Source organism: Anas acuta, chromosome 2, assembly GCF_963932015.1.
Source record: "Anas acuta chromosome 2, bAnaAcu1.1, whole genome shotgun sequence".
Lineage (NCBI taxonomy): Eukaryota > Metazoa > Chordata > Aves > Anseriformes > Anatidae > Anas > Anas acuta.
In genome coordinates, this window is record NC_088980.1 from 5,211,582 (window position 1) to 5,319,404 (window position 107,823).

At 46.8% G+C, this 107,823-nt stretch overlaps 2 protein-coding genes and 1 long non-coding RNA gene across 7 annotated transcripts; 2 read left to right on the plus strand and 1 right to left on the minus strand.

The window, feature by feature from the left end:
• Nucleotides 1-10,275: 10,275 nt before the first annotated feature.
• VILL (villin like) lies at nt 10,276-42,225 on the plus strand. 3 transcript variants are annotated; one of them, XM_068673333.1, is made up of 20 exons: nt 10,276-10,680; nt 21,016-21,097; nt 22,544-22,618; nt 24,229-24,425; nt 26,224-26,332; nt 26,623-26,733; nt 28,050-28,249; nt 28,338-28,416; nt 29,264-29,362; nt 31,596-31,749; nt 32,760-32,860; nt 33,482-33,619; nt 34,183-34,341; nt 34,848-35,027; nt 35,587-35,732; nt 36,436-36,580; nt 37,284-37,472; nt 39,087-39,155; nt 40,373-40,627; nt 41,824-42,225. In XM_068673333.1, exons 2-20 carry the CDS (start codon nt 21,029-21,031, stop codon nt 41,935-41,937), a joined length of 2,589 nt encoding a protein of 862 aa, XP_068529434.1. In that variant the 5' UTR covers nt 10,276-10,680; nt 21,016-21,028; the 3' UTR covers nt 41,938-42,225. The 3 variants fall into 3 exon arrangements, with proteins under 3 accessions (XP_068529434.1, XP_068529433.1, XP_068529435.1); XM_068673332.1 differs by lacking the exon at nt 10,276-10,680 and adding an exon at nt 11,425-11,581; XM_068673334.1 differs by lacking the exon at nt 10,276-10,680 and adding an exon at nt 18,909-19,017.
• A 2,053-nt stretch (nt 42,226-44,278) lies between these two features.
• On the minus strand, nt 44,279-97,033 carry PLCD1 (phospholipase C delta 1). Of its 3 annotated transcripts, none has more exons than XM_068673336.1 (15): nt 96,356-97,033; nt 83,796-83,960; nt 71,595-71,823; nt 66,535-66,664; nt 62,006-62,234; nt 60,808-61,009; nt 58,859-59,003; nt 57,703-57,852; nt 52,166-52,327; nt 50,673-50,829; nt 50,269-50,385; nt 48,948-49,126; nt 48,287-48,419; nt 46,238-46,387; nt 44,279-45,856 (listed from the first exon to the last, which is right to left on the minus strand). In XM_068673336.1, the coding sequence occupies exons 1-15, from the start codon at nt 96,387-96,389 to the stop codon at nt 45,765-45,767; spliced, it is 2,274 nt and encodes a 757-aa protein (XP_068529437.1). In that variant the 5' UTR covers nt 96,390-97,033; the 3' UTR covers nt 44,279-45,764. The 3 variants fall into 3 exon arrangements, with proteins under 3 accessions (XP_068529437.1, XP_068529438.1, XP_068529436.1); XM_068673337.1 differs by lacking the exon at nt 96,356-97,033 and adding an exon at nt 89,080-89,174; XM_068673335.1 differs by lacking the exon at nt 96,356-97,033 and adding an exon at nt 88,328-88,583.
• On the plus strand, nt 88,928-91,972 carry LOC137852058 (uncharacterized). Its single transcript, XR_011093634.1, has 2 exons — nt 88,928-89,066; nt 89,574-91,972. It is a non-coding gene; the product is annotated as an uncharacterized lncRNA (long non-coding RNA).
• Nucleotides 97,034-107,823: the final 10,790 nt, after the last annotated feature.

Genomic DNA, 107,823 nt, shown 5'->3' on the forward strand with positions numbered 1-107,823 from the left:
AGCAGGTTCCCTCCTCTGATAACTTTTTCAGCTTTAGAGCAGGTGTCCCCTGAGTACTGCGTGATATTATGATGTTAGTGAGGCAGAAATCGGATCATTAGGAACTCCTGTAATTAAGGAAAACGGCTGGTCACCCACCAGCGAGATGATAAATGTGCAGAAGTGCTCCAGCAAATGGAGTGGGTCAGGGTTGGGTGAGATTTGACCCCAAGGGAGGTGAAGCACAGGCCAGCTGCCAAGCTGCAAATCCGAGCAGTTCCTACATCTCCCTGCCCTCAGAGCAGAATAAAATTGCCACCGTTTAATGTCCCTCAGCTGCATCATGAAACACAGCAGTAGAAGGGCGAGTGCTTCATTGAAGGGCAGCATACACCCATTTTACAGATGGGAAGGGGCGGTGTAGGTGGAAGAGGGCTCTGGGTCCCCTGGATCCCACCCCACAGCTCACAGCACCATCCCCTCCAGAGCCTTCAGAGCCCAGAGCTCTCCAGCAAAGCTTCAATAAGGCCACCTGCCCTTCTTTCTCGCATGTCAACACAACCAGCTGCAGTTTCCCAAGTTCAATTTTGAGTCAGAAGTGCCCAATAACTGCTCCTCACCACTCCCTTTGCCCCAGGCACCTGGCCATGTGTTAGGAACTGAGCTCCCAGCTCTATAGGTCTGACCTTATAACAAGTCCAGGTCCATACGGGTGTGCAGCCCAAGCCACCTAAACCTGGCTTGCTCCTGGACATTTCCTTCTCCCCTGAATGCCAGAGGTTTCACTCCAGAAGAATAAATCCCTTTGGGCATGGAGCTGCTGAGAGGTGCGTGATCCCCTGCTGCGTCCTTCCACAGCTGCACCCCCTGCTCTGGAGAGCTGCTTCTGTAGCAGTGGCAGTCAGAGCTGGGGAAAGTGCCCTCTGCTGCTTTATTTTAAAATGCCAGCCTTTGATCAACAACAAACTGCAAACTTGCCATGTCCAACAAACTTTCTGGACACCCCTCTTTTTTATGGCCAGTTATAGAGCAATGAAATCATGTCAAATCCTGTAACAGCATCTTCAATATTCAAAGCAGTTCTGTGATTATTTCCTTTTTTTGTTTGTTTGTTTGTTTGTTTGTTTGTTTTGTTTTGTTTTGTTTTGTTTTCCTGTAAATGAGCCTAATTAATTTTACCTTTTAACAATCTCAAGATATAAAGGCTGTTAGAAATAAGCTGCACTTCTGCAATGAAAGAAACGCCAATATAGGAAAACCTTTTTGGAGCTCATCCTGATGGCAACACCTGAAAAATGCACCGTGGGAGGGCAGGAGGGGACGATGTCCCCATTGGGCTGGTGGGAGCAAAAGGTGAAGCCAAGCTTCCAGGTCCCTGAGCTGCCCTCGGGTCCACAGCAGAGGCAGCTGCTTCAAAGCATTTCATAGATTCACAGAATGGTTCGGGGTGGAAGGGACCTCAAAGCCCATCTAATCCCAACCCCCTACCATGCGCAGGGACCCCTCCAACCAGTCCAGGTTGCCCAAAGCCCCCAACAAAGCCCCATCCAACACAAAGCTGTCTGAGCAGAAAAACATGCACTGTAGGGAACAGCAACGTCAGATGCTTTTTTTTCTGAGAAAATAAGGTCTTGGGAGAGGTCTCCCTCATGGCCAAAACATCCTGTATTCTTGAGTCAGTGCTGCCCCGGTTCCCTGCTCCTGGTGCCATTCCTCCTGGTACCCAGAGGTACCAACAGTGGCTTCACTTCTCCTTCAGCTCCCCCCTCTCCTCCCCAGCTGCTTTGCTTCTCAGGAGATTTGAGCAGAAATCACTTTAGTCCCACCTGAAGCCCCATGGAAAGAACTAAGCCCTCCAGTCCCGAAGCTACTGCTTTGGTGGGCTTTGTGGGGCTTTCAGGAGATCATTTCCTCATACTGCTGCCCCCAGGGAGGACTCTTCCCTGTGCTGTTGTGGTTGCTGTCCTTATTGAACTGAAATATTGGGCTAAAGGAAGAGAAAATGGGATTATTTTAAACATTGCTGTTATTTCGGGTAAGCTGCATGTAAAATGAAATGGTTGCTGAGGGATGGTGGATACAGTCATACCCATACCAGTACTCAGAGGGGGCTGCAGGAGAGCTGGGGAGGGACTCTTGGTCAGGGAATGCAGTGACAGGACAAGGGGAAATGGCTTTAAACCGAAATAAGGTGGGTTTAGGTTAGATGTTAGGAGGAAATTCTTCACTGTGAGGGCAGTGAGGCCCTGTCCCAGGCTGCCCAGAGGAGCTGTGGCTGCCCCATCCCTGGCAGTGCCCAAGGCCAGGCTGGATGGGGCTGGGGGCATCCTGGGCTGCTGGGAGGGGGCCCTGCCCATGGAGGGGGTGGGATTAGATGGGCTTTGAGGTCCCTGCCAACCCAAACCACTCTCTAATTCTAGGACTGAGTGGGCAGATCGTGTTTGCCTCTCCTGCAGGAGAAGTCCAAACAAACAAGCATACGGCAGGACACCAGGAGGCTGTGCCGCAGGGCGCTGCGCTGCAGGAGAGCAGGGAGATGCAGCGGATGACAAAGCCTGGATCTCTTACACGCTGCTTCTGAAGGAAAAATAACCTCGAGTTTAAAAAAACAAGCCATTGCCAGAAAAAAAAAAAAAAAAAAAAAAAAAAAAAAAAAAAAGGCTCATTCTAGGAATATATTCAGAGGGAAAGTTATGTAAAATCTGGGAAACCATTGCTGCTGTGCTACTCAATGCCAAGGAGATTTGGACGGGAGCTGTGTTCAGTGCCAGTGTGCCTCAAGGCAGAAAATGCCGATGAAGTGGACTGGCAGAGCCACAGATTGTGGAGAGCCTAACCCACAGGAAAGCAGCACACTGTGCATTTCTTCTCAAAGAGAGAATTTGTCAGGATTAATGCTTATTTTTTAGCAGGATGACTGTCAGATTGCTGTCCTCTCTAGAAAACAGCATCATTTTCAAACAAAAAATAATAATTCAGCATCATATTAGGACTACCACATAGCTACAGCCTAGCAGTACATGGTTTAAGTAGGGACATTGCCTATCTGGACCAGAGGAGCATTTCACCAGCACGGATGCTTCTTCCCCTGGACCACCCCATGCAGACACCATGTGCCTCTGTAGGTACGTGTCTGCAGATGGCATTTTGTGGCACGAAGGCATCTGGACGAACCTTCAAAAGCAAGGATTGTAAAAGCCTCCTGCTCTCAGCACCCCCAGGATGCTGACCTGCTGCTGCTTTGCTTTCTGAAAGTGTTTTAGTGGCGTCTTTGGGAAAGGTAATCCAGCTGGGAAGGCTAGTTAGGAGAGGAGAAAGGGGATGTAAGGAAATAGCTTCACGCCTGCATCATCGGAGATTTGAAACGTTCTGGAATTTGGCTGAGAGCTGGGGTGTGGGTTTTCATTGAATAATCGACAGTTTCTGGGTACTGCAGAAAATGTTCCTGAGAGATCCTGAATTTGTCACTAGTGCATGCGAAAAGCAACCCTGTACCAGCAGGCTGCTCCTCTCTCTGCAGTTTTACATATAATGTATGGTCCTCGTAAAATGGCAGGAAACTTCTTCCTTCTGGATTCATCCCCCCCCCCCAAGCCAGGAATGCCACCCTGGAGGCATCTTTTGTGCTCCTCTCCCCAGATGCCTCCTGGAGCTGGATTTGTGCACAGAAGGAATGTGGCCTGCAGAAGTCCTCCCCAGCACGTCTTCCAGCAAAAGGAGCCCATCCGGATCCTCAGCGGGGAGAGAAAACCTCCTAAAAGCAAAGGTCAGTACAAGAGATGAAGGAGAGCCTCTTATCCAACTCCTCCGCCCTCTTTGTGAATGCTTTTGGTTCCAGGCGAGGCAAAACCCACGCAGAAATGGGCAGAAACCCCATGTTTGAGTGCACGGTGATACAAACATTTCCCCGGCATCTCTTTATCGCCTGTCCCCGAGCAGGTTTGGCTGGAAGTGGAATGGCATTGCTCATTTGCACAAGGATTCCCCGAGCACGACCTCTCCCTCGTAGTAGAAATCCCACAAGGAAGGAACACCGGTTTCTTGCTTAGTGTTTGAATTGGTGACTGGAACCGCCCGGGAAAATGCTCTCAGCTCACAGGTGTCAGTGCTCTGACCCTGTAAGGACGGGCGGTGTCGATGTTTGCCCTGACTAACAGCCAAAGCACTCCAGAGGATTTGGGTGGACCAGCCCCGGGGTGAGGTTTTTCCTCAAAATGGGAGGGTTTTGCACCAGCAGATCCTCTCGTGCAGAGCTTGGTGGCAGCTGGGGTGGAAGCTTGGGTCCTATTGCTTCTTGGATCCAAACTTGCAACTAGCTGTGATGTACGGCCCCATGGGTTGTGCGGAGGACACAGGAGACCTGGGCTTCACCTCTGGCTTTGATTTTCTGAAGATCTTTAGTGACAAAGAGATTTAACTCTCCAGGCCGTGATGTTGCCTAAAACACAGCTGCAGGAGTTCTGCAATCATTGAAGCAACCAGAACAGCACAAACCAAGTTGTTTCCCTCAAACAGTTTTCATGCCTTTCATCTCCCATCTTTTGAGGGGAAAACCAGAAAATCTCTGCAGATTCTGCCCACCTGCTTAACATCCTGTTTGTGTTCCTTGGGCTGATCTGCAAGAGGCAGGTGGAGATGATGCTGAGAAGTCCCCAAACCACGCAGAGGTGTGCCCAGCACACTCGTGCCCAGCACCACCTGAGCTCCTTCCAGCACCATGACGTGTTCAACGTCAATTCACTGGGGGTAATGAAGCAAGCTGAGCACCCTTTGGGGACCATGAAGGGCAGGGAGGGGTGATGTTTAACAGGGTGACAATTTCTCAGCCCGGAGGGCGATTCATTTCTCCTGCTCCTTCCTGGTTGGCATACAGAGGGCTGCATTCCTGCAAACAATAGCTCGGCCAGCCTCGGCTACCTGCCATGCCCGCAGCCCTGCAGACACGGTCCTGCTGCTGCCTGCAGGTCCTGGGGATCAGCAGCTTGACCCCTTTGTCTACTAGGGTTTGAAATCCATTGGCTGTGACACTGATTCCATGGGGGTGACGGCTGTGTTGGCAGAAGGACAGGGCTTTGGGATTTCAGCAGAGGGTGCCTGGGGAGTCACAGCAGCAGCCAGGTCGCCGAAATGACAGGGATTAAAAATTAAGCTTGGGAGGGAGGGTGGGGTGATTTTGTGGGCACTCAGGTATAGTCACCTACGCAAGCAGTCAGGTTTCCCACAGTAGATAAAACCACTGGTCTGCCTGAATGCTAAAAATAAACGGTGAGGGTGAGAGCTCCAGCAGCCTTCGCCACCGGGGCATGTCTCCTGCAAACTGCTGGGGACCCACACCAACTTTCTGCTTTGTGCACAGGCTTCCCATGTAATTGTGGCCCAAAAGGCATAAATAACCTCCTTTTCTCCATCCTACTTGTTCAAGGTGCAACTCCCATGCCAGGACAGACCCCAGGATCTCCGGGGATGTGAGCACCACGACATGAGCAAGTTGCTCCTCCACCAAGGGCTGCCGTGGTCACACAGCCATTAACTGGTGCTGGCACGGCCCTGCCTTCCCTGCGTGTGCAGTTCTTGCTGTGAAATGTCTGCTTTCTGCTGGATTCAGCTGCCGCTGGAAACTGCTGAGGCTTTGCTCGATGACCCTGACCAAAGCGTGCTGGAATTCGCTGGGTTTCAGACGGTTTTCATTAGGGCTGCGAGAGAGCCCCTGAGGTTTTGTGAAATTCCTGAGCTATCCGTACGGCAATGTGCAGGGCTGGCCGGTTGGTAGGGATGTTTGGTTTTGCTGCTCCTCCCTGCTCTCTGCCTTCCTCTCCTCCTTCTCTTCCCCGTCAAGGTAAGCTCTGCTCTCCCTAGGGGAACATCTGCTCCGTGCTGCGGCTGAGGACTGAAGACAAAGTGGTGACAGGACACTTAGGAGGAGGTTCGCCTTCGTGACCAAGTCAGCAGGCTGGTGCTTGGGTGATTTGGGCTTATTTAGGCCTTTATTACTCAGTTCCCACATTAATACTGCTGGGGAGACCTTATCCATCTCCCTGCTACTGATTGAAGACTGACGTGAGAGAGGTAAACACAGGGCCAGGCTCCCACAATCGCTCACCCTGGGAGGATCAGTTTAGGTGTCTGCGCTTGCTTTGTAAAGGGCTGAATCAGGATTTGAGATCTCTAAAGGAAGTCAGTAATTTAGTAAGGGTTATTAACAGCTGACAGCCCCGAACCTCAGCTCAGCTGGTTGCAGTTTATGTAAAACCAAGGAAAACACTCAGAGAAAGGAATGCAATAGCTCGGTTCTCCTGCACATCATTCCCCCAGGGTTAGACTCTGTGTAGATCACCGCATTGCCTTGAAGCTCACCCCTTTAGGTTCTCCATCTCTTTCCTTAAAGGGCCAAGTTGACACCGAGTGCTTCCCCAAGGCCTTTTGGCTTTCTGGAGAAACAGCCGTTTTCTGAAGCAGTAGAAAATGGAAGCACAAACCTCATCCATCCTAGCAGGCACCCAGCCAATGACCTGAAGGACATCAGATGCCCAAACTCCACACCTGCATTAGGGGTAGGGTCTGACGGTGACATGGGGTGAGGGGTCTGGGGGCCTCGTGCTCTTCTGGAAGCCTCCCCAGATGAGGCAATGCCCTGAAAATGGCCGGATCTGTGCTGGGGCCCCACTGCCGCATTCCTCCTCTCCGTTCCCTCTGGAAAGCTGCCAGGGCCTCTGTTTGCCCGTGCCACGCCGCACGGCCCCACCTGGGCCATCCTGTTTGCTCAGCACACCTGTTAATTCTTGGCACGAGCAAGCAAATGGAGAAGGGAGCAGAGGAACCCGCACCCCCCATGCCCCCAGGCAGGGCCAGCAAAACTGATTGACCTCCCAAAGGTGAGGAACAGCTCCCTGAGGATTTTCCTCCACGTCTTCCCAAATATAATTTTGGAAAACAAAATTTGGTGCAGCACAGCACCCTGCCAAGCCTTCGGTAGTGGTCAGTGCTCACACAACGAGGCCAGGGGAGGGCTGGTGTGGTATGGCCACGTCCTTCAACATCGCTGCGGTGAGGGCAGGTATCATTGCTGAGGTGTTTCTCCTTATTAGCAGAGACTTAGAGTTGTGCCTCCTACCTCCAAGGATCACCTGTAGATATTTTAAGATGTAGAAGAGGGGTTTGAGCCTGAGCAGAAGCCCTGGGAGACCTTGCTGTGGTGCTGGAAGGTGACACCATCTCTGGCCCTCTCTCCTTTTCTTTTGCAAGTGGGACTTTCCCTCATGAGCCTAAGGAAATATGAGCTTCATATCCGCAGTTCTCACCCTATCATAGCTGGCTTAAAATGGGGTTTGCACCAAGGTTGCCAAACAATAAATTGGAGCTACCAGTATAGGTTTGGCTGTGCCAGAGGTACTGCTCCTGTCTCAGCCTGCTGCGAGCTGTGGGCTCTAGGAAGACAAACCAGCTTTCCAGAGCTCCCACCAAGCTATTCCTGCCTGAATTCAGCATTTACCCTTCAGTCTTGGCTTGCCACAGCCACTCCTTTCTTCCATGTTGGGAGGAGAGGGTTTGGCCCGTCCTGCCCCTGTGGGAGCCGATGTGTGCAGGGCTCCGTTGCCCAAGAGCCAGGGTGGAAGGGCTCGTCCGAGGGATGGAGGCATCTCCGTGTGCCCAGAGCTGCCTGCTGAGGCGAGGAGGACTCACTGCCATCAAAGACCACTTTGTTCTGGCCGGTGCAAGACAGCCCTGCACGGGAATGCTCCTCACCCAGTGCCCAGGCACCTTCCCTGATCCCAAGACGTTTCCATTTGCTGCAGTTAACCATTAACCAGCACACCGCTGCCCAGCAGAGACAGCTCCGTGCTGCCGTGTCAGCTGGATCTGGCAGAGATTTACCCTGAGAAATACTTTCCATTCCGAGCCCTGACCTCCACCGGTCCAAACCCGCCAGGCCAAAGAGCAAAGCTGCGTTCGCCTTCCCCCACGGCCAAGTGCCTCTCCTTGCAGGCAGCAGGGCCAAATCCTGAGGATGGTTCTCAATCCCTCCTAGCTGTCCTCCAGCCCTGCCTTGCTCATGGGCTGGACGCTGAGTGAGGAACCTGTAGTAAAATGTCACATTTTGGGTCAAGGAAAGCTCTCCTGCAGCATTCTCAGAAATCCATGCAGTGCCTGGCTGCTACCAGTCATTTAACCTGATATAGGTAGCAATGGGTCCCTGCACTGCCCTCTTGTACGTGTTTTTTTTTCTCCATCCCTCACTTCTCCAAAGCATGAGGCCCCTGCCGTGTTATCTCACCCACAGGGTTTGGCCTTTCCCTCTTCCTCCCGGAGCTCTGTACCCGAAAGCGGGGTGGAAATACCTTTGCAACGTGTCATTTGACAAATACGTCCTTGGCAGAGCCTGTTTCCCCGTGCACAATGTTAACCTTGTCCACAGGCACTTGGGGTGGCCAAGGGTGAGGCAGATGGGGGCCACTACATTGCCAAACCTTGATCGTGTGCTTCAGCAGAGTCTTCCTCCCAGTACTCTCGGATTTCCTCAAGCACGTCCCTATGACAATGTCTTCAGTGTCTTAAGCTTGCACTGGGACACTGAAATCAGCCTCATCTGCCAATTGTACATATGGAAAATATCCTTTAACCACAAGGTCTCTGAGCTCTGGGAATACCAGGTCAAGGCTCAGGATGAGAAGAGGATTGCATCAGGTCACGCATGTGTGAAACGTAGCTGGGACAGGAACAGCTAGGATTATGTATGGTTACAAAACTCAGGCCGTTCTGTTTTCCACCACTACCAAGCTAAACTGCTTGGAAATAATGTTTTCTGCTCTGTAACCCCATGGCATGACCAAAATCAGCAGGAAGCAAAAGTGCCTACAGCTCAGCGCTGAATGAGCCCGTATTTTACAACGAACATTTCCTTTTCCCTCAGCACCGACTGTTCTAAACTGCTGTACATATATTTCTACAGATTTGGGCTCCTTAGCAGCTCACCAGGATTATTATTATTATTTATTATTATTATTATTATTATTATTATTATTATTATTATTATTATTATTATTATTATTATTATCTCCCACCACAGCCAGGTGTATGACCCTCGAAGCTGGTGAGGGCTTGGGGCTGACTCCTAAGGTAAAGGCAGGCCCTGCTGGAGGTCCCCATCTCAAGATCTGTGAAAACTGTGTTGGTTTAATCCAGCATGTCCATTTTAAGTTAATGTGGGTTGTTCTAAGAAATTATGAAAATGGCAAAAGATGCTTCTTATTTACTTCCTAGTCCAGAGAGGCTGTGGTGTCTCCATCCTCGGAGATATCCCAAACCCAACTCTACACCATCCTGGCCTTTATGGCATCTCTCTGCTACACTCATGATCTTTCTTCTTCCTGAGTGGCTGGTGACGTTTTCCCTCTGCTGCAAAAGGTGGAGCAGGGCTGATATTCTCATTTCATAGGGAGAACAGGAGATGGTTGGGATTGATGTTCAGAAGCTCATGGCCTCTGATCCCATGGCCCCTTTCCTATGGGCATCAGTGGAAGCCTGGCCTCTGAATTTCTCTGAACGTCTAAGTCTGAGAAACCTGCCCAAAAGTGTGCAGAAAATCAGTTGAAAAGCAGAGGTTTACATGCAGTCCTCTCGGTGCTGGGTAGTCCTAACTACAGGGACACCCAAGGTCCCCAAAGGCAAAGCCACCTGGTGACAACAGGCTAAGGAGTGTTGCCTCAACCCCTCTCCAGGGTTCCCACCACCAGCCACAAGCGGTTGGGACAGAAAGGAGATGGCCCTTTCAGAAGGGCTAACTTCATATTACAGCCACCACCTTGCAGATGCTTTTTTCTTAACAATGATCCACCATATCACGACGTGTCCACACGTGTGTTGCCAAGAGCATCACAAGGGCGAAACCCATCCCATTTCTGATATATCCCTTCTGTCAGGGAGGTGGGCATGTAGCCCACCTATCTGTTATCTCACGCCACGTCTGAACCACCAGCTACAGGCTTCCCCAGTGAAGAGGAGAGCTTTCTGCAGCAAACACTGCCAGCTTTGCAGGGATTTTCTGGTTTATCATTATTTTCTCCTGGGAGGGCAGCCTGGCTGCATGCTCCGGTGCTCTGTCACATGCCTGTTTCAGCCTTTAATCCTTACGGCAAACCTCACCCCCAGGGCTACACCACGGGAGATCGTGCAGGTTTTCTGCCCACAGCACCTCTCCCTCAGACCGTTTCGGCAGCTGGCTCCCAAAATTTGGGACAATCAGAGCCAGGAACAGGAGCTGGGACGCTGGGGCCCAAGTGTTGATGTGGCACAGAGCAGCACCGCGACTGGCTCTGCGCAGCTGAGCCAGAGAAAAAAAGGAGGAAAACCAACTCCTGCCCTTTAAATCTGGACAAAACAGGTTTCTAATTAAAGCAGCACTTAACCATTAGCACTGGGCGAGTGCAGCGCTGGTGGATGTTTGATGCAAACAGCGAGTTGGTTGAAACTCTCTCGTACTGGCTCCGTCTTTGTCCCTCGGTGCGCGGGGGAATGGGTGTGATCCGCCAGTAGGAGTGTCTGCAGCTAAGTAGGGGATTGAATTACCGAGCACTGCCGTTCCCTAGCTGACAAGGTAGCAGAACAGCAAACAAAAAGTGCCTTGAAACTAGCTCACCAAAGAGGAGAGAAAGTGCTGGGCGTGCGGAGAAGGGAGACCTGCGAGGATACCGGGCGCATTGCGAGGTAAGCGGCTTTTCTGCACCCCTCCTGCTTGTAGTGGGAAGGCCAGAAGGGTTTCAAGACTGCTCTTGCTGGGTGGGAGAGCCAGAAAAAAAATTTTGAAGTATTTCACAACATAAAAAAGTGTTCCTGGTGGAAGCCTGGGTCTCTACTAAAAGCAATGAGCCCCCCAGATTTGCACCGTACCTGGTGCTGCTGCTGTGACCGTGTAGGCACTGAGTATCGGCCGTGGTTTGGAGGACACACGCTTCTCGTTGAGCTCTCTGCACAGAACAGCTTTGATTTCACCCAACGAGCAATTAACGGCATTTGGCTTTAACCCGGTTTGTTTCGCTTCTTGCTGCCATGGGGACTTGCCCAAAGCCCGTGTGATGTGGTTACGGGTCCGAGCAGCGCAAAAAAACTTGCTGGAAGTCCTGACCCATGGGTCTTGCTGTAGTCTAATGGATAAATCTGCTAATGGCTGAACGCCGGGCTGTTTGCTCTACCAGTACAGATTGTTTTCTCTCCTTGTTCATTTGAGATGCAGATTGCTCTGAGATAAAACTGAGTTGTAATGGAGTTGAGCTGCAGGCTTACTTGCCAGTATTTTTCTTAGGCGTGTCTATTAAGAGCATAAATATTTAACAGAAAGGAGAACCGATATGAATTAGCATCCGTGGGAGGTTTGCGTTTGTTCAAGGCTGCCCTAGCACAGGTGTAAACAAATATTACAACAGCTGAGGCAAACTGGCCCCACCAGGGTAGCACTTAGTTGGTGAATCACCCAGGTGCTCTTTACGCACCGCGGCTAAATGGGTAGATTAAAGCTTGAAAAGTGGAGATTAGACAATCAGAGGGCATCAGCCTTCCGTGTCGCTGGAGTTTTACCATTCCTGCCTGTTTCCTTGTGTTCCTCTAGCAGGTAAGCCTGCCCTTCTCCTCCTCCAGCTCCCTTCCCACCAGGTTCATGCCATGATTTCCTAGGCAGGACTTTGTGGCAACACTTGTCAAGGTCCCCCAGCTGGGAGCAAAGGTTTCCTACCATGACCACAAGCGGTGTCACCCTGGTCTCCTTCCTTCCCCTGTGTCCTGGGGCTCCTGGTTAGGTTGAGACAATGAATCTCTGCTCTTGACTGGCCAAGGATACTGAAGATGCTCATGGTGTCTCTTGGTCTTTCTGGCTCACCTGCACGTGTTTTTCTGGACTTGAAGTGTGGTGGTTGTTACCTTTTCTGCCCTGGAGCCCCCAGGGAGGTATGGGATGTGTGTGGTACGTGAAGGAGATGCACCATGAGCTCTGTGACTTCAGGCTGGGTCCGTGCTGGGCACAGCCTGTTGGACCAGAAAGTTTTGATAAAGCTAAATATATCACAGCCTGCTTTGATGCCGAGCTCTGAAATGCCCTGTGTGACGAAGAGGAACACGGGGCACAGTGAAAGCCTTTGTGCTACCTGCATCACCCCTGGAGAAGGAACGTGCCCCAATGAGCCCTTGTTACTCTCAAGGAATGGGCTTCTTGCAGCCTCCTGACTCTTGCTCAGTGACCGGCACAAACCCACGGGTTGGGCTTTCTGTCTGCCCTAAAAGCTGCTCTGCTATGTGTGACATGTCCACCTGCACAAGGAAAGGCTTTCATGCGGACACCCCACACCCAAAATATCTCAGCTCTATCTCTCTTTTATTACCACATACTCTTCAGCTTCTCTTCACCCCTCAGCCAAGCACACCCTGTACAGTCATGAGGGGATACATGCTCCTAAGACCCATTAACACCTCTCCATACTTTCCCTTTCCACATAAAACAACCCTGGAAATGGTCTCTCTTGGACGATTATTCATTTCCATTGAGCGTTTTGGGTGCAAAAGGAATGCAGAAAAGGGCAAATGTTGTCCCCAGGTCTTTGGCATCCTTCGGTCTGAAGAGTCCTCTTATATGTAACGTTGAATTTTAGCACAGTCTCCAGTTGCCTTGATTTCCAAGGACCTTTGCTTGAAAAAGAAATCCTACCACTCGTTATCTGTCTTTTATCCGAGCCTACTCGTGCTTATCTGAGGCAGTGCAGGGCAGACTAAAACTTGTCCTTACTTTACATCCACGTCAAAGGCATGAGGCACAGGGGATGCAAAATTGCACGGTTTTGCTCCATCCTGGGCATTTCCTGTGGAATGGGCTATTCAGAGCAGCCAGCCTCTCCTACCTAAAAATGTCCTTTTGCCATGCCCTGGAATGAAAGAATAGGTTGCTGGATAGCCCTTTATTTAAAACTGCTCTTACAAAAAGAGACTAACAGAACAGGAAACGGGTGGCACTAGAAGTTGTGCTCTCTTTTGAGTGATTGAAGCTGTCGAGGTACCCACCTTCTCTTTGGGAGGCTGCCAGAGCCCGAATTACTGTCCTTTGCTGCAGCGTAGGCAGCAGCTCTCTGGGCCTGAGCAAATCCCACCCATTCCATCTTTCAGATGCCTGATTTCCCTCTCAGCGCTCAGACAGACCTCCCGTTGGCAGCTCTGGTTGCAAACCCAGGTCCCGGGTGAATGACTCTTTCTAAAGCTCTTTGCAGCGTTTGCAGGGATGTTTTATTCATTCGGCTTCATGCAGTTGCCGCGCTGCTCTCTCAAAGCTGGCCTTCATTTCCAGCAAGATGGGGCTGCAGAACCTCCTCGCGCTTGCGTGCTGAGGACCTGTGTGGGCTGGATTTCCCTTCTCACGCCAGATGAGTGCCAGACACACTCTGAACTCCCCTCCAGTTTCAGAGAAGCTTACAGGATAACGCCAGCGTGGGTGCTGCTGGGGTTCCCTTGAGAGAAGAGAAGAAACTCTTGTATGCATATGTGTGTGCACATGTGCGTGTGCATTCTCACAATAGGTAAAAAATTGTTGCATGCTGTAGGCAAAAGCCTTAACTTTTCGACTTGGTTTGTGAAAAGGATGGTGTAGGTGGGCTTGGTTGGGTTTCACTGGGGTTTGTTTATGGTGTTTGGCTCAGTTCTCGCTGACATACCTGGGTCAGGGCCTTCAGACTTGGGAAATGAGGCAGGGTTTTGGCCACGGAGGATGGGGCTGAGCTCCCACACTCTGTGAGAGGTGAGGGACGGTGTGGGACACTGGGATCTCCACACGGGGGCTTCCCTTGTAGGCAGAGTCCCCCCTGACTGAGGTTCACCAGACCTGCCCCTAAACCCAACGTCAGGAGGAGGGGAACACCCAGGGAGAGCTCTCAGACTCAAGCAGCTAAAATTGAGATATCCAAGTGGAGGTAGATGAATCCCATCCTTTCCTGGCCTTTCTCCAGGCTCTTTTAACCCCACACAGTGGCCTTTCTTTGGTGTCAGCTGGGAAAATGCCTTCTTTTGGGGGTCTCTTCCCAGCTGTCCTTACAGCTAGCTGTGTGCCTTGCCCCTACCTTACATTTCCTGCATGCATCTGAGCTCTGGTGCTCCCTGGGGCTCAAAAAGCTCTCGTACACATAACCAAACACACATCCTCCTCCCTGATGTCTCAGCTCTTGTTTTACTTACCTGCGGTCATTAGGTTTAACAACGCTCTGTTAAAATGCTGATGTGGGAGAGGATCATACCTTTTTTTTTTTTTTTCCTGGAGGCGGTGAGGAACAAGAAGTTTCTGACAATGCTGCTAACCGAGCCGCTTCTCTGGGAACCAGGAAGAGGAATTAAAATGGCCTCAGCTTTGTTTTCCTTCTGCGTGCATCTCTTTGCCCTCGCTGTGGCATGGAGCCCTGCCTTTGGACGCAGGGCTGGTCCCGAGCCAGCGATCGCTCCCTTTCACCAGGGCAGGAAGAGCTGAAAGAAAGGAGAGATTTGTTCGTCATGAATTGGCAGGCTTCTTGCCTGCCTTTCCCTAGGGATGACTCTGTACCGTTACCGACTCAATAACCTCACGACAAGGAGCCAGGGGTGGAACGGATACCTCTGGAGCAGGCATGGGTCCAGCTGCATTTTATTATTTGAAAATAATGCAGCTGGCACCGCACCAGGGGCAGCGCTGCTGCAAGGCACTTGCCTACAGCTTCCAGAAGCTGCTTGTGCTTGTGCCACTGCTCTTGCTCACAGCCAGATCCTCGGGGAGAGGTGGGTTTGCACTGAACTACTTCGGTGCAGGTCGCTGGGACTGATCTCCTGGGCTGTGAGTGCAGCACAGGCTCTGCTGCTGCTTCAGAAAGCGTTGGGTCTAACAGAGCTGCCCTCTCCCCGGAGAGCTGCTGGTGAGCCTGCCGCTTCCACAGACAGCCTGGAGAAGAAGGACTTGATGGGACAGCACTCGGTCAAGAGCAGCAGGGGTAGGACACCAAGGCAAGCACCGCCAGCCTCTGTGTTTAGCCAATTTGCTCTCCTTTTTCATGTCAGCCTCTGCTGAGCATCTGTCTCTCTGCTCAGTATGATGAGCGTGGAAACTCCATCTGTGTGACCCGGGGGCTGTGGCTGGTGTACGGATTTCTATTGACTTGTCACTACGTTGCTGTTATGTTGTTGAGAAGTTTGCAGAGACAGTGCATCTTCTACCCTTCCCAGGGAAAATAGACGTTAACATTTTAGCACGAGGATTCTGAAATAGCAGCAGTTTGGGAAAATCTGCTCCCACGAATCAGTTTCCTAAGACCATCTGCTTGAAGATCAGGCTGCTGGAAAGCTACCAGCAGTCAGATGAATAGAGAGAACAAAGGAGGTCATAAAGGGAGGTGTGGAGAGATGAGCAAGGCTTTCTGGATGGAGCAATGTGTTGAGCTAGAATTTATGGCAGGTGGAAATGAGGCAGCTGCAGAGACTAGTCAAAGTCAGAGCAGATAAACTGTGGTTTGCTGGCCCTCCTAAGTCAGATGTCCTCCAAGGAATCTGAAGAGGCAGATGAGGTACAGATTGAGGGCTGCTGCAGCTGGGAAGGTGGTTATTGCCCAGTAAAACATGACTTCTGCTCCTTCCTTTTAAGCAATCGTAAGTTTGGAGAATTAGTGCAAAGCCCATCTGCCTGTGGCTTATGAGGGGCTGAAAGGTGAAGGCTCACAGGACCAGTGAGTTCCTGGGAAAGATTGCGCAAGCTACAAAGTAAGGCAGAAACATCAGAAATGGACAGGAGGTGAAAGCACAGGTTATAGAGAGAGATGCTGAGCCAAAGGTCTGCATCTTGGTAATGCCCTGGGACAGTGTTTGGAGATTGTGTCTCTTGAACCCTGGAAATTTACATTGTGGCTGTGTCCTGGGGAGATTGGTCATCTTCTGTCAGCCAGAGAAAACTGCTTATTGCTCGTTCAGAACTTGAGAAGTGACTTGGTTAGGTGGATCCAGGTTTGTGCATCCTTTACAGAGAATATAAAGGGAATATAAACCTCCCCTGGGGAGGTTTCTTCTTAATCCCAGCTCATCGTGCCCAACACACCAGCCCCAGTTTGGATCCATCTTACTTCAGACTGAAAAAGCCCTCCGACCCCTTTTGTAATCTACCTGGATGTTTCCCTAGCAAGGTTTGGGGATCTTTTTGGATCCATGGAGGTGGCTGGGTGAAGCCCTGAAGCATGAGGACCATGCATGAAGGAGGGGCAGAACCTGCGGGGGCCTCCTGCTCCCAGGCTGTGAGGATCAGAGCCCAGAGAGCACACCCTGGCCATTTAGCTGTCTCATTTCAAAGACATTAAGTAAAGCCGAGCCTGCCAGCTTCCCTAATAATCTGTTCCAATGTTTAATTGCCCACCGTGATCAGAAATAGCATCTTATTTCAAGGCTTCTTTTACGTAATTTTAGCTGCCAGGCAACAGCTCTTTCCAAGAGGGCTGAAGTGCTCTCTGTGGTCAGCGTCTGTGCAGAGCCCTCTCCTTGGCATGTTGGCCACACCGAGCTCCTGAAGCTGGACCTGGAGGGGTCTAGAGGAGGAGGGTGCTCTGAGATGTGTTTTTTTCTTCTTTTGCCACCCCCCTAAAGCACATCTCCCATCCTCTGCCCCATCACCATGTCCAGCATGGGTGATGAGATTCAGCCCCTCTGACTGCAGCCCTCCTGTGTTTATGTGAGAGGATTGGAGCTGTCACCAGCACACCCATGTACCTGGGGATATTATACCTTGTGGGCATTGTCAATTACAGGAATTTTGGCTTCCTGCTGAAAAATTGGAGGAGGATATTACACGAGTGCCTATGTGATGGCATCAAAGAGAAGACAAGCCCCCATGGCCGAGCCTCCCACCAGTCATTTCCATGTGAGATGGAAAGCCACTTTTTCTCCTCCTGCAACAGGAAAATAGGTAGTTCCCCACTGAATTTCATTCCTTGGGGCAAAACAAGAGCAAATTCATGCCCTCTGTGCAAACAAAAATTGGCACCTCCTTCAGCCCAGACACGCAGCTATAGTGCAGACAACGTAAGCAATTGGACAGCCCTGCTTTACCTCATCTAATGCCAGCCCAAGTATTCCCAATAATTAGGCCTTTCAGCCTGGAAGGGCTGGAGCCACAGCTGCTTCCTATTTTCCCGAAGCTGTACAGAGCATTAGTCATCTCACTGGGGTTTTTTTATTGCCGTGACTGCAGCCGAGTAAGTGCACCGCCAAAATCCAGACAAGCCAAATCAGGATTAATTTAGAACGTACTCCGGGAGCTTGAAATCATCTCCTATCCCCCCTCTGAGCCCCTGTTCTCCCTCCCCACCCAAACAGCTCCAGTCTGCCTGAAGAAATGTCCTCCTCCTAAGCCTGCTTTCTCCACACGTACCAGGTTGTCCAAACGAAGCAGTGATTGCTGGCACTTCACTCCAATTGTTATTTATTAACCAATCTTGGGAATGACCTTGACTCTTAATTAGTCATCTAGTCCTTCTTGAAGGCAAAGCTCTTCCCCCTGGAAGAAGCATTGCTCTGATCTTGGCAGGATGTGAAGAAGAGCACGTATGAAGGAGACCCATCTACCCTCACCCACCAGCTTTGTAACTTAGCATGCCACCTCCGTTTGATCTTCGGGTCCCCTGCCCTCACCAAGCAGAAGCATTTGCTCTTTCCAGTTTCATTTATAACATCTTAACCAAGCAGCGATGACCCAGCAAAGCAGCTCTGAGCCAGCATTTGTCTTTGCCATGCAGTGATCTCTGCTCTTTCCTCTCAGCCTGCACTGAAGGTGTGAGTTTGTCTCCTTTTTCTGAGACTGCAAGAATCTGTGGAAATGGTGAAAATAGGGTAGCTGGCCCTGGAGGTGGAAATTGGATAGCTGCATGCTACTAATCCGCTTCACATCCACATCACAGAGCTACAGCTGCTTTAGTGCCTCTCTTCCCCCTTAACAGGTAAATCTGTGTCTGTGAAGGAGGAAGCAAATAGCTTCCATAACCAGATTTTTTCAGTGAATTCCTGCCCCAGAGGCAGTTCACTCCACACTTCACCTAGTGCTGGGCAGAACCATTTTGTCTGAGATAGGAACCGACCTGTACATCACTGTTCAAACCCCATGGTGAGCCCACGCCTTGTAAAGTTTCTTTTTAAATTAGAAAAGTTTCTGTCCTTCCTGCTTTCAGCACAGATGAGAAGTCTTTACTCCATTAATACTGGATCTTGTGTCTGGGCAGGAGTTGAATTATGGGACCATCTGATTAAAAACCCACATTAAATCTTTATTGAGATGAGCTGTCTGATTATAGAAGTCATATTCCTATTATTTCTAACTTGGCCACCAGCCGGAAGAAGCTGGAAAGTCCAAAGACACAGCTGACCTTGTCTGCTTCACACTTCAACCATTAAATGACTCAGGAGGAGGGGAGGGACAGCATTTCCCAGAAAAACAGGACCAAAGTTAACGTGCAGGTGCCTGAAAAAGGAGCCCCAGGAGCAGAGGAGATTGGCTCAAAATGGGGATCTTCAAAGATGTTCCGATGGGCATCAATAAGGCATTTCTGGCTTTAGGAGGGTTGTGTCCAGCGTGGTTTTCTGAGCTCAGGATCCTTTGGGTTAACTTTTCGGATGGGAGAGGATGGGATGCTGGGAGAAGCAGGGCGCCAGCTGTGTTCCACAGCCGGCCAGCTGCTGTTTTCCTGTTGTTAGGAGGCGAGCAGGACGCCTGCTGCCTTCCACAGGGAGCAACATCAGATTTACTACAAGATTTCAGCCCCTGAATGCTCCCTGACATACAAACCTCTGTACTGGCTTTGCTTTCAATTGTTTTGGTGCTAGACTGGATGGAAAAAACATAAACAAATGGAAAAGACAGCTAAAGGAAGGCGGCTTGTTTTTTCTTCTTCACTTGTTTTTTTCTTTGATAGGGGCTTTTTGAATGCTATTCTGAAATGAAAGGATGGTCTTTTGGTTAAAGAGCTGATCTGGGACCTTGCTTCTGGCCTTAGCTCCTGGCAGCCACAGACTCCACAGTAGGTGAGTCAGGACTGCATTCCCAAAAGTGTCTAGCTCCAACTTAGACAGTGAAATATCTTCCCGGATCTGGCTTTCAATATACGTGGGTCTCAATTACCTTTCTGGGAATCCAGATGAAAAATATCTTTATTCTTCTTGCTGTTTGTGCTCTTGCCTGGAAGCTATTTGGAGGGAGCTGAAAGGGAGCTGAAGGTTGCTGAATGCGCTCCTGATAGATGCGTGAGGCCACATGGACTCAATCTTCTACAATCCTTCAGATATATCCATGTCCAAGGAGTGAGTGTTGCTGACTCCTGCTCGGTTAGCAGAGAGGTGCTGAGGCTGTGCTCGCACCTCTCCGCGAGGTAGCTGCTTCCCTCCACTGCCTGGGCATGGAGTCAGGCTCTGAGCTGTGGTAAATCTGGACGGACCAACCTTAAAACAGCAATTTTTGCCCTCTTAATTAAGCGAAAACTCTTCAGGAGGACGATCGTGGCTTCTAATGACTTACTGGTGACAAGTGCAGCCTATCTCCCCGTGCTTTTGTAACGCAGGCAATAAACACGCCTTCTGGCATGAGCTCACCCATCTTTGTTCTTTTGTTCCTCGGAAGAAGCTTCTTTTGTGGCTTTGTGTGGTGGCTTCTTTTGTTTTTCACCTTATTGTGGCTCAGGTATTGTGCCAGGTTCACACAGAAATGTCACCGTTCCTTCTTGTAGGCACTTTCCTGTGAAGGAACAGAGGAGCACAAGGGAGGCCGCGGCCTACGGGCAGCGCCGCCATGTCACCCAGAGGCGGAAAAGAAAATGCAGTCAATCAAGTTGTTGGTGGTTTTTTTTTAACACAGTACAATAGTTCAGTCTGTCATGAGCAAATGCAAATCAGGGTTGAGGGCACTTGTAAAGCAAATGAATGCAAAATGCAGCAATCAGTGAGCCGTGCTTTCTCTCGAAGCTGGGTTTGTGAGCAGGACTGACTCACATGGGATGGGCTGATGTGGGTGCTGCCCCGCCACAATCACAGCCTGTCCTGTGGTCACTGCAGCTGAGATAAATGGATCTGGAGGCACCTGCTGTGCCCCACGGGCCAGCCAGCACTGCTAGGACATAACCTGGTGCTTTCTTGTACACTGCTTGCGATCTGCTTCAGGAGGCTGCCCTGTAAATGCTTGGGTTCAGAAGTTGCTTCTTGAACAAAAACGTCAGCCATCCAGGCAGAGGGAGCAGGGAACATAGCTAAGGGGAGTCCTTCTTTATTTTCACAGCTGGCAGATAGGATAGAGGATGAATGGGAGACCTTCACCCATCAGAATGGTATTCAGAGATACTCAAACCATCTCAAATGTTCCCAGATACCTTTGTGTGGGTAGCTGAGCCCCACAACTTTGCCCTGCAGGTATCAGAGCCTGGGGAGCCACTTGGCTATGCATAACATAGATGTTTGGGTCATCAGCTGAATCACTCCCTATGCTCTGCTGACTGCACTGGCTCACTTGGGCCCTAAAGGAGATGAAAGCCTGGTGCCCTACCTTGCAGATAGCTTAATTTAGACCTGCATCTCCTCCTGAACTGGAAGGACTTAATTCCTTAGACCACCAGTGACACAGGGTAACTGACCTGCTACCCCTTGTGCCACAGTGTGAGCAGAGCAGCGCTGATGTCAGGTTCAACACCTTGCTGAATCCTTTCCACCTATGCGAACAGGGGAAAAGCAATCCCATGCCAATTAATGGTATCCTACGCAGGCTTTTATGGGCAGTGTTCCCATGCTTTGTTGGAGCCCTATGAGCATATACACACTGGGAATGGGACTTCATCCCACCTAATTGTTGATATTAATATCTGTGTTGGGCTGTACTGTCTTCATAGTCAGCAGAGGGTGAGGGACAGAGACATTTCAAGCTAGTATTATCTCTACTAAACCTCCACTGACTGTAAAAGAAAGCCATCTGACTAACGCACTTACTGATGTATCCAATACTGTAATTATTTTTGTTTTTCTTTTTCTTTTCCCTTTTAGCTCAGAGCGCAGGATGGCAGACGGTGACACAAATCTTCCACCTATTGAGAGAAGGCTGGGACTGCAGATATGGGGCATAGAGGTACGACAACACGGCAATGATGTCATATATCTTGTGTGTGTTTCAAGGAAAATATTCTTGAAGTAATCTGGGTAGGAAAAGAGGGTCTTACAGATAAGATACAGCAGTGGGAAACAGGAAACCCAGCTTCTCCCTATGCTACTTTCAGTATGTTGTTGCTTGGTGCTTTGCTGTTCCTCCTCTGTAAAACAAGGGTAATATTGACTAACGAAACATGAATTTGGTGGGACTGACAGTGTTCCTCCAGCACTGGAGTCTTTCTTAGTCCTTTTGGGGAACAAATGCAAGGCTGTTTTAGTACGCTAAAAATAAATTACTTGTTTCACCAGGAAGAGGGATTATGCATGAGTAGCCTTAGTTTATACCAGCAGTGTGGCAGCTGCCATGGTGAAGGCACACATTTTTGCAGTGAAGAAATCCCATGGAGTCTGTTTCCATCTTATCCTTAGCTTTCCCACTATGACTGGTGGGATACTACAGCCTGCAAAGTCACCTTCTGCTTGGGGTGGTCTTTGCTTGTAGTTTGGAGCCAGGCTGTGCTCAGTTTTGCTTTGTTCTTACTCAGTTCACCAAGGATGTTGTCCTGCAACAAGATGGGGGCATAAAATGAGGTGCACAGACAGCCTAGGGGAGAAGAGGAAAGGGTCTCCAAGAGGTGGTGGTCCTCTGCAAATCCCAGCCAAGGTCCCAATGCCACAGGGTCTTTGCCTTTCCATTTCTCTGCAAAGCATTGTACCAAGCTGTTTGCTAGAGGATCTGTAATTAGAGACATATCAGTTCACGAGGGTCAGATTGGTATGCAGGGAAACAAGTCAGGCCACCAAAAAAATGCACGTCTCTAATTCCAGGGAACCACACAGTCAGTTCCAGCCCAGGAGCTTGGTGTGTACTGGTGGATGGCACACCCAGCCACCTACGCTGGGCAGGCATAGCTGGTCAATTGTGCACTTGTACCAGAAGCAACGTGCTATTAAGGGTCTGGAGGCTTGAAAGACACATCAGTGTCCATCTTTTATCACCACTGCTAGTTGCTCTGAATCCCAAACAAAGTGGTTATCCTAACAAAGCTCTGAAAATTATCCTTGAGTTTTATGGGTACTGATTATAAGCCATGCCCCAGAACTAAATGTAGGATGAGATGTGTGCAATCACCTGGGAAGTTCCCCACAAATGCAAGCCCTGGAGCACTTCAGCATGACCTCTAGGCCTTCTTGCCTTAGGCCTACAGGATTGCAAAGGGGAAAGGAGAGGTAAAAATATATATACTTGTCAATCTAGGCAAGCAGCATTTTCATTTACTCCTTCTTACCCCTTAGTATGTTTGGAATTTCCCCCAGAATTGGCTTTTCCCAGCCCACAGACACAGCTCTGATTCTTCCTTTTCCAAACCCTCATTGTCACCTTGGTGTTTCATGATCAATGACCCACATGCTTGTTGTCTTACAGAATATGAAGATGGTTCCTGTACCTGAAAAAGCTTATGGGACTTTTTTTGAAGGGGACTGTTACATAATTCTGCACGTAAGTAAGGCAGACATTAATCTCTTTGGTAGGCAACAGGTTCAACGTTGTTTCTTTGGTTCCAGCTGATGCTGGACAGTAGAGAGGCTCTGCAGCCCTTCTCCCTCTCCCCCTTAGGAGATCTCCCAAATTAGATTCAGATCTGCTTGCAACCAGTTGTACCCAAGCTAGCCAGAAGCACAAGGAACTTCTGAGAATTAACCCTACTGTTGGGTTGTGCAAAGTGCCTGGAGCTCTGCAGGAGGACAATGTGCTGCACTGTGCTTCCAGACTTCCTTCCAAATCTCTTCAACTGTGAAGAGCAGTCCAGGCCCCATTGCATCAAACAACATCCACATGATGGAACCTCAAATTTTCCATTTCCTGGGCCTGAGTGTGCCTTCATCAGTCAAGAGACAGAAAAGCCTCCACTATTCCACGATAACCAAATGCATATTCACTATACATCTGGCTGGGAAAGCAGGCTGTGATGACAATCCACAATGAGTCACCTGCACTAATTCACCATGCACATGCTTTTATGGTACCTTTTGAGTGCTTTGGGGAATGGATTTGGTGGCGGCCACCCAAAGACATGCTTAGACCATCCTTGCAAGGGGCTGACTATAATCACTATAGATATTGATGCTCACAGTCTCAGCTTTTGTTGCAATAGCTTCCCCAGGTAGAAAAGCCCTTAATCAATCCACAACTCCCCTTCCCACCTGCAGATAAGAGGGTAAAAATATTCATCTTTGCGTTCTGCATCTTGACTGGATGCTCTCCAAACAAAAATTGTCTTCAGGACAATGGGACTTTGATCATCTTCAATAGCAGTGTATTAAACTGAGTGTTTTTGCCACAAATTAATCAGCTGTGCCTAGAGGAACTGAATTGTATTTTATTCAAGTTCTTCTAGTGTTTTACACCGCGGTATCACTGCACAAAGCAAATAAACAGAACTTAGTGTCAAATCGAGTTTATAAAATGAGCTTTTATTATCTTTCCCAGGCATGGATGATAGGATTTAACACAGTAGGTGCTGAAAAATAACTGGCGCAAGTCACATAACAGTAAGCACACCTGTTCTCAGATCGCTTGTCTTTTCTTTCTAGGCTATTGGGTTTTTCTGTAATAAGATGAATCACAGCATGCACACACAGGCTCAGCTTCCTTTGGAGTTATGTCTCTTTTGCAAGTCAGCAGGAATTCACAGGCAGTTGGTGCTACTATATAGTGCTATATGAGAAAGAGAAAAGTGGAGAAAGGATAGTATCTCCAGGCAAATAAATAGCAGTGCATATTACTCTTTTTTTTTAAATGATTTATGAGAAAAATGTCCTTTAAGTTCTAATATCAAACTCTACAAAAGTAGGACAGGTCAAACACACACAGTTTTGGATTTTCACAGGTGCTCAGTTTTCTTTGATAGCAAGAGTCATAAAAATATATATGACAGCAACCTGCTTCAGTAAAATATATACACAAACCCCATTCTCCTGAATTAAGTCCCTGGCTCCAGGCCAAGCTCCTGTGGAACATCGTAGGGCTCCATCCCATCTCCCCTTGCCCAGCAACATTATTTGCTCCAGATATCTGGACTTTGCCCTCATCTTTCTCGCCTCTTCCAGAGCAAAAGAACATCTCGTGGCACGGCTGTGGATTTGCATTATTGGATTGGCAAGGATTCAACTCAGGATGAACAAGGTGCCGCGGCCATGTACGTCACCCAGCTGGACACTGCGCTCAGGGGAAACCCCGTGCAGCACCGGGAAGTGCAGGGACACGAGTCTGAGACCTTCCAAAGCTATTTCCGCAATGGCATTATGTGAGTAGCATGAAAGGCTTTGCAGCATCATCATGGTCCCTGGGGCTTTCTCTGCTTCCCTCTGTCTCAGAGGCATCAATGTTTCAAAAATGGAGCACTGGGGTAGTTCAAAATTCAGAGGGAAAACTTCCCATTTTGAAAAAATTAATTGTAAGCATTGGGACTGGGCCCATGTCATTCTGATCTACTGACTCTTTTCCCAGATATTTTCTGTAAAAGGTTTTTAACCTCCCTTTTGTTCACTGTAAGGTCTTCCTTCCTCTCCTCTGCACACTTTAGATTAATATGCCCATCCACAGCACTTTAAACTAATAGCCACCTTGAGGAGAAGTGTTGATTTGGCTCACGCTGGGAGTAATTTTCCTGCAGAGGAAGCAAAGATTGACTCTCTGAACTAAGCCGTCTAAAAGATAGTATTGAGTCCAACCCTGTGGTGTTGAGTCCAAACCTGTGGTCATGACTCCCACTGGGGTCTTTGGAAGGTGACTCCAAAAGAAGTCCTCCAGTAGGACCTTTGCTGGCAGTAAGAGGCCAGTGAAATAGTTCCTTCTTTTAAACAGCTGAAGAAAACCCAGATGAAAGCCCATCCCGAGACTCTACCCTGTCTTGCTTTCAATATCTCGGTATTGTGCATTTCTACAGCCTCTCACAAGTTTCTTCAGGACTTTTCTGAAACAAAAGAGTGCTTTTATGCTCATTTTAAAGATGAGTAAAGGGCAACGAAGGACTAAAATTCAGACCTTCAAAAGCATTTGGGTATAGAAGTCTATTTGGAAACCTATCTGGCCCTGGAATCAGTATGAGTTAGACTTCATCTTGGCCTAAACCACACACATAAGGTCAAGCAGGAAGTCTGAGTCAGAATGAGAAATTAAAACAGGCTCTTTCCACACCTTGGCAGGTAGAATAATCAGCAGAGAATCCTTCTGTGGATTCACAGAACTGTGCCAAACAAGTCTAAACCACTGTGAATCACTCGCAAGCCTGACTACATTTGCCAGTCTTTTCCAAGCTATAATAAAACAGACTTATTTTCCACATAGCAAAGCTATAAAACTCTCAACAATCACCTCTCTTTCCCACAAATGGCAATTAGATAGCTTCAACTGTTACTTTAAGGCCTGAAGTACGAACATCGGGTTAGATTTTTAGAATGGACTAGGATATGTGGAAAGGGGTTAGACTTGTCCAAAAAAACTGTTAAAATTTTCCGGGACTTCTCTGGGGTACTGTGTGTTCTCATGATGGGATTGTGTCTTCCTTGCAAAGTTACAGAGGGAGGGAAGGATGGCATCATGTAGTGAGGCAATTACAGTGCTAACAGCAGCTATTGCAAAGTGTGTGTTCAAGGATGGAAGAACAACAACATTGGTAGATTAAATCTGAGAGAAAGACGGTGTCCTGTATCCCTTTACAATAGCATTTTGTTCTGCTTATGGCAACAACTTTCCATCTGAGCTGCTTTAAACAGAATACCTATTTTGAATTAAAAAAAAAAAAAAGCAAAAAAATATATTGTCTGCAAAACATGGCTCATTTTTTATTTGACCATTTATGGATGCACAACAGCAACACCCACACCAGGTGGATGGTCACTGTGAGGAGCTGTTGTCTGACCAGGGATCATGAACAGTAGCATGAGGCAACACAGCACCATTTGACACTCCTTTTTTAGGACTTTGAGATATTAGCTCTATATTTTTTTTACTTGTCAAGAAAAGCTGGAGATGTTCTCGGAGGATAGAGGGGACTTTATTTTCTAACCAACTCTAACTCTTTATTCCTTGTTGCACGACAGCTACAAGAAGGGAGGAGTGGCTTCAGGATTTAAGCATGTGGAGACAAATATGTACAACATCAAACGTCTTCTTCATGTCAAGGGGAAGAAGCATGTGACAGCCACGGAAGTAAGCACAAGAGCTCCTCTCCTTATGGATCATTTCTCCTTGCCTCCCCTCCTACACCCATACTCTATCAGGTCTGCCTGCTCAGTAGCTCTTTTCTGGTCAAGCATCCTCACTGGGGTTTGGTATAATCCCGAGAAAATCCATTTGGCTCAGTGCTAGAAAAATTAGCCTGTCGTTGCAGACCATTTTTTACGTCCCCAGGGCAGTTTCTCCATGCCTGTGACTTGTCTCCTGCAGCTCTTGTTGTCCCCTCTATTCACTGAGCCTTCTCATTTCCTCACAACAAACAGGTAGCACTTTCCTGGGACAGCTTCAATAAGGGCGACGTGTTCTTACTGGACCTTGGGAAAGTGCTGATCCAGTGGAATGGACCCAACTGCAACATTGCTGAGAAATCCAGGGTGAGTACAGGCAAAAGCCCTGTGGTTTGTTGAAGGTATTTTTTTGATCACAGGGTGGGAAAGAAAAGAAAAAAAAAGAGAGAGACACACATACAGTGCTCAGTGTCTGTGAAGACAGAAACAGTGCTCAGTGTTTGCACAGTGAGAATCTAATTAAAACCAGGAACACAGAGCTGAACAGAGAAAATCCTGGTAAATCTTCTACTTCCTCATCCACTGATATCCACTGTTCCAGAAAGGCATCCAGCTCCCTCTGGGGAGGTCCATCCAGCCCTCTGTGCACTGTAGTTTGTGTGACGTAGGAATAAAAAGTCAGTAGCACCAGTAGATTTAACTGCAATAACTACCCCAGGAGTGGTTGAATTTCAATTTATTTTTTACATCACAGAGAATTCCAGCTTGGTCAGTATGAGACAAGCAGGAATGCATGAACCAGGTTTTGATAGGTCAGATCCCTATTTATAAAGGCATTTTACAAAGAGGTCATTAATCCTTATTTTACTGATAGAGGAACTGTGATATCGAGATGTAATAAGCCAGATTTATCTACAGGTCATTAACAACGCTGATGGTTGTCATTATACACATTAAAAGGCGAGTAGGACTGCTCTTCACATAATGGCACGTGATGATCTGGGGTTGGGGGAGACCTCACAGGGAAGGCAGTTGTCCAGGGCACAATGGGTTGAGATGAAGATCCAGCAGAGGGTGAGACAGAGAGGAAAGGGAACAAGACAGAGGGAAGACTAGAAGAACAGGTTCATCTCAGGCCTGGCAATCAAACAGGTAATTTCCTAGGTCTAACAGAGATGTCTCCCTTTAAAATCTGTTGTGGTAAGAGTCACGGGAGGGAAAAAAAAAAAAAATGGAAGATGGAAATAATTTGTTTGGCATTTCACTCTTTTTTCAGATAAAACATCCATGTTTTTCAAACACTTGAAACCTTTAAATGTAAAATGTCACCACAGAGCATCCAGGGTCCTACAGCTCTATAGCATCCAACCTCATTGTCCTCAGCACGTGTCTCTCTCCCAGAACATCTCAGGATTATTGGACTTGCTTGTGTACTGTCACACATAAGCAATGCCCGCTGTGGCAAATGCATGTCTGTACTAAGCAGTATCTTTCTGAGACTGAGTTAATAAACATAGGCATAAAGGACAAATCCCCATTTTTAAATAGCAAGATGTGCTCTAAAGATGCTAGTGTCCTCACATCTTAGACAACTAGTACTTGGTCATTGCTCTAGGTCTGACACAATGCTTGCTGAATTTGTTGTATGGACCAGGATTAATCCCCTGATGATCCTTGTGCAGGGCCTCGCGTTGGCTCGTAGCATCAGGGACAGTGAAAGAGGCGGCCGCGCTCAGATTGGCATCATTGACAACGAGAAAGACTCCCCAGACCTGCTAAAGATCATGAAGATGGTGCTGGGGGAGAGGCGTGGGGAGCTCCGAGATGCCATCCCGGACACTAAAGCAGATGAATTGCAGAAAGCAAATGTCAGGCTCTACCAGTAAGTCTGGGGCTGGGCCTCTAAACCCCATCCCTTGCCACAGCAGGCACTGTGCAGCCTGACCCTACTCATTAACTCTGTCTTTCAGTGTCTACGAGAAGGACAATGACCTGGTGGTACAGGAGGTAGCCACTCGGCCCCTGACACAGGACCTGCTCCAGCACGAGGTGAAAGACATCAGCCTTTATAGCAATAAAAAGTGGTTCTCTTTATTTTCCGCTGAGCACCTGTTTCTATAGAATAACTCCATTTCCTGGAAATTATCAGCCCTTCTGTCCTTCCAGATTAACAGTGTCCTTCCCAAACAAGACAGCTTAGCCTTTACCTACAGCTTCAGTAGCCAGAGGCAGGCAGTGAAGCAGGTTGAAGCTATTCTAACAAGAGATGGCAAACCCACCCTGCCAGCCAAGGGCAGTGTTACCTTGGCAATCATAATAAAAGGAGAGTCAAAGCTGGAGGCCAGGAATAAATTCCAGATGGAAACAAGGCTTCTTAATATCTGATGTTCTGCTACAACTCTCCATCTGCAGCATTCAGAGCAAATTAACACTGTTCAAAAAATCGTGAATTTAGATATATTTTCATGCTGTAGCAAGTGACTAGTCTAAATCACATTCCCCCAGCCTGAAAAACAAGAAGCCTTTGGTCTCACAGTGGATTGTCACTTTGGACCACCAGCTCCCTGCAGAGGAGGCAGGCTGCCTGGCAGCCATCTCATCCTGCTGGGGTTCAGGATCCTGGTGCAATGCTTTTAGCTTCATACTGGGGACATGTAATAGTCATGAAGAAGAGGTCTAGGGTTGATGGTACTTGTTAGCCCAATTTTGAACCAGTAAATCCATCCTGTGTTACCTCTACTAATGGTTTACCAACAGTAAAACTCTGGAAGGCGATGAAATAAGCTAGAGCTACATCTAATCTAGGTCTTCAGGAAGAATCCAACTTGGGTAGGCTACAAGTGAGGATCTTTGCCTGAAGAGATCTTTTTACATATATTTTTTGATTTCTTCTCAGGATTGCTACATTTTAGACCAAGGTGGCTATAAGATTTATGTCTGGAGAGGAAAAGCCTCCAACCAGGAAGAGAAAAAAGCAGCCTTCACTCGAGCTGTGGTGAGTAGTGCAAACAATGTCGTGGGAGGTTAACTAAGCGCTAATCTAGATCTGACCACTAATTACAATTAAGAATAGGTCTTGAGGAGCTGGCCTGGGTAATAACAGAGAAAGAACTTCTAAGGGAGGTGCGATGACATAATGTAAAATGGTTATTCAGCAAATCTCATTAAGTGCTGTCACTGAGAGTACGAAGAAATTGGTTAAGGACAAGAAAATGTAAAAGAATAAATGCCATGTTACACAGTAACTGGTAGATTTGTGGAATTTGTTGCTTCAAGAAATGGTGCAGGCAGAGAGGATCAGCAGGGCTGAAAAGGGATTAGGCCAATTCATGGTCAACGGGCCCATAAACAGGTATTGAAGGGGGAGGCTCTTATAGCCTCTGTAACATCCATGACCCCATATTGTGAATATTAGGGAGAATGAAGGGATCACATTGCAAATAGCTACAAGGCTCACATGTTTTAGCTGAACAATATCTCTTACTGCCACTGTCCAAGGCAGCACGGATCACTGCTCTGAACCAGAAAGGCATGTCGTGTGTCCCCAACCAAGCGTAATACTTCTGAGCAAGTCAATGGGGAACTCAATTACTTGGGCTCTCTGAAAAAAACAGACTTGATATTAAGTGCTATAGGCCTCAATCCCAAGTCCATTACAGGCAACAAGTATTTTTTGGAGTGTCAATAGTCCCATGTGACTTTGAAGCTGGCACAGGGCTCTTCCACTTGGTAAAAAGAGATCTGTTATTAACCGTTACTAATTCAGATCAGTCAACCTGCAGAAAAACTACAGCTTCTGTTAAGGTAGAGCACTCCAGCATAGCACACAGGTGCCTATGCTACTCCTTCAAATAAGCTGCCACACAGTCGTTTTCCGGCAGAACATGCCTCAACACTTCCATTCAGACAGAGTTCGCCTCATGGGAGCCTGAGTGTGTAAGGCATTTGGTAGTTTTGCATGGTAGTTGGCAGGTGGAAATGAAGTCTACAAGGGAACTTAACTTTTAATTCATCTATTGACTTACGTGAAGACCATAAATGGGCTCATTTTCAATGAGATCTTACTTGGAGATACTGAACCTCAGTGCCCCCACCTTCAGTGAGATCCTACCTGAGATACCCAACTTCAATAACAATTACACCTATTGTCCCAGGGAAGAAAAGCTTAGATGAACTTTGACTCAAAACTTACCTCACAATCCTCTGTGCTCCTTTCAAAAGCTTAACCCAGATGCTTTTTATAGGCAATCAGCTCTGCAAATTCTGGCCCTGAGCTACAAATGTAGAACAACAGATATCTCTTACTTTCAGCGTGGCAGGTGGGAGGGATGGGAAGACCATCTGCTCTGCTTTTCCCTGGGGGTAGTATGTGGCTGCGGTATTTACAGCAGAAGATGAATGCTCAGAAAGCCCACGTTCAGGCTCCTTCCCTGAAACATGGCTGTCAGCATTGTACCTCCAGGTCATCCTGGAGTCTGCCGAGATAAACATGAGAGCAGTTCTCAAAAACCAAGCAATGACTTTGACATTGTGGCAGAACACAAATCATTTTTGTCCTTATCCCATTGTAAGCACCTCTGTTGAAGCACTCTTTTAACTCAATACCTGCTCTATTTCAAATAAATAATATTTTTTTTTTCAGGAAAATAAAATTAAAAAAAAAAAAAAAAAAAAAAACAGATTTATGAGAGTTTTACCCCCTTCAGAATATGTGTCACACTCTGGGGTATGTAACTGCCTCCATCCCTTCACTATCTTGGCATACATGCCCTCTACCATGCTAAAGGGAGGATAGGATCCCTGTTTCAGAGAGGGTCTTTTTGGCACAAAAGTAAGTTGAACTAGGCTCTCAGGTCATGGGCACATGCCATCACTGTTCTCTCCCCCTCCACTCACAGATCTATGACCAGAAGCTCTCCAAAGAGCTGAATGAGATAGAAGGAGGCTGTGCATTAGACCTATTGAGTTAGATTTTCTTCAGGACTTAAATGCCATGCAGAAATTAAGTTTAGGATATGATCCATCTGGCCATCCTCTAAATTTGTAGACATCTGCATAAGTCTGAATGCAAGTGTCTTCATCTCGGAGTGAATCCTGCCCTTCGTTATACTTCTGTGTTCAGCTGAAGGTGGAAGTTTGCTTTTGGGGCTGGTTTAGGCCACTTCTTCTTCCCATGTCCATGAGAACTGTGGTGTGTCCCCACTAATGCCCCTTTTCTACCCCATTAGGGTTTTATCCAGGCCAAAGGCTACTCTCCTTCTACCAACATTGAAGTGATCAACGATGGTGCAGAGTCAGCCATGTTCAAACAGCTCTTCCAGAAGTGGACAGAAAAGGATGAAACATTAGGACTGGGCAAAATCTATACTGTTGGCAAAACTGGTGAGTATGTTTTCAGAGCAATGACTTACCCTGCATTTGACTTTGCTACCTGTGATAAGCCACAGCTGAAGAAACATCACTCACATTAACTGTTCCCTGTCCTCAGCTCTTTGAAAATCCAGTGCACGTTCTTCTCATGTTCTGTATTTTCCACCTTCTTCAGTAGAAACAATGATTCAGCAATTGAACAATGTTCAAAACTGCTGGGGCTTTTCGCATAAACCAAACTGCCACTTATTCCAAATGTGAATGCTGGCAGAAGATCAATCTCATCTGAAAAAAAAAATGTGTGCAGAAAATTCACACTTGCAGAACTTCTTAATTTTCTTTAGAGAGGGCTAATGATGAACCTGCTAAGGAAGTGTTGAACAACATTCTGCTTTCATTTACACTGGCATCCACCCAAGCCCCTCCTGACGTCAATGGAATTATTCTGTATTTACACCAGTGTAGATGGTGCCCCCATTTATCATGCTGCTGAAGTGAATATTGCAAGGCATTAACCCCAAAGAGTAAACATTGAAGAAAGAGATCTTCCTGACAGAGAGAAGTGACAGAGATGCTGAATGTCTCCATCAGCAATATCTTCAGAGATGCAAATACCCTTCTTTTGCAAGTTCTCTCTCCCTGCTGTCCATAAATACTCTCTTTATCATGAGCTGAAAAACTGTAGGCATTCTAGTTCTAAAAGCAGCATTCAAAAAATGAGGGAAATATGTATAGATTTGGAAAACAATTATGACTTTTTGGTCATGAGATAACTTCTATTTTTATCTGCCAATCATCACAACTTTCCAGTAAAGCGCTATATGGGCAGTTGCCAGCCTGTAACAGATCAACTCTGGAGTGCGTGAGCTCTTGTATATCCCGAAATCAACATTTGCCTACTGCTGACCGAGTTTTTCTTACATGCATAATGATTGTGTGTGTGTGCACAAGGGTGATGCGTAGGGTTTGTATATTATTGTGCATTCACTGGGTTCTTGCCTTTATTCTGCTGGTGCATGCAGCCAAGGTGGAGCAGGTGAAGTTTGACACGACTCAGCTCCATGCCAGACCAGAGCTAGCTGCTGAGCAGAGAATGGTGGATGATGCGTCTGGGGACATTGAGGTGAGAGAGCTCCTTTGGCTGACAGAGAATGCAACTACCAAAGAGTTTCCAAACTTCTCTGCCTTTTCATACAGCAGCTGTATGAGCTGTGCCCACCTGTCCTCCCCAAAGTAGCATGGTTGTGGCCAGAGCAATCTGCTTACAAACTCCAACCAAGCAGCAGTTACCTCTAGGGCATTTCTCCTCCAGCCCATGTCCACCAGAGAAAAGCAGCCACCAAGCTGAACCCTCTCCTGCCATGTGCATAGGGCACGAGGCTGAATCAGGAGCAGCTCCCTTCTCACACTGTCCCCAAGTTCAGTCTATATTACATGTGTCAGTGCAGAGCAGAGGCCACTCTCTTTTTCCTGTGGCCTTCCATGGAAGACAGAATTGGTTGAGAGATGAGCCATGGGTCTGAGAAGCTGCACCTCCACCTCCTTGAGATCCACTGACTGTTCAGTTATGGCACATATATTATGACAGTCACTAGATAGACATGACTTTGCCAGCAAGCACTTTAATCAAGCTGGGGGTTGTCTTTCCAGATGAAGACCTGAACATCAGTGGTCTTTTGGCAAAGGGGCTGTTCTGTCTTCACGTTGACTACACTGCTGCTCACCAACATGTTTCTCACACTAGGTGTGGAGAATTGAGGACCTGCAGATGCAGCCGGTGAATCCCAAGACATACGGGCAGTTCTACGGAGGTGATTGCTACCTGGTCCTGTACACCTACCTCAGATCAGGCCGGCCTCACTATGTCCTCTACATGTGGCAGGTAGGTCAAACTGAAACAGAAGGGACTGTGCTGTGTCTGCTAGAAGCCTGAAACTCAAAGAAAGAGTTGCACACAAAAATCCTCAGTAAAACATCCAGAAGAACTCACGTGTCCTTTGCTCATCAATTGTCCACTTGGAATCATCCCAAGCTCTGCTTTGTAGGCTGCATGGACACTGAGCCCAAACTAGCATCAGGCAGAGAGCCAGCAATGTCATAGAGAAGTGGTGAAGGGTTATAGGACTCACAATGCTGAGGTTAAATCTTGTAGTCTTTCAGATTGTCCTTTAAGGCCTCAGCTCCTAGGGTCTACTGAGTGTATGAATACCAATAGCTCTGCTCTTTAAATTATAATTTCCTTTCCTGGAATGCATGCTTTTCTCTAAAGCTTTGAAAATGTGATCCTAAAGGCTTCAAAAGAATGAAATAAATGAAATGTAAAAATCAAGTCATTTTTAACTTTCATTTTATTGTACACAGGGCTTTGGATTGGCAAGATGTTACACTTTTCAGAGCTTTACACCCTTCCCCTCATCATGTTGCATGTTGCATCTTCTTCCCTAGGGTCGCCATGCTTCTGTGGATGAAATCACTGCCTGTGCCCTCAATGCCATTGAGCTGGACAAAAAGTACGGGGACGAAGCTGTGCAAGTGCGTGTGACCATGGGCAAGGAGCCAGCACACTTCCTGGCGATCTTCAAGGGCAAGCTGATCATTTACGAGGTAACATGGTTTGTGTGCATGGTCAATGGAAGGTGAAAGCAGCAGTGATGGATTGGCAGTGACAATGGAAATAGTCCAGAAAAATGGGCTGGTATTCAGGAAGAGATCCTGCCAGGTCCGTATGGGCTGGCATGGGAAAATGGTGGAATATTTTTAGCTCTTCTTTTGTGGGTGCAAATAGAGCCATCATTGCTGTAATGTGTTTTCATCCCCCTCCCCTTCAGTTTACATGGCAAGTGCTTTGCGGACTCTAAGATCTGCTGAGCATCTTGATGGGAGCCGGTCAAGATGCAGAATAACCAGGGAGCAATGTAGAAGTTACAACATGTGGGTTTTATTCTGGCCTGGAACCAGAAGTTATTTGGACTTCCTCACCTGCTCTGTGCAGGCCCGTGGTCTGTTGCTGTGTGGGGTGCTGGGAAACCAAGTCTTCTTCCCTCAAATTAGTTTTACCTGGATTTGCACCCTCACCTCCCAACACCATCCTTCTCTCTGTTGCCTTGCAGGGTGGCACGAGCCGGACTCAGAAAAGCACGCCCGAGCCAGCGATCCGCCTCTTCCAGGTGAGGGGCACGAGTGAGATGAACACCAAGGCCACGGAGGTGCCAGCCCGGGCCTCCTCTCTCAACTCCAACGACGTCTTCCTGCTGGCCACCAACCAAGTCTGCTACCTGTGGTGTGGGAAGGTGAGACCACCGTGATCCCAAGGGAGGCAGCCCCAGGGGGATGAAATTGTTGACGTGGGTCTTGAGTCTCCTGCCTCCACTGAGCCGTGGAGGTATAGCCTTGGGCACAGAGCCCATTAATTTCAGCGGAAGAAGGTGAACCCAGGAGAAGGCTTTGTCTGGAGGATTAGCAGTAAGACAGCCCTTTCTCTTCAGAAGTAACTTACCTTGGGATTCGCGTCATCCCATTTTACATGTTCATACAGCTTTCACCTGAATAAAGCACCCCAGGCTATACAATTGTAAGAAACTAGCAAGATTTGGGCATGCTCATTTAACCTCTTCTAGTCTGCTTCAGGATGAGATGTGTTGTTGTGCCTCGGATGCCATTGACTGCAATGATTGTCCCTTCAATGACTAGAAATAGATTCTTAGTGACCAGCTCAGATGAGACCCTCAAAAGCACTGAAGCGTGTCTAAAACTCTCTGGAGCAGTGCGGAGATCAAGACAGTTCAGCCCCACTGATAAGTTTCCCCAGTCTGCCACTAACTCATCCTCAATCTTCTGTCCTGAACCTAGGGCTGCAGCGGAGATGAGAGGGAGATGGCAAAGATGGTGGCTGACATCGTCTCCAGACGGGACAAGCACACCATTCTGGAGGGACAAGAGCCAGCAGAGTTCTGGGAAGCGCTGGGAGGCAAAGCCCCTTACGCCAGTGAAAAGAGGTAATAGTGACTGGGTGGTTCCTCTGGGCTTGCCCAGGGAACATTAAATAAAAGATCAGACCTTTGCAGGAAGGTGGGTAAGCACTTTGATTCCATATCCTCACCAATGGGAGGACTAGATCAGAATATTCCCAAAAGCTTGGTTTCACGCTTTCACATCAGAAATCACACCAGAAATTTTTCACATCAGAAATCACACCAAGATGACTCTTGTCTTGGTTTTGGGTATTGGGTTGGATGGATTTCCCCACGGTAAATCCATTTCATGTTTTGTCATAAGAGTTACATGGCTCACATCCTCTGTTTCCAGCCATTACTGGCCTTATGGGCAGCCCCAGAAGATTCACAAAACTGAATTGGCATTTAAGCAACCTGGAAATCTGCAGCCCTCAGAGCTGGAGACATGCTCCTTTGCAACCAAGTGATCTGATGTGGCTTTCACCTGGCAGCAGGCTCTTCTCCACAAGGAGGGAAGGGTTCTTCTGCCTTTGCCTTTGGGTGGAAAAAGTTACCTTTAACATAGTAAAAATGGTCCAAATAGGTTGTGCAAACTGACGTCGCTGAATTTCAGGCCCTCTGACAAGTGCTGCCATGTTTCCATTCCATCCTGCATGGTCATGACTAGTAGTGGCAGGGCCCAGTGGTAAACCACAGGGGAAAGGTTTTCATCTCAATTTTTCTTTCCCTGTCATGCATGAGGAAGGTTTCAAGAGCAGATCACACACTACCAGCCTCGCCTCTTTGAATGCTCCAACCAGACAGGGCGGTTCATCATGACAGAAGTGGTGGGCTTCTGCCAGGAAGACTTGGACGAAGACGATGTCATGCTGCTAGACACTTGGGAAGAGGTCAGCACAGACTCCCCTACCCTCCAGACATATTTTCAAACAGGTTATGGCTTAATTCATATGTGTCTGTCATTCAACATGAAAATGAGGGCCATATGTGTTCTGCCCTGTCTCTAAACCCTTCCTGATGCCTGGTCAGACAAGCAGGCAAATGTCTAATTCTTCTCACCTAGGTAAAAACACTTCAGTGAGGCACTATTGTTAGCCTGTCTGAAAAGCGGGAAACTGAGGCACAGAAAGCAAAGCACTTTGGCCAAGGTTGCTTAGTGTGTACACTCAGTGTGAGGAATGTAGTTCCTCCTAATCAGGATGGTTTCAGACACAATCTAAAGACAGACAATAGTTTTTCCTCCTTCCTTCTCCTCTACTCCCAGACTAGATGTTTTCAAAGCAGACCAAAAGCAATCAGCTCCCATGTTCCTGGAGAGCAAAGGGCATACCTGAGCTTAGTGCTAATAGTCCTGAACCAGGGGCTCAGGTTTTGGCTTCCTTTTCTCCCTATTTTCTGAAATATTTATGCTTTGTGCCTGTCAAAGCAAAATCCTTCCTGACTGGGAGTAAATCTGAGATAAAAATCCCAGGTGGTTATTGGAAAACAACAGTTGCAGTCTTATCTCCACTTCACTTGTCAGGGGAGAACAAAGAGCTGTGTCTGCACAGGTCCTAACTGCTCTCTGGTCTTCAATGCCTTCTCTCATTCCAGATTTTCCTTTGGGTTGGCAAAGCCTCCAACACATATGAGAGGAACGAGGCAATTGCCTCGGCCAAGGAGTATCTCAAGACCCATCCAGCGGGGAGAGACTTGGCAACTCCAATAATACTGGTGAAGCAGGGTTGTGAACCCCTCAACTTCACAGGATGGTTCAACGCTTGGGACCCCTACAAATGGAGTGTAAGTTGTTGGGGTGTGAAGAGCAAACCCTCCCCATGACCTTTCTCTCAGCAGCTTCTGTTTCCTCATCAGCAAAAAGTACCTGTTTGGTGCAATGGGCTTCCGCAAATATAAGTAAATGTGCTTTAACTCACACCTGGTTTGTGTACAGCATGGTTGGATGGAGGAAGGAGCGATGCACTCATCCATCCAGACCATGCACCAGCTGGTCCAGCCTGCCTGGGGGTGCAGCACAGAGTTTATTTGGAATAAAGGGCAACCCTGGAGGAGCTTCAGTGGTTAACAGACCTGGAACAGCTCATGAGGAAGCAAGCTTGCCAGGCTGCACCCAAATTCCTGCCACCCGATGGCACCTGTGTGCACAGTTTAGGAAAGGAAAAGCATTAGGATGATGAGCAGCTGGGAAAAGCTGAGCTCCCAGGTGGTGTTCCCCTGGACCCTTCTGCAGTGGGTTGCCACTGATTGTCCCTTCTCTCTCCTGTATTTTCTACAAACATTATTGTTCAACCTATTCACAAGCAGTCTCATCTTCTGGTGAATAAATCTGTGAATAAATCCCACACTGGAGCCTGAGGGAGGACAACCAGGGCGGTGGGTGAAAATACCCAGGGGACTTTACACCGCAGGAAATCTCATATAGAGAGATTTTTCTTCTCTAGAAGAATTTGCATCATCTTTATTTGCAGTCTCTAAGGTGGTAGGAAATCATTCTTAAAAGCTGTATTTGGACAGATAAGACAGCATCTCCCAGAGCACTGACCCTTAAAACAACGTTGATGCTTAGAACAAAGGTCAGACCTTGATTTTTCTAAGGAACTGCTGAAAAATAAGGATACAACTTATAAAATCCATACATCTAAATGTATCCCCTATAGGCAGTTTTAACAACAACAGACAAGCCATTCAAACTGCTAACATCCCAGAAACATCTGGTGTTTGTGTTCCTTGCTCAGTTTTGGGTCTAAATGTGTTTGTTCTGCAGTCCCTGTGTTTGTGTTGTTTGTTCTTATTGGGGATCTTTGCTGGATGGTGCTGCTAAGAACTGACATCTCCTGGCTGTTTAGGAAAACACAGCCATCAGCTTGCCAGTGTATCTAATACATTCCTTTTGTAGGAGCTAAAAGGTACCTGGTCACACATGGCACTAAAATGTCTGGGACTGAGGCTTTCAAAAATCTGTGGCTAAGTGAAACAGTGAAGTAAAAAAAAAAAAAAAAAAAAAGGGAAAAACAGAAAAACATCTTATTCCAAATTTGCAAATTTGCAAGATTAAAATTGCAAGATTAGTTTAAAATTGAGAAGATATCAATCTAGCAGTAAATATGATTTCTCTTTATCTGCCTTCTGTTCTCTGAAGTTTTTATATTTTCTGTGTTCACCTGTTAGTTTATAACTGCAGAGGCTAAAGTTCATCTGTTTTTTGTTTTCAAGTGGCAGCTCAGACTGGCTCAGTCTCCTGGTTCCAGGAGCTGGGAGTTAAAGGAGACACTAGCTGCCACCCCAGGGAGCACCACTGGGCTTTAAAATTCATACGATCTCCTGACCTTGTTAGAGGACAGGAGCATGTGCTAATTAAAGGTGACCCATGCTTCTAATAACTCTCTTTACCTTTAGGATGGCAAGTCCTATGAGGAGATGAAGAACAGCTTAGGAGACATGTCGGCCATATCTGAGATTACAGTGGTGAGTGGCTTCGAGGTGGTATGGGTGGGAAACACCTGGGTTTAAACACCACCGTGTCCCCCAGCGTACCATAGAATCACGCAACCACAGAATCATTAAGTCTGGAAAAGCCCTCCAAGATCATCAGGTCCAACCATCCCCCTACCACCAATGTCACCACTAAGCCATGTCCCCAAGCACCACGTCCAACCTCTCCTTGAACACCCCCAGGGACGGGGACGCCACCACCTCCCTGGGCAACCCATCCCAGTGCCTGACTGCTCTTTCTGAGCAGAAATGTCTCCTCATTTCCAACCTGAACCTCCCCTGGCGCAACTTGAGGCCATTCCCTCTGGTTCTATCACCAGTTACCTGTGAAAAGAGGCTGAATCCCAGTTCACCACAACTAACTGCTTGAAGAAGAAGCTGTAATGGCCAGAACAGATGTGGGGACCTCAAACTGTCAGGATCAGAGCCGTGCTCCTCAGTGAGAAGCAGAAGGAGTCGTGGTTAATAACCCATAAATACACCCAGATCTCCTGGGCCTTTTCCAGTCCTGTACAGAGGCACCTGAGGGCAGGAGACTGGTCAGCTGCTTTCTAAACTACACGTGCAAAAGTGTGCAGCTAACAGAGAATAAAATTAATATCTGCATGATCAGTTTGCAGTGCTGTGGCCCCAAGACCCCAGAAATGGGGTCCCTGGTCAAGAAGGACACAGTCTAGTGGGATATCCTGCAGAGAGATCACAAGGTCCCATCAATCCCAAAAACTATTGTCACATGGGATCGGTTCTGCTCTGGACAGGAGCAGGGGGAAGGTTGGAAGGATGTGGTAGGGGCTTTGAACAAGGAGATGCCAGCACAGCAAAGGGGACACATAATTTAGAAGTTTCAGACATGGTAGATATCTAATCTTACTGTCTGTACTCCCATGTGCATCCTCTCTCTGCCATTATCTTGAGAAAAATGAGACTACTTGAAGTGTCTTCAGTTATTTCTAAGGGCTCTCAACAGGGCTGTGCTTTTAACAGTCCTAACATCTTGATGTAATGTTGATGGAAGTGCTGGCCTGATGTTTTAGTGTCGACTTTCTCCTTGATGCTTTGGCTCTCCAAAGCGGCAGAGCAGCAGATGTTCTGTGCCAGGAACAGTCCCTTTAACCCCACCAGAAAGAAAGACTTGTGGATAACCCCCAAGTTGCCTTGCTTCTCTTGACATCTTTTCCTCCATTTGGCAGGACCTTAACAACATCAGCCTGAGCAAGAAAACCCTCAGCATGACCAGTTTGGCTGTTTCAAGCACAGCGAGTGCTTCCCCCGAGTACAAATCCCACTTCAACCACACCGACAGCAGCAGCTACACCAACAGCAGCAGCTACACCAACAGCAGCCCTTTCCCAATGCCCAATGGCGAAGGAATCTACTCCCGGGAGGTGCTGATGAACAAGACCGTGGATGAACTTCCAGAAGGAGTGGATCCCACTAAAAAAGAGGTGACAGCACTGCCGGTTTGATGTCTTTGTAGCTCAGCCTGGAACTTAGTTGCAGGCTAAGAGCACAGGCACCTTGGGTTATTAAATCCTACTTGAGGCTCAAGGAGATGACAGCTAGACATGGAGCTCTATTGAAAAAGCAGGAGTTTGATGTGAGAGGAAATTGTGGTAGTTTTACTGTAGTTGAAATACTCCTCTTTTTTTTTAATGGAAGAAAAGTGAATTTTAAATAGTTAATTAAAAAAATATGTTCTAAAGGCAGCTCAGAATGAAACCAGGAGGTGTGTTTTGCCTGGGCTGTAGGTTTTTATTTTCATTTGAAACTCCTTCCAGAAGGGATCTTGGTATTTTTTGTTTTTGTTTGTTTGTTGTCAGAAGCTTAGATTTCAGCAAAACCCACTGAGAAGGGCAGGGAGGAGCACCATATTTCAGCCCCACACTTTTGCCAACATCTGTAGTTGAGTGCAAGCAAGCTGTTGGGAGAGACACAGGGGAATGCTTCCCTCTGTTTCCTACAACCCATGTTTGACCAGTTTCTTGCCCTAGCAGACCTTCAGGCAAAGACCAGTGTCATAGCCAGATTTACATCTGGCCAGAGAGCTGCAGGGCCAGCAGCTCTGCCCTGCAGCAATGCCCATGTGCTAATGGCTGTATTTCAGCTGGGCTGTACAAGAGTCCTTTATTTTACTCGAAATGCTGGAGAAAACTCAACTTCCATGTCCCACAGGGTCTTCCTGAGACCACTGTCTGAGTTCCTGTCTTTCCAGCAATAGCAGTGAGCACTTCTAGTGGAATATTCAGGGGGCAATTAAGCCAGGGGGAGATGCTTTCACTGTGAATCACTGCCTGAGAAACCACTCAGAAGTCAGGCCAGCAGAGTTTCTCTGAATCAGCATTAATTGTCCTGGCCTCAGTATGATCAGCAGGGACCAAATTCCAACCAGAGCATGCTAATTTTCAAAGCCAGGGCATCCCTTTGGGCTGGTGGGCTTTTATTCCTCTGGTGCTCTGGGCAGCGGGATGAGAAACAGTTGCTGGGACGTTCCATTTGCCAACACGAGGACAGACAGCAGGACACGAGCTGCTTGCCTGGACTCAGGGGATGGCACGGTGAGGAAGGGCCACAGCTGATGGAGGTGTCCCAGCCTTCACAAAAGCCCATGCTGACCTCTCCTTGCTCTCTCGCCCTGCTGCAGTACTATCTCTCCGACGCTGATTTCCACGATATCTTTGGGAAGTCCAAACATGAGTTCTACCAGATGCCCAAATGGAAGCAGCAGAATGAGAAGAAGCAGTGTGGACTCTTCTGAGCCTGCAGGGGCCACCCAGCATCCAGTGACTCTGGGACCAACCCTTGCTCTCTTAAGAGCTGCAGGGAGGACGTACAGACATTTGCTCAACGAACCCAACCCAACGTTTTAATCAGGCCAAGCTCCAACGCAGTTATTCCAGCAGCCACTGTTCAGGGGATGGCTCCTTTCTCCCTGCAAGTCCCCAAAACAAGGAGACAAAACCTTTCTCAGAATGGCTTTGCAGGATGTTTTTGCCCCTTTTGGACACTTTATTGCTAATAGTCATGAAGACAAGTGTGTTTCACAGCTGTGTTGTAGCCTCTTCTTTTCCTCTCCCTTTTGCAATTTGCCACATCCACAAGGCCATGATCTTCCTTTGTTTGGAGCAGTTTAAATTTAGGCAAGACAAGGGCCACTTGTAGCTGTTACATAAATTCTGGATGGGAAGAGAAGGGGAAAGCCCTAGGGAGAGAGCCTTGGGGTCAGGAAAAGGCAGTGGAGTGGCCAGATATGTGATGGGGCAGCCCATGGAGTACAACTAGCCAGGTCGGCCTCTTCTCACCCTGCAGAAAAGCTCCTCGTCATAAGCCAGCAAGGATCAATTATAGACTAACATGCATAGCCTAATGCAGGTAAAACAAATAAAAAATGGGTTGGGAAAAAAATATATATATTTAGAGTATATTTATTAGCTAATCTATTTCAAGAAGATGATGAGATTAAAGGCTAGATGCAGCTGTTGATTTTGACTGCCCAAGAAGACTGATTTTTTTTTTTTTTCCATTCAGACAACATCTCTGGTCCTACCATGAGCGTGACTGGGGGCAGGTGAGTCTGAGCCCACCTCCCCACAGACCAGAGCCTTGGCAAAGCTGGGAGGGTTTGGGGTATGAGCTCAATCTGATTGGAGGGGACAGGGGAAATGTGAGTGATCAGTGATGAAGGGATGCGACTATATAGGAAAGGAGGAAAAACATATGTTTAAAAACCCCAAAGATGTGGTTTTAAAGCTTTACTCTATTTCCAGCCTGATGGGTGATTCCAAATAAACAGCCAACAGCAGCACTGTAAGTGTCTTTGGTCAGTGTGTGGGGTAGGATGGTGGTGGAGAAAAGCTCTGCAGGGCCACAGCTCCTTCAAACACCTGGTCTTTGATGGCATTTGGGATCTTCCTTGGGAAGGAGAGTCCTAAACACCACAGTCTGGTCCGTTTATCTCCCCAGCCCATGCACTCTGCTCCTGAACCCCCCGTTCCCCACGTTGTTCTTGACTGCCCACCCCTGCTGCAGGGACATGGGGTTGGAGCTGAGGAGCTGCCAATGTGTTGGTTGAGGAGCAGAGGGTTCTCATGCAGTACCCAGGAGGTCTGGAGGCACGGACCTACTGGCAGTGGGTTCTTCTGGACAGATCTTTGCATTTACAAATTGGTGGTTTCTTCATATAAGCCACAACCACATCATTACCTCCATGCTCCTGCACCGCTTCGGCTCATTTCTGCTTGAGGGTCCAGCCCCAGACCCACAGAAACACCCACACAGAGTGACAGGGGGCCTAATAAGCATCATGCAATCAACGGAGAGCAGTGGCAACCCTATCAGGTAAAGGAGATGAAGCTGGTTTGCTACGTGTTGCTTTCGTTCGTGCTGCCATGATGCTCACCAGCAAATGGGAACAGAGCAGTCCTACCAGGACTCAGAAACCAGCAGGGTTATTTATTATTATTTTTTATATTTTTGTTTTACAATTAATAGATCTCTGACATTTAGGCCTGCTGGAAACTGCTGCTGCTCTCCTCTTCTCATGGGGAGAGCTGGTTTTACTCTCTGCCTCTGTCTTACGAATAAAAGGGCAGTTTCTCACCCGCATCCTCCCTTTCATGCCACTTTTTGCTTTTGCTGCAGCGTCTGGTGGGTCGTGGCCCACATCTGCTGCTCTTCTCCTGACCCCTCTACATTTCCCCTGAACTCTCTACCTGTCCCACAAGGGATGTTGCCTTCCCACAGATCTTGCCTACCTCCACAACAGGCAGCGGCAGCCTTGGCTTCTCCACGTAGTCCATCTAAACCCACCCTGACCGTGGATGGACAGTGAGGTCCTGCCCCTGCCTGCCCATCTCCCCCAGCTCTCATCTCTCCCATCCTTAAAACAAAATGTTCGGAGCGTCCTGGGAGCCTGGGTGGCCCAAACTCAGGGTGTCTCTGAGGTAGAGCTAAGGATGCTCCAACCTTGGCCTTCCAACGTGCCTCCTGGTGCGATGTTCCCTGTCCTACAGGTGAGCTGAGTGAAAGTTCATGTCACTGCAGGACACCCAGCTCTGCCTCGGTGCCTTCAGCCGCAGGTAATTAAGTCAATTTCAGCCTTTTTGGTGTGGATATAATTCACATTTAATCTGGCAATGGTTTACAACATCACAGATAATTATAGTGAAGAGGAAAAATCAATGTGTCCAGCATTACTGCAGCATAACAAACTCCAGGTTGGACTAAAAGAAGCCCAGTTTTGCAGTGGGCCCAAGGATCACTAAATCCAAGCTATTTTAGACTCAGAAAAAGATGGAGGATTGAATGGACTGGAATTTGTGTAAACAGAAATTAACCTCTTTGGTAGAAGCCCATCCTCTCCAATGCCAGCCACGAAAAAACAAACCCCCCAAAAGACTGACAGATTTAAGAAATTAAGTAGGTCTGTCTCCAAATTCATCCATGTTGCATTCAGGTAAGTCAAAGAGGCAAACAGTGACGAGGAATTGGACTTTTCCAGATTATTTTTTTGTCCTTTTAATAGTCTAACATAGTGTTAGTAACATAGCTGGAACTGGAAAACATATATTATTTTATCTCAACACTATTCACTTAACTCTGTAGTTGTGCTTGAAAAAAAAACACCTTTTGCCATAAATATTGGGTTGTTCAAAACGCTTTTTTCTGCTTGTGCTAGGTTACCTCTACAGTGCAACTGGGACTGAGCTAACATTTAAAACCATTTCTACCGCCACTTCTTGTGTTAAAAGGAGGTTTTGCTATAAAAAACACAAAGTTTTTCTGCATTTAAAAAAAAAAAGAAAAAAGCCCTACTGTCAGTTCAGTGTATTTCCACTGTCATCGGCAAAAGACATTCTCTGAGGTCCCTTTGAGTGGATTTCACTTTGGGTTAGAGGGAAATCTGCCGCTCGGCAGCTTCTTTCTCCTTCACAGGGTAAGAGCCAGGCTTTGAATGCGAAGCGACCTGGCTGGGAGCCAGGCACGCAGGCAGAGTAGTGTTCATGTATTTTTTATTATAATACAAAAGAAAAGTCAAGTTATATAACGTGGCCCTTTGTAGTGCAGCTTTCTTTTTAATCTGTAACAGACAAGAGGAGAATTGTGTCCTCGTTTAGGACTTCAGATGGTGAAGGATGTCTGACATCTGAAGCTGCAAGAAGTCACCTGGTTTCTAGCCACTGCTTTTAGTGGTAGGGTGCATTGTTCTTGCACAGATGTGGAGTGTTTTGTCCAGATGCTTGATTGGAACCCACACCAAGCACTGTAATTTGCGAAAAAGGAGTCCCTATCCTCTTGCTAAAAGCAGAATTGAAAATCACACTAAAGTAAAGTGAACTAAAAAACACAGCTGGATTGGTTGGACAGGTACGAAAGGATTAATCTCAACAGCAGCATTAGGATGTTTCCAGCACACAGAAGGGAGAGAGTCGATGGCTATTTCAGACCAGGGCCCTGTGGGGCACCGTGTGCTGCTCCAGAGAAGGCACTGGGGATCAGGTGGGACCCTGGCACTGGCAGCCGACACACGCTGCGTTCCTTCTAGGGCTGTAACAAGGCCCGCTGCACCCTGGAAGAGCCGAGCTGCTAATCGCAGTCCTGGATATTGATGTAGACAAAGAGGGTGGAGGAGGAGTACGGGTCGCCGTTCTTGGTCAGGAGATGGATGTGGCGGTAACCTGGAAGCACAGACACAGATGGAGAGTGGCCTTTAGTCCGGTCGGAAAAACATTTCCTAACGTTTGCCAAGACCCCGCAGGAACATTTCCCCGTCTCTGAGAGCGCTTTGCTCCCTCTGCCCCACAGAACAGCTAGGTCAGAGAGGCATGGCTTTGAGCATTGTTAAAACACAACATGTCCAAGGCCCATGGTGACAAGCGTGTCCCCTCCCAGGAGTCAGCGTGCAACAGCTGCTCAGTAAATCATTTATCATCTTGTTCAGATACCAGAGCAAGGACCCATCCTGACCCAAAGTGTTCTGGGCTCTGGACCTCTCACGTAGGACACTGGAGATACCCAAAGGCATCAGTGGGCGTGAGGAAGAGGGCAGAGGGCCTTACCTTGCTTCAGACTAGTGAAGGGAAGCGTATACTGCCCGATGAAGTCGTTCTTGGTTGACATGTCAAAGTCCTCCACCACAAAGCGGACCAGGGCAAGTGCAGGGATCTCTATGTCAAACGTAAACTCTTCTTCCCACTTCGGGTTAAAGCCTGAGCAACACAGACAAGGATGGAGATCAGAGCTGCTCGCAGACAAGGAGGAAGGTAGGAGATGCTCACAAGCAAGAATGTTGGTCAGAGATGTTTGCAAATAAGGATGGGGACTTGGCCTGGCTGGGAACCTAACCTGACCCAGGTCAGAGGTCTCAGGAGATGCTGAGACTTGTTCCCAACTCTGACACTGAATCGCTGCCTGGTATTAATTAATAAATCCTTCAGTTTATGCTGCTCACTGCAGGCCTCAGCACCACATCCCCAGAAGGCAGCAGGGGGCAGAATGGGGCTGAACTCAGCCCTGCTCCAAAGGCTCTCGCTGGCTGATACATGGATAAGACATCTTGGGTTGTGTTGGACCAGCAGCAGACTTTTACAGCCCCAGACCCGGGGGAAGTGGAGAGAAATGTGCCTTTGTGTTATGACAGCTCTCTGGGGCTTTATGTCTAAGGATCTTGTGATCCAGACTCACAAAGCAAACAAAATGACAACAGCCCCATCAAATGAGAGACAAAAAGCAAGCGCAGTGCTCTCCCACTAAGTCACTGCGGGTGCTCCCTGCAGTTTCAACAAACCACTCCCCAGAAACAAACAGGAGAAGAGGACATCCTGTTTGAAACCCCACTGCCATTGGCACAGCCTGTGCACCACGGAAGCCCCAGGACAGCAAAACATCAGCTCAAGCCTGCCGGTCCTGGAGGGTCTGTGGATGACTCGGCAGGAGGCAGCGGTCTGTCAGCTGGCCCTGAAGGTGCTATCAAAAAAGCAAAATCAAAGGCACCATAGCAAAATAATTGGGTTGGGTTGTTGCAATCTATTTGGAATTTTGGGGCTACTCTCCCTTCAGCACCCCTTGAGCTCCCTTCCAGCATCGCTCCTGCCCCTCTCCAGGCAGCTGTGGGCTGGCCATGGAGATGTGCTAAGCAGCCCTCAGGAATAAGCCTGGCAGATCTAAAATGTTCCTTAGCCTCCACTCGAGACATTCTAAAAATCATTGTAGGCAAAGGAAATGATCATGAGCTTTGGGAGCCAGGCCAGATTTACTCAAACAGGAAAGGAGGAAAAGGGAAACAATGTTAGCAGAGAGGAAAATATGTGGTGCCTTTCTAGTGCTGGGCTTTTGCTTCACGCAAGAAAAGCAGTGTGTGCATGTGTCTGGGTGTACCTATGTGTCTGTCTGTCTGCAGGAGGGGGAGGTCTGATTTCTCAGACTCTCAGACTCCTACTGCCTTGTCTTCCCTCAGAAGAGAGGGCTGAACCTGCCCTCTGCTGTCTCTGCCACAGTATTCAGCCCCTGAAAGACTGGATCACTTGCCCAGACAGCGTGGACAATTTCCATCCTTTGGGACACTCAGAATCCATCTGGGCAATACAGTGAACAACGTGAGTTAACTTAGGTCCTGTTTTGGACCTCCCTTCCTACCTCACTCTTTTATGAGTTTGTGGCTCTTTCTAAATAAAATCAGCCTCACCAGAGGCCTTCTCTGGGAAGATCTTGGTGGGAAACTTTGTGTCCCAGGTCAGATCCAACTGCATGGAGGTAAAGAACACTTCCAAAGCTCTGGGTCTGCAGATTTGGCAGCCAACCTAAAAGCAATTCAGCTGGCTGATGTTTTACAGGTAATTTCTACCTCTAAACACCTCAGACAGAGAAGAGATAGAAAAAAAAATAAAAGAAATGCCCCATGGGGACAGTTTGTGGGGCTAGCTATATAACCAGGTTCATTGCACTGAAGTACACCAACAGCATCTGATGGATCTGCTTAGTGTGAGCCAGCTCGGGTGCATCGGAGCAGGCCTGGCCACAGGGCAGCAGGTCTTGATGAGGAACACACTGCTACAGAAAACCAAAGAATTACTGCCCCAGGGGTCACGGCATGAAAGAAAAACCCTTACCGTTGTTTTCAATGACTCTGGTCTGCTTCTTGTTGTTATCCTGTTGGACGCCATGGATCTCAATCGTTACCTTGGGATCGACGATGGAGTTTTTGCTTTTGTTTACCTTGGGCAGCTGCTGACCAGAGATGATCTGTGGGGGAAACAGAAGAAAAGGTCAGAACATCGGTAGGAGAGGGGGTTCCCTGACAAACATCCCTCTCCTTCTCCAGGAGCACAGGACTTGTTGCTGGTGTTGGTCTTTCAGAGCCAACACTGTGACATTCTTCAGAGGAAGCTGTCAGGAGCTAAAGCACCTAATGAACGTTGCTGCAGTGCAGCCAGCTGGTCTGGGTCAGGGAAAAGTCAGCTTCTCTCTCTCCCCAAAATGATCAGACGATACTTGGAAATAACAGCAGTGACTGTTGACTGCCTGTCTATAAAACGCCTGTGTGTTCCTTTAGGGTGAATACTGTCATTAACTTCTACTGCTGACAAATATTAAACGTGAGCGAGTCCCTGGAAGATGAGAGCCCATGCAGGACTGAAGCAGAGACACTGGCAGTGGGAAATGAGTAGGGCTGGGATAACATTGCCCACGTGGGACCAGGAGAAGGCACAACCTATAACCCCCCCAAAAAAATGGATGCCACTAAGATAAGTTTCCAACTTCTATTCTTACTTTAAGCAGAAGCTTCTTCTTTGTCCCCCATGTTCCTTCTGTGATGGATTTTGGATTGAATTTGGTTTGTTCATCCCGGAGGAATTCCGGCTTTAAGACATACCCAGAAAACCCATTGTCCTGGAACCGACCCTGGTAGACATCCATTTCTGTGCCTGCTGTCTGGAAATTTAGGGCAACTGCAACATAAACAAATAAATTCAGTCACTTTCAGATAAATCAATGAGAGTATACCAATTCAGTTCACATGAAATTACATTTCATGGACATAACCATTGACTTTTCCATGCTGCAAAGATCAGTGATAACCTCTGACCCCCAAAGCCTGCTTCCCCTGAGGATTTCTTCCATTCAGAGATGTTAGAGGCAGAAGGAGCCATGGTAGCTACCTCAGTTTTCTTCCTACCTACGACAGGATCAAAAAATGTCCTGCACTGAATTCACGTCACCTGGTTGAAAAACCTCATCTTTCACATAAACCCATTCATGAAGCCACAGATCATTCTCAGATTGTTTCTCTAGCTACTTAACCTCATTATAAAACCTATTTTCCAGCCCAAACACACCTATCTCCATTTGCCACCCTCAGGGACCTCTGCTGGTTACACTACAGAGCTCCTCACAGTCTGAAATCCTTATGCAGTCCGGTAGAGAAACTGTGATCAAATCACCTCTTTATTGTCCTTTGCCCAAAATAGATCAAACCTCACAGTTCTCCTGACACCAGGCAGATTTCCTGTATCCTTTCTAATTTGCCCCTATCTTTTTAAAAGCTTTGATGTCAAATCTGGAAGCAGTGTCTGTGAACAGTTTCATTAATACCACAAAGTGAGGTCACACAGATCCCACAGCCTGCTCAGTTCTCCCCTGATTTCCCCAAGGTGATGTTAACCTCTTTAGCCACTTCTAAAGAAGCCCATCTTTATCCTGGGCCTTAGTCCTACATATGCTGCACCAGGTTTTCTGAATGAAAGCTACAAGATAATTCACTTAGCAAGCTGCAAGACCTTTTCATCATGTCTCTGAGACATGAGAATGCCATCAGGGCTTCAGTGTCCCAGGAGCAAACTAGAGGCACTGCTTTGACTGGAAAGATCTCAGGTCACAGCTTGTCCCTTATGGTACAGCCCTCCTCTAGGGCTTGAGAGATCTGAGGTGTTCAAGTAAAGGTTGGACGTGGTGCTTGGGGACATGGCTTAGTGGTGACATTGGTGGTAGGGGGATGGTTGGACCAGATGATCTTGGAGGGCTTTTCCAACCTTAATGATTCTATGACCAAACCAGCCAGGTTGACCCCCACCAAGCTCCCAGTTGCACCCACCGATCTGGCAGCCGACGTTCCACAAGTCGATGGGGTTGTAGTTGGAAGAATCTGTCCTCCACCCGGCAGGGTAGATTCGGCTCAGGTGCCTGATGTTGTGATGAATAAAACTGTTTCCTTCAGGAAAAAAAAAAAAAATCCTTTCAGTGATGGGCCTGCTTTTCTTTGATGCTGCTGTTTATAGCCCTTTTCTGTCCAGTGAGTCTGGCCTGCATAAAGTGCCCTTTTTGGTGACAACCTCCGTGACATTAAGTCACTCCCGCTGTTTCTCAAAATGATATGGATGGCCAAGGAGACCATGACCTAGATCTCTGGGGATGCCTCTTTCTCATGCCTAACCACCACTAGCTGTCACTTTATGGGGGACTGGAAGAGGGGATGGCCTTCTGCCAGAATATACGTACCAGACTCCTGGGCTAGTTTCAGAGCTTTGCTCTCCGTGAACGATGACATCTCGTAGAAAGCCCGAGGGTGGCTGGGGTCCTCGAAGCCATTGAAATGAACACTCTTGCAGTAGACAACTGTGTCTGACAGCTCCTTGGCCAGCTTCAGGGTGTCACTCTAAAAGAAGGAGCAAGAGGTTTGTGGGGAGCTTCTGCAGTCCTACTCAAGAGTAATGGTTATGTTTTGTTTAGGATCACTGGGGCTTTAATTTTCCACTGATTTCAGGAAAAGATGCCCCTGATGACTTGGGGCTCCCCTAGGCAGAACGCTAAAGGGGCAGCCTGCCCTTCCTATGTCCTTAGCACATGCAGAGTGCTAATCCCTCCTCTCAGACCTTCAGTAGGTAACGCTACCGGCACGTTTCACCAGCCCATACTGGCCTGTCCAGTGATATCACTGACTTCCCAACTGCTACCACCAAGAATATTTCACTTCAACTTGGTTGTCCCTCCTGCATTCATTCACACGCCGTTACGTGAATGACTATTTCACCTTGGCTATTACAGCTCACAACTGATTAGGGATATAAACACAGACAGAACCTACTCGGCCTGTATTGCTGAGCTAAGAGGGGATTTTACACCACAGATGCTTTGCTGTCCCAGCACCCCTTGTTGCATGATGTCCTCCAGATGAAATTTCTCACTTTTTGTTGGTGGGAGACCCTTTCTGCTGCTTTCTGCATTATCATTTGTAATTCAGCATCAGTGGCTGTCGCCAGTTGCTAAACCTTACAACTGAGCCTTAGCAATGAACTGGTCTGAAAATACTGTCCTGGTGCCAGGTATGCAGACCTGGAAACAGAGAGAAGGGAAAGATGTATGGGCACCCCCAGACCTTGGGCTTTTTTATCTTCACTTAGGAAGTTCTCACAGTGCTTTGGTGCCAACGACTCCACAGCCTTGATGCAAGGGTGAAGTGGGAGCCACCAGCTCCCACCAAAGGCAAGAAAAGAAAATGAGTCTTCACAATTATACACACTGTTGATCACAGATCAGAGAAGGAAATAAAGCCCTCAAAGGGTGGGCATATCAGCGAGGGAAAGCATATATCAGACCAGATTCAGAGGCAATGTCAATCCACTTTGTCATAAGTGGGGCTGAATGCATTTATGTCACCTGTGAACCTGGTCCATAAGGGATATGTCCTTCACAATGACCTGCAGTCTGGAAAAGTAAGTGTCCTCACATGAGGGAGCAAAACTGCTTTAGCTGAGAACGTATCAAAAGTATATTTCTATTGTTTTTGTTTCTTTGTTTTCAAGCATGGTACAAAGTGCACCTAGAAGGTGGTTTGCCAACATAAGGTATGGGATCAGATAACAAGACCAGACCTCCTGATCTCCTGATGCAGGATTTCAAAGCCTTCTGCAATACACAAAGATCTAATTCATAGCTTTTCTGCCTTTCCAGATCTGCCCCTTTCAGGGATTCAGTTACTTTTTTAAACTTACCTTCCCCTTCTGCTGCACCTTTGTCTTTACAGATTCATCTTCTATTTCAGCTGCTTCATCTTCATCAGAGACATCCTCAGCCTCCAGGTTGTTGTTCCCATTTGTGGGGTCCTCCTGTCTGCTCAGCTTCTTGCCTTTCACAAGGATCTTCCCTTTCAGTTGCTGCACAAAGAGAAGTGGACAAAATAGCTGGTGGTTAGCAGACATGGCACCAGAATACATAAAGGATCTCGCAGGTGAAGTGTTAGGGCACGGACACCCTAAGGAAGAGTTCCCAAACCAGACCACTGACACCACACCACTGACATGACCCAGTTCTTGTGCAAGTTCAGACTGTGGGAGGAAAGCTGAAGCCTGGAGAGGGCTGACTGAACCCAAACGGTGCTGCAGCAATCCTGGCAGCAGGGAGCAGCAGTATTGCCTGGATGCAATCTCCAAGTGAATGGGTTACACCTCAAAAATCAAATAATTCAGCCCAGGAGCAGCCCTAGATTCTGCAGCTTCCAGTAAAGTCAGTGGGAGATTTGCTGCCACGTGTGTGGTACTGCTGGCTACGGAGGGTGCTACTTATTCCAGGAAAAAGGCGATCTCAGGTTTAGCCACTGCAGTCCCTTTACTCGTGTAGCATGGCCCCTCTTCTCCCAGCACCATCCTATATTTGCCCCTTCCACATCTGCAAAATCAAGCCCCACTGCTCTCAAATGACAGGCCTGTGGAAAACCAAGGATCTTTTTAAAAACAACACAGGCATTTGCAAAGAACGCTATTCCCCTTCTGTGGCTGCAAGCAAATTGCATCGTGTCTCCGCGGAGACCAGCCCAGCTCCTCACGGACCCGCTACGCCGTGGATGAAACTTGGTTTGAGCCGAAATCTGGCACCAGCACCTGAAGCAGCAGCCAAGAGGATTTTTCTTCATCTACCACAAATGATCTGTTTATGCTGGGGCACTTTCCCTGTCATTCAAAAGCTGCACAGAGGCAGCTGGGAGGAATGTACCAGTGTCTGGAAATAAAAGGCCCAAAGGAGCGTTCAGAACACAGCATCCTCCTCCTCCCCGTCCCCAGACCACCCTCCAGCCCCCCTGCTCCTCAGCCTTCTTCCAGGCTGAGCTGTGTCCAGGCAATGCTTTGAGTGCCCCAGCCTGGAGGGGTTGCGCTGGGGACAGTTGTAGGGGGACACAGGGAAGTCCCTCTGGTCCTTTCCGGGCTGCAGATAGCATCCTGCTGTACTCTATATTCTTACCTGCCTCTGCTTTCTAACATCCCATGAAAAAATTTACCGCCTCATCTCACCATTCAGCAGTAGGGAACTCGGGACAAAATGCATTTGGGGCAGGCTGTTGGATTACCAACAGAGATACCAGCCCTTTCTAAGCTTTTACAACTCCAGACAAAATGTGTCTGCAGAAGCTGCCAGTGATAAACATTGCCCTCCCTCATTTACCGTGGATATTAGGAAGCAAAGTCCTAAATTTGAGTGCTTATCCCTTTACAAAGGTTTTAAATAAGCTGACAAACACAGACACAAACACACACAAGCACTTGTTCCAACCCTCTGGGTTCCTCTTCATGTGACATTAATTATTTCTAGCCTGAGGGGAGAGACACTCAGCTCATCAGTTCAGCTCTGCTGAGCAGATCCTTTGTCTTAGGAAGAAGCATTAACTGAAATGCTCAATAAATACTCTCCAAGTAGGCCATAAAGCTATTCCAATTGCCAGTGGCAAGCCCGAAGTCGAATATAACTTAGGAAAATGGGAAAAGCTACAAGGATGCAGGACTCCACCGAGAATGTTTAGTGTAGTTGAGTAAATGCAGCTCTTTCACTTCCTTGTGTACCTTGTAAATCATGTTGCTTTCGTCCTCCAGAAGTGGAGTTCCTGCTCTCTCATCTTTTCTATGGCACGCCAAAGCAAGCTCAGCTCTGCGCATGAGATGGATCTGACACAAGGCTTTGCTCCCTTAGGGACATGGCAACTATCTAATGTTCTGTTCTTTATCAGGATAAAAGCTTTTAAGAGCAGGGTTTAAAAGATCTGCACACATGCAATTATTTTACCTGAGGGTTTCCTGCCCCTGCTAGCAGCCCAAAGGCCATGGCAAGATCTGGTTTCCAGTCTTTGTCGCAGTGGGAGTGTCAGACTCCTAACAGAAACCACCTCTACAAACTTTCTATGGCTTCACACCTCCTTTAGAGTCAACAAATAGAACTGAACACTCCTAAGATGTGATTCACCTGGTCTATTTAGACAACCACTTGGGACCACACCTCCAATGCCCTGACCATATTAACTAGTTGTAAAACAGAGCCCAAAGTGGCATGCTCAGGTATGTGGATATACTAAGAACTGCCACCTTAGGAGATAGCCATCTCCCCAGACTTCTGAGAAGCTGTGAGGATTAAGGTGTTCATGTTCATTAAGAGATGTGCAAACCAGGAGCACTTTTTCCTATCATGTCTCCATCTGTGGACGTCTTTCAGAGTAGCTGTAGCCTGAGGTGTTGCAGATTTTACAATGAGTAGCAACACAAGATAAAAAAAGTCTCAAAAAAAAAAAAAGGGAGGGGGAAGAAGCACATTATTGAAGGAGATTTTGAGAGATTTAGATAGTTGTGCCTTACTGCTGCTATACTGGAAGCAGCTGCTGAGCTGCATGGCTCAAGGGGATGTTGAATGGGGGCGCTGGTCTCAGTAGTGGATGTGATGGGACAGCTGGTGGGACACGGGAGGTGTGGGATGGCTGAGACCCCAGCCACTGCACTGGGGCTCTCACCTGGGGGGCTCGTGGTCCAAAGGGTCACCCACCAAGGCAGGTCTGTTAAGCCCAAAGCCATCCTCATGGTGAAGGGTGTCCAACAGCAAGGAGTTGGAGAGCTCTTGGTTATGCTTGACATGCTGATTAGTAGCATGTGAGGCTGGCAGCTATTTTAGTCTCATTCCAAGACTGTTTTTTGCATCATTTCTAGCTGGTATGCAAGGACAGGGCCCTGGCAGACCCCTGTGCAGGTCAGGAATCAGGAAAAAATGCCTGATAAATAAACAAGCAGCAGAAAAGATTGGAGCAGCTCTTCCCTACAACTCTGGCACTGACCTGAAGCTTTCCTGGAACCTTTTTTTTTTTGTAGCTTTTGGCCTTTTATCCTATAGACCTTTAATTTATTATTGGGACCTAAAGACAGCAGCTTGGGGGAGGTATTTAGATGCTCTGTGTAGCCCAATACTCTGTTCCTAAATGGGACCTAATAAACCAGATGCCTGCCTTGTGCTGCACTGTGAATTGTTAGCGTGAATACAAACAGTGTGGGTCTTTTAATTACTGACATTGCTCTGCGAACACACTTTGCAGCAATGCTTTGCCTGTTTTTATTTACAGCCTTTCAGACCTCTTCCCAGAGGTGGATCCCACCCTTTTTCTAAGACAAAATACCTCAGGCTTCCTCATGCCAGCAGCACAAGGAAGTGGAAAATCCAAGGGGTTTCTTGTTGTTGTTTTTTTTGTTCTTAATGTTTCGGCTTCAATGTATTTTCCACAAACACACTCTCCTAGTTCATGTGGCAGGAAAGTGGAGGAAAAGTAACAGAGGAAAAAGGATATGTTTTACTACCTTGACATTTTTTCTCCCTTTAAACTAAATGGATCAGTCCCTCCACTGGAGCGTATCAGCCCAGCTCCATTCACTAACGTAGATCTGGGCCCTTTTGTTCCAGCTGGGGCCACGTGTCCATCTGGGCAAGCAAAGCAGGAGGTTAGATGAACACAAGAATGGGAAAAACATCTTTGGGAAGCTGGGGTCGTTCCCTTATACACACGCATCACACATTTCTTTCCCTGGTGTTTCTCGTTTCTTTCTTCATATCATTCCTCTGGTCACAAGGCAGTGTTTTGAAAAGCCATCAGCAGCTTTCCTGATCCTACGCTGACGATAAATAACAAGCCAGCACGTAATGCTGAAGACTGATTTTCCAACCCAGTAACAGCCTGCGGAGACCTGTTTCCATGCTGGGTGTAACCTCATCCTGGGAGAGTCACTTCTTCACTGGAGGCAACTTGTCTGTGCCAGTGCAAAGGTCCTGCTGAAGCAGCACTATTAAATATTATGATTCATCCTAATTCATTGCACTGGTACCTAGGGACTAACCCAGATCAGCTTCCCCCTGCAGCAGGCATTGTATCAAGTGAGGCACAGCACTCCCAGACAAAAGGGGAAAGTCAGAAAGCAAAAAATTTAGATGGAGAACAAGTACAGAAGATATTTTGGGTGGCTCATTTCCCTCCCCTACCTCCCCTGCTGACTGCCAGCTTTATCCCACCCACAAACTGCTTCCAGCTCCGGCTAGGCATTCTCATCCAATTTGGGGAAAATTATTTCTTTTGCAAAGAAAGGCGATTTAAAAGGAACGGCAGATATTCACACACATAAAAGTCTGGTTCTGAAAAGTGCTTAGGAGAGAAAAAAAGAAAGAAACCTCTAACCCAAACTGTACAAACAGATGAAAAGGTTAACATTTTGGCTTCTTTTTTGGAAAAAAAAAAAAAAAAAAAAAAAAAGTTCTTTTATATATATATATATATATATATATATATGAAAATTCCATTTCCACTTTTTTTTTCTAATTGCCTGGTAATGATATCAATGCAGTGGTACGCTGTTAAGAGCTGTATATCTCCTTCCCCCAGAAGGGCTGCCCTGATTCAGAGCTATCACAGTGGCACCTGTCCTCCACACAATCTCCCACCTCCCCTTGTCCCCCTAGGACATCTCCCCAGTAAGCCCATCCCCTCTGCCATGCCACGCCACACCATTCTCAGCAGAAGGACATCTCACATCCGATTTTAGGCCACTTGTGCTGAATTTCTCCTTGGGTTTCAAGAGGCAAGCAATCTCAGCTGTCCTTTCAGCCCTCCTGACTTCCTAATCAGCAGTTTGGGTCTCCACGGTAGTGTACCTGAGGCACTACAGGAGGAGGGAAGTGTATGCTACATCCCTCAACACCGAGCAAAATGCCTCACCTACCATGAAACCAGGCAGTGCCCAGACTTGCTAGATCAAAAACACCGAGACAATTTGTAGTCACTTCTCATGGAGCTAATCTTCCCTTCATGTGCAGCAACCTGCCTGTGCTTCAGAGGATTAGCCCGAATGAGGCCGTGTTCAGGTTTGGGGTGTGGGAGCAGATACAAGATAGATCCACAAGACTCAGCTCCCTTACATCCTCTCCTCATGGGATGAAGGAAATTGCCTAGCCTCAGTAAATGGGCCAGGAATGTCCTCAGTCCCTCGGGAATGTCTCCTCTGAAACCTTACACAGCAAACAAGGAGCAAGAGGTCATTTTGGAGATTGATGTGCAGAAGCTATTTCTAGCTATTCGTATTTCCTATTCCACCACTGTTCACAAACAAGCTCTGTTCCTCAGCAACTGTAGTTCCCACCACCCCTCAGGCATATAGTCCCCCAGCTGGCACCCAAAAAGAAGACAGACCTTGCTCTTGTCCCACCTTCAGAGGGCAGAAAGTGCTAGAGTGGCCTTGCTCACCTCTGGGGACGGGAACTGCGATTTGCTTCCATCGACCGGGGCCACCAAGAGCATGTCCTGCAGGATCGTCGTCATGTGCTGAGCCATGACCTTCTGCTGGTCGAGGCTGCAGTGGTTCTCCAGGGAGATGATGACAGGGTATGGTGAGGTCTAGGACAAGACATAACATCCATCATCAGTGAACTCGGTAATTTCACCAGTCTATAGCAATTGATATAAAACCTCTGTGTTGTTTGCTCTGGAAATGAGTGTGTCAATGGCAGGGACAAACAATGGACAAATTCAGATGTGTGGTAGCCACTCAGATCTATGCTGATGCCTTCCAGGCTGGATCAGGATGCCTCCCATGGGCTTGCCAGGTTTGGAGAGGCTCCCTGTGTCCCCACTCCACTTGCACCACAGGTCAGAGCACCTTCTTACCTCACAGAAAGACTGGGAAGGGAGCTTTGCAAGTCCCTGAGTTTGTTCAGATCCTTAAGTGATCTGAATCCTTCCTCCTTTCCTGCACAGGACTAATGTGGTTCCCTGAAGCCCCCCAGACATCCTGTGTGCTGAAGGTATTGCTTTGCCACTGCCTAATATCGCCAAAGGAAACTTGGGGCTGGTTCTCAAGTCAAGTGCACTGAAGGAAAATAGCAGAAAGCACAGTCAGTCTGGACAAACCTAAGGATTTTAAAGGCTGCTAGCCCAGGACTGCCATTCCAGAGCCTAGACCTGCTCATTCCTTTTAAACCTGAGCAGAAACTGTCCTTCACACAAGTCCCTCCAAGGCGCACACACTTAATTCCTGCAAACTAGGGACAGACCCTGAGACGTCAAAGCCAAGCAAATCCAAAGCTCGTTTGCATTTTCTACCAGGTATACTCAAGATGTTGGACGTTATTTTCATTGCAGTGGGATCCAGTATCCAGCTGTGCTGGTACAGATTTAAACTCATCCCCTGGCAGTGCCTTGTCTCACCAGTGACTTCCAGGAACAGATCCCTGCAGAAAGCAGAACAAGGATGCCTAGACAGAGGGACATATTCTACTCATAAGAAAAGTTAAAGTGAAGTCTTCATTCTTTATGCTCTCTACTGGAAGGGCAGAGATCTGCTATCAGTCTTGAACTGTGTAATAGGAGAAATCTTAGAGGGTCCCAGGTCTCTCATCCTTACTTTGAAAGCATAGTTCTTGATGGCCTTAATGACATCGCTGAAGAGGATCTTGGAGGTGAGAGTGTAGCCATGATAAATGATGGGTTCCGAGTTAGGGCCATCCCAGCAGTCCAGCTCCACACAGCGGCAGCCTTTGGTGAGGGCTCTGGAAACAAAGAAGGGACCTTGTTGGGTTTTAAACCTTTGGCTCTGTCTCAAAGTGAGAGTGGATTGGCCACAGGTATTGCCTGGGAAGGTTGATGGGAAGTTCAGGGAGAAAAGGAGAAAAGAGGAGCTTGGAAAAACAGGAAAGCAGATGAAATAAGGATGGGACCAGGACAGCTCGGAGTTCACAAAGAGAGCTTAAGGTTGAGCAAGGAAAGCACATTGGGATCTGAGAAAGGAAGTCATGAAAGTCCAAAGTAAGGACCATCCAAAGAAGGAGACATAGTAAGAGCCAGATGAGAAAGGACACTCATGTCTGTGCCCAGAGTCTTTTCCCAAAGATGGTGAAGAGAAGAGAAAATCAAGAGAAGTTAGACTGGAAGAAAGACAGCCTTAAAAAACAGCTCGTGAAGCCTGGATGATGTGCCTTCTTCCTCTGGATTGATAAGACACAAGGGATGGATCCGCAGGGATGTCAGGGAGGGAGATGGGGAAACTCAGTCACAGCTGGGGAGACTGCTGAGGACCAGTTTCCCAAACAGAATCTACAGATTGAATTCCCCTTTGAAACTCCCCCTTCTACATACCCATACTCTTATTTTCATTTCTTTTCAAATGGAGGTTCCCCCTGTAAAGACTTACCTGCCTTGGAAGTGATCTTATTTCTTTTACATACATTTCAAATAACACAACTCCTTTAACTCATTGCAATAAGAATCATGGGATTTATTTGGTTTACATCCAGAATGTAATTCTGTAATGTTATGATAGTGTAATAGGAATCCAAACAGCTGCTTTCATTAGTTTGTGCCAGATTTCACTCTCTACCCCTTTAAGCTTGTGACTCAAGATAGCCATTATTCCCTGGTAATCAGATAAATCATATACAAAGACAGAATTACAGTCATTGACTTGCTTATAAGGAAACACTGTCTCACTTGATAAAAGCACAGGTGACAACAGAAGCAAGATAAGGTGTTTGTGCAAGTTAATAAAGGCCACTGCAAACATCTGGCCATGAGACGTCAGACAGCAGTCACTGTTAAAGGCAAAAGCAGGCAACACTGCTCTGTCCAGGGATGATGTGGGAGCATCTAAACAGCTAGAGAGACCAGACAGAAGATTCCTGATCACTCACACCACTGCGTTAGCTCACATCCCATATCTTTTTTGGATCACTCCAGCTAGCCTTCTCCAAGACAAACCCCAGCATGGCTCTAAGGAATCGTCTATGCTGATAGTCCCAAAAGGCAGTAAGGATTGCAAGTGTCATGACATTATGCATCATTTTGGGCTTCTTCCAGTCTCTACACAGCTGTCCAGCTTTATCCCAGAAATCTCTGCACCCTCTAAGCTCTTTCACACATGATCCCATGCCATATTGAGGCTGAGGGAGTTGGGGTTGTTCAGCCTGGAGAAGAGAAGGCTCAGGAGAGACCTTACAACAACCTGCCAGTGCCTAAAGGGGGCTACAGAAGAGCTGGGGAGGGACTCCCCTGCCCCAAAATGTAGTAACTATTTATCTTACAGTCAGAAGAACACCACATGGGGTTCAGCAGAGACCCAGGACAAAGTGCAATGAAAAGGGAGCCATGACCAACCTGGTTTACAAATGGTTCACCCTGATTTGAACGCAGACCTGTCCACATTCCCTGGTCTCAGGGTGACAGACTGCTTCTTGGTTCTCTTACATCTAGCAGCACTGGTGTCTTATAATGTGTCTCAAGCACCTGATGTCTTCTATAAGAAAGAGATCAGCACCTCACAGGCACTTAAACACATAAATACACACACCCATACATTACCTGATGTAGGCTTCTGTGCTGCTAGGACCTGTAAGCTGGTCTTCCATAAGATAGGTATTGTGTGAGGATGACACAAAGTAGTGACTGAGAGGTTGAGTCATGTCCTGGTAAACTTTACGGTGTGAGGAATTGAATATATTCCCATCCTCAGACAGCAAGTACATCAGGAAACCGTCTTTGGTCATGGCGTTACGCTTCTTGGCTGCCAGATAAATAGACAGAAACCCCTTGTTAAAATCTGACACGACCAGGTAGTGGTGCCATCTTCACCATGATGCCTGCTGATCTCCAGGGGATCCCAAAGGTAAAACATGCTCCCCAGGCATTCAGCTAATGGTAGATATCGATGCTGTTCAGATAATGGTGACAGCTTCCTCTGTCGGAAAATGCTTTTAAAATCCCTTCACGAGCAGGCTCTTACAGCACTTACCGTCCTCGATAAGACCTAAAAGTGCCAAAGACAGCACTTACTTCACCTGCTTCTAGATAGCTATAGTACAAAAATCTCCATTTGAGCCTCTTTCGTGCCAACACAGACATTGTCAGATGTCTAAACATGGACAGATAAATCCTGCCTATTAATCCTAGATTATCCAATGACTACAAGATTTGCACAGAGTAAATGAAAAATAATGCAAATTTGGGAGAGAATTAGTATCTCCCCATCTTGAAGGACTGAGCTAGATTTCTGTCCTATTTTCAATCTGCAAAGTATCATCCCTCTCACGAAGGTATACCAGGACAGCACAGAGGCAGCCTATGATTCAGCGCTGGTTTCTTGAACGTGTCCTCCAAATGCTGCAGTCTGCTGTTTTGCTTAATTTCTGAGCTGAAAAACAGTTCTATGATTGCTCTCCTAAACAACTGTCACCTTGTTGGCCCTCTACTCAGAGATCTCATCAACTTACAGCTTTCTAGGTGCTCACATTCAAGAATATTTGCCTCTATTCCTGCTTCCAAAGAGCAGAAATATTGCTATATTCTTAACCTTGCAAGCCACCTGAGATCTTGACATTTGAATAAGCCTTCAGAGCCTTTCCCATGGGAATTTCACTGCCTTGTAACCAACTGCATGTCAGAAAAAAAATATATACATACATACATATATATAGCTGCAGAAGAAAACAACAGAAAAGCAATTCAGAGTTCATTAAGATAGCAAGATTATGACCCAAGCCAACCAGGGTTTCCAACCTACCTAATTCGTTGGGCTCGTATCTCTGAATTAAGGGAGGTGCAGCAACAACAGCATCTTCTTCTTGTTGTGTCTCGTAGAGGAACCTCACTAGGTTCTGGCAGGACATGAACCCTTCCGCATCTGCGTACTTTTGGAAGATCTTGTCTATTTCCTTTCTCTCTGTCAATATCTTGTAAAATTCCTCTATCTCATCATCCTCCAGAGCCTCTGTTTTGGACTTGTCACAGTGCTGTAAACGTAGAGGGGAGAAGGAGTGAAAACCTTCTTTCCTTCTGGCATATGCCAGCCGTAATCTGCACCAGGGCTACACAACGCAGAACACAAAATAATTGGAAACGGTTACTGGCCAGTGAATGAGAAGCGTGGTCGATGGTTCTCATTGACAAGGCCAACAGTCACATAATGGTTACAGTCATTATTATTTACTCATATTATCTGTATGCTGAAGAGCACCAGGCTCCACAGAACTATGTGCTGTGCAAAACACGAGTTAAAAGGAAGGGTCTTTACAGTCTAAGCATAAATCAAGGGTCAAAAGCAATGCACCTCTTGAGATTCCTTGGAGGAACATAGGGAAACAATTAACTCAATGCATCTTAAATTGATAGAAACCATGGCCTAAAACCTCGTAAGTGGAAAAGGCCTTCCCCTTGATCCTAGTAGGTCTGAACTCAGGTCTCAAGAGATTGTCAAGGCTATTTAGTAGGGCTGGTTGCAAAGACAGCATCAAAACTGACTTTAAAAAATCCTGCTAAATATGTGCTTGTTTAAGTAAGGGGACAAAAATAACTCTTTTCATGGAAATTATCTATTCTTCTGCAAAAATCACCAAGTAGCAAAATCTCCACAAATTCAAGTCATGTATCAGCTTCTCAAGGAGCTGTAATTCAAATTCTTCACGCTCCCGTGCTTCTCTACGGTTTGAACTTCTTTACTAAATAACAGCTCTGGTAGCACAATGCAGTCAAGGACTTGGCTGATCACAGAAGATCAGCAGTTTAAGGCATGCAAGTTAGTGTCTCCATGAAGGACAACATCTTTTCCAACAAGAAATATTTCCAGTTTATTTAAAATATTCCCAGATTCAATTTTTCATCTTTTTTTTTTTTTCCCTGTGGCAAATCCTGATAGGATTTTTTGTTTTTGTTTTTGTTTTTGTTTTTGTTTTCCTAGCAGAATTCCTCACAGAGAGGTGAACAACTATTCTCCAGTTATCTCTGGGATGTACACTTCTGCAGTAAATATGACTGAGCAAAAGAAGCTGCAACGGCAAGCAGGAGCCTATCTCAGAGGAATCACTTATGGCAGGGAGCATTATACTTCTTCAGAGTGTGCTTTCCCAGAAACTTCAGCATTTGACCCACTTTAAGTTAATGTCTTATTACTACAATGATTCCCTCTCTATCAATACAGCGAGATAGCCCCTCAGCAGCGGTGCCCTCATCTCATACAGCCTCCTGACATCCTACATTTCAGGTAAGTCTGAAAAACCTAACTTTTGGCGTGGATGCCAAACCTCCAACAGAAGTTAAAGTGCTTGCAGAGCATGGATTGCCTTACTTAGTTTTTGGCCTAAAAACCGTTCTTTGAGTCTGATCATGCAGCATGTGCTCCACACCACCCCAAGGAGGTAGGAGTGCATTTCATCTTGCCCTCGAGATGGACAACTTGCTGTCGGTTACTGTGCCTTAGCTGACATGTGGCAACTTGTCAAACCAGAGGAATTTAATTGTTTTTGATCTTTGATCTCTTATGACAGACAGAGCTATTGTCCTGGCTTTTATGAGCAGAATGAATGTCTCAGTTGTGCCAATCATCACACTAATCTCAGCCTAACCCTTCTAATGATCTCAGCGATGGCCACAGCGGCTTTGGCAGCTCTCCAAGCAAGATGATAATGACACTGCTTATCCCCACGCAATGCCTCCACTGGAGCCCTTCACTTGCAGTTTATGGCACACTTATAGTACCAAACAAAACAATCTTGATGCATTGCATTTCACAAACTGAACCAAGAACAAAAAGTTCAACTTGTTCTGATTTCAGAATCGGATGGTTAAAAGCCATGGGCTAATCTCAGGGATAGAACAACCCATTAAATGTTCAGTGCTAGAGACACCTTCAAAATGAGTTTGAGCTGTCCAGGAAACATCTTTTCCTTGCTGCCTTCCACCTCTGTATGATCCTGTCCTGTGGCTTTGGCAGATCTCACAAGCTAAGCTGAGCATTAAAATTTAGCAGTTGAAAAAGGAGTGTAAAGACGGAAACCAGCTGGTGGAGACTGCAGCAATGCTGTGAATGGCAGGCATTCTTTTCTTTAAGACAAAACACGGAAAATAACATGATATGACTCCTAGGAAGCTAGCATTATAACTAACGTCCCTTAGGAATTTTGTTCATTAGTGGCCATTAAAGGCTGTGATGAACATAGCACAACAGCATTGGTTGGCATCATAGTCAGATTCCAGGACAGATCAGATACGTGGTGTAAAACTGGGCTTTCTCTGCTTGGGCTACAAGAGCTCCGTATGAGAGAGAGACTCAACACAAAAGGCTGTATTTTAGCTCACTTGTATGCACCATAAACCACGAGTTCTGAATGAAACTTCATTTGCCAGAAAGAGTCAGACCCTTTCTGATGCACCAGAATGAACATCCAGGTTGAAATGAAGTGAGCAACTACAGGATTTGCACAGTTTCTGGCTGCTTTGCATACATCTTACTTAGGTGTGTCTAAAACCTAGACACGGACACGGAGTTATGTGACAAAAAGCAAGAAAAATGTGAGAGCGTGCCCTGTAGCTCCCTCTTAAATCCTTGGTCACCCTTCCTTCCTGTGACTAAATGAAGAAAAACTCACAAAGACAGAAAAGAAGATCACCATTTTAATACACTGTAATGTCTCTCAATCCATCTATATTTAGGTAATATGTAAAATGAATATGTAATTGCTTTAGGATAACTCAGTGGTCAAACGGAGTGAGACAGACACTCCCTAGAGGCAATTCACCCCACAAGAGATATGAATTAACCTCCCGAAGGTTAATTCAGAAGGTTAATTAACCTCCTCTCTTTCCGCTGGCTATACAGGAAGCTCAGAACAATTACATGTCTAATGAGGGCACTTCAACTAGCAACCTGGATTTAGATGGGATAAGTCAGGGCTTAGTTACTACTTGGGAGTCCTTAAGCAAAAAGAGAACTGAACTTGGGCAAGTTTCCACTCCTACTGCTCCCTTCTAACTATTGCCATAGCTAAAGAGGTTCATTGAATGAAAAGGAGACCGTGCCTCTAAAGATAAAAGGTGTCTTTTCAGATGTTTGGTGTTTGAAGATTTAGGGACTGATTCATCCAATGCATGTGAGATACCTCCTTCAGGATGAGGTGAATCACACCTGGTCTCCATTATTTGCTTGATTTATACAGACTGCAAAGGCAGCGAAAAAATTGGTGATTACTTTCAATGTATGTGCCTGCACTGGAGACTTCTAACTCCACCAGAGGAATTCCAGCCTTATTGCTATTCTTCCAGGGTTTTCCTGAACAGGGAACAAACCACAGGATATGCCAGCCACAGCAAGCAGCCAATCTGAAGGATTTTGCAAGATTAAAATTTTTTAAATCTGCTGCCCACCTTCCCATCACTCCTTCAGAGATACCGAAGAGACCTCCATAAAGGAAGGATTAGAAAACTCCTCCTCTGGGGGAAGGTCCTAGCGAGACCTTGCCAACCTCCCCTGTTATCTGCTTACAGGAAGGAGCAGGGCAATTACTGCCTATACCTGCAACCACCCACGTTTACCACTGATCAGAAACAGCATTTCTGAAACTGCCCACCCATGAACCCAAATCCTTCTTCAGACAGGATAGGAGTCTGGAAATTATCCAGATGTTTCATCTCACCTCAGCAGGAAAGCTCATTTAGAGAGACTCTAAAAACAACTTAGAATTTTTCATCCCTTTCTTATCTTCAGATAGGCTCATCCTTGAGTTAGATTTATTAGAAGTTTATGTCCCAAGTGGATTGAATGTACCTTGGGCTATTAGAGCAACCAGACTCTTCCAGGTCTAGGTGCAATGTCACATTTGTTTACGCAAGTCACTTGGAATCCTCCTCCCCTGGGAAGGTAAAGGATTCATAATTTTAACCAAACTGATTTCAGGTAGGCTTAGGCATTGACATGTGGTTATGGCACACAGAACTCCTGAAACGCCTGGGACTCAAAGTGCACCTACACTGCTTTTTTCTTTTTCTTTCTCTATCCATGTTCATGTCTCTTCTCTGAACCCAGGCAAAATTGGGTATCAATGGTAAAGAAAGAACATGTTAGCATAACTTCACCAAAAGCACTATGCTGCCCTAACTCAGTTGTTTGTAGGAATCTGTTGAGCACCAAAGCCCCAACATCCTTCCTTAGTACAAGTACAGATGCTATGAATTCACTTTAGTTCCCCAACCAAAGCTGAAAGCAGCAGGAGACCTTGTCCTCAGCCAACAGCAAGTACTTCATCTGCTTGCACTTGTTACCTGGAAAATCTCCTTGGCATGATAGTCATCAACTTCAATGTTCACTTCTTTTAGGAAGTTCTTGAGCTCTTTCAAGCTCATCTTGTTGTCTTTGTTCTTATCAGCTTTCCGCAGGCAGGTATGAATCCAACTGCAGGATGATGTAAGGAAATCTTTCCAGATCAGTACATTGTCTAAACACCACCCCCCCTGTAGCCCCTGGGGGTAAGGAGGGAAATTTCTTCTAAAGACTCTGAACCACCTCTCCATGCTGCTGTAAATCAGCACCCTCCCACTGAACAGCTTGCATCAGCTCACCTTCTGCTCTGAAAGGGCACAACGGTGCTTTGGCAGCAACAAAATGCTCTGTAATACAAGCTATCATGACATGGGGAAAGCTTATAACTATCTGACCAAGGCTGGACCAGCTCTATTTACCCTCTAGGAGTTTCTCGTCACAGCCACATCACAAAACAGCCCAATCTCTCTTTTACAAAAGAAAGTGCATTCTGCTCCAGACTGTTAAGAGGGGAGAGAGGAGGGAGTAAAAGTACAGGAAACTAATCCCAAGTACAGGAAACTAATCATTAGGGATTTGACTGATATTCAGTGTATCAAATTGAACACTGAACAGGGATTCTCCAAAAGAAATGCTGGTATTTATCTTCTTACTCACCTTCAGCTTCTGTATTTGTTTAGGGATTTCTTCCTAAATAGTCTTAAAGAACTTTGTAGTAAGCCAAAATCAAAATCAATACAAACTTTATGGATCTTGACTTTCCTCTATAAAATACACGAGGTCCATTCCTGTATCCTACTGTGATAATAGTTCCTAAAAGCTTCATTTACAATGACTTCAGTATATCTATGGATCTAAAGAAATTACTACCAAAAAAAAAAATGAGCTTCTCAATGTGACACAAGGTAATTTGAACTGGGTCTCCCATGTTTTTTAGTCCCTTGGGAAAATAATGTTAGATGGTTGACACGGTTGACATACCTTTGAGTTTGTTGGGTTTTTTTGTTTGTTTGTTTGTTTTAATGTTTGTTTGTTTGTTTTGCATCAAACAGCTCTCTCTCTCTCTAATTTGCTTTAACTGTCAAATGACAAAGGTCACCCAGAAGAATCTCCTACTTCTCAATAGAAAAAGGATGGAAGTAACAATTAGATCTCCATGAATCTAACCAGCTATGTCTTGCACAGGAAGCATTGCTTCAAATTCATTAAAAAATAAAAATAAAAAATGCTCAATCTGGATGTTAAACAGAGTAAACTTCAGAATTTGCAAATACCAGCTGGGACATACAGTGCCATAACATTTTATCTGGTCCTTTCAAAATCACCTCCAAAAAGAGGTGCTAACTGACAGCCTTTAAGGGCTATAGACATAACCCTGAAAGAGGGTATTCACCAGAGCTACCATTGGATTAAAATATTTCCAGACACTTGGAAATATGTGTAAACTGTTTGTTAGTGTTGTTGGTCTCATGGAAAGATGAACTTTCTGTCTTTAAAAATCTTGGCAGGTGCTAAACCATGACCTCACGCTGCATCCCTCTTAGCCTGGTAATATTAATATTCCTCTTTTATACACATGGAAATGAAAATAAAGAGAAGCTACATTTGCCCTGGCTCCCAAGGATACTCCAGGGCCCTGAACCAGGCTCTGGCTGGGAGCAGTTCCCTATAAAACCAAGTTTGAGACACGAAGCTCCTATGTGAGCTCTCCCAGGGATGCTCTGCTGGGAGCACACCACCATCCTCCCCAGGGTGGAGAACACCAACTGTGCTCCAAGAGCATCAATCTGCTCAGTACATCAACGCAGTGCCAACAGCAGGGCCACCCATTCCCACCCAACCCCTGCACCACCTTTAGCTCCCCTAAAAGGACAGGAGTAATGCACACCTCTAAGGAGCCAAGGGGAAAGCCTGTATGTCGTAGCCAGACGTGGGCAGCAGGAGTGGCTACTAACTCCGTGTAGGAATTACACTGTTTGCTCTACCCACTGCAAAAGCAAACCACGCTTTTTTATGAGTCTGTGGTCATTTTCACTGATCACGAGCACCCAAAGCTCATGCACATATCCAAAGTCCACTCTGGAAAGCAGTATGTGAACAGTAAAAGGGAACCACAAAAGAATATACCTGGGTCTGACTGCAAATGGATGCTTTTCTCTGCTATTGCTCCCAGAAAGGCCGAGCAACGCGGGAGGGAAATCAGAGGGCCCACGAAGAGCAGAGGCACACAGCAGGGCCTCTCACCATGAGGGTGAGAAAAAGGAGACTACAGACAACTGGAGCCTCAGCCTGTTATTTCAGCAAGCAGTGTTCAGTCTCAGAAGACCCAAACTCCTCACGCATCTCAATCCCCTCAGGTTTGAGAGAGCTTAGAGGAGCTGGGTGAACTAAGCACTTAGACTGAAATTCTTCTCATCTGATACAAACACTGCTTTGCTGCCCTGGTTGTGGGTCTTCCTTTCACTTTACACAGCTTACTTGGGCCTGGAGAACTAGGAAGGAGCTGGTCCCATTCCTGTATAAGTCCAGAGTGCCTGCTTCCTGCCCCTTGTTTTCAAAGCATCTGCCAGCTTCAGGACTACCAGCTTTCTATGCGAAACCAAAGAGGGATGACTGAAACCATCTGGCAGACATCCCATGAATGTGCTTGGAACAGAAATGCTGCAAAACTTCTGGTAAGTGACTCCCGACCAGAAGAAAAGCTCATATATACATTCCAGAATTGAAGCAGGCGGTGCCATGCTACCCTAATGAAAAGTTCCCTGTATTTTCTGGCCTAAAGTCATCCCTGCGCACATACCTGCAATGTTAGCTTAACAACCTATGCCAATTTGTTGAGGGTGAAATCTGAGGCTTAGTAAAACACTACTGTATGCACAAGAACATCAGAAATACTCTTCAAGCACGAGGAGGTTTTATCTTGTAGGTATATAGAACTGGAGAGGACACAGAAGACACTAATTCCAGTCCCTTGCTACCACGGTTATAACAAATCCCACCTGCCACTAGCATGTTCTTTGCTCTCAATACTTGTTTTCAAAATCTTGCTCAGCCCTTATTTGCTTTTCAGGGTCTTGAAGGCTGGGAAAGACCCGCAGCAAGGCAGTTCTGCAGTGACAGGGACCAAGCAGGGGACCCAACACTTCTCCTCCACAACTGACTCTTCCCCTTCTGTGCTCACAGATGCAGAGAACACTTCTGAGGTTTAAGTAAGATCTGAGTAAGCCCACGCTGCCAAGCAAACCCAGTGAAGACAGACTAAATTTAAAATCCCAGGCTTTAATTAAACATCATCAAATTTCAAATGAGAAATCATGCTGTTCTGTAATTCCAGGTTACGTTAAATGGCCTGAGACAATCCCAGATTGGAAGCCAGCACTGCACAGTAATTACTCTTCCAGAAATACGGCTTGCCTACCAACCCCATTTAGCTCTGATTCTGCTTTCCAAAGACAGTGAGGCACTTTTCCACGCTGGAAATTTACAGCTTTCTTCCTTTGCAAATGTCATTGTTATTTACCCCCTCCCCTCAGTGATCTGGTCTCTTCTTACGGGGAAGATTTTCAGCAATATAGTCAATTTTGACATGCTGCAGGGACAAGTTTCTGTAGTCCAGATTTCCCCCACGCACCACGGGGTGGGGGCAGCCTTCACATTCAAAAGGAAAACTGCCAGGCTGTACCATTTCTATCAGCACTGGAGCTGCAGGATTTCAGCTTGCCTGGGGACTGCTCCCTGCCACCATGGACACACAACTGCTGGCACAGCTTAGAGGCTAAAGCTTGAAAAAACACCTGAAATGATACTCATAGCGCAAGAGATAAACACACCACCATATGCACATCGGAACTAATGGAATCTTATTCCTTTAAAGAAGCTGCTCTGTGGCTGTGCAAGTGCTTATTAGGCTTCAGATAACCCACAGAAGAGTAAAGCCTGATGAAAGCTCAGCATTTATGTGCCGTTTCCTTCATCACCAGTACATTATTACCCAGCAGGGAACCCGCATGGAGTGAAGCCTTGACTGAGGGCAAGGCTCCCCGGGGCCAGCTCAGGCTCAGACTCCAGTTTTGTGATTTTCCCCAGCTGAGGACTTCACATCTCCCTTCCTCTGTGCAAATTCTTTGATGTTGAACCAGGCATGAAGCTCACGCAGCCTCCCCTCACTGCAAGCACTATCTGTTTTCCTCTCTGATAGCGGGATGCCTATTTTCGTGGAGCTTAAAGGAACTTAATATTTTATGACCCCTGCTGCTCTGTCAAATCAGGGTGAAATTGGCCAGCAGGTTCATATGTTACGGCCACGGCCTCAGGCACACAGGGATCCTAGAAAATCAAGCAAAAGCTACATCCACAGATATTCTGCTTTTACATGGATGCAAGACGTGTGGTCACAAAGCAACTTACTGAGTGAAACTTGGCCCTGGGGAAAATTCCCTGGGAATTCAGCAAAGCCAGGATTTCACCCAATAACCATCTCACTCTCCTTCTCACAGCTAATTCACTCTTCTTTCCTGCTTTTCTCCTTTTCCCTTCTGTGTCTGCATTGTCTCTAGAGCGACTGCAAACTCTTTCAGGGCAAAACTTCCTCCCATGCTGAGGCAAATAAGGAGTAGTTTCACTAAAGTCAGAGGAGCTACCCTACAGTAAACTTGGCAGAGAGAAGAGGAGAATCAGTTCCCTTGCCTTGTATTGCTGAGAAACATGATAAACAATAGAGGCTTTTTATGCCTTGCCAAAAAGTGCCTGTCCTGGAGTTTACTGCAATGCAAGTGAAACAGACCCCTGAAGAATACAAAAGATAATGATTGTTTTATCTAGAGATCCCTGAAAGGGGCAATTCTTTACTTAAGGATCTATGTGGAGCCTGACTCCACTCTCGCTTGTAGGAAAGGAAAAAAAAGCACTGGAAACCAGGGATTTGCCTGGGTGCAAAATCAATGTGAGAGAAAACTCGGTGCCCAGGGCCAATAGGAAAAAAGGGGTCTAGTCTACTATCTCCACCCACTGAGGACAAGTGCTTCTTTGTGTGTGATTAATCACTTTACAAGGCAAAGGATACTGTTGGAGTTTCTGTTTCTGGTTCATGGAGTTGCTGTGGGCTATGATTTTCCCAAGGCCGCGGACCCAGTGGTTGGCATCGTCCTCTGAACTCGCAATGAGGTCCAGGTTTTTCCGCTGGTCTTTGAAGACGATGGAAAAGCAGCGATACTCTGGTACATCCTTGGCGTATTTTTCCATACCTTCTGTTTTATGGCCTGACCTCACATCCCGAATATCTTCAATGGAGACTGTGGAAAGAAAGCAGAGCCTGTTGTCAGCAGGGGTTCAGTCATCCTTATCTCTATTTGGTGATGGATATTCAGAAATTACTCTTTTTCCTTTTCCTGCAACCTCTCCCTCCCACAGCCGGAGGATTCCCTTCTCTTTTCTGCCTTCCACAAACTTTGTTGCTGCAGAAAAATCAAATGAAAAGGCACAGACAGAGCAAGAAAACAAACATACAAAACCCCCGACACCTCTCCTTTGCTCTTTTCCCATGTCCTTTATTTAACAGAGACTCAGAATATGCATGTATGCCATACTGTGATACCATGTTTATGACTTATTAGTCAATGTAAAGGCTGGCTCCGGTCCTTGGAGCATCTCTGCCTTGACCTCTGCCCCTGTCTGTGAGTGTGGGGGATGGATCTATGCCTCCTCATGAACAAGGACAGGTAACCCGGTAGGTCTGTCCACTTTCCCCTGTAAGTCTGGACCTGGATTTATCACTGAGACCATCATTTTCAAGTGTCCCACCTGTGACACTGATATTCAGAGACAGGAGCTACCAGCTTCTCAAATCCATGTTCCTTTCCATGCTTCTGAAAAAGGACACCAGAAATCACTGATTGCTTTTGTGGCTTCATCTGTTGGTGTTTTTCTCACTCCTCTATAAACACGGGGAGACAAAACACTAATCCTCCTCTGCAAAATGCTTGGGTGCTTTTGGCGTTTTAGACACAACTAAGATTTCTCTTGGGCATAGTATTAGATGCCATGTAATCAATACCCACTTGAAAGACCAGAGGATCATGACCAACAGGACCTCACCCCATCAATCAAATAACCTTTGGCTATTCTAGTCTCAAATCTTAAAATCCCGTATACGCTTCTCAGTCACACTAGTAAAGACTGGGGAGACAAAGACCAAAGCCTCAGAGCAGTTTGGTGTCACCAACGATCCGTCCACACCCCTGCCAAAGGCAGACTTGATCCTCGTTGCTGTGAGCAAGCAATACACAGCTTTCAAACCCTCCCATTTCCATCTCTGACTCTCGGCTAGTGGAAACAAGCCCTGAAGGCACACCAAGTTTGCCATGCGCACATGCGAGGCAGTCCAGAAAGAGTCGTGTATTCAACAAAGTACGTGAAGCAAAGGTATGTAACTGAGGCAGTCCTACTCTGCTCTGAGAGCATTTCTGGTGACCTCAAGCTCTGCTGAAAGCAGGCAAGCTCAGAAACTGAGCTCTCTCCCAGCAGCACACACAGTCTCCTTTTGTCTTTCGGGAGTTGATGGGCCACTTAATACATCTACAAAGGCCTGAGAGGAAAGGGCAGACACTGCTTAATGAGATTTGATGCTGAGAAACTTAACACCTAAATAGGCACTTACATACACTAGATGAAAAAACTGTTTGCAAATGATGTTGGAGTCAATAACTCAGAACGTCCAGTTGCATTTGCCTTGGGGGTTGACAGACCAGTTAACATTTTGCAAGCATCTACATTCATCTCAGGGCACACACACAGAAGATAGCACACCTGAGAGATTGTACTGGGTTTATGTGGCGAGGTTTTGGTAGTGGGTGGGCTGCAGTGAGAAGAATCTAGCAGCTGCCCCATGGTACATATGGGCCAGTTTCAGCTGGCTCCAAAGGGATCCACGTCTGGCCAGAGCTGAGTCAATAAGTGATGTTGTTTGTGCCTCTGGGAGAGCAGATTTAAGGAAGGGGAAAAAACTGCTGCACAACAGCAGCTGGGAGAGTGAGGAGTGAGACCCAGCCCTGCAGCCCCCAAGGTGAGAGCAGCAGGAGGGCAGGAGGTGCTCCAGGCACACAGCAGCAGTTCCCCTGTGGCCTGTGGAGAGGCCCCTGGTGGAGCAGGCTGTCCACCTGCAGCCCATGGGTCCCACATGGAGCAGATCTCCACACTGCAGCCCCCCCGTGGGTGCAGGAGCCCCCGGTGGAGCAGGTGGATGTGGCCTGGAGGAGGCTGCGGCCCATGGAGAGCCCCTGCAGGAGCAGGCCCTGGGCCAGAGCTGCAGCCCGTGGAGAGGAGCCCACGCAGGAGAAGGGGGGCTGGGGGAGATGCCACCCATGTTAATTGTTGAGTGATCTCCATGTCCTTAGCCTTTGAGCCCTTTTCAAAATATTCTTCCCTCTTTCTCTTAGAGGAAGGGAAGTGAGAGCAGTTGTAGGGGAGCTCAGCAGCCTAGCCGAGTAAAACCACCACAGAGATATCCAGACATCTTCAGTAACACGCATGCCTAAAACCAGATAGAATCACTGGAATATGAAAAAAGTTGGTTTTAACTTATTCCTATTTCAAACTGAAAAATATGGGCAAATATTAATTCCTGTCTCATGGAGGTATGAGACTGATTTTGTTCGTGCTTGTCTTCAAGGAGCTTTGTTAAAAACCATATGTGAGTGTAAAATATCTCTACTATTTAGCTGAGTAAGAGAAACTTGAGAAATTTACCCCCCAAAAGAAAAAGATTTAACCTATTCCTTCATTTAAATTGGTTCATTTTCACTGTTACAGTGCCAATTCATTCAAATTCAACACTGCAGAAATACACAACTCAATATCCACCCTGCATATTTTTAGCATGGCTGCCCTGGGATCACCCAAAACTCACTGGATGCTCATCAGAGTTTAAAAATCTCCCTTTTTCCCCAGGGCAGTCATGATATAGCTCAGCTGTGGGGAAAAAACACACACACTCAGCAAAAAAAAACCTACAATTTCCAAAAATTAGCGACTATCCAAAACCAACACTTGACATTTGCTTTAAATTCCCACCGTGTGTTGGGGTGGTCAAACACCTTCCATAACACTCTGCTGATTTGGTGTCTATATAAGAAGATGCCGTAAGACCCTTCCTGGAGTTGGCAAAGCTCCTCTCTGATGATGTGCAATTACCTTTGTGTGGTCTTATTTTCACTCGGTGAAGGCCAACAGTGGAACAGACGGAGGGGAGGGGAGGAGAGGTTTGGGTTGGGATGGGATGGGCTGGGCTGCTGTGGAATTACATTATCTGGCCAACTTACTTCAGAGTGAAAGCTTATGGTTTGAGTGCTAAAACTATCTTTCAAAGAAAAGGGCTGCAATTCCCTTGAAGCCAGGTTGCTGGTGGAGAGCCTTTCTGCTGAGTTTGCTTGTTAACCAGCACATTGGGCAAATGACAGGGATTGTGCCTTATGTAGCACTGCACAGTTTACACCTTTATTGTAAAGGATGCTGTGATGTTTAAAGGGATTCAGCTCAGTCAAAATACCTAAATCTCAGTATCTTAGTTAGGCTCCTTTTATAAGCAATGGAAAAAAAAAAAAAAAAAGAGAGAGAGAAAAAAAACTTTTGGAACACAAACTTTCTGTCCTATTTAGAAATAAATTTAGCATGTGAGAAATCAAAGCCTAAATCTACAACTACAGTGGATCCTTGACCAGAAAGGAAGCCCAGGCTGAGCATCTCAGAGGCAGATGTGTACCATGCAGATGGTCCATAAGCAGGTGATTCTGCTCCACTCACGGTGTCCTTTGGTTATGGCAGTGCAAGTGGAAGGATCATCCTGTTGTTCCTCATCACCTGCCAACTGCTCACCACTGCTTGGCTCCTAAGTTATTATCCCTTCAGACCGGCTAGCTACTCTGCTTGTGCAATCAATCCCTAAACTTTGGGTTGGCAATGACAGAGTGTTTCCAAGACTAGAAAATCTGATGTTAAATATTGGAAATTTAGAATGTATTCTTTGGAAACCGTTATCTGGCAAAGTGAATCCACTGGAAAAAAAAGTGAGTTGTGTGGGAGGAAAAAAGATTGAAAACCTGTAGCTGGAAGGGCTGCCTTGATCTCCATGGAGTATACTGCTGAGAAGAGGATGATGGAGGGCACAGAGTGTCCCCATGCAGAAAAAGTAAGAAAAAGGAAGGCTGAGGAACAAGATCAATGTCTACTGTTGTCACACAAGAGACAAGAGAAGCTATCAGTGCAGGAACCTTTAAAAAAGCAAAGGAGGACATTTTTTAAAGCTTTCCGTTGCTTGGTCATATGTACTGCTTTCATCTATCAATATAAAAGCTGAAGCCAAAGGAGTCAGCCCAAGCCATCTGCAAATGTTATCTCTTTTCTGGAAAATCTTAGTCCAGCATGAATACATTATCAGCTGCTCCTGGACAAAGACTGTGCTGTATTAGCAGTCCCAAACCAACTGTGTTCTCAGATGAGCTAGCTGCAAGGAGAGATCAGAAAGAAGTGGGGGACAGAGAAGTGATTTACAGAAGAGGTGCAGTTACAGCAAACACCGATCAATCACATATCCCTGAAACCTCTCCTGGTCCTTCCCCATCACGCCACAGTGGGGAGGTCACCACAAGCAAAAGGGAATCAGAAAAGTTTGCATCTGCTTCTCTTAAGGGTTTATGTCTGCTGAAATTCTGGTTTGTGAGAAGCCCAAAATAATGAAGCATCACACAAGGAAGCTTGTGTCCTCCCCGGCCTCCAGACATTGAGTCAAACAGGCTACATGCTGGTCAGCCTTCTTGGCCAGCGCCACAGCTGATGGTCATAGCTCCCTGCTCACATGGACATACACCAGCATTCCCTGGAGCCTCTGAGATTACTCCTCTCAGTCTCATGGAGATGTGAGAATTTTCTTTTTATTCTCGTGCCCCTGTGCACCTCCCTTCCTTGGTCCTGTGCCCTTCTCCCAGTTCACCCATAACATTAGCAGGTTTGAGTCAGGCCCACAGAATACAGAAGAACAGTTTCAACAGCCCAGTATTTTCAAGGAGTGTCTGTTTTGTGAGTCTCTTCTGATTTGTATTTCTCTCTTCAAGTCTTTCAAGGAGTTTGCTGCTACACTTGCAAGCTCATCCCCTCATGCAGAAGGACAAGGAATACCTCCTTTGAAGGAAGACAAAAGCTGTGACTCACACCGTTGTGCCCGAAAGCAGACTTAGAGAGCATGCAAGAGCTCAGGTCCAACACAGTGACCCACAAAACCTTACTGAGCGGGTTCAGAGCCTCACCTCTGCTTCTGTGTGACCCAAAAGCTCCCCCAGGCCCTAGGAGCCACTATCACTTTAGTGATAGGACTAGAAGGAATGGCCTCAAGTTGTGCCAGGGGAGGTTCAGGTTGGAAATGAGGAGACATTTCTGCTCAGAAAGAGCAGTCAGGCACTGGGACGGGTTGCCCAGGGAGGTGGTGGAGTCACCGTCCCTGGGGGTGTTCAAGGAGAGGTTGGACGTGGTGCTTGGGGACATGGCTTAGTGGTGACATTGATGGTAGGGGAATGGTTGGATCAGATGATCTTGGAGGGCTTTTCCTGCCTTAATAATTCTAGAAATCTAGGATTTTTCCCCAAGGGTGGCCCCTGAGGGAAAGGCTCCCCACCTGCCTTCCACCAGGACCTGGGCCAGCCTCACCACCCTCTGTGAGGTGCTCTTACGCCCACCTCAGTGCAAGGACTGATGCTCCAAAGGCCTGCACAGCGGGGAGGCCCATTGGTGAGGGAACCAATCCCTCAGGAGGCAGCAGGGAGAGGGGCCCAAATTTGACCTCCCCTTCACCCTAAAAGCGGCAACACCAGAGCATCAAGAGTCACATATACGCACAGGGAGCCATTTGGCAGCCAAAAATACAAATGCTGAAGAGCCAGAAGTACGAGCCTGACAAGGTGCCTCATGATTAGAGCACTTGTGTGAGAGACGAGCCCTGGCCACTGGCCTCTGCTCCAGGGGCAACGTCCATCTCTTCTCCGGTCATTGCTCCTAATGTAAAACATCCAGACTCTGCTGGGAACGTGGACAGTAGAACACTTTGGTAATCCTAAAAAAAAAATACAGAAAAAGGAGGAACAGAGGCAGAAAGCAATCCCTTTACCTTCCTCCTGATTGAAAGGCAGCCCTTTGAGGGGAGATGATTTGTCAAGACTCTTACAGAAAAGAGAGACAGGGAACTGAACCCACATCTGCAAACCACTAAGGATGTGAAGGACATGGACAACAAGCTGCTTCTTACTTGTGCTTCTGCTGATAACAAGGGAGACGTATGGACAATGTATGGACACATGGAGGCACTGCCAAAACAATTGGCCTTGAGAGGAGGGGGAATTTTTTTTTCACTGTGGGGCAAATGCTCTTCAGATCCTTCCTTTTCCATATCCTACTTCCCCTTCATTAACAAATGATGTCTGCAGTGTGGCATCCAGTCACGCTGAATTACTCCATCCCACTCTAATTGCCTTAGTAAGTCACTTCTGTTTACTGTCAGGAAACGCAGACGAGAAATGCACTGAGCTGTTAATAGCTCGCACCGTATTTGCACACAACACTGCATTTCTGCAGAGATCACCCTTTCTCCAAGCACAGCTCAGCCAGGTTGCTTTAGCATCTTGCCAAGAACTGACAAAAGCTGCTACCTGCCCCCAGCACAGCCCTGCCAGCCCGGGGGGCTGCAGTGAGACTACATAGATTTTGCAACACGCTGAGCACATGGGGCAAACTGGCACACTGTGTGCTGCTTCTCTCCTTGGTTTTGCCCCCAGGAAAAGCACTTTAGCTGCTTTCAGTTTCACCATAGACAACTGATGCTAGTGGCTAAATGCAGTTGGGATCAGGACCTTTGTAATCAGCAGGAGTGGGAGCACATCAAATTTCTGGACTGGGAACACCAAAGGTTATCCAGCACCCTCATCACTGATGGATGCTTTTGCAGCACGATTCGAGGGTGGGTTTAGATTGAGCCCCCCTGTACTGTGCCTTCTTAGCTCTGACCACATTGCTCTCCCTTCTCCCTGTGCCTGAATTACTCCAGCTCCCAACTGCTGATTCCTCACCTGCTCTCTTCGCTCCCCCTCCACCACTTTGCTCAGCACATGGTTTGTACTGGAGATCTGCTGCCCGGCAGCCTGCCCTCATTGCTGGTGTATATCACCAGCTGACAACCACTGATATAACGCACGTGTAATTTCACAGGTTGTTCAGGAATACATTTTAATAAGAGGTCTTTACCCAATCTTTCTGTATAAGCAACACAGATCGGGGCGCTGATATAAATAGTGATCTCTATTTACATTCCAGACACCACAAGCAAGTCCCTGCAAACTATTTTTGCCACTAGTTCCTACTTCTCCTGCCACTAAATTTGGATCTAAGGCTCTTACCACTTCCACCTTTGCATTTAACTTGCTATAGAGAATAAGGTCGGTATTTGCCAGCAGACTGCCTGTGATGAAAACTGTCCCAGAAACTCATGCAGTGGCCTGATTTAAAATCAAATCGAAAAAACAGGCAGCTCTGCAATTGAAGTGACTTGTTTTATGGGTTGAATGATTTTGATAAAAACTAATGAGACCCACAGACAGACGGTTTTGTTTTCACAGCTGATGGCTGCCTTGCATAACATATTCACATCAGCAAATATTTTTCCAGGGACAAATACATGTCTGATCGTGAAGGCAACGATTCCTAGAGAAACTGCCTAACCAGCTCCAGAAGGAAGCTGTTGTTGTAGTCAGTTTCCTGCTATGTGCATACAGGTTGCTGAGAATTTCTGTTGACTTTTGGCACTCATCAGATCCCTGGGATCAACTTAAAGTTTTTACTTCTTGACTTGAGCAGGCACAGAGCAATACCACGTCCTTTCTGTTCTTCTAAAGGCAAGTTCAGAGAATTAATTCAATGGAGGCAATCGTTCATCCATCCACAAAAGTGGCATGGTATGCTCGTCACGTGGCATTTCAAGGGTGTTCCTGAATTTAATAGAACTGAAAACTGAAGGAAAAAGTTTTCTGCTGAACACTGGTAGTACAGAGTATTATAAAGCTTTAAACTGCATAAAATATCCTATAATTGTGTTGGAATTGGGAGGAACTGGAACAAATTCTGTGCATTTTTAATATTGAAGCTAATTAATCATTAGATGAAAATATCAATTTCATGCTTTAAAATAATAATACAATCTTCATTTAAACAGTTGTGCAAGTGAGTGTAGCTTGCCTCTGTAAATTGCTTCCCAAACTGTTTTCTTTTAACCAAAGTAAAGAAAAAAAAAATACAATAGTAGTACTTCAGTAAAGCTTTTGGCTAGAAATTGCAATGTTTGAGCCAAAACGCCTGAACTTGTTTCTTGATTGCACAGTTCATGACTCAACGAAGCACCCCCAGTGAGTCACCCCCTGTGTGGTGTGCGAAGCTCGCTCATGGCTGTCATGGGAAACGTCATCTCCCTGAGCTTCCAACAGAGAAAGGGTGCAGGAGGCAGTGAGGTACCTGCTCCTCTGGGGCCCTGATGTAGTATCCTTGAATCTCAACCACTCATTCAGCCTTTTCCTTCCGCCTCTGAATAGTCTGTTTTTCCACCAAACGCCCCAAAGGGTGTTTCACTGGAAAGTTTTCAACCATCCTACAGATCCTCAAGTTCAGAGAGTTTCTGAAGGGATTGAGGCTGGCTTAAGTGAGCTCAAGCTGGGGATTTCAGCTGGTTTAGGAAAAAAACTTTCAAAAATTGATTTCACTGAAAGCAGCACGTGGCTTTCTATTCTTTTGCATGTGTAGATGAGACCTGATATTTGACCACAGCTAGCCAAGACAGCGTTACTGACAGGTTGCTGCTTCTTGAGTGCACTCCCCTCTGCCTCCCCTCTCTCCCACCATAATGATGCTCAGGAGAGAATGGGCACTGATTGAACTGGCTGTCTACCAGCCCCCTTGCACAAACCTCTTCTTTTGCCCCCAAACTGTTAATCCTGCCACTTGAACCCCAAGGGATCGTGGTTTAACATTTGTTGGAGAACCGTCCCCTTAAGGTGCTTCAGGGGCTTTTTGAAAAACTCATTCCTTGGGCCTAAATGGAAGTATTGAAAAATAATGGATTATGGATAAAAAGGGAAAAAATGGATTACATTCCTCCCGTGTAACAACCATATTAGAAGGGCAGCCTATTCCCCAAAAAAAGCCCTGTAGGTAATAAGAGATATCACGACAGCATCCTATCTAAATTTCCAGTTGTTTAAAATAAAGGCAGAGGAAGGTAATGGTTGTATGCCTTGTATCTGACCCAGGCAACATCTGTGCCTGTGACAACCCTGATATGTTGGTTTTTTTCAACTTCAATCAGCTGAGATTCTCCTGTCTATCCCTAGAGATCCGCAGTTTTATCTCCTACAGACACCAGCACACAATGGTTTATGAGTAGCTTTTCTGCCTGATTATAAGAACAGCAAGAGGAATAACAGGAAACTGCCCAAATAAAAAACATAACCCTTACCCTATCCAGACTTTGCTCCTCTGAGGTGCCTCCATATGCCTGTTCTGAGTTCAGCTGCAGATAAGATTAGGCCTTGCTGCTCAAACCTCCCAGTTTCCATTCAGCTCATTCTTTTTCCTTCCTTAAAAAAAAAGCAGCTTATCATCAGTTTTAGAAAGGCTTTGCCCTGGAGTGCACTGGAATCTGTTAACCAGGAAGGGTGACCCTCTGGAGAGACTCGCCTTGAAATTCTTGTTTTTGTGTATAAAATCAGTGATCCTGAACTCTTCCTCTGTCTTCTGACTGCCTACACACACCAAACCAAACGAGAAGGTGGCCACAACAATAAAGCCTGCCAGAGGACACAGCATGAACCAGGGGCAATCCTCTCTGTACCTAAACACAAAGCATCCTGGTGAAGTCAAATACCCGATAAACAAACCCAAACCCAGCAATCACTCCGAAAACTTGGGAATGAAAGGTCCCGGAGGACCAAGAGAGGAGAAAGGCATGGGAAAATGGGTGGCCTTGGAGTTTCAACTGGGGATTGGGCAGGCATCAGTCCTGTATTCATCTCTCCTGTTGACTTCCAGGTTCAGGCACATCCACTGTGCTTGTTGAAGCAGCCCCAAGGTGGCCATCCAACCCTCCCAAAAACTTGTGCCAGCACCTCCAGCAGACCTGCACGTCCTCCCAGGAGCGTGTGGGACGTGGCCTGCTCCAGCGTGCTTGGTTGGTCAAGCTGACATCAGGCACGCTTCTACAGCCAGCAGGGCACAAAGGTGCAGAGCCAGCAGCTTCACTGCTGCCCTTTGCTTTTTCAGAGCAGCAAGGACAGCTGTGCCTCAATGCCTTGTCTCCCTTCCTGGTCTCTTGACGATAAAAAAAAAAATAAAAAGACTTTCTGTGGGGAAAGGTGTGAATGTGTGGGAGTGTTATGGAGCACATCTGTGGGTGTGAGTCAATAGGCAGTTCTACTCCATCCTTGCACTGCACCAAGGACACTCCTAGGGCAGAGCTGGTTCTGCACTGCCTCCATCCCCAGCAGCGCCATAACGTTAACTGGGCCCGGTTAGCAAAGTCTATCTCGGGTGGTGTTAATCCACACCCACGCAGACACACTCCCAACCTGTGCCCAACACCCAGCTCAAAGGATTTGATCTTCCTGCGGGGCTCTTATTGCAACTTAACACAGAATAAAGTTACGGTGGGGCCAGTTCTCCACGCCACTGGCCCAGCGATGGAGAGAATGGGATTGACCAGTGCTCCTCTGAGCAGACCTCAAGGTCCATGAAGCCTCCTGTTCACGTCAGAGGATCAGCTGGGGTGGGAATGTTGCTGGAGGTGTCCTCAGCCCCTGTAATTTGGAAACTGCTGGCTCAGAGCACAGGAAAGAAAGCTCTGAAAGCCATTCTTCTCCACTCACACCCTTGTTTGTTTTGTAGGAAGACATAATCTGGGAAAAGATTTAGCTTTTATCTGGGACAGAGCTCAAGTGTTATTATGGGGTATTGCACTGGTACCTAAACAGCCCAGCTGAGCTCAGGACCCTGCTGAGCTTAGGACCATGCGGGACATGCAAGCACACAGCAAGGGACAGTCTCTAATCCAAAGCTTTTTACAGCTAGATTGAGGAGGAGAAAGGAAATGCGGGGGGGAAGGATGCACAAAGAGATTAAATGAGCTGGCAAAAGTCATATAAAAGATTTGGGTTGTAAACTAAACATATTTTGCTCTGCTACCTTACTCCTCCTCACCATTTCTGGGAGAGGGATGGAGTAGTTTGGAAGACCCACTCTTCATTTAGTTAGCTGTGACTGTTAAAAGCAAACAGTGTAAATAACCCAGGCAGCATGTTCTACATTTTAGTATGCTACAAAATAAGTTCCACATTATTCATTTACCTCCTGTCTTTACCAGACCATGATTATCAGTGACAGTGAAATATGTCAGGAAAAAAAAATGGGAAGGAAATAAAGCAGATACAAAGAAATACATACACTGCCTGATCCCATTTTGACAGCACATGGCAGGACCAGGAGCCCCTGTTCCCAGTTATGGCTCTGAGCTGGGTGATACTGGGGATGAATGGTTGTCCTTGTGCCCGTGCAATAGTGACTGTCGTATCTGGACTTCTTACAATGGGGCAGATTGTGAATTTCCAAGATAAGGATGGGAATAGGTTCTCCTTCCCGAAGACATCTGTCCTGGCAGAGCCCAAATCAGCAGCCAAAGTGCCCCATACCATGCCACGGATGCTCAAGCCACATCACACACCATGCATTACACATTCAGGTGTCCCCACAGAGACACCTGAGTAACCCGAACCCTTTATTTGGAGAGGAAATACGCCAGGTAGGGCTGCTGAGCCCAGCACAGCCCAATGCCCCAGTGGGACAATCCCTCAACACAACAGGACACCTGGGTGCCAACTGCTGCTGGCGTGCCCTTCCCTCTGCACACCGCATCACGCCACGCCACGCCACACAGCCCCTGTGGTTCATTCTACCCCATGACAATTTTGAGCAGTAGCTCACAAGCTTGGGAAATGCGGCCATTCCCGACTCGGCAGATTCCTCCCAGCTGTCTCCAAAACAGACAGCATAACTCAGTGTATGATACAGGACGAGGGAAGGATCTGGTCGCGTTGCTCCAAGCCTTGCCTTCGCACCACAAGCACGTCCTGGTTCACCCCAAGCACCTCTGCAGACCATGCCCCACGCCTGCAATGATGCAGACTTTACTTACAGATCTGTGACTCTGGAGACCTCAGCATCTTCTTCGATTCCTGCCATATGGTTTTGCAGTCCTCCTGGAGCTTATAAAACCGCTCCTTTCTCCAAGAGCTGGACTTCACCTTCAGCAGCTGGCTGCCTTTCAGGAGGAACTTCAGATCCTTGTCATCTTTCAGGCCTGGGGAGAAAGAGTAGTGGTAATGATATTTAAGAGCTAGCATAAGAAATAATGTACATAGGGTCTTCCCTTCAGCAGGACACAAGTCAGAGACATAAACAGAGCACTACAGTGCAACCAGCTCTGGGGTGAATGGCAGAGTAGAGACCCAGAAATCTGCCACATCACATTTTATGCTCACAAAAGAGACTGGAGCCTTGTGGATTTCTTAGACTGAGTCTAAAGATTTCTGTACTACAACTCTCAGGTGGTTTACAAGCATCAAATATTTCCTTCACAGTAAATGTAGTTAAGATGCAAGAACGACAGCATAAAAGTAAAAGCAGAGGCAGGAAAGTTGTGCAACGTTTAATTGGAGCACTGTCAGGAGCTTTGAAGAGAATTCAGCTCTATTCACAGCAAATTTCCTTCATGAAAACAGGTCCCTCTCCGAAAAGCTGTCCCCTTCTGGTCCCAGCACCTGCAGAGATTTCTCATCTCAGACCAGGTTCAGGAAAGCACTTAGACATCCAGAGAAGCAACAGTCATCTACTAAGGCTTTCAAAACATACATTTGACATTCTACATGGTTTTGAACGTCTCAGAAGTATATGACTTCCACATACCTAAATACCTTGGAGATTTTGTCCCTCAGACCAACCATTAATTAGAGATCTGCAGTGTGTGAACTGGTGCAGGGCGGGTGGGGGGCAGCAGGAGAATGAAACATGAGGAACACACCCCGGGCTTCCTGTAATAGGCACCTTGCAGCTCTGACATTGCATAAAAGGCTGTTTCAAAGCTGGTGAAACAACGTTTAGCTCCGTAGCATTGAACAAGCCCAACTCCAACTCAGCATGACTTCTGCTAACCTTATCTTGAGGATGCAGGTGAGGCTGTCACTAATAACTACTTGGCCACTTGCAGCCACCTGACACTCCCATCATAGGATATGTCCCAGCGCTCCATAAACACAACACAGAGCCCCACGAAGCAGGAATCCGAGTTAATTGATTTGTGCAATAAGATTTATACTGCAGCATGGCATTCCCCTGGGCCATTGGGTTTGTTCCTCCCTGGGTAGAGCTGCCTTGAACGGCCACTCTTTGAACAGGACAAGGCAATAAACCACAAGTCCTGCATGAAAAACGAAACATGGTCATTTTAGGTTGGTAAAGTCTGTGATCTCTGTCAGAGATAAATATTAGGGGTGTCCTATGTCCACCCAGTAAGCAGCTCAGGGCACCTCACTTGTTTCCAAAGGCCGAGGAGCAGGCCTGGAGCTGAGCCTCGCTGAGGCATCCAGAATTGAAAGCACCACAACGGGAGCTGAAGATCGTGAAGAGGTTGCTGTGGCCTCTCTCTTTCCTCTACATTCAATTAGTTGTATCAGTAATTAAGTGCCTGTTCATGCTACAGCCTCTCAGCTCCAACGTCAGGTTTGGAAGTGCCCAGGAGGAGGCATTGAATGCTTCCTCTGGAAATTTCAGAAAGAAATTCATGGTGAGAAGGAAAAATCTGGCTCCCACAAGGCACAGAAGGGTGAAAGATTGATCCCAGCTATGGGATCTGAGGCACCCTCTTAGGTTTGCTGAGGTTCAAGCATACCCAGTCTACAAGAGGCCAGACCATCCACAGGAAGGACTGACACCACAGCAGCCCCACAAGGCCTTGGTCTCATGAGCTGCAGTGTTGAGGCTTCCTCTCTGATCCTAAAGTCTTTCAAGTACAAAGAATTGCAGACTTAGGCTTCACTAACAGTGATGTGGTAACCCTGAAGGTTTCTGGAGAGGGAACAAACTTCCTCCTCTGCGTTTACCCACAAAATGTATGTTCTGGCTCCCAGCCTCACTCCATCTTCCCTCAGACCCCAACCATGCAAGGCATTGTTATGGGACTAGAAGGAGGACATGCCATCCTGGGGTGACATGAGCAGGAAAGCAGGAAAACCACCAATTCCTTTGGATGCCTATGTGCATAAGTGTGCAATGAGAAACCCCTGCTGTGACATGTTTTGTTGCACAGACATCGTATGCAGCATGCATAACATGTCATGGCACCTGATCAAAAAGCTGCATCAATGTCATAAGGGCAAATCTGGATGGCCACTAGCAGTAGTCAAGGGAAGGTTTGTCTCCTCCAAACTAGATCCACACAGGTAGGACACAAGCTGGAGTGAGCCCTTCATCCTTCTCATAGCCCAGGCCTTGCATTAGCACGGGACAAAATTCTCTTTCCTCTTCAGAGGATCCAGCTACAGGTTGGGAACAGCCCTGCCAGCCATCCCCACCCATCCTTGGCCACTGTGACCAAAGACCAGGACAGGTTCAACGACACAGTGAAGGAGGCCACTGCCCTTCACAGAAGTAGGAGAAAAAGATGAAGAGAGAAAGTGCATGGTAAAAGGACAGCAGAGATCAACGATCAAAGATGTCAGGGAGCATGAATCAGAGGACAGCGAGAGAAGCCAGGGAGGGGATGGAAACAAGTTTGCCTCCAGAAGATGGTGAATTTGGTCAGGAAAGGACAAGAGGGTTAAGGATGGGTGTCTAAAAGCTCCATTACCCCTCTGATGTGGGAGGTTGGTACTCTCATGGGGCCTTTCAGATATACAGCATTCACCCAGAGTTGACCTCTGCCAACAGTAACCCAAAATATGGATTGAGCCACCATGGTAGGCCCAGAGGAAGGAATAAGGCCCGTGTTTTGGGCCCTGCATCCTATGCCAGGTCCAAGCACTGCCACAGACTCTTTAAATGACCTTGGGCAAGGCTCTTAGTTTCTCTGTTCCTACCTACGAGGCAGATAACAGCGTTTTATTAGGTCAGAGATGGACCACAACATGCTCTGATCTGACAATATAGGACAACAAATGCAACCCCAGTGTGTCAGTGGGACATGACTCTCAGTTGGTCATTTGAATTGCTTTCCTGAAAAAAAAACAAACCTACAAAAACATCTTTTCAAAGCAGAACCTTCATTTTTGGTTTTATACCCAAACCAGCCCCTGGGGATTTCTACCAGACATCCCCAGGGAGCTGATGAGGTTGGCCGTGCAGAGCTCTGTCTCACAGCAATGGAAACTTCTGTATGAAAAAAAACAGAGTTGTCATATACAAACGTCATCTAACGATCCAGAAACACTGTGCAGTGGGACAGGGATCTAGGTTTGCAATTATATAACAGTGCTGGGCACGAGAAACACGATCGCCACGCTGAAATAGATGTCCAGATCCTGCCTGAAACATGTGGCAGGGCCGTGTCTTGCTTAGCATCCTCTGCAAAACACCAAATACACACCTGTCACACAAAATTGTGCTATGTGTTTCAAGGGTCAGGCTCCCCTCCTTAAAAATATCAGTCAAACACTTGCTAAAAACAACACACGTAGTGTACAGAACTGTTCAGAGGGAAAATTGCATTTGGCAGAGGTAGGAGAGCCTCGAGCACACACAGCACCACCGCGAGCATGAAGTTAATATCCTGCACTATGAAGCTTTAAACACCAAGAGCCCCAAAACGTTAACCTTTGTGTTACCCATCTCAGGTTTACAGCAAGCAGGGAACACCATAAAACAACAACTGTCAAGGCAGCAGCCTGGCTCTGAGTTCACTGAGGAGATAGTTGGGATGATATTTACAGGCAACAGCGACAGTCTGTATTTCTGCATTGCTTGCTTTGCAAATCTGCTGATCTGATAAAAACATCAATTACGGCTGCTATAAAACAAGCCTCCTCCTGCCTGCTCCTCTCTCCCACCTGGTTGAGGACCAGGCACAGCTCAGGACTGCCAGTTTAAAAGGGCAGAAAGCCTTTCAGATTAAACACAGACAGCTCGGGGGGGGGATTGAATGGTGATTTTCCATTTCCACCTGCTGTCTGTAGCCACGTAAATCAACGGACCCGCATCCACTTGGGCTGTCTCTCCAGACAGCAGGCACTAGCCGTAAATTCGTAGTCAGAGAAGTTACGAAACTTGCTGGGGTTTCCTGTCTCTTTTCATCTGGTGAACGCAGCCCTCTGAGTGGTTCCTCGGGCTGTAATCAGCTGGCACCGCACCGCTGACAACTCCTAAAACCGGGCAGAAAAGAGGCACCGCCGCCCCCAAACACCCTCACGGCACCACCAGCTCCAAAGCCCAGCAAGAGATCTGCGAACCCACCCTCTGCCAGGGAGGTCCCGCTTTCTTTGATGCCTCGACCGACGTGGTTCGTACATCTGGCGGGTGGTTACAGGCAAAGGAAAGGAAAAGAAACCTCGGGAGTTTAAAAATAACCTCAGAGCTGCCTGTAGGGTGGAGCGCTGCCTCTGCGCAGGGAAAAGAGGCAGAAGCGAAGCAGCTGCCAGCGTGTGGAAGCGCCGAGGGTCTGGCCAACGTGGCCCTTACCCAGCCTGATGCCGTTCAGTGTGGCCACTCGATGGCTCTGCTCCCGCAGGATGTTCTCCTGGGACGCGGTGCGTTTGGGCGGCCTTCGGAAGCACTGCATGGTCCAGCGTAGGGCTCGCAACGAGGCACCACACGCCGGGAAGGATGGGGGGCCCTGTCGGCCCCGAGGGGATCCCTGCTCATCCAGGAACCCCGGGGCGTTCGCCGTGTCCAACTGGGCTCCAAGGAGGGAAAAGAGGCAGCGAGGAAAGGCCAGGCAGAAGAAGGCAGAGGAGGGCAGAGTCCGGCTAGGGGTGGGACTATGGAAGTCTCTCCTCCTGCTTGCTCATCGGCTGCATGCGTTGGGTGCCAAATTACAGCCGGCTGTCTGCCGGCAGCAGCCCAGGTAGAAGGAGCGAGTTTTCCTACAGGCAGCCAGTGGGGTTTTGTGCCTCCTTTCCAGGGGCTGGAGGGGCCCCAAATATTGCCTGTGGCTCCAGGGGGCTCGTCAGCTCAGCCTGCCCACAAACGCCTGGCTCAGGGACCTCAGCTCCACCCTTTCCTTCTGTGCCGAGCTCTGCGCTGTTCCCACTGACATGCAGCGATTGACATACAGGAAGCTAAAAACACCGGGGCAGGCAGACGTAGCCCGAAAGCCACTCGGAAATTGTTTTAATGCTCTTTTTTCCACCTAGGGGAGAGCATTTTCCTGAGACTCCAGAGAATGTCTTCCCTGCCACCGATTTCCTACGTGACTTGGGTGAGTCACTTACCCTGCGTTTCTGCATAGCTATGGGTTTATTCTCGTAGTTCAGGTTTACATGTAGAGGGCTTACCCCTCTACATGTTAACCTCCGATGGGGGCTTATCCCAAGCAAGTTAACAAGTTGGTTATAGAGAATCACAGCTGGTGGTCTCCTGGTCAACCACCCACCCAAGGTGGGGTCACTTCAAATGCAGGTCAGGTGCTCACAGCCTTGTCCAGGTGAGTTTGGGATATCTCTAGGGATGGAAACTTAACAGCTGATCTAGACCACTGTTCAAGAGGTTAGACGCTCTCATAGTGAAGAATTTGTTTATATAAGTTTAAGTTGTTTATGTAAGCTTCCCTTGCTGACCCTCATGTTTGTTGCCTATTCTCCTGGCAATGATCCATCTCTTCCCCAGCCATGACTCCTTCTGCAGTGAAATGTAGAGGTCTGCTTATTAAGCTGTCCCATCCTAGGTGAATTTACAGACCTACAGGTTTTTGTCATTGCCTTTGCAGAGCTGCCGCCCTGAAAAGCCAGCCACAAGTGAAAATAATGTGGGGAGATGGATCCAAACTGGAGTGAATGCCCCTTACTGCAGAACCAGGATCTGCCTGAGAAGCTCAACAGCAAACCACGTGTCACCATCTCTGCTGAAGATCCAGGTCTCTCCACCATCAGCCCCCATCACACCCAGTGCATTTTGTGTTTGGTTTTAGAAACAGATTCTCTATTTCAGGTGTCTGGCACCCCAGCCATCCTCCTCTTTCTCTGTATTTTGGAGGAAGCGCTACTAACACACATAGATCAGCACAGATGACTGCGTGACCCGACCAGCACAAGGACAGGATCGGAGTCATTAATCCCTGGCACAGTGAGTAAGAAACTCACTGGGGACTAGGCAGAGCCACTGCCTGGCCTTGAACAGCAGCACAACTAGTAACACCTTATTATAGCAGCTCCAAGTCGCAGAAGGCAAAGGAAAATAAAGGCATTTTATGGATGGGACACTGCCGAACACATCAGCCAGGCAGTGTGCTTGAGGAAGTACCCCCAGCCTCTTCTGAGCCCTCTGTGCTGGTGCCAGAAGTCTTTGTAGCCCTCCCCCGGCAGTGGGGGGCTTGCCCTTGCCCTGGCGGGTGGGTGAGCACCGTGATGTGATGGCTAGCTCATGCTTATTAGCTAGCAGGCTCTGAGCACTGCCCGTATTTCACATTGTACTGGAGAGTGCTGATTTAATTAAGGAGCAGGGAAGAGAGTCATCTCTTGTACTCGCCTTGGCAAAACAGTTTGCTTCTGTGCACCAGCTCTCCCAGCAGCCAGTGTCCCATAGGGATCGGTTTGGGAGCACGCAGATCCCTTCTGCCTCATTTTCTCATTAATTCCTAATAAAAAGTGTCAGCAACAGCACTGCCCAGAGCCTCCCAGGCTCTCAGAGAACATTTTATTGTACTTATCCCTGAAGTTTACACATACGCAAAGCACAAGATCTCGGCGCTCACCAAGTTTAGACATTTCTCCAGAGCAGCAATGAGCAAGTTCTGTTGTGAACACTTCAGAAATGCCAGGCAGATAAAATCAGTTTGTTTTTAAAACAAAAATGACAACACTGGGCCAGAAACACCCTGCTTGGGGAAACAAGAGATCTGGATCTATTGTGGTCTTGAGGTCATTTAGAGATAATGTCAGATCTGATAGACAAGCCGTGATGGGTAAGTGTGGCACTGCAGGGTACTCATTGATGTTACCCGATGCTGTGTCACATGCTGGTGCTGAAGGAAATGATTCCTTCAATGGCTCAGGGATAAATTCTCCGGCCCTTATTCACTGCAGGTAACACCTGACTGGGGACGAAGCCTGTGAACACTCAGCCATGCGACTTTACCCCTATGACCAACCCCACTGAAATCGATGGCACTAGTCACATGAGTGAAGTTATTCATGTCCTTGTGCCCAGGATCGGGGCTTTGCTAATCATCCTATCGATTCTGGCTAGATTACTCGCGGAGCAAATGGAAATTGATGGGAATGAGGTTGTCAGAACACGGTCCTGAAGTTAGCAAAGTGCTTCAATATGCAGGAAACAGGCACTTGAGACAGAAAGGCTGGAGAGCCTGATAGGAAATGGGCTATGTGAGAAAACTATTAATGCTGAGGCTGCTCTTCAGGCAATTTTCCAGAATGAATTAATCTTTATCACATCCGTATGCAAAGGACCAAAGGAAGCTCTGTTACCACTCACAGAGGAAGAAGCAGGTTGGTTTGGGGTTGGAACTGGTCACCTACCGTGGCTACGTTTGGGCAATACCAGAAGTGGTGCAGCCCTATTACTGATGGCAACCTCTTTACACCACGCTGACCCCAATGACCTGACAGCTGTCAACTGCTGATTTGCCCCGACTTGTGATAATTTGGGACTGGAATGAAAATATCCATGCTGGTGATGCCCTCACCACTTCCCCATTGCATGAGGCACATGATGTAAATTGCTCTATTAGGACTAGTAACGCCTCTGGCAGCTGCACAACACCTACACATCTCAATTTGGGGGGAAAATCCCACTAATGAGGTCAAAGGTTGTTCATTGCTCTTATTCCTTATCAAGAATAAGGTCTATTTCATGTGATGCTTTTCTTTGAAGTATTTTAATATAATTTCAGCTTCCCTCCCAGGCTCACCCACGGTGAAATTCAACAGAATTATTTAAAAAAGAGTAACAGCACAGTCAAAGTATCACTGCTCACCCTACCTATTCTTAGCCCTCACCAGGGACAAAAGCTTTCAATCCAAGTGAACTGAGAATCAATGAAGGCTTGGAAAAGTTCTGGTCCAGCTGATTTGTACTTATACGGCAACCTGCCATTGCTGCTTAGCGTGATGGAGCCCTCAGAACCTGAAGTTTCTGGTGGTCAATGAAGTCCGAGGATGATTTTGCACACTATTTATTTATTTTTTTTGCACATTATTTATGAGGAGTGCTGTCAGTGCACCGGCTGCGTGGAAATGAGCACAGCCACCTGCAGCAATGGGCAGCGGCTGCTGTTCAGAAAAGCAGAAAACCTGCCAAGTGACAAATAAATCAGTTGGTTTTCTAAGTGCTTTTGCAAAACACTGATGTCACCTGTGAGGTGCCTCTGAGAGACCCCTTTTGTTATGTGCCATCAAGCCATGGTTGCATACACCTGGCTTTTACATCAGCTCTTGCCTGGGATTTTCCTCCTTCCATTTCCATTAGCTTCCATTTTCCATTTGCTTCCATTTCCCCCTTCCTTGCTACCCACCACTGTCTCTCAGCTTTGTTTTCCCCAGTTACACCACAGGACCAGGCTTTGCTGCTGGAACAGCCAGTTTCTCACCACCACCACCAAAAAAAAAATGCCAGTGGTTCCTCTACAGCAGCTCTCCCCTTTTTGCTCCCTCTGGAGGAGTGGGGAGCAGGGAGGGGGGACTGTGACCACAAACATCGTTGCATCTCTGGCCAAAGCTGCTGCTGCTCGGTGAGCATGGATTCATTTCGGTGCATGTGGTATGGACCAAGTTCCACCTTGTGGTGACACTGAGAATGGGCTTCTCCACAAAGTTGGTGGCAGCATCAGCAAACCTCTCTTTTCTTCCTTACTCTGGCTTTTCTCGCCCACTCTACTTCTCGTCCAATGTGCCTGAGAGGTCCTGCCGAGCAGAAGCAGGGTGATCTTAAAGCTTCGTGTAGGAGGAGTTGATCCCAGGCATCGTGTTGTGGCTGTCCTAATGTGACAATTCCTAAGTCACATCTCTCAGCACATACTGATGGAGACTTTCACGTCATGAAACCAAAGTCAATTGTAGGTGGGTCCCAGCTTCAATTATTTTTTTTTCAGGCCACTTAACAGCTTTTCTCAACATCATATTCAGGAGCTGAGATTTCCTCCCTGGCCAAAAAGCAGGCCACTCAGAGCATTCCACCGCAGGGCAAAATTTGTGCAATAATTGAATTGCACCACTGAGTTATGCAAAACTAGGGGAAAAAAAATATCTCTCTTTTTTTTTTTTTTTTTTTTCCCCTGTGTGATTTATCTGGAATTTCATCACTCTGTATCTAGAGCCAGAAATAGCCAAGACTTGCTGTGTGGCTCTCAACACAGGGCCTTAAAAGACACCTGTGTGAGGGGCAGCCCAAGGTGTGAGGCTTTCTCCCCACACACCGTCTCAAGTGGCTTATTTAAGGTGTGGAAGTATCTTGGTTTAGAAGAAACTGTGGCAAAATCTTCTCTACCTGCATAAAGAAAAAGAGAAACCTTCAGGTTTGTCCCCAGGTCTGCAGCCACCCATTCTGGTGGGCTCGACTGAGTAAGGGCTGAGATGCTCCACCCATGGGAAGGATTTTGGAGATTCAAGGACTGGGGGTGAGTCTCACAGTATTTAGATATTTACATTTTAGGTTGGCCTAGGTGATCTCGGAGGTCTCTTCCAACCTAAACGATTCTGGGATCCTGTGATATCTGCAGTGTGCTGAGCAAGGGGCCAGGAAACGTGTAACTCATCCCTGCAAGTCTGCAATTTCCTGCAGACGCCTGTGTTTAGCTAGCGGATTCCCACCCTGGATGGTCAAATTACCAAGAGCACGATGCAGTTTTCCCTATTAATACCTGTTTATATATATATGTGATCTGCCTGTGAAGGAAACTATACTTTGTCCCAAATCAACACCTGTGGTTCCCAGAGCTGCCTGTCCAGTTGGCTGAGTTTCCTGACCTTGCACAAACCACCCCATCCCCACACCTCTTCCTCTTGCTTTTCCCTGTACTTGGCAGTGTCCTTTCATCCCTGCTACCTGCAGCAGTTTTCCAAGTGACTGCATTTCCTTCTTCCTCCTCTTTCATTTCTTCTTTAAAATCTATTTTTCCACAAGCGTCTTTTGGCTCTACTCGTCTGCTTCTGAGCCTGATGTTGGGGCTTTGAGCATCTTAAAACCAATTAAGTGCTTTAGTTTTATTTAAAAAGCATTGCTCCGATTGGACATTTAGCAGTTTTTGATTGAAAATAAAAAAAGTTCCAAGATGGCTTTGACTTGTCCTGTGCCAAAAGGGAACGCAGCATGTTTAATGCACCGAGCAGCGCCAGTATGGCAAATTCTCCTGCACTATTGGCAAAGTTGTGGCTTTAAAAAACCCCACGTCATGCATCTGGCACAACCTCCAACAATCCAGGTGTGCCAGGCGTATCTTGTTTGCAGGAAAGGAGATCAAAGGCACCGGCTGCTCCGGAGCAGATCTCAGCTGATGCCAAGCAGCATCACCTCCACCCACGGAGGGTGAAGCCCAGAAGGCGCCTGCTCAGCGCTCCCAGCTTCGAAGGGCAGGTGGAGATGATTCATTTGGAAATCTAAACCCAAGAGAAGTTAGTCCTCGGGACCGGCTGACAGAAAAACAAGGAAACGGCCTGTTCTGTAGGATTTTACGAGCCCCTCCCTGCTGACTCTCACCCTGGGCTGTGGCAGAAGGCATTCCCGTAACGGGGCTCTGGCATTCCCCGCACAATGTGCACAGTGTCTGGGATGAAGAGGTCAGTGTATAAGAATAAGGCATAGCACAAATTAGCTATTCTACAATCTGGGTGAGCACAAGGACCCCCAGTTCACATACATGCCAGGTTCATGAGGCAAAAGAAAGCTTATTAATAGCCCACAGAGTTCGGCAGATCCATTGTATAATAAATGCAGATGAGCTTTTATAAAAAAAAAAAGCAACAAGAAGCTCGTACAGCTGAATCAAATGCATCCAGAATAAAAGGCACAGACCTCTAAATCACAGCAGCTACATGGGTCTACGGACAAGAGAGCACACTCAGTTTTCATCCCAGGATTCAGATCTCCATCCTAAGACAGAACAAACAGAACTCTACAAACTTTTCGGAAACTCCCATCAAAACAGTTGCTACTGGAAGATATCCCAGGGGTCTCTTACTGCGTGCTGGGATGGAACCGAGTGTCTGTGGTTAATTCTGACCCAGCAAACACAGTTGTGTCCATGTGGGACAGGGAGAAATTGAGCTTCAAAACACCGAGCCAAAGATAAAACATATCTCTAAAAACCACAGTATCTGAGAAATTTCTGACAAACGGAGCAGCACAAGTCTGATCCTGCTAAGTAACCAGCACGTGAGCAACCTCTCCTGTCTAAGAAGTCTGGCATTCGGAGTGACTTTGGCACTTGGGCACGTATGTGCCAAGGAATTTCAGCAAATAGTTTTCTGAAAGCACACAGCTCATTCCATACTTGTCTATTTTTCTGTCTGAGACAAGAAAATAGAATAACGAACAGACACTGAATTCTTCCCGATCCCTAACACCACACACACACACAAAAAAAAAGTAATATTCACTGAAAAATGACCTACAAGCCAGATTAGGAAAGCTTTTAATAGTTCCAGATGTATTTCCTAGCTTTCTTTCCCCAGTGGCTCTATAATGAATGAGATACCTACACAAAGTTTAGCATTAACCTCAGTTTCACCTTCCTGCCTGATTTCTAGGTTCTGGGAAAAGCAGAGGGAAGATTTCTTGAGCCTGGGGGTGATTTTTTTTGTATTTTGCTTGGCAATGCTAGCTGGTTCTGTTTACAGTCAATCACAGATCGATCTATTAATTTATTTTTATTTATAGCTCATCTACAGGAAGAAAGCACCTATCCCAAGAACAACAAATAAGCACATAGACTTTGCCCATTTCAAGTCCTGAGCTGTTCCTGCTCATCAGAGTGAATAAAACACAATGAAGAGGTAACAGATCGACATATACACGTCAGACTAGGGAATAAGGGATATTTCATTACCCTGTCTATCAGACAAGCCTCCTCGGCTTGGTACTGATCAAGACTTCTTAAATCTCACTTGCTGTCAGGGCTGAGAGGATTTCTTTTTGTTTAGAAACATTACTTGTATTTTACAGAGCATTTACAGAGTCTTGGGGGCAGACGCTGAGCTGAAGAGATTTATCCTGGCTCTGCTGCCTTTCCCCGAGCCTGATTTACTCCGCTGAGCATCTGTCCCGCTCCCAGTTTCACCATAAAGGGGAGGAGATTTGGATCAGCCCGGCTGAGCTCGCACACGCTGATCAGCCAAGACACCCTTCCGAGCAACACATCTAACCCTAATAAAAGAGAAAAAGCTGTCACCTCTCCCCCGTAACGCTGATTGAAACGCCGCGTTGCTTCCAACCGAGAGAACTGCGGCAGCAAAGGGGGAGGGAGGAGAGAGGAGGAAAAAAGCAAGCTCTCACATGAGATAAAAGGGCTGAAACGCAAGGACGTTTGCACAGACTTACTGTTGCAGGCGAGGAAGGTGCCGTTCGATTCCATGGCTGCGAAACGAGCCGAGGGGCGGCCGCGGAAAGGGCTCCGGCAAACAGCTGTGCCCAGATGTTAGCGCCGGCTGGGGCTGGCAGCCAGAGCCGCGAGGCTCCCCCGTGCTCCCTCCTCCAGTAATCCCCAAATGTCAGCTCCCTTCGGCGAGGCCTGCTCCTTCCCCTTGGCTGAAGAGCCGTCTTCGCTATGACTCCTCATTGATTTCCCTCCCGCATCCGCACGCCGCCGCCGCCTGCCCAACGCGTCGAGTGAGGCCAAGCGCCCCAGCTTCACCGCCGGCCCTGGCTCCTCCCTGTGCAAGCTGGCCTTCTCTGTGGGGCCAGCCTCCTGTTCCTGCTCCTGCTGGAGCTCCAAGCCCTGCTTCTGTTCCTGCTGCTGGCACAAACGCTGAAACACGCTCCGCTCCTTTCCGGCAAGGCTTCCAGAAGACGCCGAGCGCTCGAATCTGTCCCCAACCCAAGGGAAGGGCCGTGAGACACGAGGCAGCGCTTGGGATTTAAAGGGCTTGTGGGCATCTCTCAGGACACAACGCAACAAAACAAGGAGAAAAAAATGCAACAAAACAGCTCAGAAGTTGCCGGCGGACACGCTGTAACCACAAAAGCAGACAAAAAGCTGCAAGCTTTCCTTTCGAGACAGCGAGGCAGAAAGCAGAAAAAACTCCTCGCTGCCCTGAGGCTTGTACCGAGCCGAGCTGTTTTCCTCTGCCCTGCCCCCTGCTCTTAAAATAGATTACATTTTTTTTTTCCTTTTTTAAAGGAGAAAAAGATGATGCTGTCAAGCAGGGAGGGGGAAAGAAAGGGAATCCACACTGGGAAAATAAAGTGGCCATCTACTTGAGTGGTTGAGGGAGGTTTTTAATTATTTTTTTTCTGTTGTTTATTTTTATTTCTGGTTATTTAGGTGATCTGGATGCAATCAATGGAGCTTTCAGAGGATTCAAAGTCCTTGCTCCTCAGCAGCTGTGCGCACAGCAGCTCCAGTGACAGAAGGGAAAAGTCCCTCTCTGACGGTGACAGCTCTGGGTTGCACCTGGTGACAAATACTTTGGGACTAGGACTGCTTGCCCATCCGTGCCAGGAATCGAGCTGCTCCTTCAAGAGCTCAGACTTCACATCCAGCTAATTTTATGCCCTCTAAATTGCCTTAATATAGCAAAACTACTCCATGCTAGCACAAAGCATAAGAGCAAACAAGTGAGATGCTTTTTAAAGGACCCAGGAAGGAGCATCCCTTTTGCAAACCCACAACAAAAAATAGGAGATACTGGCTTGGACAGTGTCAAATATTTTGGCAGTGAGGAAAGCAGGACAGCAGCCAGGGTGTCTCAAGAATCCTTGTAAAGCCTTACAAGCCCCAGGGCAGGGGGTTTCCAGAGGACACCACAAAAACCCATCACGCTATCAGCTGAAGGGGAAGCGGCTGCTGGAGAGGCTGGTAGGTGAGTCAGCCAGACTGGAAACTCTGGTAAAGCAGTGGTAATGCAGGTGTTAGGGTTTTCAGAAGGGAGGAGAAGCAGAGAAGGGCAAACAGTTTGAAAGCGGTGACAGGAAATAACATTATAGTCACTCCTCTACCCTTCTCTATATCACACCCTGCTGCATCCTCACGCTGCCTAGCACCAGGCCTCACTTCAAGACATACCTGCCAGTCCCCCTGTGTCCCCTGTAGCAAAGTAAAGAGGTGTAAGCAAGCTGTTAGCCCCAAAAGCAATTAAGATCATGGTCTGGACAGTGCCCCTTCACGACAGTACAGGGCACAGTGGCACCAAGACAGGATCAGCAGTCCCCTGCAACACTATGAACACCATCACGACTGTGCTGGCCTCCTTGGGCTGGACGGGGCACCCTCAAGAGGGACTGAGCTTCCCTGCCATCAAACCTTGAGATCTGAAGGTGTGAGATTTGAGATTTGAGGATCCTCTGTGCCTACCCCACCGCATCTGCCTGTGCTTCCTCCTTGCCATGCTGCCTTCTTGATGAGAGCAAGCGGGGGCAGAAATAGTGCCTGCCAGGAGGATTCACAAAACTTTGTCCAACCTTGCACTTTTCTCCATTACGCCACTCTTCCCGCTCCCATACCTGTCCAGAAGTATCACTGTTACAGCTGCTTTCACTGTGGCACCTTCCTGCCATCCTAAGCTTAAGCATCACCACTCCTAAATCCTTGACAGGCTTGATGTGTGCTCAGCGCATGCCTAGCACTTGCAGGCAGCCTTGCATTCCTGGCATTCATCAGAAAGTACAGCAGCCACCATCAGAGCCAGCGAAACCCTGCAGCAAACACACTGAAGCTGAGATCATACAGCACTGGTCTCATCAGACCCTTTTTTCTCAAGGCAAAAGTCTTTTTAGCTATATTTCTGCATGCATGCCATGCACACTTGATTTCCCATTCTTCTCCATTCCTGAAACAAATATATGCACAGAATAATAATTAGACCAAAATTACATGAGGAACAATTGGGCTCCTATAAGCTGCAGAAATCCTGAAACAATACCCCTAAGAATAAAAGGAAAATATAAGAATCCTATCTGAATCAAGTCCCTGGTCCCCATTTTGGATCACAGCCCTCACTGTTTGCCTTTCTGGTTTGGGCTTTGGCTGATCCAAAAGGCTCAAGGTGTTTAGGGGGACTGCCCTTTTCCTAGTTAAGCCTGCATCAAAGCTGAGTGGCAAGTTTAAAATTGGTGAAAAAAAAAAAAAAAAAAAAAAAAAAAAAAAAAAAAGGAAATCATCTGGAGTCCTAAGAGAGCAATTTGTTCTCTAACAAAATGCATAGATAAGATAGGCTGCAACTGACTGTTCCTGTATCTTTGCTTATTTTTAAAAAGCTGTCTGAATTTCTGATTGCTTCTTCCCTGGTCTGAATATACCTCCTAAGCTCTATCCACCAGCATGTTCCTGAACAGTTCTGGGGCCCTTGATCTTTGAGATCAAACTAGGATTTGAAGGAGAGAGTTCAGTATGATTAAAATTAAACATCACTCCTCTGTGCGTGTTACTCACAGCAACAATCCTGCTGCTTAGGGCCAAAGTTAAATAAATACAGTATATGCTGAGTAGATCAGTCCTGGCATAGTAAAGTGGCATTTCAATGCCTTTTTAGTCACCAAAGGTTTGTCACTTTAAAAATTAACCTTTACAGTGAACTAACAACAGGACCGTATATTTTTTAAATTGTATTTTATTTTTTATTGCAGGGTAACTGAACATGGTGGTTGCATACTTTCTGCCCATGATGACTTAGCCCTATTTATGACTTAATAAAATTTCTTCCTCCAGGATTTTACAGCAGGTGACTTACCATGCACTGATTATTTTGCTGGAGGAACACACCTTTTCCTGCAATGAGGCCAAAACCTAACAGAAAAACCTGTTTTCCTGAATTCCACAAGTACATGATAGATTACAGCGAGGGCTGGATTTATTTTCTCTGTACCCCTGTGGGCACCACCTACAAGCAGTGACTTTACCACCGAGCCCAGCTTGGTGTCTCCCAGCTCTCTGCACGCTGCAGGTTATTATATTTAATGGCTCTCCGAGACTTGGGAAGCCGCTTTATTTCCCTGCCTTTGTTGTCATGGATTTTAATCCCCAAATCACCCTGCCAGGCTGGAGATGAATGTGAGGAATTTCCGTTTTAGGCATCTCCTGTCCTCCTCCTTTCTGCCCTTCCTTGGATCCTGGCTTACAGCGGCTGGACCTGGACCTAAGCTCATCTTCACTCCCTTCCCAAAAGTCAAGGTCGGGATAAAAAAAATAAAAATAAAAAGTAAAAATAAAAAGTAGAATGCCACTAAAGATTAAAGTGATAGGATAATGGCATGTAAATCGAGGAGAGGAGCAGGTGGTTGCTGTAGGGCTCCTTGGCCTCAATGCACAGGGTACGTTTTCCTTGTTTGCACAGCAGATATAGGATGGGACCCCTGTGCAGAATAATGTATTAAAAGGAATATCTAGAAATGCCCAGGTGAGGGAGAGGATAGCAAATGACCCAAATTCTACATCACAAAATTTTCTGAGGGGCAGAAGGAAACCTAGACACAGCAATGACTCAAGAAATGAACAACCTGTTATTTTTTTGTTCCCTTCTCCTCAGTCCTTCCCCGCCAAGCCAAACAGTCCCTTGAGGCTCTGGCACAGCTCCTCCATCCTTCTCCAGCCCTTCCCTTGGCCGCAGACGAAGGCTCTCAGGGCTGGAGGAGGAAGAAGGACTCCCCGTTTTTGGTCCCATCAGAGAGGGTTGGGGGCAGGATGCATTTCTGGAGCAGGAATCCCTAAATGGGAAGAGGCCAGAGATGCTGTGAGATCCTTCTTGGGGTTTCTCTGTTCTTAGGGTGCGGAAATGAGGTTCCTGGGAGAAGAGGAGAGGGCAAAATCTCAACACGTGCCTCATGCATCTGGACTACCACAAAAGGCTTTTTCCAAAGCCCAAGTTTCAGGATTGCACTGGTGACAATTCTGGTATCTTCTGGCTCCTCGTTTCAGGCTTCACAAAGCCCATTTTCCTCCACAGCCCCTTAAATTTGGCTCATCCACAGCCGAGACTCAGGCTGAAGGATGTCCCAGCACAGACAGCAGGCACAGAGCCACGCTCAGGCCCTGGGTGCGGCTGGGGAGGACGGGCCTTTCTTTGCACCAGTGCATTTTCCAGCCACAGGGACTCAAAGCAAACAGCAATTATGTTTCAGACAGATAGAAGAGCCTTCTGTGAGCACCCTGCTCTTTTCCTGCCCAGACCATCGTTGTCTGAGCTCACCAAGACGCAGTGAGGACATTTCAAGGCCTGGGGACACGCCAGAGAGTTGGCACGGCCTCCCCAAAACAAAGCTGCCACTTTTAAAGGGTCCAAAGTCAGGGCCGTGATATTTTAATGAGGGCCAAGTCCTGAACCCAAGACACACCTTGGTTAACACCCTTGCTCTCTCTTGCTGTGTAAACGAGCACAGAAGGAGTTCAATGGCAGCAAGGCCAGGTGAGGAACCAGCCTCCACCTCCAGCCCACCCTCCAACTCATCCACACACAGCAGTGTTGCGATGACAGCTGAACAGGAGCTCCCTTTCCTCACACGCACACTCCTACACCCCTTTTCAGTCTCCTTTATTTATGCAGACACAGCCCAGCCCAGGCAGCAATGAGCATTTGCAGAGTTCAAAGCCAAAAAACGTTCGCAGGGTTCAACCCAACGGGGAACCCAAAGCAGAGCAGTTCACCTGCCTGCGCTCTGAAAGCATGACTCAAGTGTTTGTTTAATTGCACACGGTGGAAGGAGTAGTTTTTAATCTCAGAGGAATGCCACACAGCCCGGTCACCAAGTATTTCCTATGGAGAAGATACCTCCTGGCTCCCTCAGCCTTTCAGACTCGCACACACGCCCTCCTCATCACAGAAGTGTTCCCAACAGCCTCTCCCAAAGATAACAGCAAGGTGCTTTATTTGCTTTACAGCAAGGACTCAGGATTTCTGCCGCTGTGACAAGGCAGGACTGTAAGAAGCATTTGGGGTCATACACCCGGCAGGGAGCTCCGGTAGTTACGTGATATTTTTTTGTCAGCAGAATTACTGGAACCAGCACAAAGGAAAATGTTATATTAGAGGTCATGTCAGCGCCGAAGTGGGACCTGATTTTTTCAGATACTTCTGTTATGGCTGTTTGTTGTACTCTTTTTTTGTTTTGTTTTTTTTCCTGTCTCTTCCCCACCAGTTTACAGGTTTAAGCCATCGCATTTGTTTTTACATGGGGTACCTTACCATCTTCAGATGGGGTGGTCACTCTACATCCAACTGTCATGTAAATAAGCCTATAATGGACTGTAAAAGGCAATATTTTCACATGCCTTCTTACATTTTGGGAACTGCTCAGGGTTGTTATTAAATAGGCTATGTACTAGTTTGGGAGGCCAATTCCAGTCACCCCAATGACTCACATTTTGCTATGGTGTCATCACTCTTCTGTTATCAGTGCTGTCTTTCTTTAGGAGTTCCTTCTGATAATGTGTTGCATTCCCTGCCTGTGCAAGATCTGGGATTCAAAGGACTGGTCCTGCTGCTCAGTCTGCTCCACCCCACGTTTACCCACTGGCAGGTTTTCCCAACACTGCCAGGTCTCTGGCAGCTGCTGGTCCTGCACCCTGGGGGAAACGCACTGCAGTGGAGGGCAGAGCAGCCTCACGGCTCAGCAGGAGCTGGCAGAGCTCGGCCCCTTTGGAAATCAAGTTCCCTTAGGAGATAATTTGGAAAAACCTCAGAAATGGGATTTATAGCACTGTAACAACAGTAAGATTATTGGGTTTGTGGAGGACTCACTGGACACAGTAATTCACAGTAGTTTATAAGCTAGCCTGAAATGTAATGAGCACAGTGCAATGCCATAAAGTTCGCAGAATGGGTAGGGCAGCCAGATCCTCGCTTATCACCACAAAGTTTTGCCAAAACATCTTCAAACAGAACGATGTTGATGCATTTAAACCATTTATTGCGAAAGTCACTCCCATTCAGGAGGGCAGTACACGGCCACAGGAAAACGAAGCTACAGATGCTGGGATGTGTTATGTAAAATCTGTTGCTGGCATAATCCCATACGAGTCCCATTAAAATTAATGATGTGTTTCTGCTTGAGCAGAAAATAAATTTGACTTTCTAAACTATAAATATGCCTACCAGTTTTTGGAAGAGTCCCCCCCCATTTCATACAAGTAAGTAGAACCAGCTCTAACCACCAAATAAAGCAATAAAATATTCAAAGGACTTATCTATTATTCTGTTGGTCACAATTAAAGACTTTAAAAAGTTACTAGCTCAGCATATCTCACACTGATTTCAGACTAGAAAATGATGTGAATATGGAGGACGAATGTAGATTAAACGTGAAATTTGGGGATAATAAAGCTGGGTTTCTCTTAGTGTTTCCAAACCACTCGTTATAACTCCAGGAATTTCAGGAGACACTTAAATAGTCCTACCTCTGAACAATAGCACTAGGTATGATTTAAACATGTCACTAATTTTGCCTTAGGGCTAATCTTGTGTTGAATTTTTTATTTTGTATTTCTTTAAGTAATTTGTTCCACTACAAGACAGATTTATAAGTGTCTGAGGGTCACTTTTGTGCATTTCTGTGTTTTAACAAATCTAGGTTTAAGTGAGCCCTCTAATGTTGAATTCCCAGACTTTAAATATTTTGATTCTGGGATAAGGACAACATCTGTACTAGAGAGCTGTACAGAAAAGTATGTTTAGTCTTAAACACCTATTAGCAAGATTTTGGGGGGAAGGAGTCTCCGGAGAATTTTTGAAAGCTATCAAAACCTCATCTATTAACAGTGAATGGGAAGCACAAAGAAAATGTCATGTATACATTTCATCATCTTCTCAGTTCAGTGCATCAGCAAACAGGAAAAGTCAGCCACACAATACTGGAGAACTAGGTACATTTTCTAACTCTCTGAGTCAGTGAGTGAATCTGACCATTACTACGAAGTTAACATTGCATGAATAAGGAACAATAACATAACTGGGGAACCTGGTAACGTACTACACATGCTGGTATGGAAAGGTTTCTTGGCGTGATTAGTGCTGTTAGGAAAAAAAGAACAGAAGGAGGCTGGCCCTAGGGTCCTGCCACTTTCATCCATTAATGGCTCCTTCAGACACATCACAGATTACAATTTACAACGGAGCTGGGACTGTGAGCTTCACTACCTCTAATGTCCAGGTTACAAAGCACATTTCTAGCCTTAAAAGACCACAGTCATGAGGCCAAGTCATCTGCTGCCAGGAATGTTGGCACACAGCTCTTCTTTCTTGCACCGTTGCCTCTTTACAACTAATAGCACCGGGGTATACAAGTTAGGTATGGAGGAGGGTTGATGATTAATGTTATGATTGTCCCTTTTAATATACTCCAACTATCAGCCTAATACTCTGTAACTGGAATAATCACAATAATTAGATGCAATTGTTCATATCATTACCTAATTACAGCTTTTTTTCAGTGTAGCCAGTTTACGTGAATTTGGAAAATATGTCCGAGTTACACCTTCATTTCACAAAATCCTGTTATGTAGATGTTTAAACCCCACATGAGGATCTTGTGATTCCACAGTGTGCAAGACAGGTAATCGGTGATGTTACAAGTAAGGCATTTCTACATCTGGTCTCAAAGAGTTAAAACTAGAATTCCCACAAGCTCAGTGACATCAGACTTCCCTCCATCTCCATCTGAAAAATTCATGCAGAGTATGAAAATGTTCTTGAATATGAATTGCCAGTATCTCCTGAGCAGATGTTTACACAGAAGGTAGAAGAGGAATTCCTGTGTCTCCTGGAGTCCTAATGAATGGCCAACATGTTTGGTATTAATTCATAGCTAGCCTTCTTTCTTGAAAAGCCAGAAATGAATAGAAAAGAAAGACACATAGTGTTTGGGTTTTTTTTGTTTTGTTTTGTTTTGTTTTTGGGGGGGGGGGGGAAACAGCCTAGGTTACAATTTATTACTAGATTAATTTTTAGATTAGCTTACTTCCCAAATGAATAAAAGGATGAACTTGTAAAATCCTATTGAGCTAATTCAAAAAGAGCATTCACACCTAATTTAGCTTTTTTTTGTACCTAGTTTCAGTTCATAACATGAAAGTTAGGAGTGCGGTTCAACAAACTGTCAGTAAAGAGAAAAAGGATCCTTTGCAAAGGATGGAGAGGACCAAATTAAGATGCTGAAGGACCTCAAAATAGGCAGGGTAAACACCCTCCAGAGATGTAGTACTGTAACTGAGATCACATGCTGTATCTTTATTACAAAGGGAATAATGAGCCTTTGCTTTATGCACCAAGTAAAATTCAAGTTTCTGAATACAGGTGGAACTGTTAAATCCAAAAACGTGTACTTATACTCCTCATAGAATCAAATGCAGCTGCCGTCCCTCTGGCTGGTGTTATTATTTGGATTATTTGGAAACAAAACAAAACAAAACAAAACAAAACAAAAACAAGAGTATAACAGGATGCATAAAGACCTACAAAAACTGCCCATTGAGGAAGGTGGGGTTTTTTTGTTGTTTTGTTTTGTTTTTGTTTTGTTTTGTTTTTTCTTTTTTTTTTCTTTTTGGTGCCTCTTCCTCAGATCTGCAAGCCTGGTGTAGCCAAAGCAAAGAGTGACTCATTTCCTTCCTGCTCCTGCTGTAGGGCACCCAAATCAGAAAAGCATTTTAACAGCCTCGCATCCCCTCCAATTGTAGGAGACCCAGTTTGTGCAACTGCATGCAGACGTGCCTGTGGGAACAATACATGGAAGCTAAAACACAGAGCTATCAGATTGCTATTAATATAAACCAGTGAGATCCCAGCTCGAAGCTTGTGGTGCATGTAAGAGCTGAAGAAGAAAAACGTGAAGCTTGGTCTCTGTCTTGTCTTTGGGTTTGTAGCACCTGAGGTATCTCTCTAGGGTCAGCCTCAGGGCTTCCCTCGTCCACCTAGTTCAAATAAAGCTACCCCTGTGATCCTTTAATCCCGAAAACTTCACCTTCTCCACTCTCTCTGGCAACTCGATTGGTGGAGCAGAAGGTGAGAATTCCCACGGACATTGATTTTTCTGCAGTAACTGTACTCAGAGGTGACACATTCCTGCTTGTATCTGTGGTGGATCTCCTTTCTGTTTAGATCAAAGCTAAGTAGGGCTGCTCAGCCAAAGCAGGAGACAACCCAACAAACCAGCTTTGGCTGCTTACTGAACTGTTTCACTTAAAAGTGTTGCAATCGTGGTGTCTCAGCACAAGAGCATGCCAGTTGGACGTGACAAGGCACGTTCTCACTGTTTCACACAATACAGTCTTCAATCCCAATGAGGGATGCAGACCTGATGCTTTTAATTGCAAGGTGCCAGCTGCAGCCCAGGTTGAACTGAGCTTTTGAAGGATTTTGCTCACTTTCTAATGCATTGGGGATAATTCTGGCCTGAACTTTGGACATACAAGGCTGTATAGTTTTAAAGGAACGTGCAATTAAAGAAAAATCACTCTTTCTGCTGAATATCAAAAATATCAAAAATAGAAGCATTTCTTCTTGACTAGGAAACTGGTTGCTTTCAGATCAAAATCAGCACTTTAATTCTGAACTAGGATGTAGCACTGAAGGTCAGGCCATATTTTGGTTGTTCACATGTTGCTGATACTCTCAGGGTGCTTCTGTGTTCCTTGAAATTTTTGATTGTAAAAGCAGTATTTGGATGCTTAAAAACTGAAGTCTTAGTGTCAATTTAAGTGCAGTGGGATGTCCTATCTGCTCCAGAAGGTTGCCAATCCCCACTAGATCTTGTGTCAATGTCTGCCACTCCCTGGCAAACATATTATGTATCCTTGGGCATCTTACATGACCGGCACCTAAATGTAGACAATTGTAGGCAAAGCTTTCCTAGAAATAAAAGTTTCCTTTGGACATTTCCTTGCGTAGAACAGTAAGGAAGATCTCGTGTTAGAAATAACCCTTGAAATGTTAAGAGATCATATAACTAGCTCCTAGAATAGCTTGCCTAGAGATATTTTATAATGGAAATGCAGGTACTAAGTTTGACAGACAAGTTATCAGGTGCAGTTTACAGCAGGGCATAATGGGGAGACCGGCAGTCATTCCAGGACCTCCCCACTGTGGCAATTTGTTGCCCTTGTCTTGGTGCTGTAGTTGAAGGCCAGTTAGATGGCAGCAACTGAAGGTAAATGGAAAGAAGCCTTGCTTGCCTCATGATTTCCTGGGTGCAGTTAAGGATGGTACTGAATCTGTCCTGCTTGCCTGAGCAGAAATGAAGATGCTGAATTTGTAGGCAGGGAACATTCTTCTGGCTGGTGAATCCAGCTGCCTTCTCTTTTTCTGTGACTGCAAGGCTCACTTGGAAAAGTGTATGCAAGCCCACTGGTTTGGATGGGCTGGTCCTGTCTTTCCCTACCAGCAAAAATGAGGTAACATCCTGGGAAAGCAAGGTGCTAACACAGCTGTACATGTTTCTGATGATAGACTCTGCATGCCCACAGCACACCACCACCTCTCACTGTCCCACTGGGATGCATTTTCCTTCTTTCCTCCTGTGTTGCCTTGACCATACTCCAGCAGCCACTATTTCCAGTGAGATTCTTCCCAGTCTGCCAGAGCCAAGGCACAATTTGGAGCTAACCTGGGCCCCAAGAACAGAAAATTAAGTCAGAAATCCAAGCCTCTTCCTTTTCATTTCCACTGCCAGGGCCAGATTGCAGCATCCATGAGCCTACAGATGACAGCAGTCACTGACCTCTCTCCAACAGCATGGGCTACATCTTCTGCTTGCACTCCAATTCTTTGCAGCAGGAGACATTGTGTTGCCTATGACCAATGTACTTACATCTCATCCAACCCTTGCAAGGGTTCTGGAGATAGCTCTGGTGGTCCCATATGCATGAT

Excerpts from the sequence above, each read along its gene's own strand:
- VILL (XM_068673332.1), top strand. The coding sequence starts at position 11,472 with ATGGGTAGATTAAAGCTTGAAAAGTGGAGATTAGACAATCAGAGGGCA. Across the intron at positions 35,733-36,435 it reads CCTTACGCCAGTGAAAAGAG|GTTTCAAGAGCAGATCACAC; the intron begins GTAATAGTGACT and ends TGCATGAGGAAG. Across the intron at positions 40,628-41,823 it reads TGGATCCCACTAAAAAAGAG|TACTATCTCTCCGACGCTGA; the intron begins GTGACAGCACTG and ends GCCCTGCTGCAG.
- PLCD1 (XM_068673335.1), bottom strand. The coding sequence starts at position 88,427 with ATGCAGTGCTTCCGAAGGCCGCCCAAACGCACCGCGTCCCAGGAGAAC. Across the intron at positions 83,961-88,327 it reads ACTGAACGGCATCAGGCTGG|GCCTGAAAGATGACAAGGAT; the intron begins GTAAGGGCCACG and ends CTTTCTCCCCAG. Across the intron at positions 50,386-50,672 it reads GAAACTAGCCCAGGAGTCTG|GAAACAGTTTTATTCATCAC; the intron begins GTACGTATATTC and ends TTTTTCCTGAAG.